This window comes from Strigops habroptila, chromosome 2 (genome assembly GCF_004027225.2).
Source record: "Strigops habroptila isolate Jane chromosome 2, bStrHab1.2.pri, whole genome shotgun sequence".
In the NCBI taxonomy this organism is placed as follows: Eukaryota; Metazoa; Chordata; class Aves; order Psittaciformes; family Psittacidae; genus Strigops; species Strigops habroptila.
In genome coordinates this window covers 121,919,444-122,061,405 of record NC_044278.2, presented here as the reverse complement: position 1 = coordinate 122,061,405, position 141,962 = coordinate 121,919,444, and the positions used below count along the sequence as shown (strand labels likewise).

General features: G+C 50.0%; 4 protein-coding genes and 2 long non-coding RNA genes across 6 annotated transcripts; 2 read left to right on the top strand and 4 right to left on the bottom strand.

Annotated features, from left to right (window-relative positions):
* Window positions 1–63,437: 63,437 nt before the first annotated feature.
* On the bottom strand, window positions 63,438–64,725 carry LOC115604111. The gene is made up of 2 exons (XR_003990125.1): window positions 64,427–64,725; window positions 63,438–63,890 (listed from the first exon to the last, which is right to left on the bottom strand). It is a non-coding gene; the product is annotated as an uncharacterized LOC115604111 (long non-coding RNA).
* A 266-nt stretch (window positions 64,726–64,991) lies between these two features.
* Window positions 64,992–67,094, top strand: TPBGL (trophoblast glycoprotein like). The gene has a single exon (XM_030477589.1). It carries the CDS (start codon window positions 64,992–64,994, stop codon window positions 66,063–66,065), a length of 1,074 nt encoding a protein of 357 aa, XP_030333449.1. The 3' UTR covers window positions 66,066–67,094.
* A 5,971-nt stretch (window positions 67,095–73,065) lies between these two features.
* On the bottom strand, window positions 73,066–118,173 carry PGM2L1 (phosphoglucomutase 2 like 1). The gene is made up of 14 exons (XM_030475825.1): window positions 117,770–118,173; window positions 101,845–102,012; window positions 95,097–95,203; window positions 92,858–92,942; window positions 91,371–91,454; window positions 89,423–89,616; window positions 87,900–88,089; window positions 87,578–87,675; window positions 86,761–86,941; window positions 84,810–84,903; window positions 83,468–83,597; window positions 81,791–81,980; window positions 80,594–80,727; window positions 73,066–77,400 (listed from the first exon to the last, which is right to left on the bottom strand). The coding sequence occupies exons 1-14, from the start codon at window positions 117,878–117,880 to the stop codon at window positions 77,298–77,300; spliced, it is 1,869 nt and encodes a 622-aa protein (XP_030331685.1). The 5' UTR covers window positions 117,881–118,173; the 3' UTR covers window positions 73,066–77,297.
* Window positions 77,815–92,014, top strand: LOC115603700. Its single transcript, XR_003989969.1, has 3 exons — window positions 77,815–77,895; window positions 90,257–90,266; window positions 92,005–92,014. It is a non-coding gene; the product is annotated as an uncharacterized LOC115603700 (long non-coding RNA).
* An 11,664-nt stretch (window positions 118,174–129,837) lies between the features above and the next one.
* Window positions 129,838–132,268, bottom strand: KCNE3 (potassium voltage-gated channel subfamily E regulatory subunit 3). The gene is made up of 2 exons (XM_030475824.1): window positions 131,962–132,268; window positions 129,838–130,616 (listed from the first exon to the last, which is right to left on the bottom strand). The coding sequence occupies exon 2, from the start codon at window positions 130,601–130,603 to the stop codon at window positions 130,286–130,288; it is 318 nt and encodes a 105-aa protein (XP_030331684.1). The 5' UTR covers window positions 130,604–130,616; window positions 131,962–132,268; the 3' UTR covers window positions 129,838–130,285.
* Window positions 132,269–133,587: 1,319 nt separating this feature from the next.
* LIPT2 (lipoyl(octanoyl) transferase 2) lies at window positions 133,588–135,671 on the bottom strand. Its single transcript, XM_030475823.1, has 2 exons — window positions 135,061–135,671; window positions 133,588–134,241 (listed from the first exon to the last, which is right to left on the bottom strand). The coding sequence occupies exons 1-2, from the start codon at window positions 135,512–135,514 to the stop codon at window positions 134,009–134,011; spliced, it is 687 nt and encodes a 228-aa protein (XP_030331683.1). The 5' UTR covers window positions 135,515–135,671; the 3' UTR covers window positions 133,588–134,008.
* Between the last annotated feature and the right edge of the window lie 6,291 nt (window positions 135,672–141,962).

Genomic DNA, 141,962 nt, shown 5'->3' with positions numbered 1-141,962 from the left:
GGCGTTCAAAGGATGTAAAATTCATCTAGATCTTGGGAATGCCCAGAATTATATCAGGCATGGTTGGAAGTGTAAAAGAGAAAAAAACCCTCATCCTTTAAAGTACATTCTGTCAGATGGGGAGCAGGAGAACTTGCTCTTAGGGTTTCTGTTGTGGTCCAGTATCAGAGACAGGGTATAGAGCAATGCAAATCACTGCTGTGATTAGTTGTGTGCAGGAGATCATCAAGAAAAGACTGTGTCCTGCAGAAAGCATTGCTGGTGTCTAATGGTTGGCCTTGCTCTTGGGTTTGATCACTGACCCACAACCATCTGGGGTCTGCCTGGAGCATGGCAGGAAGGTAGGAGACAGCCATGCTTTCCAAAATGGTGTTGCTTTTAGGTAACAGGAACCAGGAAAGAAATATCTCAGATCACATGAAATGCTATTGATTGCTTGGGTGGGCTTTTCTTGTAAGCAATAATTGCACCATCAGACCAAGACCACGAAAATCTGACTCTTCATCAGGGACTATAGTGACAGGGCAAGGGGTGATGGGTTCAAACTGAAACAGGGGAGATTTAGGTTGGATCTTAGGCAGAAGTTCTTCCCTGTGAGGGTGCTGAGGCGCTGGCACAGACTTTTCCCAGAGAAGCTGTGGCTGCCCCATCCCTGGCAGTGTTCAAGGCCAGGTTGGACACAGGGGTTTGGAGCAACCTGCTCTAGTGGAAGGTGTCCCTGCCCGTGGCAGGGGTTGGAGCTGGATGAGCTTTAAGGTCCCTTCCAACCAAAATCATTGTATGATTCTGTGAACATCATCCTTGTTAGTCATTTATCCAAAAGCTCCCTTCTTCCTTTCGTGCTCTGAAGGGCTGTATGGCATTGGACTGTCCTTTTAAAGAGGTTCTTACATTGCAGCCCTAGTTACCTGGGCCAACATTTCCTTACAGGGCTGTGACACCAAAGGTCACTGAGGACCTGCCATTTACAAACCTTTCTTCAGCTAAATCTCAAAATCCTTTCAGAAAAAGGAGAATGAACAAGCAATCCATCGAAGAGCAACCATCCCATCATGGGGTGCAGCCTTCCCTGGGTGACTTCCCTGGCCCTGGGCCAAGAGCATGTCAGGACATCGGGGAGATGGCAGCTTAACACACAAAAGGTGGAATTTGCTGGGATTTGGCCAAGATGCTGGGTCTTTGTTGTGAGTTTTAAGCTCATGTCATCCCTTTAAATTAAACTGGCATTCACTTGCACTCCTATGAGGAGAAGGTACAAATCCCTGCGCTTTGAGGCATAAAATTATCTCCCCATCTCACTCGAATGTGTTTGCTTACTTATTGCTGAGTGCCTTTCCCTCTTCTCTTCCAGCTGCGCTTACTTGAAGGTCCAAGACAAACAGAGCAGAATAAATCAGGAAGTCTCTTCTGCGTTTAGAGGCAAGTTGAGTAATAGATTACTCGTGAAATATGGAACTCATCTTTGAGGGTTTAATGCACTTGCAATGAAGCTGTGCGGGAGCTTGTTGTTGAAGGCTCTGGAATTATTGTGGCGAGGGAACAACATCCTTTATCCTCTGGATCTGATAAGAGCTGACACTGCGTCATTGAGCATATTCCCAGCTCCATCTCAATCTGTTGCTTTCAGGGCGCTGAAGGACAGAAGTGTTTTCAGACAGCACTGATAACGGCTGCTGTGACATTCTAATCCCTCTCACCTCACTTTTCTAGTTGAAATGTCATTTGATAAAGAGAGCAGAACCTGAGCTGGTTCCGAGCTGTGCACACAGTTGTAACTCCCTGAGCAAACTCCAGTGAAGCAAAAATATTCCCCAGCTAAACTTCCTATTGAAACCTTCTTGCTGCCCTACCTGCTGTTAGAAAAGGTTTCCTTTTCCACTCTCTCCATCTCCTAGTTCTCCCAGTGCCATGACTTAACCATACTGGTGACTGGATGTATACAATTGAACTCATATACTTGTGGGGACTCTGTGCTTATCTTCTTTCTCCCCAGCTTCTGATTTATTGTGGCTGCTCTGGAGCAGAGGCTGGGCACAGAGATATGCAGAGATCTTTGTGAGCAGGAGGATGAGCAGCCCCATAGGGAGGATGTGGGTCTCTGTCAATGCTGAGGCATGGTGGGTTTGCACATCACTCATTCCTTCAACCTTAGCTCTGTTCGTAGGCAGCTCTCAAGGGAGACCTTCAAGGTGGGATGTGTGGTAAGTGAGATGGAGATACCTGCAAATATTTGCAGATAGATTTTCCATCAGGCAGAAAGCAGAGAGATGTGGATAAAGCAATGACCTGGGGCTGAAAGACTGCCATGGTGGGCAAGGACACAGCCTGGAGGACCTTGATAGCATAGAGACTGTATCTACATCTCCATTGGCGGAGTAGATGGAGGTATAGAGAGAAAGATAAGCAGGTCAGAGCCTATGGAGACCCCACAGAGACGGAAAGGATGGAGGAGAAGTGCTGGAGAGGAATTGGTCATGGTAGACAAGGACAACACTTCCTATTGACCCATGCAACCCCATGTAATGCTCCAGGCTTGGGGAATTGTGGGTGGAAACTGCCCATGGAACAGGACCTGGGGGTGCTGACTGATGGAGCTGAACATGAGCAGCTTGTGCCCAGGCAGCCAAGAAGCCACCAGCATCCTGGCCTGGCTCAGCACCAGTGTGGCAGCAGGGCCAGGGCAGGGACTGTCTCCCTGTGCTGGGCACTGGGGAGGCTGCACCTCGAATCCTGTGTCAGTTCTGGGCCCCTCACTGCAAGAGAGACATTGAGGGGCTGGAGCGGGGCCAGAGAAGGGCACCGGAGCTGGTGCAGGGCCTGGAGCACAAGTGTGATGAGGAACGGCTGAGGGACCTGGGGGGTTTAGTCTGGAGAAGAGAAGGCTCAGGGGGACCTTATCGCTCTCTACAACTACCTTTCCAAAGAAAGTTTGTCATTGCCAAGAAAGAGGAATCCAAGAGAGATGGGAAGCACCAGACATTTTGGAGTCTTGATCTTCGTTGCATGTAGATGATCCTGAGCAGACTGAGGCATACAGGCACAGGCAGACGTTTGGATAGTAGAGGAGGAGTGTGTGAAATCTAGGAGCAAAGGACTGAAACACATCTAGATTAAACCAAGTATCACCTCCCTTTCCAGGACGTCATACATTGAGTCTTGTTCCATTGATCTCCTACATCTGGAGCAGAAAAGGGCAAAGCTCTTCCCTCCAGCAGAGATGTGGCACAGACAGGTCTGAAGGTAAAGGGGTAAATGTTGGGCTTGATAATCTTAAAGGTCTTTTCCAACCTAGATGATTCTATGATTCTATGAGGCTTGATGCTATGTTTAGGCACGCAAGGCAACACATTGCTCTTGGACCCTGGTGATAATGACAGGCAAGCCCAGAGGAAACTACAGCTTTACTCTTTCCAGGAACCTGGAGAAAGGCTGTGATTAACAGCCTGGTGTGCCAATGTTATTCCCTGAAAGCCCAGCTGCAAGTTCTCCTGGAATCCTCATAGCTCGAGGGAGCAATTGTAGATGTTCTGGGAACAGAGGACAAAGGACTGTGTGATACGTAATGAAAGCCGGGAGCCAAAGCAGCTCAAGCAGGGACCACGCTGCAAAGCAGTCACACCTCCCAACAGCGCGATACCTCATCTCCTGTTTGGTCTCCACCATCCTGTTCCCACCCCCTGGATCTGCCCCTAGGGTCACAAACCTGTTTTCCAGAGGCTCGAGGCAGTGCAAGTGCAAGATGTGCACGGAGGAGAGCAATGAGCCACGGGCTGATGAGGCCCCTGATGGTTTTCAAGCCAGACACATCTTTTCTCACCCCCCTATACAGATGCTGGCATGTGATTCTGTTTGCACGTTAAACCCCCTAAACATAGATGTCCACAAGCCTCCATGCACTGATATTTCAGGTCCCATGAGAGCCTAGATTCCTCTATACAAACACAGCTGTGGAGCATCATTTAGGACACTGGAATCCTAAATGTTTAATATATGTGCCTGAATACCCCATCCAGCAAGAGCATCCCACTTCATGATGGATGCACACAACCTGCTGCAGGGCCACCAAGCAGAGGGCACAGAAGATGTTGTGATGGACCAGGTCAGGCAGCACCAGGATGGTTTCTGCCTATGAGGCCTCTCTGGGAGAGGACAATGGGAGAAGGATGAACAAGGGTTAATGCAGGCCCTGCTCTGCCTCCTTCCACCAAGAAGTTTTATGTTTGTTTTTCTCCATAAATGTAAAATAACCAATTTCCCAGAGGGAAACAGCTCCTTCCGCTTGTTCCTGGACTGGGAAGTGAGAAATCTGTTCAGGTGCTGGGAAATGCATGGGAAAGGATCATTCCCCAGCACATCCCTTTGAGACCAGCAGCATATCCCACTGCGGGGTTCCTAGCCCACTCCTCTGACCCACGTAGCCCTATCCTGTGCTCCTCTTTCCACCGAATCATGCAGGATATAAAGTATTCAGAGGAACACAATATCCCTGCAGGCTGCAGGATGAAACCCTTCCAAAGACAACAGCCCTGCTGGAATTGTTAAGGTTTCATTTGGCTCATAGCAACCAAATGGCCAGGTCTCAAAGGACACTGCTGTGTAAAACCTGGATGTCCTCAGATTCCATCATGTTGGGGATGCTGGGAAGCAGCAGACATTGAGGCTGACCTGAGCCCTGGAAGGTGATGCAGGCTTCCAAACACACCTCTTCTGGTCCATGCATAGCAGTAGCTTTAATTTCAAAGCATCTTTTTGGCCAGAGGACCCTACCTGTAGCCTGGGTATGGTTAAATAATGGAAAAAGAGGGAGAAATGAGGCAGAAAATGTATGTATTCATAATAAATAGGGAAGGAGAAAGAACTGAACAAAAGCAAAGGCAAGAGTGAAGCAAACAGATGAAACATGAAGTGGAAAAGGACCCATTCCCCCTTGGCCTGTCCCTACAGGCCCTTGTCCAAAGCCCCTCTCCAGGTTTCTTGTAGCCCCTTTTGGCACTGGAGGGCCAAGGAGATCCTGGCAAGCCATTTTAGTGCTCAGCCCATCACTTGGCTCAAAGCCACCCTGTCTACACTGCTTCTCTTACAGAGCAGCCCCAGGATTCCCACTGTATATTCTCTGCACATGTCCAAAGGACCCTAAATCTTTTCATCTACAGTAGGGTGAGTGTTTAGAGGTGATGCAGCAATCAGACAGCTCAGAGGGGCACAGGGGTCATTTGCTAAGGGCTGCGTGACAAAAAAGTCCTCAAAAGCTTGGCTGAAAAGCACTGAGGAAGCCCAGTAGCATCTTCTCATCCTCTTAATGTCCTTCTCAGGCTCATTCAGTGCCTTTCTCCAATGCTGGAGTGTTCTGAAGACAAATATATGGGGTCTGGGGTGGGGAAGGAGGGTGTCTTCAGCATGTGCAGGCCCTTACACACCAGCACACAACACACTTTGTGCTCCTCTGAGCTCTTGTGCACATCGGCTGCTTGCCCTTTTTTATCCCTCAGCACTTCTGCTGCTCCCTCCCTCATCTCCACTCACCAAAGGGCTCCGTGGTACCTCGCTGCCATGTTCTACTCCTTCCCAATCTCCTCTTACTCCACACCTGGGAGTTCCCTGAAGGTTCTCATCTCTCCTTGGCTTGATTTATGCAGCAGCATGAGATAAATGGTGCTTGCACCATCTATCCTTGCTATGACAGCCGTGTGCTGTGCACTGCGCATTCATTTCTCTCCCCACTGACCTCGCCTGTCTTGTAATGTCCTCAAACAACAAGGGAAATGGGAGAGGTGCAGTTACTCTCTGCATTGAGCAGAGGAACATACCGAGTAGCAATGCAAGTGTCCTGGTGATGGGTTGTCATTCTTGTAGCTAATAAAATGTGGGGACAGACTTTTTAGTAGGGCCTGTAATGATAGAATCATAGAATCATATAATGTTTTGAGTTGGAACGGACGTTAAAGCTCATCCAGTTCCAACCCCCTGCCACGGGCAAGGACACCTTCCACTAGAGCAGGTTGCTCCAAGCCCCTCTGTCCAACCTGGCCTTGAGCACTGCCAGGGATGGGGCAGCCACAGCTTCTCCAGGCACCCTGTGCCAGCGCCTCAGCAGCCTCACAGGGAAGAGCTTCTGCCTTAGATCCAACCTAAATCTCCCCTGTTTCAGTTTGAACCCATCACCCCTTGTCCTATCACTCCAGTCCCTGAAGAAGAGTCCCTCTCCAGCACCCTTGTAGCCCCCTTCAGACACTGGAAGCTGCTCTGAGGTCTCCACGTAGCTTCTCTTCTCCACCTGAACAACCCCAACTTAGGACAAGAGGTGATGGTTTTAAACTTAAATAAGGGAGATTCCTCTCAAAGGATCTTGGGAGGAAGGATTTTTTTTCTTTCGAGATAATCAGCATCACCCTCAGCATGTCTAGAGAAGCCAGGATATTGCAGGAAAGGGATGGAACATGCCTTGAGTTTCTAATAGATGCTGTGCGAACCCAATGAGTATCCACTGCTCCCAGTAAGGTCAGCAGCCAGAAGTTGGGGTCATTGTCATTCCACTGTAAAAACCAAGCTCTTTGGAAACCGAGTCTGGATTTCCCGTGCTGTGCAAGGCTTCATCTCTGTTAAACACCCAATAAAGGACTCAGGACTAAATCTTGTAGCTTCCCAAAGAGAAGCTGCTCGTCGTGGCTGAGTGCCCTGTGAGCTGTTTGCAGGGGGCAGGTTGGGATGCTCTGCACTTTGCTGGCAGATCTTCCATGGAGAGCAGTTGTTTGAAACCAGCCTAAATCCATCTCCATCTGACTGTCAATGGTGGGCACAGTCAGAAGCTTTGAGGCCAGCGTGAAAAATGTCTCTATTTCTACTAGATGAAGCAGGAAGAAATGCAGTTGGTGAGTTAAGGCCACAATTAAAATGCTGGATGGATGACAGAAGGAGCAAGCCAAGTGAAACCCAGGCAGGCCTGCAGAAGATGTCTCTATCCATCAGTTGCCAGCACCTCTCTGGGTAAGGAACAGTGGGTTTAATGGTGTGAATGTGGAAACAGTTAGTCAAAATGAATCCCTTCTGTGATTCAGTGGAAAACCCCTGATGAGGATAGCTTCATAGCCAGGAACAGGCTGTCACTTCTCTGCAGACCACTCTGATATTACTTCACTCCCAGGACCACTTGGGCTGCTGCCTTTGAGTCTAATCATCTCATAGAATGGATGGTGGAATGGGTCTGCTGCAGACCCATGACAGTCATGGGTCTTCCCAACCTCCAGCAAACCCTGGTCTATCCTCTCTCATCACCCCTACCACCAAACAAGGATTGCTGCTTCCTCTTCTCAATTGCTTCAGGCCTGAAGAATGAGGACATTCAGATACAAGCACAGAAACAACACTCAAGCAATAAGAAGTCTCCCTGTTGATGGCCTCGTTGTTGTTTTCTTATATCACCCTTCATCCAGAGGAGAGCCAGCCAAACAGTTTCTCATGCCTATAGATCATGTTAGTAAAAAATAACCCTTTCCAGCTCTTCTAGGCTAATGCATATATAGTAGCAGAGAAATTCCTCATGGAAAGAGATTATGTTTGAGTGGATGCCTCAGCCAATGCTGTCTCAAGCCCAGTGATGGACCTGGCTGTGTGTCAGTATCTGACCAACTAGGGTCAAGGCTTCCCCTATGGCCTGCAGGGAGGGATTAGCAGAGGATTGTCCACACACATGATCTTGAGGCAGGATGAAGTGGCCTCCAGACCTTTCTGTTGCTCCCTATGCCCAGAAGAAGGAGCAGATGAGTTGAGATGTGAGGTGGCCCAAATCTCACTGAATACTCATAGAGCAGCATCTCCATGGGCTCTATTTTGCTTGGACAGTTATGAGTGACATATCCAAGTCACAGCCAAGTGAAATATCCAGAGATTCCCTGAGGAAATTCAGGGCTATTTGTTTCCCTGCTCCCTTCCAGCACTCAACTGCAAGAGGAGCTCTGGACGCCACTGGTAGGCAACTGGACCAGTATCACTTATGCTGGGGAATCCGAGGGCCCGAGGTTTAAAAGCACATGCTGGTAGCTACAACTGCAAAAGCAGCATCAGAAACTTCTCCGCAGTGCTCTGCCTCTCAGCCCACAGATTTATGACCTTTCTGCAGCTCATTTTCCCTGCAGCCCACATCACTGCTCAGGAATGGCTGAATGGACTAAATCATACAGGAGGCTGGTTCATCTACAGTAAACCGCTGTGCAACTGCGCTTACTGCTGAAGGCTGTCTCTGTTAGTAAGAGGAGGGGGGGAAGCACAGCATGTCTGCAGACATGAGCTTAGAATCATAGAATCACAGAATCATTTAGGTTGGAAATGACTTTAAGATCATTGGCTCCAACCGCTTCCCCAGCAGTGCCAAGGCCACCACTAACCCATGGCACTGAGGCCTCGGCTACTCGGGGTGTGAACACTTGCAGGGCCGGTGACTCCAGCCCTGCCCTGGGCAGCCTGTTCCAATGCCTGAGCACCCTCTGGGGAAGGAATTGTTCCTCAGCTCCATCTAAACCTGCCCTGGGGCAGCTTGAGGCCGTTTCCTCTTGTCCCATCCCTTGTTCCTTGGGAGCAGAGACCAGCCCCCTCCTGGCTCCATCCTCCTGTCAGGCAGTTGCAGAGAGTGAGAAGGTCCCCCCTGAGCCTTCTCTTCTCCAGACTAAACCCCCCAGGTCCCTCAGCCGTTCCTCATCACACTTGTGCTCCAGGCCCTGCACCAGCTCCGGTGCCCTTCTCTGGCCCCGCTCCAGTACCTCAATGTCAAACAAAAGCTTTTACCTGGAGCCAGAATCTTCGAGACACCCCAGGAATAGCTGCTTTGCACCAAATGATGCCAGAGCTTTTAATATATTCTGAATGCACCACAAAGAACTTAACTTGTGTGTTAATTTTGACCCTTGGAAACCTTTGCCTTGAGTAAAACCAGACTGAAGACTATAAAATTTGGTGCAGTTTGTAAATAGCTGCTTCATTTTCCTTTAGAAATGTTCAAATATATGCTATGGTTATCATGACTAATAGCCGGCCCTCCCCAGTAATCACCTTGCTCCAGCAGCACAGGGAGCTGGTCGTAAAACTTCTAGACTCATTAGTTTCTTCTGTTATCGCCAACAGCACTTGGGTTCAGTGATTTCTAATAGTTTGCTTTGTGAACAGAGAATGGAATCTGACCTCCTTTGTTTGTACAACTGTCAATTGTTCCTCACTGATGGGTTCTTTTCTCCTTCAGGTCAGTTATTTCTGATTCTCTCTAAGCTTTGACAAATGCAAAGGGCTTCTAGCACAGATGAATGGTGCATCATACTTTCAGATACGCCAGGAGCATCTTAATTGTCTTCTTCTTGTCATACATCCCCAGTCTTCCTTTCTATGACAGCAACGTCCTCAGTGATTTCAGGACTGTTCTCACAGTCTCTGAATGAAACTGGTTCTGGAGAACCACAACCCATTTATCCCCATGATCTTGCAGCATTAAGGTCCACGTTAATCAATGTGGACATGGAGCTGCTGGAGCGAGGCCAGAGGAGGCCCCGGAGCTGCTGCGAGGGCTGGAGCAGCTCTGCTCTGGAGCCAGGCTGAGAGAGCTGGGCTGGGGCAGCCTGGAGAAGAGAAGGCTCCTGAAGGGGACACCTTAGAGCAGCTCCAGTGCCTAAAGGGGCTCCAGGAAACCTGGAGAGGGGCTTTGGACAAGGGCCTGTAGGGACAGGCCAAGGGGAATGGCTTTAACCTGCCAGAGGGGAGACTGAGATGAGCTCTGAGGCAGAAGCTCTTCCCTGTGAGGGTGCTGAGGTGCTGGCACAGACTTTTCCCAGAGAAGCTGTGGCTGCCCCATCCCTGGCAGTGTTCAAGGCCAGGTTGGACACAGGGGCTTGGAGCAACCTGCTCTAGTGGAAGGTGTCCCTGCCCGTGGCAGGGGGTTGGAACTGGAGGAGCTTTAAGCTCCCTTCCAACCCAAACCATTGGGTGATTCTCGCAAGCCAGTGCCTGGCGCAATCCCACCCTGTGGCATCCATGAGGATTTATTTACTGTTTTCAGGCATGAACAGAGCTCTGGATGGTCTCTCCAGGGCTGATACAGTGGGGAGGTGACAGCAGAAGTGGCAATTTGCCTCTTCTCAGCTTACAGACCACAGCTGGAACACTGAGTCCAGTTTCAACATCTCACTTAAAGGACAACCAAAAGAGAGTTCATGTGACGCTAACAGGAACTACCAGAGGCCATGAAAACATGAGCTATTGGGAAGCAATTGGTGTCATTTAATCTGGAGGAAGGAGGAGACACAAGAGCGGTCTTCAATTATGTAAAAGGTCATCGCAAAGAAGAGGAGGATAAACAGCTTGTCCAGGGACAGGACAAGAAGTCATGGGCTGAAATTACAGCAAGAGAGAACGAGGCTGAGATAGTTGTTACAGCCAGAAGGAGAATACAGAGCACACAGCCTGGGGCTGAGCGCTGGTGGAGGGAGGGAGGTTTATAGACGACTGCCAGCCGAGAGGGATTTCATAGAATCACAGAGCGGTTTCGGTTGAAGGGAGCTTAAAGCTCATCCAGTTGCAAGCCCCTGCCACGGGCAGGGACACCTTCCACTAGAGCAGGTTGCTCCAAGCCCCTGTGTCCAGCCTGGCCTTGAACACTGCCAGGGATGGGGCAGCCACAGCTTCTCTGGGAAAAGTCTGTGCCAGCGCCTCAGCACCCTCACAGGGAAGAGCTTCTGCCTCAGAGCTCATCTCAATCTCCCCTCTGGCAGGTTAAAGCCATTCCCCTTGGCCTGTCCCTACAGACCCTTGTCCAAAGCCCCTCTCCAGGTTTCCTGGAGCCCCTTTAGGCACTGGAGCTGCTCTAAGGTGTCCCCTTCAGGAGCCTTCTCTTCTCCAGGCTGCCCCAGCCCAGCTCTCTCAGCCTGGCTCCAGAGCAGAGCTGCTCCAGCTCCCTGTGAGTGTCCAGCTGAGCTCTCCCAGTTCCTCCCAGCCTTGTTTTCTACTAATCTGGTCTTTCACACCCCAAACACCTATAATAGTTTGCACTATGTTTGCTATAAACTGCCCATGAGCTGAGCACCATATAGTTTGGGATGACCCAGCTCTGGAATGTGCAAAGAGGAATCATGGAATCATGGAATCCCAGGTTGAAGGGACCTCAAGGATCATCTGCTCCAACCTTTCCAGGCACAGCATGACCTAGACTAGATGCCCAGCACCCTGTGCAGCCCAAACTTAACAGCATCCAATGCTGGGGAGTCACCACTTCCCTGGGGAGATTATTCCAGTGGCTGGTTGTTCTCATTGAGAAAAATGTTCCTCTTGTGTCCAATGGGAATCTGCCCAGGAGGAACTTGTGCTCATCACCCCTTGGCTTTCCCATGGGACTCCTTGTCCAAAGGGAGTCTCCATCTTCTCTGTAGCCACCCTTTAACTGCTGACACAAGTACTGCAAGTAGCTACTGGAGCTGGAGGAAGCTGTGCAGGAGCTGGGAGAGTTTTTAGCTGTAGCTGTACTATTTGGAAAGTCATTTTGAAATGATGGATCTGTTCCTCTATCCAGGCTTGAAAAGAGCCAAGAAATAAATGGGAGAGGCTGCAGGGAAGAGTTATACCAATGATTCAGGAGCTGGGATAGCACGAACCAGAGATAAAAGAAGTCCTGGCTATGGAGATTATTACAGCAAATGCTAAAAGGCTGTTAAATTGCTCTCTGTGCTTCTCAGTGAAGGCAGAGATATAAAGGGAGGCTTACCTCTAGCCAGCTAAAGGCTAGAAGATACCATGGCCCAACACTGCATGTTCAAACTGCAAAGAAGCCAGGTGATTTTAATGTTGAGGATAATTAGACACAGATTACAGAAGGATACAGAGATTTTCCATTGCTTTGAAGGCTTTTGCATTGACCTCAGAATACCACAGTCTCCCTCCTTGATCGTAGAATCATAGAATCCCAGACTGGTTTGGATTGGAAGGGAGCTTAAAGCTCATCCAGTCCCAACCCCCTGCCACGGGCAGGGACACCTTCCACTAGAGCAGGTTGCTCCAAGCCCCTGTGTCCAACCTGGCCTTGAACACTGCCAGGGATGGGGCAGCCACAGCTTCTCTGGGAAAAGTCTGTGCCAGCGCCTCAGCACCCTCACAGGGAAGAGCTTCTGCCTTAGATCCAACCTGAACTTCCCCTGTTTCAGTCTGAACCCATCACCCCTTGTCCTATCGCTCCAGTCCCTGATGAAGAGTCCCTCTCCAGCATCCCTGTAGCCCCCTTCAGATACTGGAAGGCTGCTATAATGGTCTTCTGAAAATCACTGAGTCCATGAGCACCTTGAGATGCTTCTCCCATGCTAAACCCAGGGAGATGCTCTCCCCAAAGGCAGGCAGCATGGCACAGTGCTGCCCACCCTGTTGAATCCTCTCCACCCCAAAACCTGGAGGGTTCACCCATGTCGCCACCCAGGAGCAACCCCTGCTCTGGGCCACCCTGCTCCATGTCCAGGAATTATTTGTAGAAGGCCTGGCTGGCACAGGCTGGAGGAAAGATAGCAACCAAGCAATGTGGATTATTGAAGGCTGTATTCCTCAGAAGTCTGTAAGCACTCATTATCCCAAAATGAATTGGATATTTCAGCATTGTTTCAGTTACACACCTACATGTGTCCTTCCTGCTGCTCTGAACATCCTTCTGAAGTGTTCCTGTGATAAGTACAGATGTTTCCCACTCTGGAATACTGCATCCTGCTTTGGGGCATCCAACACAAGAGGGACGTGGAGCTGTTGGAGCAAGTCCAGAGGAGGCCGTGGGGATGCTGCGAGGGCTGGAGCAGCTCTGCTCTGGAGCCAGGCTGAGGGAGCTGGGCTGGGGCAGCCTGGAGAAGAGAAGGCTCCTGAAGGGGACACCTTAGAGCAGCTCCAGTGCCTAAAGGGGCTCCAGGAAGCCTGGAGAGGGGCTTTGGACAAGGGCCTGGAGGGACAGGCCAAGGGGAATGGCTTTAAGCTGCCAGAGGGGAGATTGAGATGAGCTCTGAGGCAGAAGCTCTTCCCTGTGAGGGTGCTGAGGCGCTGGCACAGACTTTTCCCAGAGAAGCTGTGGCTGCCCCATCCCTGGCAGTGTTCAAGGCCAGGTTGGACACACAGGCTTGGAGCAACCTGCTCTAGTGGAAGGTGTCCCTGCCCGGGGCAGGGGTTGGGACTGGAGGAGCTTTAAGGTACCTTCTAACCCAAACCATTCCATGATTCTATGTTGGAAGCTGCAAGTGATGGAAATTCCCAATGGGAAAGGTGGGATTTTCCTCTTCAGGGAAAGCTGGAGACAAAACAAGAGGCAAAGGGGTAGGGAATGGGGCAGATAAAAGCACTTCTGTTTTGGGGCTGTACCGCTGAATGCTTACCCTCTTCCTCATCTGCCATCTGCTTTAGACGTGGGACACTGGGCTGAGGAGACCTCTGGTCTCAACCATACAGTTATGCCTATGGGGCTGGGTAAGAGAGAGGAGCCTGGTGGAGATGGCGATGTCCCAGGAGGAGGAAGGAGCTTGAACAGAGAACAAGGGCTGCAGGGCAGAGATAGGAGGGATGGGGGAGACATTGGGGGATTTGTGGGGTTCAAGTAGAAGAGGCGCAGAGTATTAGCAGAAGGTTTCCCACCAGCAGACATCATCAGAAGGTGATGGACAAGGAGAAGGCTCCTGCTTTCCCCTTTCCCCACTGTTAGCATGAACTCCCCTCTTCTTCCTTCTGGAAATACAGCAGCCTTGCTCCAACACAGTGGATTAAAGAGCCACACAGCCAAGTCCTGATGAGAGTTAGATGGAGAGGAGCCATCTGCCCAGCTTGGTTCTTTTGCCAGCATTAATTTCACTGCTCACTTACCTTTCTTATAGATGACATCTCCATTTCGAGTCATTCCAGCCACTATTTTCCCCCGCATCCAAAGCCAAACTACTCCAAAAGGCAGAGCACAACTTTGCTCACAACTTCCTAACCAGGTCCTGCCCGTGTCCGTCATCAATTAAAACAGAGATGAAACCCGCCAAGAAAGTCATTAGCAGTTGAGCAGAGGGTCAGAAAATGGGTCATTGACTTGCTTTATCCTGGCTCCCAAACCCTGCCAAGAATAGAGCACTGTCGATTAATTGGGGGGAAAATGGATTTGAAAGTTGCAATTAAGTTAATGTCATAACTTTGAAAGGATCAGGTGCTCTGCTACAGCTCTAGTTCTCCTCTCCCTGCCTTTAATTGGTGTTCTACTCCCAGTTGGCTCTATTGAGAAAACGCTGCCCATAAGAGAAGTATAATTAGCATTGGTTTGAGAGGTGCAAACTTTTAAAGAGAAAATGAGGAAGAACTAAACTGCAACGTGGGGTTTTTTAGGCTTTTTTAACCTTCTGGAAGCTTTGGGTAATTGTAGCTCAATGCAGGAGTGAGGTCAGATAAACAGGGAAGAGAAGCATGACGCTTAATTGCACAGGCACTGGCATAGCTTGGCAGTGACCTCTCAGCTACACTGGTGACACCAAGGAACTCATTAGCTGGGTTATCCTTTAACAGTGTTCAAACAGTATATAATCATTCTGCAGCCCACTGAGTTAGAGAGGTGAACTCAGCTAGAAGGGAAAACAATACTGCTGGATACAAGTATTTCTGCAGCACAAGAAACCAGGATTTCTTATGATGAATAGGAAGGAAATACAGCCCATCCGTATGTCCTTTGGATGGATCTTGATGTTAGTAATACTGTGTGAAAGGCTTTTCCCAGCCCGGATAACTTGCAGCTTTCCAGCATTCACCTTGCTCTGCAGAGACAGCATCTGTCCAACAGACAGATTGAAGTTTCTGATCAAGCAAGCCCATGACAGCAATATCTAGTGCATTAGAGGAAAGCAGATACTGCTCTCTGTGCCTCTGCCTTGACTGGCATTTGCAATATGTGCCAGCACCAGGACAAGTCTGTAAGGTCCTGAGCTGGTCCCTGCTTCGCCACTGCTCGGAAGATGCATCAGTGCTGAGCACAGAGCAACTCAAGGCACTGAGGGGTAAAGGGAGGAGAAACGGAGTTTCTGGCCTTCTGACATTATCTCTGCTGCATTAGAGCCAATAATCCTTCACTGCATTTCAATTACAGGAGTGAATCGGGAAGCGTGGACCCTGATAACTGCAGGCTTGCAGAGAGCAGTTCCCTTTGCTTGCTCTGAGCCTTCCCCATCTCAGCCATGCCACCACTTCTTTTTTGGGTGTTTATACCCTTCAGGCCACTCTGCACAAGCGTCAGATTCTCCTTCATTATTCACTTGAGCTTTACATATTTAACTCTTTTAATCTTCCACCAATAAATCACTTCCTTCCAACCCTTAATCATTTTCAACACTGTCCTCAAAAGTTCCTTCAGCACGATGACACCCATCAGCTACCGAGTTTATTAATAGACGGCAGATCCCTTCCAGTGCTGAGAAACTATCTCAAAAGTGCAAAGGAAAGAGATCAGATTAAACTGTGGGATGGGGCAGCCACATCTGTCTCAAGACGAAAAGCTGAGGAGCAAGTGAAAGAGAAGCCTGCATTCATCTTGGAAGCGGCATGACCCAATGGGCGGCAGGTTCATGGTGGCACATGTCTGGATATGGGCTCTCTGGACCTGGGGCAGCCCCATAAATTGCAGGTCAGACTCGTGGTGCAGAGGTAGCAGCAAGTGTAACACCTTCATAGGTTTTTATGGCATGGAACAGTCATGGGGACCTCGTTTCGGTGGAAAATGTGGGTACAGTTTGGGTCCTGCATGTTGACACGTCAGCGGAGGTATGGGGGATGGATGAAAACCCTTTTATTTTTCCCTATTCAAACCTGGGCTGCACAAGGTCCTGTGCAACATGAACCAGCTGGTTCTTCCTTGCCCTCAGTTACTGAGTGATTCTGTGATAGAATCATAGAATCATGGAATTATTTGGGTTGGAAGGGACCTTGAAGCTCCTCCAGTTCCAAACCCCTGCCACGGGCAGGGACACCTTCCACTAGAGCAGGTTGCTCCAAGCCCCTGTGTCCAACCTGGCCTTGAGCACTGCCAGGGATGGGGCAGCCACAGCTTCTCTGGGAAAAGTCTGTGCCAGCGCCTCAGCACCCTCACAGGGAAGAGCTTCTGCCTCAGAGCTCATCTCAATCTCCCCTCTGGCAGGTTAAACCATTCCCCTTGGCCTGTCCCTCCAGGCCCTTGTCTAAAGCCCCTCTCCAGGTTTCTTTTAGCTCCCTTAGGTGCTGGAAGGCTGTCAGTGTCCTATCTCCCCTCTTTACCTCCTTCTGCCTCAGACACCCTGGCACATTCATTTTGGCCCACTGGGGAGCTGCCCTCACCTCCCTGGGACTGAGCTGGTGTCCATCCATATGGTGCAATGACCAGCAGCGTGGGGCCGCACTGAGCACAAGGAGCAGAAGGTCAGAACTCAAGCCTGATACAATTTCCCCTGCAATAACTCATCCCTGGAGTCATTCTCCTCCATAGACATCCCCTTCTCTCCTTCCTTCTGAAAGAGAGAAGAATGCTCAAAGCAGTGCTTTGCAATGTGACCAGGGAATAAGAGGGTGTCACATCTCTATGCCAGGCCAGGAATGGGGTAAGGACACTGGAATAGGTACTGCTCAGAGGAAGATTTATTAACCTCTTGTTTGCTTTTTCCAGCACTCTCAAAGTCACCTCTGCACTTCTGCACCGCATCCAAAAAGAGTTGCAAGTGCTGATAACATCTGACATTGCTCTGATTTACTGACAAACTGCTGGGGAAAGCAAGCAGAGATAAAGAAAGTCAATTCATCCCACTATTCCATGTGGATAGATCCTCTGGAGGCTACAGAGATCCATACCCTCCGGTGTAAATCATCCAAGCAGCCTCTGTTATAAGCCCTTTGGCTGCAAGGAAAGTCCCTGCTTGACCTTTTGTGTAACATCACCATGGCCTGGTTCACCCTGACTTCCCTCTTGAATGGTGTAACTGGGCAAACAGTGGCTTCTTGGGAAAACTGGGACACTTGGGAAGGGACCACATTGCAGGATGACCTGGACAGGTTGGAAGAGTGTTATTCCAAACCTTTTACACTTTGATGAGTGTGAGAGGAGAAACATATTTATACAGATATTTTCCATAGGAATAAGACTGTTGACCTTGCACTTGACAACTATACAGGTATTAAGCCATTTGTGGGCTCAAGCTGCTTCAGATGAATGTCTTCAGATGCAGGGTATGAAACAGTTATGCTTCTTTCTGGTAAAAGGAAAGAAAAAAGGCCTCAAATGACAGCAGCCAGGAGAAAAGCTCCACAGAGAGGTCAAAGATGTGGAGTTTTGCTGGGGATTGAAAGCAACCACAGAGGCTGAATAGGTGTGAGCAAGGCTGAAAGGAGAGCTAAGGAGACCCAAAAGTCTCCTGCAGCACATTCAGGAGAGAGCCTTGGGGATTCATGACTTGCTAGTGTCGAACACTGTGCAAGGACTTTGCCTTCAGTACTCAAAGACATTTAGGAGGTCCTCCTCAGCTTGGCTTTTCTTGATCACCTTCTTTACAGCTCACTTCTCATGGCAACAAGTCAGACCAGTGGGTCAAAATGATCCATGTTAAGAGAAATCCAGCCCCAGTAATCTGATTTCCAACAGGAAAGGGAGGGTGCATGACACCCTCCAAGGTTTGGGCGATCAGTGGGCTGGTGAGATGAGGGTGCAGGATGGGGACTGCTGGTCAAACTCTATGTGTGCTCACATCCATGTGGACGAAGAAGATGGGCTTTGCAGGCAAATGGTGTTACGTCAATGGTTGTCCCATCCATCTTCCCTCAGAAACTAAACACCACAGCAAATATTGGCTCAGAGGTAGAATGGAGAATGGGGCTGTCTGTGTGTATCGCTCCTGTTTGTGCTGTGCTTGTTAAAGAGTTATGTCATGGGCCCAGCAGAGAAAGCCAGAAATGGAGCAGGAGCACTTCAGATAGGCCTGGGTCGATGCAGAATAGGTTTTAAGAGGGGATAAGCAGGGGACCTCAGCTGGTGGGAAGCAGGGAAAATGCATGCTTAAGGAAGGAATAATCATAGAATCCCAGACTGGTTTGGGTTGAAGGGACCTCAAAGTTCATCCAGTTCCAACCCCCTGCCACACACCTTCCACTAGAGCAGGTTGCTCCAAGCCCCTATGTCCAACCTGGCCTTGAACACTGCCAGGGATGGGGCAGCCACAGCTTCTCTGGGCAACCTGTGCCAGCGTCTCAGCACCCTCACAGGGAAGAGCTTCTGCCTTAGATCCAACCTAAATCTCCCCCGTTTCAGTTTGAATCCATCACTCTTTGTCCTATCACTCCAGTTCCTGATGAAGAGTCCCTCTCCAGCATCCTTGTAGCCCCCTTCAGACACTGAAGGGGTCTGAGGTCTCCACGCAGCTTCTCTTCTCCAGGCTGAACAACCCCAAGGTTCTCAGCCTGTCAATTCTCTATCCTGCAGAAGGTAAGTGCTGTGCCGTGGACATGGCTCCAGTCAGCCATTCCCAGAGATTCCCACTTCCACTTGCACCTCCAGACTCATGAGGCTGCTGCAGACCCTGGCTGCTCATTGGGAATATCTGCTCTGATGTGAACCAGCAGGCAGGAGATGTGTCCTCTCCTCCTGGGCCACCTCTGCCCTGAAAGGTGATGTCAAGCTTGGTTATATCTCATTTACCTGTTTCTTCTCCACTGTTACCTTCTGTTTCTCTCCACTGTAAGACCCTCAGGGCAGGGGGTGGCTGCTTCTTTTACTCCATATAGAGTGGTGGGGCAAAACCCCAAATTAAAAGCCTGTGAGCAGCTTTTGGGATGGATTCCAAGCCGATGGAAGAGGCTGCAGGACTCCTTGCAGGAGTGGTTGGACACCCATCCTTGCCAGTGCATGTGCTCCGAGGATGAACATCACCTCCATCCCAGATGGGATGTGCACTTGCTGCTTTAACACCATGATCTTAACTCTTGGCTCCCAAGAACCTCCTGATCTCTTGATTTTACAAAGGGTCACCATTTTCCACAGAAATGCTGTTGCTTTTGCTGGTGTTCCCTGACTCTGACCCTGTTTTCTCCTTTCTGTTTCCAGCCTCTTACCTGGTGCAGAGCTTCCTTGGTAGTATCTGCTATAGAAATTCTCCTGCCTTTGCACACTGGAATCTTAGAGGAACTACGAAAACTCTTGAGTACTGGCAACTGGAGTGTCCTTGAGCCCCTTTTAGACACCACGAATTCCTTACAAATATATCCAAACCAGACATGCACACTCTTTACACCCTCTCATCAGTGTTTAACCAGCACAAACCCTCCCTGGCTTCTGTCACTAAAGAAAGCAGCAGGTCCACATGAGCTCTGCTGTTTGTATTTGTCTCTGACCAATATTTGCACATGGCTGTGTAACATCTCATCTGTTTAACCCATGAGCTGTTGCAATCAATGCTGTGTCTCATGGTGATTTAGAAGTGGGCTTGACCATGGCTTTTGTAGGGACATGACACTAGGCTGTCCTCCCCAGGGAAAAGACAAGATGAAGATGAGATGGGGATTGGTTTTGTGGCATCCTCTTGGGTTATGAGTTCCCTCCTATCTTGCAAGGCTTGATGAGAAAGCAGGCAGCTGAACATCACTTCTGTTCACCATGCAGGGCTGCAGGTAGGGCACACAGCCCAGAAGAAGCCTCTCTGCTGCTTAGGTGGTGGGCTGGATGCTACAGGGCATCTCAACCAGCATCAGGTACTGATGTTTAGACAAGGAGGACCCAGGGTGAGGTTTGCCAGCCCTCAGCCCACCTCCACACGTTGTATACTGTATAAAACAACCTCATCTCTGCTGTTAAGCCTTTTTCATTTGGGTGTTCACCCTTGGTTTGCATTCACCTCTCCTACCATCTTCTAGGAGGTACCAAAGGATGATGCTGCAGCCCTGGAGTGCTGCAGTACAAACCCTGCCCATGGAATGCAACCACCTCTCCCTCACGTTCATTAAACACAAGGCTGCTTCAGTGCTGTGCTTTGGAGAAGGTGGCTTAATCCTTATCAACAGAGGAGAAATCCATCAAACCAGCAGCAGTGGCGAAATGGAAATGGGAAGATACATAATTCATGATGGAGCAGACACAATACAGAAGGTGTGCTCAGCAGCATCCACCACCTTGTTCTGCACACCGAGGCTGATGTCAGGTCATATGGGATTAGCCAAACACCAGAGATTTTGAGAACCTTTTGTCCTCCCAAACTCCCTCTGCACGTTCAGAGTCCTCAGCTCTCAGCCCTGGTACAGGATGAGCTCCTTACCTCAAGTTACTTGCAGAACCTGCTCGGTGTCAGAAAGAAAAGGGCTTATTTACACATAAATGAGAAAGCAAATCTCCACAATAGATGCCAGAGGCAGCAAGGAGCAAGGGGTTATTGGCAATTTCCTTTCCTTTTGCTTCACAACGGCAGAGATAACCCACAGGTTCTCCCACTCTCAACCCACCAGCGCAGGGATATGGACTGGGAAATGGCATGAACTGACTCTGGACACTGATGTCTGCAATCTCATCACATGGACAGCTTCACTGTGGGACTGGGATGTGCACAGAGGACACAGCAGAGCCTTGGTGCTGTGGGTTCAAGGGGCTGGTGGGTGTCCCTGAGCATTGAACAGGACAAGAGCCTGCACAGAAAAGTGCTTTATTCCTGTCTGGGCTTCCCAGTTTGCCCTTTTGGATTCCTAAATAACCATTCCCATCCAGTAAAAGCAAGTCTCCTTGTCCTCAATGCATCAATGGGATGCAAAGCACGGTGAAGATGCAGGATCAGAAAGGATGTGGATGACCCCATGGAAACATGAATCCCAGGGAAGTTTGTGCACCCAAGCCCTGTATGTGAAAGCCACCACTGGGCATCTTCCCTGCATTAGGGGAGGCAAACTCCGGGGTTTTCTTCCAATGGGAAACATGGGAAGGATGAAAACCCCCGACTGGTTTCCCCTCCTTGACTCAGGCTCAAAATACCAAAATAACCTTCCAGGTTCTTCCCAACCCATTCCAAAGGAGGGGGATTCTCGTCCCCCCGCTCAGATCCAAGCCAGAGGCAGGTTGATGACAAGTCATTAAGGAGGGACAGCAAGGAGGGAAAGGGAGCACTTTGCATGACTGATCCCACAGGAGCTTCCCAGCATTTCATCACCCACTGCGTTGCTCCCCAGAGACAGGTTCTCTGCACAAGAAAATGGCTTTTTCTCTCTTTTTTTTCCCACTTATTATCTCCAAAAAGCTGCTTAATTCCTTTGGTAGTCATCGAGAAAAGCTTGAGCAAAGCAGCCAGGCAAAAGCGGAGCCAGAGGGAAACCTGGCCCTGTGCTCAATCACACCAACCCATTCTGGCAGTGACAGGGGCAGCATTTCATCAGGGAAACGAGCTTCCTCCACAGCACAAGTAAATTCCCATTAGCACCAGCGCTGTCTCCAGCAGCTGATTCACTGCAGCCTGCCCAAATGAGCTTTACACAGTGGCCAAGAGCACATCGAGCATCCTCCCAGCCTGGGCTTCTGCTCTTGCCGAGGGCTCGAGAGCCCTCTGCTGTCCACTCATCCGGCCCTCTGGACTTGTAGCACATGGGATTGGGGGTTTACGGCTCCTCAGCTCTGGCCACCTCTCCAGAGCCTAAGACTGAAGCTCTGGGGTGGACATGGTCGATGTGGTAGCAGATTCATCAGTTCCGCATCAGTGGGTTCATGTGGCTTCTGTACATCTGATGATTTAACAAAGGCAGGGAAGGAGATTGATGGGGTTTTCTGGTGTCCAGCACATACCCCTCCAAAGCCACTGAGGTCTAGGCAGCTCTTTCTTCTGAGCAAGCATTATGTTGCCTTGCACCCAGTAAGGCTCCATCACTAATCAGCTCCACTTCACCTATGCAGGATTCTCTATAACAAAGACCTGATAAACCTCTCTGGGCCATCAGAGTGATCCTGGGCTTGCTAGACTCATTGCGTTCTCCTTTGGACATGAAGGAAGCTCCCTCTGGAAGGTTAGAATGCTTCTGTGCTCCCCACCTTGCTGCAGCTACTAAGGCTTTCAAGGCTTTCATGGCTTTCAAGGCTTTCATGGCTCAGAATCTGCCTCCAACATCAAGACTCAACTGGAGTACTCTCCGTTTTGCCTTCTGCTGGATAATCTTAGGCATTATATATGAATAATTAATACAATGCTTATCTACAGCATAATAAATGTGTATTAAATGCTCATATTACACGTAGAGGTGCTGTGAGAGTTGGATAACCTATACAATTACGAGCACAGAGGTTGTAATCTCATTCTAGTTATCACATATATAATTTCAGCTCGTTTATATACACACAGAAACCCCCATGAGAGTATTATTGCTGTGGTTGTGCTGGAGTGTTCAGCAGTGGAGATCATGGTGAGCTGGAATACAGGGCAGGTTTGGATTCAATAATTCATATCTGTATAAAACTGGCCTAAATAGTGAGAGGGAGGATTCCACACAAAGTTGTCCCCAGAGCCAGAATTACTCGCTCATGCTGGCTGTGTTACCTTAGACAGCAATGAGAGTTTTATTCTTTGTTTTATTAGCAGTCCATAAAAGCCTCGTTATTCAATTCCTCTGGTAATACATTATTTATATGCGACAACTCCTTTTTCGGAGTGATTGCCCTTTTCTGGCCCATTTTGGGTGCATGGTGTCCCTCTGGAGATGGGGTTGCTCCTTAGGTTGAGGGGCTGCCCTGCTGTGTCCAGAGAGACACAGGATAAGGCAGAGATGCTCCAGCCCCAAGGCCATGACACTTCCAGAACCCACGTCCCCCCCGGCATCAGCAGGATGGCAGGAAGGATGCAGGGACAACCCCTGTGAGACCCTTTGGCATCTCCTTTCTCCCACACTAACTCCAGGCAGGCTGCAGCATGTGGATTATGGCGAAGATGCTTTAGGAAAAGGAAATATCAGAGACTGGAACAGCTCTGGAGCCAGGCTGAGAGAGCTGGGCTGGGGCAGCCTGGAGAAGAGAAGACTCCTTAAGGGGAGACCTTAGAGCAGCCCCAGTGCCTAAAGGGGCTCCAGGAAACCTGGAGAGGGGCTTTGGAACCATCCCTTTGCAGACAGGGCAGAGCTTGTGGCTAAGCCATTTGACCACAGCTCAGACAGCCTTGCTGTGCTGCTTGAAGGTGTTACTCTCAGATGCAGCTGTAATTGTGGAGTGAAAGTTGAGTCTGGTCTTATTTTGGGGCAGCCACCTCTATTTCCTGCATTCTTCCCATTCAGGGCTCCTTTCCACGCAAGCACAAATGACATTGTTGGTCTCATACCATCAGTGTCCCAGTTGGAAATCAGGGAGTGAGTATGGACCTATACGGACAGGAAGGAGAGGCTGGGGCCGCTTGTGCATCTGGGATCCAGTGCTGGCTTTTTGCAGGGAATCCTATTTCAGTAATCTATTAGTACTGAGATCTTGTGAAGCCAAACCCTGAGTCTGGGCTGTGGATGGAGCAGACATCTCCACTCCAGCAACTGCTCTGAACATCCAAGAGCCCCCTAACTTCACACTCGCTTAAAAGTCCAGCTCTGCTTTCAGTTTTCCTGCCCAAACCCAGCTTTTCCTGGAGGTCCAGGACTCCCTGCCCACTCACACTGGGCCATGTGCTAGGCCACCATTTCCGAGCCTCTGGAGTCAGCTAAACCATCCTGAATGGAGGAATTTCATCTCTCCTGCCTCTTGCCCTGGCACAGATCACATCCTGAGTGGTAGCGAGATACATCCCGTTGATCCCAACTGCAGTCACTTCTTCAGCCTTGCACCAAATCCAAGCTCTTGCCTTCACTTGCAGGCTCTGCCTGGCCCATGGCGTGTAATTTACCCTCTCAAATGCCCCTGGAGGTCAGTTCCCACCCTCCCTCCTCCTCCTTCTTCTTCACTTGGTCCTGCTCTCCATCACCCACCACATAGGGAGCCCATTGACCTTGTTACACAGTGACTCACAGTGATGTGTGCACCCCAGGCAGCACAAGGTTTTGTGCCTTTCCCTTTGCCCATGCCCATGGATGCATTTAATGCCGTTAATAAGAGCTGGGATTTGAGCAGCATAAATGAATGGGATGTTCCCCCTCATTTGTGAGGTCCTGAGCCCCTTTCCTTAAGGAAAAATGAGGCATATTCCAAAACAGACACTGGTTTGGGCTCTGCCTTGGTTCAGGTACCCCACACGAGATGCCACCAGGCAAGAAGCAGGTCTCCAGGGTTGGAACCAGGCTGTGGCTTTGGTCTGACTGCAGAGAGGAGAGAAGGGGGAGGAAAAGGGGTGAATAACCATGTTTTCCCTCCTCTGAATGTTACTGATTAGCATCCAAAATCTAATGAAAGTGGAACAGGGATCTGCTCTTGTTTGTACGCTGTAATGGATCATGATGCTGAGGTGGCTGGACTCTGGATGGGGAGATGGAGGGTAGTGGTAATGTGACAAGAACTAATGAAACGTAACCAGACTTTCATATAATTAAAGGCAGTAATTGCTGGCAGGGTGGCTCATGGAGAGCGATGGGCTGGGGGTGGGCAGGGTTGATTAAAACTGGGGACTGGCTACAAGTGATTAGATTAAAATCAATTAACTGTAGAGTTGCTGTCTGGCATATGGAGGATAATTCAGTTATGTAAGTGGCAGCAGGATTTGCACTTGGCAACTGTTGTTCCAGTACAGCAGACCAAGCTTAGGCAACCTGGTCATCGAACAGCACAGCTTGCTGATTCTGGGGGTGGGATTGGGTCATACAATGAAGGAAGAACCCTCAGCACAGGGCTGTTGTCTCAGCAGCAGGGAGAAAGTCCCAACAACGGCTACAAAAGCCCATGATTCCCTGGTTATTTGTAACCAGGAGCTCTTTTCATTACACTTTTAAAGACCAGTTGGATTAAGGAAGCTTTAGAGGAATTCAGCCGGGTCGGCGCTGTATCCTCCCTCCTCCCGAGAGCCTGCTGGTGGTGGTACCCATTAGCGCTAATGCAAGCGCATTAGCACATTGAAAGGATTCCTGTGTTACAGCATCCCTGATGACTTCATTTCTTCTTCCTTCTTTAGGGGGGTGGAAGCCTGCAGAGTGAAAGCAAAGAGCTGCAAAGCAAATTCGGGGCAGGGTGAGTCGTGGCCGCTGGTCCTGATCTCCTGCCAGGAGCACTGCGAGTGACCACGTAACACCCTCCTGCTTTGGAGTTTTGGGATTGATGAATCAAATAAACCCTGTATCATCTGTGTCTGACAACAGAGGTCTAGGATTCTATGGTTCTATGACAGTGGCCTCAGATCCTATCCCACATCTAAGACTCCTCATAGTGCTATGGATGAGCAACCAGAACTGGAAATAAATCCCTGGAAGTACAGGCAATGCTTGCAGACAAGAAGCATTCCATTTTAATAGTTCCATTTAAAGTTCCATTTAAAGTTAATAGTTCCATTTAAAGTTCCTACTGAGATTATGGATTTTCTCAGTTACAGCTGCACTGAGGTCAAAGATCATAGAACCATAGAATGGTTTGGGTTGGAGGGGACTTTAGATACCATTTAGTTTCAATCCCCTGCCATGGGCAGGGGCACCTTCCACTAGACCAGCATGCTCAAAGCCCCATCCAACCTGACCTTGAGATCCACCTTCTTCATACATGTCTTGCTTGTAAGCAAATATTTTATTTATATCTAAGTGGTCTGAGCTTCCCTCTGCCCAGTGCAAAGCCACTCTCACATCATGACATGTGTGTCATAGACACTGCTGTGGAGCTACACATGCAGGGACAATGTAGCTTCATCACAAGTATTTCTGGTGAGCCAGACTCTGAGCTTGTTTTGTTCCCACAGCCTTCATCTGCACCCTAGAAACAGCTTCCAAAGCATCAGAATGGTGCAGAAAGACATTCGAGTGATGCAGTGAATTTGGCTCAGTTACATCTCTGTCTATTAACTGCAGAGCACACAGCATGGTCTTTCTCAGTGGGCTTCACCCCTTCTTTCCCAGAGCATAAGATGGAGCAACTCCAGAGATGCTGCGAGGGCTGGAGCAGCTCTGCTCTGGAGCCAGGCTGAGAGAGCTGGGCTGGGGCAGCCTGGAGAAGAGAAGGCTCCTGAAGGGGAGCCCTTAGAGCAGCTCCAGTGCCTAAAGGGGCTCCAGGAAACCTGCAGAGGGGCTTTGGACAAGGGCCTGGAGGGACAGGCCAAGGGGAATGGCTTTAACCTGCCAGAGGGGAGATTGAGATGAGCTCTGAGGCAGAAGCTCTTCCCTGTGAGGGTGCTGAGGCGCTGGCACAGACTTTTCCCAGAGAAGCTGTGGCTGCCCCATCCCTGGCAGTGTTCAAGGCCAGGTTGGACACAGGGGCTTGGAGCAACCTGCTCTAGTGGAAGGTGTCCCTGCCCATGGCAGGGGCTTGGGACTGGGTGAGCTTTGAGGTCCCTTCAACACAAACCAGTCTGGGATTCTCTGATCTGTCCTGGAAGAGCTCTGGAAATCTCCCACACCAGCAAAACCACAGGGGCTTTCTGTTGAAGCAGGAAAAGTCGATTTAGGTCAAAAATGACTATGTATAGTGCAGAGCAACATCTCCTGAGCCATCTGCCACGCACCAAAGCCAAACTCTGCTTGCAGTCTGCTGAGGCTTTAAAAAAATAAACTGACTGGCTTTCATTCAGAGCTTTCAAACCTCTTCTGCTCTTTATAAGGCTGTTTGAACATGGCTCCACTAAGCTGCTGTCCATCATAATAAGCTCTTGGTTCTTGATGTCAAGGAGAAGATTAACCCTACTTCTGCCTCTCTACTGCAGAAAGGCTGTGTTCCAGCATGGGAAGAGCTCCTTGGTTTGAATCCTCATGTCTAACCTCAGCTTTGACAGGTTGAACACAGCTTCCATTGTCTGCTACACCCCCCAAAGGCCCCAGAAGGGACCTTTGCAAAAGGTGCAAAACCATTTCATTGACAGGCTGGGAATGTTGGAGCTGGAGAAGAGAAGCTGCTTGGAGACCTCAGAGCAGCTTCCAGTGTCCACCCTACAAGGATGCAGGAGAGGGACCTTCATCAGGGACTGGAGTGATAGGAAAAGGGGTGATGGGTTCAGACTGAAACAGGGGAAGTTCAGGCTGGGTATTAGGCAGAAGTTGTTCCTTGTGAGGGTGCTGAGGCGCTGGCACAGGGTGCCCAGAGAAGCTGTGGCTGCCCCATCCCCGGCAGTGTTCAAGGCCAGGTTGGACACAGGGGCTTGGAGCAACCTGCTCTAGTGGAAGGTGTCCCTGCCATAGGGACACAGGCTTGGAACTGGATGATCTTAAGGTCCTTTCCAACCCAAACCTGTCTGTGATTCTATAAACCAGCGTTGGTTATTCCAAATAGATCCTGCTTTGTTCTCTTTGTCTACTCTTATGTTTGATTATTGTGTTTTGGTGCAAATTCCCTCTTTTCCCAGCCCTGGGGCCAGCACACTCTCCACTTCATCTCTCCATTCTTTATCCATATCCCATCTGTTCCTAGGTCTCAGCTGAGATCTTTCTTCTTGCTTCTTTTCCTCCTTCCTGTGGCCAGCATTACCGTGCAATCATCTGAGCGCCTTTTTGGGGCCATGGAAGTGCCACAGAGCTGCGTTATTGCTGTATAAATCCCTTCCTGCTGCGTGGAAGGTCTGCAAATCACTAACATGGCAGGCTTCAGAGTGAAATCTCTTTCATTACAGAGAGATGGATAATCATTTCCCTTCCTGAATGAGATGCAGCAGATTTATTGTCCTGACTCAGCCAGCAAGTTTATGTGAAGGAGGTAAGGTCAGGACAGGGTTTATAAACTCTGTCGATATTCCTCCCCAAGCAGGTTTTCTCTCTGACACAGTATTTCAGCAGTGCTGGTTCCTTGTTAGAAGCCTTTAATTAAGACAGAAGGACACAGATGTCTTGAGATAATTCACTCTTCTGCACTGAATCAAGTGGCAATCCATGCCATGGAAATCTCTGCATAGTCTCAAGGCTGATGCTGGGAAATCATTCCGTTCTTCCCAGCCCATGGGTCATACCCAGCCCCAGATGTGGACAAAAGCTATTTTCTCTCCTGAAATCTTATATATTTGTAGTTTTTCCTGTTCATAATCATTCCTAAACAAATTGTCAGGAAACCAAATGATCTTGTTCTGGTTTTGGTTTAAAGAGGACAACGTTCTGGTCTGGTTTGGGACTTTTTCTTTTGAATTAGAACATGCTTAAATTAAAACCAAAGCAATTCCAAAAGGTAAAATGAGCCTGTTCCATTTCAGCTTAACAAGAACACTCTGCTCTGGGGGTTTTTCAATGGTTTCTTGAAATGAAACATATCTGCGAAATGCTGCTCATTGAATGAGCCCAAATTCCCCTACAGGCACAAGATCATTATGAACATTTCTCATTAGTTTTCACAAAAGCATATTTAGATGTAGCTGGCATTATCATGGAAATAAGCCTTGGAACATCTCCTACCAGAGACAGCAAAGCTCAGTGGGTAACCTTGTCTCTATCTTTTGGTACCTTGTCCTCTGCCCAGAGAAAATCCATGGATCCTGCAGTCTCTTGGTCACCTTCAGGTAGGCAGACTTACAGTACATCTTTTTCCCAGCTATAAGGTGGCTTACGGAGGATATCTTCACTCTGACCAGGACATTTGTATGCAAAGAACTCATCTAAAGCCAACTGGGCTTGGAGAAGTCAGTAGGATTTGTCCCAGGTGGAGGGTCAAGCAGATGGAAATGGAGCTGAGGGGAGATTGAGGTGAGCTCTGAGGCAGAAGCTCTTCCCTGTGAGGGTGCTGAGGCGCTGGCACAGACTTTTCCCAGAGAAGCTGTGGCTGCCCCATCCCTGGCAGTGTTCAAGGCCAGGTTGGACACAGGGGCTTGGAGCAACCTGCTCTAGTGGAAGGTGTCCCTGCCCATGGCAGGGGGTTGGGACTGGATGAGTCTTAAGGTCCCTCCATCCCAAACCCTCCCATGATCCTCTGTGATGCTATGAAGGTTCCTCTGTGTCCATGATACTCCAAGGTAAGACTCTGTGCATGGGCTTTGCAGGTTGTTACTTCCAACCCTAACCTGATACCCCAAAAGCGGAGTCCCATCTGCCCTTTGATCTACCCCTCTCCTCTCCATGGGGCTGCTTAGGAACCTGCACAAGATTCCTCTGGCTAGAAATACCCTGTGGCCAAATTGGGTGATGCAACCAAACAAGCTTCTGCATGAGACCAGGGATGGGTGGGAGGCATGGCCAGGGCATGCCAGGACAGGAGACTTTCCAAAGGCAGAGTCCATTATGAGCTACCATGCTCAAGCTACCACGAGCTCAAGCTCACTCCAAAACCTTACCTGTAGAAATCAAGGGCTTGTTGCAAAGCCCCACACAGCCAGTGAAAAGACTTCCCTCTAACAAATAAACAGCTGTGGACTGTGGTCTCAGCTTCACCCCCAGTTTAATCAGAGAGCCACCACCATGGACATTTATGATGCTTTTTGTCCTCGGGTCACCAAACCACGGCTATTTATCATACTTTTGCTCTCAGATAACCCAGCCATGGACAACTGACATGCTTTTGCTCTCAGGTCACTTTGGAGCACACGTTCTATTTATAGGCATCTCAAAACAGCTTGTGGAGAAATCAACACCTGAAGCTTTCCAGTGCCTGATGTTTGCTAATGATGCTCTGTCAGCTCCATGCTGAGTAGCTGAGCCAAGGAGAAGCACAGCTCCCTCCAGATGGTGAGAGCTGCTGTCAGCTCAGATAGGGAAACAGCAGCTGAAAAGGAGACACAAACTGGCAGGAGGCAAGGTAGACGTGGAAATCACTTGTGATGGGTGAGGTCTGTCACTACCTATGAGCAACAGCCAGTGATTACCTGTCATAAACCAGCCCCTGCTGAACTTAATTGCAAACCTGATCTAACATGTTTTCAACAAGGCTGTTGGCAGCAACAAAGAAGCAGGCGGCTGCAGGGAAGTGCCAGGAAGCTCTATGGGATTAGGGGACACCGGCTTTCTGAGGACAGCAAAAGAAGGTCAGGTCCTGGGCTAACACAGGGCTGAATCAGTGCTTTGAGTTGGCAATGCAAGGGGAACAGTGCAAGCTCAGCAGAAGCTCAAGCTCTTGAGAGATTTCCTCTTAATCATAGAATCATGGATCATAGAATTCCAGGTTGGAACAGACCTCAAGGATCATCTGCTCCAACCTTTCCAGGCACAGCATGACCTAGACTGGATGCCCAGCACCCTGTGCAGCCCAATCTTAACAGTGTCCAACGCTGGGGAGTCACCCCTTCCCTGGGGAGATTACTCCGGTGGCTGCTTGTTCTCAGTGGGAATCATTTCCTCTTGTGTCCAGTGGGAATCTCCACAGGAGGAACTTGTGCCCATCACCCCTTGGCTTTCCCATGGGACTCCTTATCCAAAGGGAGTCTCCATCTTCTCTGTAGCCACCCTTTAAATACTGGAACTTGATTCCACTTTTGTCTTGGGAATATCTGCAGCTTGTGCTCAGCGTGCTCCTGGGATCGCTGGAGGCAGGTCCTACCAGAATTCTCTGCTGCCCATGGCATGGCCGGGATGCGTAGTGCTTTCCTTGCCTTCTACTCCAAAAACATGCCTATTTCACATAGGCCCTTGGGCAGCCTGTTCCAGCGCTTCACCACCCTCACAGTAAAGAATTTCTTCCTTATATCTAATCTATATCTCTCCTGTTTCATTTTGAACCAATTCCCCTTTTTCCTATCCCTACAGTGCCTGATGAAGGGTCCATCTCCCCTTGTCATATGGGCTCAGCAGTGTTTGGAGAGCATTGCCACCAGCAAGCCTGCAGGTTTGGAGGCCAAACCACTCCCCATCCACGCTCATGAGCCTGTTCCCCCATCTGGTGCAGGGAAATGAAGGAATCAATAGTTCAAGCTGTCTGTGGAGCTTGTAGAAGGGAAGATTCAGGTATGAAAGGGCTCAACAGAAGTGTCACCCAGCTCCAACTCTTCCCTCTTAAGAGAGAATAGGCAATTTATTGGATGGAGGACAGATCCCTGATAGGGCGAGTCACCAGCCCTCATGTTATACTTCTTATTTACACTCCCCAGTGCTAATGTTATGATACTTAACAGCTCACAAGGTACTATTTCATCTTCCAAATATACACCCTTATTGTACAGCCTGAACTCCCTTCATTCTATCACGAGCTGACTGCAGGCATCAATCACAGCTGTGATAAACAGCAACTGACCTCCTATCATTTCACAGGCTGTGAAGAGTCTGATCTCAGCCGTGCTGGAGCCAGATGGAAGAGAGAGTGTGGAATAGAGACTTGAGCTCTGTTAAATGTATGTGACATTTAATTAGGATTGCAATAGCTTCTCTCTCATCCGGGCTAACAGGAGACTGAATTGTGCAAATAAGAGGGAAAACCTAGACAATACAACTCTGCTGCTTCCAGACCCAGACCATTCACTGGGGTATTCTGCAGCACAACCCTCTTCCCAGAGTGTTCCTTATCTCAAATGCTGCATCATGCAAACACAAGAAGCTGCTCAGATTCAGAAATAACTTATCTGGGTCCTTGATGTACGTATGGGTTTGTAGCCCTCCTAGGACCTGGAGCATTGATCAGCAGGTGGTCTGGCCATGGAGGGCTTCAGAGTCACGCAGAACATGAAGGGACCTCTGCCTCACCTCTCCAGGCAGGTCCCAGACAGAATAGCTGCTGTGGGCAGGGAAAATCAGCCCTTCTGGGTTCCCCTCCTGGGAGAGGGGCTTTGGACAAGGTCCTGGAGGGACAGGCAAAGGGGAATGGCTTTAACCTGCCAGAGGGGAGATTGAGATGAGCTCTGAGGCAGAAGCTCTTCCCTGTGAGGGTGCTGAGGCGCTGGCACAGACTTTTCCCAGAGAAGCTGTGGCTGCCCCATCCCTGGCAGTGTTCAAGGCCAGGTTGGACACAGGGGCTTGGAGCAACCTGCTCTAGTGGAAGGTGTCCCTGCCCATGGCAGGGGGTTGGAACCGGATGAGCTTTAAGGTCCCTTCCAACCCAAACCAGTCTGGGATTCTATGAAAATGGCATGCATGTCTTCACCTGCAGTAGGGTTTAACTTCAAGGAAGATGAGCTGCCGATGGATAACGGGGGGGCAACTGTACTGCAGTTATTTCTGCTGTTTCAGAGCTTGAGGACCTCCCTCAGATGCTCAATCTCATTGCTGGGTGCTGTGCAAATGCTGGATGGAAAAGCAGTGTTGCTTTTGTGGGCAGCTAGTGTCCTAGGAGGATGGAGAGGGCATGTTACAAGGAGGCAGTTTTGGTCGTTGGTGGGAGCATTGGTCATACATCCCTGTGAACCCAGCTGCTGTTAGGACTTCAGGAGGCACCACAGCTTGGGACTCATTCAAGGAGGGACTTAAGAGACACCAAGGATGTGGCTGCACTGAAGGAAGTGCAGGAAAGTGAAGGAAATGATGGAAGGAAACCCAAAAGGTGTTCTCCAAAAGCTCATCTGTGCCCACCATCTCCTAGGCCATGCTGAGCCAGGCTTTCCGTGCTGGAGAAGCAAAGGTATGGAGAGCAGGGATAGGCAACAAAGGGGCTTAAACCAAGGAGGGGCAGCTCATGGTGCTTTTGAGGCAGAACAATCAAATCAGAGCTCTGGGTAATGTGCAGCATTGTTATGGGTTGGCTCAGGCATGATGCTAATTGAAGCAGTGCAAGATGACCTTGACACATCTCCAAATGGTGGGGAAAGATGTTGCAGAGAATGAGTACATGTGAGCAAGGTGTTTCTGGATGTGAGGACTCAACTTCTCTGTGGTCTGGGGCCATGAACCCCTGAGCAAAGTGTGACGCTTTGTCTGAGTAATAGCTTCAATTATGAATATAGTTCCTGATTTCTTTGTTTTAGGGCAAAAATGGGACCAGTGACCTCTTGTCTCCCAGTTTCTCTCAGTCTGTCTCACCTCAGCCAGTAATGGATGTTTAATGAAAGCTTGAGCAGTCACAAGGAGCACGCAGCTAAAACTCCTACTGATGAGTTGATGCTTTGCACTGGTACCCTTTGTAAAATCAAGGTCTTTTTTCCAGATGGAAAGCATGGATATCAGGAAACAGAAGCTCCATTTAATACCAGACTTAAAGCAATGGGTAAGTCTCCATCCAGCAGTTAAACCCTGATAATGATCTCCTCCCTCAAGCTTTGCTTTCCAAAATAATAAAGCCCTTTCCTCCCAGCAGCATGGAGCTTTTAGACAGCAAATGATTGCTTTATGGGTGGAGGGGACATAAATAGGACCAATTTGTTTCGTGCCTGGAGGGATATTTCTTTTCTGGCAAACAAATGTCAGGAAGGCAGTGTGTGAAAATACAGTGTTCCTGCATATGGGCTGTTTTCCCTTCCTATCTAAGCCCCCGTGCCCTTGCACAACAAATTACTAAGAGCCCTGTATGCTTTGGGAGCAGGTACAACACCATATTTGTGAGAAACAGAATGGATTTCTCCATAGCATAAGGTGGAGAGGTCCTGGAGGAGCTTTTCCCATTAAACCCAGCCTGTTCCCACAAGCCTTGGGTAAGTCCCTGTATTAGGATAAGCTTCTTCCCACTATGGGGTAATGGAATCACAAAGAAGGGCCAGGATCATTGCTTGTACAGTTCATGGGAGGGACTTGAGGCTTTCATTGTGGAGCTGCTAAAATCAGCGCGATGGGGAGAAGTGGCTCCATGCACTCAGCTCGGTGCTGCCTGTGCTGAGCCCCAAGGCTTGATGAAGAAAAGCTTCCCCATTCCCCAGCACATACTGGTAGCTCAGAACAATACCCAGAGTCAGAAGTAAATGGGTTGAATAATTTAGTGGGCTCTGGAACATGGGAATGGCAGAAATAGGAAATCACAGCTAATAAAGGCAAGCGGCAGTGGAAAATTCATTAAACATTTTTCAGACAAGAACATTTTGCCACTCGCAGGGAGAAAAAATTAAGCCAGAAATGAGGGAAATTTTGTTCTACAGATGGAGGTTTTTGATAGCAACTATATAAAAAGCTGAAGAAACATTTGATTCAAGATTGGGAGAGAAAAGCTGTAAAAATGAAGTCTACAACTTGAGTTTTGATTTTCTGAGGCCCAAATCTTTGGGTCCTGCCTGTGAAAACAAGCTCTGGACTGGTGTCTTTTGAGGTGGAATGAGATCCTATCCTTGAAGGCAGCTCACATATGGGGGTTCACCCTGCTTGTAGGCTTGGAAGTTGGGTTCTCTGCATGAGTCTTGAAGCCATCGTGTCCTTCCAGGAGTCCTGACCTGTTCGCTGTGATTTATCAATTGTCATCTCCCTCTATCCCTCTGCCCTTCCCCAAGCCCTTTGCTGTCTCTGCAAGGGATGTTTTACAGGTTTTATACCACTGCTGCGCCCTTAGAGATGTGGCTCAGACTCAACCTGTGCTGAGCAGGGTCACACTCACTCCACATCTTTCAAAATGCAATAAAGAGAGGGTAAAGGAGTTGTCCTTTTTCCTTTAGCTCCCCAGCACTCTCATATCCATACCTAGCCTTGACTTTGGACCCAAAGTCACATTGGTAGCACCTATTACCTGCACATTCCCAAGTGCTCTCCTGCATCAGTTACTAACCACAATTCACTCATGGTGATGCAGCATTTTGGGCTGATAAATCAAATGTCAGAGAGCTCAAGGAGACCCCACGGTACTCCCTAAACCATGCAGCACTGCTGCGAATCGGGACAGCCGGATTCCATAGTGTGGTTTAATGGGGACTGAAAGGGAAAAGTTATACCTGAAGCTGTGAAGCTTCTTGGTTGTAACCTAGCCCAGAGGCTGCTGATGCTTGTGGTCGTTGACTAAGTTCAACATCAGAGGTATATGCAAGGGTATATGTTCCTCCTCATCCATGGTGACAAAGCCCTTCATAAAATCACCCAAGATCTCCCTCATCCAGCATCCACCATAGCCTAATGCCATCTCATATGGTGAATTGTGCTGGTAACATCCCCATGTCCATAGCTGCCTGTCCCCCTGGACAGGCTCCCTCTCCTAGCAGGACCATATACCTTAAAGGTCTTCAGGTCTCTTGTCTTGCCACCCTGGGCATACAAAGTCCATCAAGTCTAAGTGAATTTGAGCCACAGCAGCAATGCCCCTTGAGACTTTTGACAGTAGGAAGGTAGCTTCAAAGGGATGATATGGATTTAAAAACAAGCAGTGCTCCCACCTATCCCCACAGACTTTGATCCCCCTCATCTCTGCCAGCTTTCCTAGTTCACCCAGCTCCTTCTGGCATCCTCCTTCTCCACAGGAAAAGGTCCTTCCCTCATTTCTAAAGCAATCCAGGTTCTTCTCACTTCCCCCCTTCCTGGGCTGATTCCTGTCCTTGTGATTGTTCCCTAACAACTCCCTCCCCAGATTGCTTTCTTTCCCTTGTTGTTCCTGCAGGCTCTTTCCTATCCTTTCCCTGTGCAAGCCAGACATCAGAAAGGTCTGAAGGCACCTGCAGTCATCTCACAAGGGGACAGCTTGTGCAGCACGTCCATGAACACCCAGGAGGACCTGGGGAGGTGGATGGTTAGGCAGTGAGGGTTCCCATCTGGCATTGGTGTCTTCTTGGAGATAAAGGATGGGTTTGAATCCTTCAAACACGAGACTACCTGACACTGTGACAGAGCTGACAGCCATCCATTGCCTCAAACCCGCTCATCTGTGTCCCTGATGTTAGTAAAGCATATGGTGCCCATCCGTCTCTCTAACAGCCCATGTCCAAGCTGCCTGCCTCCACAAATCCATTTAGCTCCTGAGCAGCCTCCCTGAGCTCCCACTTACAAGCAGAAGCAGCAGCACATGGCTCAGATCTGTCTTCTACCTCCCTCACTTGCTGCAGGGCTATGGCCACACGCTGCTGTTCTCCCTCTGGGATGTCCCAGTTCCCTGTTGGGACACATCTCAGGTCCTGATTCTCTACAAGAAGGAGGTTGCTGGATTCTCCTCCAGATGGTGACCCTAAGACATCAACCCAGGATGAGCCCTTGATGCTCCTTCAGTCTTGAGAGGGGTCTCTAAGGTTTACCTGCAGAAGTTATGCATATGCAACAGTGTTTGCTAGCAGGGTTTAGATAAAGCGATGTCATCAAGCAATCAGTTTCCAACGCAGGGCACTGAGTATCTCAGAAGGTCATCAATAGCAGCTCACAGCCCCTTTTTCATCTAGTATTTCTCCACTTGTGTCTCTATTTCAGTATCTTCCTCTGCCCTCCCATAACCTCCATTCCAATTGCTGACACCTCTAGCACTGGGGAGCCTAAAGTGATACAGGACCACCTTTGCACTATGCATCTATAGTTGCCATCAGTGTGTACTCATCTATGTTCCAGATCAGCCACTTGATGCTTTTGGAGCATTTCTGACACTGGTCCCACCTCTCTGTTTCGCAGGTGCAACTGATGTCCCCTGAGTGCAAACTTGCTGAGAACTTGTTAATAGGAAAGTCCCTTGTTGAGTGCAAAGATCATAATGATAGAATCCCAGATTGGTTTGTGTTGAAGGGACCTTAAGATCATGCAGTTCCAACCCCCTTCCAACACCTTCCACTAGAGCAGGTTGCTCCAAGCCCCTGTGTCCAACCTGGCCTTGAACACTGCCAGGGATGGGGCAGCCACAGCTTCTCTGGGAAAAGTCTGTGCCAGCGCCTCAGCACCCTCACAGGGAAGAACTTCTTCCTTATATCCAACCTAAATCTCCCCTGTTTCAGTTTGAACCGATCACTCCTTGTCCTATGGCTACAGTCCCTGATGAAGAGTCCCTCTCCAGAAGACACTGGAAGCTGCTCTGAGGTCTCCCCTTCAGGAGCCTTCTCTTCTCCAGGCTCAACAGCCCCAATGTTCTCAGCCTGTCTCCATACGGGAGCTGCTCCAGCCCCTGATCATCCTCGTGGCCTCCTCTGGGCTTGCTCCAACAGTTCCATGCCCTTCTGATGCTGAGGACACCAGCACCGCACACAGTGCTGCAAGTGGGGTTTCACCGGAACAGAGCGGAGGAGCAAGATCATCTCCCTCAACCTGCTGCTCACACTCCTTTTGGTCCTTGTCAAAGTGCCAGGGGATTTACTGGCAGACCTAGCAATTATCTGCACTATATTCTGTCGTAGGACAGATCCTCCATGTCTCTATCAGATACTACCACCATTTCTCATTCTCTTGTCCTCTTCTCACCCACAACCCTGTCTCTAAGCCCTTAAGTCTCTATTTCCTCCCAGTTCCTGGCTTTAACATCAGGACGGACCATTTGTATCACACTTTCCCTCTCCGTGTTTGCGAACTCCACTGATTCTGACATTTAAAACATAAACAGACCAGGCTAAAAGCTTCTGGTCCTTGCAAGAATAATGATTACAAGGGGTTGCCTGTGACCAGACTAACTGATGTTTGCAAGCAAAATAGGTGTGAATAACCCAAAGTGCTTGCTGGCAGCCTTGTAAAGTCAACCCAGAGCGGGCACAGGCTGGAAACAAGAGGTGGTACAAATAGACCTGGGATAAAATCACCAAAGGAGAGGAAAATGTCCTCTCTGAGCACAGCTTCTGCCTTTGCAGGGAGAGGAATGGAGGAGTTCCATTTCAGCTCAGCCATGAACTTCCAAGAGACCTTTGTTTGGGGAAGAGGGATGAGTGGGAAGTTTAATTGGTGGCAGATTTGTTATACGGGCTGGCCTGAGGAAAAATGACTATTTCTATTCCTCGGGGAATTCTGACACCCACCTTCATCCCTAATGGGAATGTCAAGCCAGAAAAACTCCCTGTGAGCAGAAGGACAAGGACAAAATATTAAGCAACATCGGAAAGTCTGGTTTTGCTTATTTGGTCCTGAATGAAATGGATCTGATTGCTCCAGTGAGTCATGGGAGTAGAAACTCAGGTGCTTCAGAACTCCTGTGGGCTTTTCTCTGTTTGTCACAGCAAATCACATCATCATATGGAGCTCACTGCAGACTGGCCAGGTCCTCCTCCTGGTCTGCAAGAGGAGGTAAAGAGTCCAAGCTGCTCATGTCCTCTGATGTTGCTGATAAATGTCAAAGTGACTCCAAAACAAAGGACTGTGATTCAACAGACACAAGTGACCTCTGCCTGCAGTGAAGAACTTCACTTCTGTCCTGGGGGACACCAGCTCCACAGGAGTGAGCAGTGAGCAGCTGAGCAGAGAAACCCAGCAGGGTGCTGGGGACCATCAACAAGGGCATCACCACAGGGGTAAAGAGGTCATTGTCCCGCTGTGTTCGACACTGGTCACCCCTGGAATATGGGCTCAGTTTGGGTCCTGCTGCACAGAAAAGCTGTGGATGGGCTGGAGAGGGGCCAGAGAAGGGCCACAAAGATGGTCCAAGGGCTGGGCAGCATGTGAGGAAAGGCTGAGAGAGCTGGGGCTGTTCAGCTGGAGAAGGGAAGGCTCAGGGAGACCTGGTCCCATGTGCCAGGAGTTAAAGGGGGGCTGCAGAGAAGATGGAGACTCCCTTTGGACAAGGAGTCCCATGGGAAAGCCGAGGGGTGATGGGCACAAGCTCCTCCTGGGGAAATTCCCACTGGACACAAGAGGGAATTGTTTCCCAGTGAGAACAAGCAGCCATTGGAATAATCTCCCCAGGGAAGTGGTGACTCCCCAGCGTTGGACACTGTTAAGATTGGGCTGCACAGGGTGCTGGGCATCCGGTCTGGGTCATGCTGTGCCTGGAAAGGTTGGAGCAGATGATCCTTGAGGTCTATTCTATGATTTCATGATGGCCTCTCCAACATGCTCTCAGCATTTCTCCACCCAAGTACATTGAGTCCATGGACTGTTTGCCTTTCCACCAAAGACAGAATAAAGAGGTCACATCCCTACAGAGCTTCATTAACGTGTATGATGAGCACAGCTCCAAAATAGCCCTCTCCAAACCCCCTGATGAGGACCTGCCCCTCTTGGGCAGCAGTGACTGGTGAGCACCACCAGAGCTGTGGGGAGCTTCATTAGTTAATGAAGCTGAAAGTTGAATTCTCCTCTTTTGCCAAGCTTTTAAGCAAATATTCAGGGCCTGGAGCATTCTCAGGATGAAAACCCTTTTATTTTTCCCCATTCAAACCTGGGCTGCACAAGGTCCTGTGCAACATGAACCAGCTGGTTCTTCCTTGCCCTTAATTACTGAGTGATTCTGTGATAGAATCATAGAATCATGGAATGATTTGGGTTGGAAGGGACCTTAAAGCTCCTCCAGTCCCAACCCCTGCCCCGGGCAGGGACACCTTCCACTAGAGCAGGTTGTTCCAAGCCCCTGTGTCCAACCTGGCCTTGAACACTGCCAGGGATGGGGCAGCCACAGCTTCTCTGGGAAAAGTCTGTGCCAGCGCCTCAGCACCCTCACAGGGAAGAGCTTCTGCCTCAGAGCTCATCTCAATCTCCCCTCTGGCAGGTTAAAGCCATTCCCCTTGGCCTGTCCCTCCAGGCCCTTGTCCAAAGCCCCTCTCCAGGTTTTCTGGAGCCCCTTTAGGCCCTGGAGCTGCTCTAAGGTGTCCCCTTCAGGAGCCTTCTCTTCTCCAGGCTGCCCCAGCCCAGCTCTCTCAGCCTGTCAGTTTGTCAGGCTCAGTTTTGGGGCCAGTTTTCTCTCCCTGGCGTGGGATCAGGCTATAGATCACCTGAGGCTGTTCAGGGTTTTTGTTTCTAGCCAACTGAACAGCTTTAGTTTTAGGTAACATTCTCTTTATTTTGCAGAGCCACCAGCAGTGGGGTGACCTGACATATGCTCTGTAGCATCCCCAGCCCCAAGCTGTTCCAGCCTTCATCTCATATGGCTCTGGAAGCTCCCCAGACACAGTGTATTGCTGTATTACAGGGGCCAGGGAATGGTGTTTCCTCTTTAGCTTTCAAAAGACTTCAATTGAATCCATTCCTCTCTTCAGGTGAGCTCTAGTCAAGCACTCAGCACTCCTTTCTTGCCCTGACATCCAGAGTGACTCAAAGTTCATGTTTCACAAAGAAAACGTTGGTTCTTCTTGTCTTTCCTCCTCCCCACAGGACCTGAGCAAAGACAGAACCTTCTGATACTGCAGCAAGTCTTGACCTGGAAACCAGCAAGAGAATGCATTTTGGATGCAGGAGGTACTGTGAAGGATCAGTTACAGGCACTGGAAGGAAAAGGAGGGGGAGGAAGCGAATGGTTAATGTCCCTCTTTGAACCAGTTCCCTTTGCAAATAGCTATTTGCACACTGCTGGAGGTGGCAATGAGAGCTCTTCATCAGCAGCCAGCCAAGCAGCTTCTTCCCTTGGTCGAAATGCTCCTAATTTCTAAGCAAGGCTGGTGCTGAGGGTGTAATTTCCCTGTCAAGGCTGGTCTGACCCATCTCAGAGCAGTTTTCTCCATAGAAGAGGACTGAGAGAATGGGTTAGAGCTGGGTACTGCTCACACTGGAGGCTTGGAAGTGTTTAAGGCCAGGTTGGACACAGGGGCTTGGAGCAACCTGCTCTAGTGGAAGGTGTCCCTGCCCGTGGCAGGGGGTTGAAACTGGAGGAGCTTTCAGGTCCCTTCAACCCAAACCCTTCATGAGCAACCAGGATTGCTCATAGTCCCGTCCAACCTGGCCTGTTTATCTGTGCTTTTGCCAACCCCAGTGAATGCATTTTCCCAAAGGGACAACTATAGGATTTGTGCTGCTCCTCAGCCCTATAGGTTCCCCTCAGCCCTATAGGTTCCCCCCAGGACTGGTATTTGCTCAGCAGTTTGCCTTGAGGGTGCAAAGTCTTTCACCAGCTTTGCAGAAGGAGGGCAAGATAGACCCTGCCCCACATGATATCCAGTGTACCTCAGCTTTTCTTGTCCTCTCCCTCATCTGATCAATGATGTGCAGTTTTCTCCTCTCCCTTCTGTTTGGTAACTGCAAACAAGTTTTTATCCAGGCTAGTGGTCTGCAGCAGAGCAAGAGAAAGGCATTTGCTATGGGCTCGCTGAAGCAGGGAATGGAAAGCTCAGGCAAGCATCAGCTGGGCAGCCAGGTCCAGGCAAATGCATTCCATGGATTGCTCAATAAATCTGGGCTCAGGGACAAGACAGGGACAGAGTCAAGCAGAGGAGAGGTGTGATCTGGGGCTGCCTGTGCCTCATGGCTTGGAAGATACGGGGCACCACACTGAAGGGACATCAATGCCTCTTTGTGTGCATCCTAGACCAACCTGAACCATCTCCACATAGGACCACAAGACCACACGCCTGGACTGTCAGAAGCTGCTTTACAAGAACTTGGCTTAAAGCAGCAGCTCTGAGAGTCGGGGATTATTTGGAAACAGCAGTCTCCATGCCAAAACTATTATTCTCTCCAGCCCTCGTGCTTCCAGAGGGAAGCCTGAGAGCGTGAGACACAAAAGCCTCAAATCAGAAGACAGTAAGAATTATTCCCTCACTGTTTTGGGGCCAGGCTGGTGGTGGTAGGATACGCTGCCAGCTCCTGTCTGTGCCTTTGGGGACACATCTACCTCCAAAACCCAGTTTCCAGTGTCCCCAGAAGTGCCCAAGGTCACATCAAGACTTCAGGGTGGTCCAAGAGCCCAACATCTTTGTTACCATCCCTCTATGAAAGCAGGTAGGGGTCATAACTTAAACTTTGAACTGAAATGAGAAGTAACACTAGGAACAAACCGATGGTGTCAGGTCTGTATTTGCTTTACAAGCAGCCACCCCAAATCCTGACCCTTCCCCACAGGACAGACCCCCTCAAATAGGCCCAGAACATCAACAGCCTCATGCAACCACATCTGACATGACCATCAGTGAAATCTCTTCATTTCTCAGCCAATTCCTTCCCGGTTACCCTCCGACTGGGGACTGCAATGGACATTTTGGGAATTGGCACTGTATTGGGTTTACATGACAAGGTTTTGCCTGTTGTAAGATTTGGGTTTAATTCTCATTATCCAGTTCTGATTTAATTGGTAATAAATTAACCGATTTCCCAAGTCAAGTATGTTTTGCCCATGATGTTAACTGGTGAGTGATCTCTCCCTGTCCTTATTTCAACCCAGAAGCCTTTTGTTATATTTTGTCTCCACTGTCCACCTGAGGATGGGGGTTACAGAGTGGCTTTGGAGGGAACCAGACATCCAGCCAGGGTCACCCCACCCCAGGCACCATCAGAGAAGGGAGACAATTCCCAGCTCCACTCATCACTGCGGGCAGTCCCAAGCAAGCAAAGTCAGCACTCAACCCTGGCAGAGCAGATGGACCAACACTATGGTCGCCCTGCCCAGTTTTGTCCTTCTTGTTTTATTGCCTGAGTGGTATTTCTTCCTTCATTTTCTGTCTGGAAAGCTCTTTCTGATCACTTCTGCAGCTGGCACTTGGACTTCATCCCAGAGGACTCATACTGAACCTTGCTGTTCATCTCCCCATCTCTTCCTAACTCTCTGACCACCAGAAGCCAGACAAAGCCTGAGGGCACAGAGCCTGGCAAAGCCCCTGAGTGAGATGCACCAAGCAGTTATTCACCCAGGATCCCTTAGGTGCTGCCAGCTCCATTCCTGACAAGAAGATGCTCTTCCATGATTCTTAGTTCCCAGCTAAATAAAGCAGCAAGAGGCATCATGCACTCGCGACACATTGAGGTGAGGCTCGATGCTGAGGAGCATCCTTGGAGAGCCACAGTGATGCAATGCAGAAACCCCCAGGCTGTCCCCTGCATTTGGTGGCACCAGTGCAAAGCCTGACTGAGATGTATAGACCCAATCCACTTGAGAAAGGAAAACTGCAGGCAGCTCCATCACAGATGGGTCAACAGACGGGTGAGAAACGGCCTCTGATGTTTCCACCATTCATTGACAGTGTGAATCTCCATGCATGAGACCCCAAGAGTCCACGGTGGGTGACAGCACCAAACACACCAGCTTTGGATCAGAAGTGAAAAGTGGCCAGGAGCTGCTTTATGCTCTTCTTGTTTGAGCACATTGCTTCCAAAATGCTCTTTGTACAGTTAATGGACATAGCAGAGAGCAGAGTTTAGCCCCTGCATGTCTGAAACACGTGTTTGATTCTTCAGCTCTGCTAGAAGAGAGTTCTTTAATTCTCTTGACTAAGTGCCTGGCTGGGAGGGAGAAGAGCTGCTAAAAATGGAGACAAGAATTTTCCACAGAAGGTACATTTAAATATAATCTTCCAGGCCATAAATCAAAGTTTAATCCGACATGAGAGTACAACTCAAGTCTCATCAATTCCTCTTCCGTGGTTACACGTGAACGTGAATATAAAGGGCTCCTTGATTTAGCCAGCCCAGAGAAGCTGTTCGGTGTTTCTTTTAATAGCTGATGCTTTATCTATCAATTCCCCACTCCCCCATGTCTATTCCTGAGCAGCTGATTAGAGTTTATCAAGATCTATACTCCACCACCAAGCAGACCCACTTCCCATTACGCTTCTAAAGCACTGGCTTTTAGAAAGGGAAATGGGAATATTTATCAGCCCCCGGATATATCGACATTGGGAAAATAAGATATTAACATTTTAAAGCTTCTTTTTATGCCACCTTTCTGTAAAACCAAGAGCAACAGCCACAACTGTGCTGCCTCTGCAAAGCAAAAGAAGGGCTGATTGTACCCAGACCTGAGCTTAAATCCCTGGAGTCCCATCAAGAAGGAAAGGGCTCGTGGGGAAACATTCCCTGGAGAGGATTTTAACTTCAACAACCCCTTTACAACATAAAAAACTAACTCACTGGTCCAACCTGCTAAAGGACAGTTGCCATTTGAGGCTGACCTCACAACCAAGGTACAAAAGGTGGTTTGGGGGACATAGCTCTGGTTCCCCTTTAGCTGTCTGAGCTGTACCAGCATCTTCAAAACAGCTCCTCAAAACCCAGCATCTTCCTGGCTAAGCTTTGTTGACTTTAAATATGTTGAGATTAAATATAGGAGCAAATTAACATCAAAGTATATCAAGTATTAATTGCCCTCTGAGGGGACAACTCTGTTTCTGTGGCCACCCATTGCTTCCCCCCATAATCTCCACGTGTCCTTTGATTTCTCCAGCTTGTGTTTCCAGTCCCTGGCCTCCTGTTTTTATCTTTCTTTGCACCCATCTCCCCCCCTCACCATCGTTTTCATTAGCAGCACGTTGCAAACATGCTTAAATCCTCTGCTCAGCTGCCTGTCGCACCCTGCTGTGCAGTAAATTGCCTTCGGATGTGGGATCCCAGGGACGTTTCTCCCACCTCTCCCAGTTAGGGGCAGAGCACGGCACATCATTCCCCTTCTCGGACAGTTTCCATCAGGGCACCTGCCAGCAAGAGGTAGGATCACGGGCACTTCACACCAAGTCCCCTGTGTCCCATCCATGCATCACAATCTGCAGCGTTCAGCTGTAATTTCTATTACCCAGCATTTAAGTTCCTCATTAAGACACGTTAACTCCCATTTAATTCCCTCTCAGGATGGCAAGTGCTCGTGTTTAATGAACTCTCTGCAGAGCTATCTGGGGAGATTTAAAGCAAAGCCTCCAGCAGCTGGTCAGGGTGTGATTAATGATGGCTGTGGACTCGAGAAAGAGAAGAGCCAAGGGGAGAAGAGCTGCCCATGAAGAGGTACAAGCTCTGGCTTGGTCAGTGTAGCTTGTTCCATCCCAAAACCCAAGTCAGCTCATGGTGAGGATGCAGTCAGCATCACCACGCACCGCCTCTGCTGCTAGCACTGCAGGGCGAGGAGCTCCAAGCAGAAATGATGACCTAAGGGGAGAGGATGAAGCCTTGCAACAACTTATTTTGGCACTGGACACATTTTCAAGAAGCAGACTGGCTTCTGTGCTACTAAACCATGAATGTCTTCTTCTATGGCCACCCTCAGAGAGGAGGATATTCTGGGGTATATACCTGAGCCGCAGTGCCATGGGATGTCCCCGGGAGGGAATCCCCACCTAGATGCTCTCATTTCCACCACCTAAACTCCTGAAGGTATAAAAAAACCTCAAAGATGCCTTTAAAGCTTTTCTCACTTTGTTCTGCTGTTAAGCAGTTACGTCTTTGCACCCTCCACAATATCCCCAAATGGTTCCTAATGCATCTGTCTCAGGAAGAAACCTGTACTGAAAAAATCACTGTACTCCACTCAGGTCCATCATCAGTAATCCTCTCTACTATGTGACTGTCCCTCCCTTGTCCTCTTCTTGTCAGTTAGCCAGTGAAGAAACAGGGTTCACTGAAAGCATCTTCCAGCTTCACACTTGCAAGGGAAGCTCTGACAGCTCAGGAGCCATCAGCAAAGCAAGAAACAACTTGGCAGTAATCCTGTGTCATGAGCAAAGATGACGAAGCTGCAGTCAGCTCCCGACAGATAATGCAGGGAAATTCATTTCACAAGTCATGGCTGCTTACAAATAGCTTCCCCAGCACCTGAGGCACACTCTGGATCACTCTCCATGCACATTAGGCATTTATCTATTTTATTCCCTTTCCTATTTAGTTTGATGTTAAAATATTCTTCCCAGCTGTTTCGTGATGATCTACATTGTACAGCGACAGACCATGACCATGCTCCTTTCCTGCTGTTCACTGTGTCTTCAGCATTTATATGGTAGGAAAGAGGTATTGGTTGGGACATGGGATATTTGCTGTTCAATGTATGTAGGAGTTTGAATTTAGTCCTTTACTGCTCCTAAAGGCTCATAAATCCTCCTCCGAAAGAACTCTCTACAAATGCCCCTCGATTTCCAGAGAGGTCATTAGCCTTCACCAGCAGTGGCATTTACCCAGCCCTTTGCCAGGGGAATACTGAAGGTCCAGAATGTCACGCTATTATGTTAAGGCTGTAAAAATGTGGCTTTCCCCCAAATAAATCATATTGCAATGTCAGAAGGCAGCAAGGGGGGGAAGTTGTTTAACTCTGCACTGCCTGGCAGCCGGGTCACCTTCCCGCAAAGCCAAGTGCAATCAGTCCTGCCTTTTCCCTTGGGACCCTGCAGAGTTTTCCTCCCCATTCTTGTGCAGGAGCTGTAAATCCTTTCGATCCACTTATCTGCTTGTTCTTCCCCTTTGTTATTGCTGCCTTGTGTAACCCAGGCTCTGGGGGAGGAGGTGCTTCCAGTCGTGCCCCTCATATCACAGCCATCCATCACCCGCTGGCACTTCTGGCTCTCCTCCCTTGACACCCAGCAGCATCACCTCTCCCTCAGTACACAAACCCTCTCCTTACCTCCATCATCTGCTTTCAGAGTCCGACAGACTCTTCTTGAAGAGCAGCAGTCACTGGGAAAATGGCCAGCACAAAGCACGGGTGGGATGGGGGGGAATAATTCAGAAAGAGACAGGAAAAGATGGACCATAACCAAGTTGAACCGGATGCCATAAAATTCAGTGCTGTAGGCTTATACAAGAAACCTTGATATGAAAGTGATGCTTAAGTATCACTTGAATGCAGCTGTGTCCTCCTTGCTTCTTCACTGCTCATGCTATAAGGGACCATGATGAATGGGGCTTTGTTATGGTGACAGCCCCAAAGAGTTTCCAGTCTACGTAAGACAGTCCAGAAATAAGAGAGCAGAATTATCTCTATTTTACAGTTTGGGAACTGAGTCCAAAAGGATTGCACAGTTCTGATCACACCGTACCCCATCAACAGAGCTGGAAACTGAGTCATATCTCCAGAGTCTCCAGACTCTAGAGTTCAGTGATTGAATTCTTAGGTCACTGTGACTTGGGTCACTGTGACTGTGACTTGGTTTTGCTCCAAGGTGATGGAGGAGTCAGGACTAAAGCTACAGTCTCTTCGTGTCTGCTCATGCATGAATCCAAAGGCATTTCAGCATTAAAGGGGTGTTTTCACCAAGGCAGGACTCTAACCTGCAGATTGTCACCCTCATTCAAGGCATAAACCTCTGCTTTGAGGCTGTTGGCTGATGCAAGGGGTCTCATGGACCCTTTGGATGAAATCAAAAGGGATTGGTTGTCTATGAGACGGCCTCCTTGCTCCTGCTTTTGCCTCCCAGCTGCTCTCTACTCCGTGGATGATACCAAAATTTGCCAATGACACCAAACTGAGTGGAGAAGTGGACACTTGGGGAGGGAGAACCACCCTGCAGGATGACCTGGACAGGCTGGAAGAGTGGGCTGACAAGAACCTTATGGAGTTCAATAGCTACCAGGACATGGGGATGATCAGATCAGCTGCAGGAGGAAACCAGATGGTCTCTTTTGGGCCTCTTAGAATGTAGGATATGATGTGACTGAATGTGTTGTGTTAGAAAAGTACTAAGCAGAGCATGGTGTGTGAGTAGAAAATCCTGTCTATATCCAAGCATCTCCTGGGAGCCCTCCATCCATGATGTCCAGCCAGGCTTGGCTGGGGTTTTAACAGAAGTCCATAGGGACAAAGAATCGTAGAATCATAGAATCTCAGATTGGTTTGGGTTGGAAAGGACCTTAGAACTCCTCCAGTTCCACGGGCAGGGACACCTTCCACCAGAGCAGGTTGCTCTAAGCCCTGTCCAACCTGGCTTTGAAGAACAGAGCTCTAAGTCAACCAGGAAACCCAGGCAGTTATAAACAGGCCAACACACCTCTCACCCTGTGCTTGGAGACCCATTCTGCAGGGGGGTCCATTCACACGAGCATCCGTAGGGAGGTGCTTTGCACCCCACAGTTCTGTATCCAGTCACCCCAACAACTCAGGAGAGGAGGCTGTGATCAGGACAGCTCTGGGGGAGACAGCATTTGGGGTGATGGCATGTTTCCCAGCATACATAGAAGTTAGTCCCTCTGGTTGTTGATGGAGCCATCAGACTGATGCAGCACTTTCACTCCCTACCGTGAATTGCTTTCTTCTTCCTCATCCCTCTTTATAATACAGAGGCCCTTTTTTTTCCCCCTCTCATTTTCTTATTCATACCTTAATGGCCCTTGATTTTCAATGGGCTCTTAGAGCCCTGTTCTGTGCACACTCTGCACTGCTATTAGGATTTGCAGTGCTCCTTTGTTCTTTAAACAACCTTCGTCTGCTTTTCCTGCAGAGACATCTAACTGTGCCGGGCTTACACAACTTCTCCTCTTGGTATTCCCAAATGAAACGAGAACAGAAGCAAAGCCTTTGGAATATACAAACACACTGAGCCCCTCTTGGTTGCTGCTCCAAAGCATTCATGTTGGAACAGACCTGGACTTCAGTGTTTCTGAACTGAAGCTGGCTGAGCAGCAGATCAGTCATTGCTTTCCCTTTCCAGGGACTTCTCAGTGCAGATCAATGCTGTTTAATTTTACAATACACCGTTCAATAGCACAAACAGAAGCCATGAGGGTCAGCTAATATCAGACCTTAACGGGAAAAATCCCAACAACCTCCCGAGCGGAGGGTTTGTGAGCTGGGTCTTATCTGGCAAAGTCCTCTCTGTCTGAACCTGTCCCATGCATCCCATTCAGATGCAAACAAGGCATCTCTATTCCTGCCCAGCCTTTTGCATGTCTGCTCTGTGCTGTTCATCTTCCCTCTCCCAGAAGTGTTTTCTGAAGGGAACCTGTTTGTTAAGCCTCTACATTTCCCTTTCTTTGTATCAGATGCTCTGCCTGACCTCCTTTCCTGGATGACAAAGAAGAAGTGATCGTGAGCTCTCTAATAAATATTGACACTGGTGTTTGTTATTTCTTTTAACAAGCAACCTTTCCTGGAGCCGTTTGCTTTCCAAGACATTGAGCTGTTGCTGTAAGTTCTGGTGCACCTCCAGCTTTCACATCCATCCCATAAAAAAACCAATAGCATCCCTCTCATTGTGTCAGTCTCTCCTTCTCCATGTCCATGTTAGTTTGCACTGTGGCTTCTGTGGTCTCCTCTGTGTTGCCCATCAACCTAGTGGCAACCAGCCTTAAAGCATCTAGAAGGAGCCATGTCTGGGGTATCTGTGGGGCTGCAGCTCTGCCTATCCAGACTGCAGGAACCAAACCTCCAGTCCTGGCTGGTGACCAGCCTCATCTGCTCCTGCTTCTCCTGGAGCTCCTCAGCTCCATCTGAGACAGCCACTAAGCACAGGTCTGCAAAATACAGAGGGTTAGGGGTGAGTTCAGACCTGATTCATCTTGTACCTTTGCCTGCCTGCCAGTCTAGGCATACATTAGCTGAGCTTGAACTTAGAATCCTCCTATGGGAGCAGGAATTGAGCCCTAAGTCTTGCTTTGCATGTGCCCATGGGTGTTGTTAACTGTTGGTGGGGCTGACAAGGGCTGGATGAAGAGGGAGATCGTACAGGAGCAGCTGAAAGGCCCATCTAGAGTAATACAACCCTAAAGCTTACTCATGGAGGCAGTTTTTCAGTGCCCAAAGCACAGACACTTTAACTTACTCCTTAATTTTCTCCTTAAAGCAGTTAGCAAAATTCCTGCTATCAATCAGGCCATGGCAGCCTTTCCAAAGGCACAGCCAGGAACTGCACATTAATTGTGGATGCTTTGCTGAATTTACTGCATGGCAGCACCAAATTTTTCACTCTGAGATGAAGCATGAATATGCTGTTGGGCACAATCAATACTTCTCTGAATTGCTAGGAAATTGTGAGGGATTCAGTACCTTGCCACCTCTCTTGGGCAATGCACAGAACTATATCAACTCTTTTCCTGCGTCTTGGATCAGTGTGGGAAGGAGGTTGGGGATAAAATGGGACACCTCCATGTCCCCACTTGCAGCACTGTGTGCATTTCTGGTGTCCTCAACACAAGAAGGACATGGAGCTGTTGGAGAAGTTCAGAGGAGGTCACGAGGATGATCAGTGCCTGGAGCACCTCCCGTATGAAGACAGGCTGAGAACATTGGGGCTGTTGAGCCTGGAGAAGAGAAGCTGCGTGGAGACCTCAGAGCAGCTTCTAGGGTCTGAAGGGGGCTACAAGGATGCTGGAGAGGGACCTGCATCAGAGACTGGAGTGATAGGACAAGGGGTGATGGGTTCAAACTGAAACAGGGGAAGTTCAGGTTGGATCTAAGGCAGAAGCTCTTCCCTGTGAGGGTGCTGAGGCGCTGGCACAGACTTTTCCCAGAGAAGCTGTGGCTGCCCCATCCCTGGCAGTGTTCAAGGCCAGGTTGGACACAGGGGCTTGGAGCAACCTGCTCTAGTGGAAGGTGTCCCTGCCCGGGGCAGGGGGTTGGAGCTGGAGGAGCTTTAAGGTCCCTTCAACCCAAACCAATCTGGGATTCTATGATTCTGTGACTTATGGAGGACTCAGCATGGTCTGGGGTTAGGAGGGAGGACCACAGCATTATGGCACTCAGTCTCTCTCACTGGAGATGCCATGGCCACTGATAACACATCACTGCATGGGGCTTGCAACATCTCTCCCTCCCACCTCCATTGAAGGATTCAGAGCCGTTCTCACCATGGCTTTGAGAGGCTTGGACACCATCTCGGTGGAGGCAGTGCACATGGTGTGGCACTTGTTCTGTTGGGAGCCATTTGCTCTAAAACCAGGTTTAATTAGCAATGGTCATGGTTCATGCTGAGAGGTTAATACAGTCCCTGTAAGGGTTAGTCATGACATTTCAGAGTAGCTTCCATCAGAACCTGCTATTTTAGGGGGTTTTTTCAGCTCAGCTTGAGCTAAGAGTAGTGATGGCTGGAGAGGCTGGAAGTGGAGCTCAAGGGGTGTAATGGGGCTGCAGAGCAATTCCTTACAGCCAGGGGAATCCAGCCCCTGGAGAAGGCATGGTCTTTAGAGTCACAGAATCAACCAGGTTGGAAAAGAACTTTAAGATCATCTAGTCCTACCGTTCCCTCAGCACTGCCGAAGCCACCACTAAACCATGTCACTAAGGACACAGGGCCATTTCCGTTCCCTCTCCACAGGCAATTCCCATGTTCCAGACCCTCTTTCCCAGGTGAGCCCTTCCATTACATCCATTTTTGCCACATCCAGCATTGCCAATTTCTTATTCAGCCCAAGAACTACAGAGAGACTTTCTTTTCTCCTCTCAGCCTCCTGGGAATTACCTACCTGCAATTGCATCCCAAATCCAGCCCCAGGACACTCAGCTGAGCCCTCAGGCCGGGACCATCACACACCAAACTTCCCCAACAGCTTGTGCCATGGGACAAACTCCTCTGGTCAAGAGTAAGCCATGCTTTCACAGAGATCCCAAGGTCCTGCAAACACCCTGACTGCTGGTTTCTAAGCCCCATGGCTGGATCTGCTCCAGGTGATGAGCCCATTTACCCAGTTCAAAGCAAGGTCTCAAAGCCCAAGGATGAGCATGGATGGTCGTTCTGGATAAAAAGGAGTCCTCCCCCAGCTCCCCATGGAGACCAAACCCAACTCCAGTTACTCAAAGCAAAGCACAAGCAAAGGCCTGGGAGACAGCATTCGTCACAGCAACACTCTGTCCTTGTCCTTCCCTGGGATCTGTCCCTGGTACATCAGGACCAGCCCAGCCTGGTTCCTGCGGCTCTCCATCCTCCTGCAGCCACCATTGCCATGTAGCAGCACTAGAATCACTGTGACTCACTTGGCCAGACCCAGAGCATTGCGCTGAGCTGCTGAGCCCTTATGTCCCTGGTTGGGGGATGCCAAATCCATGATGAAAGCAAGATACCCTGCTCCAGACTCAGCAAGGCCCAGCTGTGCCAAGGCAGGACTGCAGCTGCAGTGTAAGGTCCCCTGAGCCAGGGAAATAGCCATCATAGAATCATGCAGTGGTTTGGGTTGGAAGGAACCTTAGAACTCACCCAGTTCCAACCCCCTGCCCTCACTTCCTGAGGAATGTGGAGGGGTATTGGTGTTTTCCAGTGAGATTTTGCACTTGTTGCCTGGAAGCATAAAAGGAGCCACACACAGACTGACAACTGAATAGCTCCAATTGTTGTGTACATCTGCAAGTGCATAAAGGTCAGGAGCTGAAGGTCTGATCCAGCAAAGTCTGAAGTTCCAAGCAGTCCCGCAGTGCCTGGGAAAAATCCTTTAGGCATGTGCTTATATCCCCTGGGTTTTCCGAAGTGTAAATGCACCTGAAGTCAGGCCAGGAGGGGTCATTCATGCACCCTGGATGTGTGGAAATGCCTTGGCACAGGGACAAGGGTGACATAGGGACACAGGCCTTTCCCGAACACATGGGTTTATGCACTTGGCCATCCTTAGACCAGCCACAAATAGATGCTGCTCCATGAGGGATGCTCTTGGGTGCTCCAGAGGCACCTCTCCCTTTTCAGCTTATTTAGTTTCGCTTGTTTTAATTGAGCTGCATATGATTGAAATCAGCTTCAGTTAAAAATATCCCATGTTTCTGACAGCCCTGAACCACTCCCTGGCTGCCACCAAGTCCAGAGGCTCCTGCTTGTGTTGGCACATCCCATAGTGAGCTGTGTGGTCCTCAGTAGCCCCATTATAGGTGGCCCCACATGTCTATAACCATGTAAATACACGGCCAAGTCCATGACCTTTGGCTCTTCTCCCAGAACATTTGGCTTCAGGGATTGAGGAGTTTGTTAGTGCCATCTCCAGCACTTCAACCCTTTGCTGCTCAGCCGTACAGCAAAGAGCATGTGGTTTCCATCCTTTACATTAAGCAGAGCCTTAATCCAGGCCTCTAAGTATGTCTAGATGTCAGAATAATTGCAAGCAGCCTCCTAACTCGTACAGAGTCTGATTTAAGCCTTAATTTACTGGTTTTATCCAGAGAGCAGGAAGTAAGCTGGTGCTGCCAATTAGGAGCCATCTGCTTTCTCCTAATCTTGTCCAGGCTTCCAACCAGCAAACAGGAACCACCAGGGCTGGACCATCACTTCTGCCAGTCACAAACAATCCAATGTCTCTCTATGGAGAGCTGCTTCCAGGGACCATGTTCTGGGGTCTTCAGGGATACGTGGTTCTTTCCATCCCTGGGATAGTGGTGACATGGAAAGGTGGCTGGGTTGCCTGGAGAGAGGTCAAGGACCAGCATGGGTGAGTGCTGGAGAGGAGGGAGATGCTTATTCAACAGACGTGGTGGAGATGGTTGCTTTGAGTCTGACCCTACACCTAGGAGCCTTACACCTACATGATGGTATATGGAGGAAGGCCTTTAGAGGGTAGATGGATGGGACAACCCTGGGCAAAGCCCCTCACAGGGAAGACCTTCTTCTTTATATCTAACCGGAACTTCCCCTGTTTCAATTAGCAGCCATCACCCCTTGCCCTGTCACTACAGTCCCTGATGAAGAGTCCCTCTGGAGCATCCTTGTAGCCCCTTCAGACACTGAAGCTGCTCTGAGGTCTCCACACAGCTTCTCTTCTCCAGGCTGAACAGCCCCAATGTTCTCAGCCTGTCTCCATACAGGAGCTGCTCCAGCCCCTGATCATCCTCGTGACCTCCTCTGGGCTTGCTCCAGCAGCTCCATGATGATGCCAAGAAGATGCCAAGGAGCATCTTTCAGCCTGGAGGGGTGATCGTGGCTGGGAGAGGAGCAGGGCTGCCAAAGACTAAATTCCCCCTGCCCAGAACAAGACACCAGGGACAACCTTGTGCCCCAAACATCCAGCACAAGGAGGTGGCTTTCCCTGCTCCTATCCCCTGTGGGTACCAACCTCAGGTGAGGATGGACACTGGCAACTGGAGCTGGATCTGCTCCCAGGCCAGCTGGTCCCACATCCTTGGTGCATCACCAGAGCTGAGCAATTCCAGCAGCTCTGAAGTTAATAATAACTCTGGATGTGATCACAACAGTTTTGCTCATCCCTAAAACCTTCTCCACGTAGCAGCTGTTTGGTTTGGGGGGTTTTATACCTCTATTCTAAGCCCAGCATAAAGCTATTTTGGGGGCTGCTGAGAGGTATCTGCTCTCCCTGATGTAGGGACATCTCACATCATCAGCAGAGAGGTCCCCAAAGGAGGTGACTCAGAAAATGCCTTTGAGAAGTCTTTGGTCTTGATGATCTTAAAGGTCTTTTCCAACCTAGTTGATTCTATGACTCTGAAAAGCTGGGGGCTCTCCTTGCTCCCGCTCTCATGCAGCAGCTCCAGAGCAGCCCTTGCTTTGATGCTCAGAAGGTTTCATTATGACCTTGATGAAGCTTTTTGGGGTTTTATATGCCAACCATTAAAGAACAATAAAACAGCAATAACAGGAGGATCATTTACCAGATGTTACCACCTCCTTTGTCTGCATTTTCCCCTGCAAAACGCTCTGGCTGCAGCGTTTTGCTCAGGTGCCACCTCTGCTGCCCTGCACGTGGGGACATAGATCTCTCTGGTATCAGAGGAAAGCCCACCCTGCTTGGGTGCAAGGAGTGAGGAGCAGCAAAGGGAGAAGAGCCAGGGCTCCTCTCCAAGGCTTGGGACTCCTTGAAGGGATGTTGCCCTGTGGGTTGTTCATGACTTTGATTCATGGTGTTAAAGATGCTCCTGCGGGAAATATCAGGTTGCCAGCCCTGCTGAGTCACAGCGCTGCTTTCGACAGCAATCCCTCCCCATAGGCACCTTCCCCACCCAGCTGGAGCCTTCTGTCCAACAACACCTTCCAACTGGTATCACGCTCTCTTCAAGACATCATAAACACGATCTCTTGGTGCGGTTTGGGCTGAAGGACAAAGACGTTGGCCAGGGATGGTGTGAGAAGGTCAGGGAAAGACTTGGAGGAAGTTTGGAGAAATCACCGTGGATGGGGAGAGGCAGGAAAGTTCTCCAAGCATCACAGTGCACAGCCCCAGCCCTGTCACTCACATCTTGCAGAACAAAGGCAAAAAGGTCCAAGATCTCCACACCTCTGGCTGCTGAATGCTGCTCCAAGCATAACTCCATGAGACCTGCTCATGTGGAATGGCAGGGGATCTTGTCCATCCCACACTCACTCTTCAACCACTTGGTGACCAATCCATACCAATCCAAATGAGGCAGCATTTATCCCCCCTAAAGAGCTGGCATTGCTGGGCTGAGTCCTGCCCACAACCAATGCAAGCCCAGCACCTCCTCTTTCCACTTGGATATTGCCCCTTCCTCCCAAGCTGCCCCTTGGGGAGGAGCTCCCCAATAGCATCCACAAAAGCACTCCGTTATCCTTCTGAGCCCTCTTAATCCTCACCATGCCACCAAGGACAGAGTGTCCAAGACCACGGCACCAGCATCAGATCCCTCCCTGTTCCACCTTCTAATATCTTGGGTGGCTTCATGGGCTGCTTTGCTGGGACACCTTTTGCACCACCTTCATTCAAACAACTCATCCCCTGGGTGAACCTCAGGGTCCATCCATGGTGGGTTTTAGTTTCTGAGACCCCTAAAATGCATTTTAAGCCATCAAATTGCTGTGGTTCATCATAGAAGAAAAAGGGTTTCATTTTTCTCCCTAGGTTTTTGCTGGGCTTTCAGTCAGCCAAGCCAAAGCCCTTGATGTTTTACAGCCCTCACTAATGCACCGGTGCTTCCCCCAGCAAACTATTTCTGACTGTGCCACAGAAGGGAAGGTGGAAGGTCCCCACAGCAAGTTATTTATAATCCTGCTGCTCGCTGGCCTCTGCTGCTCCCCTGAGCATCCCTTCTGCAGGCAGGAGGCAGGAGCTGTTAAACACTGCAATTAGCTCTGTTGTCACTCCTTGCTCTGGAATCATCATCGCATCTCCCTCAGGAAGAACTCGCCATAAAGCTCATCTGCTGAGGCCAGGTTCATCGCGGGTGAGCTGCGGGATGCTGCACACTCATCATCCTGCCCCAGAACCATGACAACCCTGTTCCCCAAGGAAGATGAGAAACATCCATCTCCCCCTGGGAGATGAGGAACAAAGTTGGAGCTATCATTTAGGGTCTCTGAGGACTACAGAGCACTTGGGTCTCGTGCTCTCTTTTGCAGAGGTCTTACATTAGGTTCTCCTTGTCTCTGAGGAGGCCACATTTACCTGGTCCCTGCCCAGAGGAGGGGAGAATCCCCTCACTCAACCTGCTACTCACAACTGGGGGGTGCCCCCAGCACATGAGGGGGTTCTGGGCTCAAGCACACACTGAAGCCGGGTCATGGGGAGCTTCTCCTCACCCAACACCCCCAAGTCCTTCTCCTCAGGCTGCTCCATCCAGTCTCCCCCAGCCTGTGTTTGTGCTTGGGATAAGTTTCTCTTAACCCACCTCTGTGCTGAGAGGGATTTCTTAATCCTGACAAACGGGCCCCATTTGTGTATTTGAGCTGCTACAAAAGGAGGAAAAAACATCCCTGTAAAATTTCATGAGCATTTTATCTACTGGATCTCTCCCACTCATCGCCAACACCAGAACCAGTATTGGTACGAGTACATATGTTTAATAAGGCAACATAAGCCATTAATACGCAACAGAAAGGATACAAATAGGATTTCTGGGCTGCAGCAAAGAGCCACCTCTGTCCATCACCACTTCCCCCTCTTATGGTGCAGCTCAGCCGGCTGATAACATTGATGCTGTTTAATGATCTGCCCGATGCTTTCTGGTTGCTGTGGGGTGGGTATCCAGGTAAAGGGCTCTGAAGTGCTCCTCCATTGTTTTGTGTCTCTCCTCACTGCAGAACCCTCCCTGGATCCCTTCAGACCTGTTATCTCTTTGTATTGCTTTGGAGAACTATTATTTCATGCTTTTGAGGGTGTCCAACCCATTTCCAGAGTTGAACGAGTGATGTGGTGTGATGGAGAGGGCACATGGAGGGAGACGACCTCTCGCTACCCCACGCTGCTCGGGGCTGAGCTTCATACCCAGCTGCAGAGCTGCCTGTAGCATCCCGAATTACCAAGTCAAGTGGAAGCCAAGGGAGTGATGCTATTAGAGAGCAAGCGGCTGACGGGCTGCTCGTGCTCCCTCTGTGCTCCGACATGTGCTTCTATGGGATATATTTCATTGCCAGCTGAGCTCTCGCTACTACACCAAGCAAATCATAAGCTATCCATTTTCCTAAGCTTGGGACTGGCGGGGACAATCCGATACAATTACTCATATCAGAGCTGACAATTAATAATGGAGACATGACAAATTACGCACTCACCTTGAGAATATTGAATTAAAGCTCAGTGATGTGGCTCCTGGGCACCCTGCGCATGGAGATGCGAGGTTGTGGTTTTGATATCTGATGGCAGAGATAAGCTCAAAGGTCCTCCTATGGGCAGGATGGAGGGATGGGGATCCTTGGGGATGTGGCTGTCGCTTGGGAACATCGCCACGGGGACACCCGCTTGGAGCAACCTGCTCCTGGGGGCTTCCCTGTCCAACCTTGCAGGATGGGGGATGGCGTGGAGGAGGCTGAGCCTGGCCCCCATGAGGCTGTGGTGATGATGATGGTCATGATGGTGGTGGTGATGGTGGTGATGATGGCGTGTTGACATGTAAAGTCTATCCTTAACACGGGGTAGGAGAAGTGCCTGCAAAGTAATTTACTCCAGCACATGTAGCTCCTCTGTCCCCAAATCCTCCCTACAGCTCTTTTTAGCAGGTGGAATGTTTATGAGATCCTTGAGATACATCACATCTGCATGTCCAGGTCAGCAGCTCCAGCACCAGTGAAACCTCAAGCATCACCCCTTTGCAGGGGGGAAAACCTTGTGTTCACCCCATTCCAGGCCATGCCACCCCATAAATTACCTCCTGAGCCCAGACTTGCTCCAGGACTACCGTGGGGCTCACTGCCAGAGCCATGGACAAGAGCAAACCTAGAGAGAAGAGCCCAACCAGACCATGACACATGGGGTTTGCTGGTACCCGACCCTGCAAGCCTGAAGTCAGGCTGGTACAGCTCCCAAATCACATCTCTGTGGCTCAGCATGAAGATCCCATGAAAGCCAGAGGGATGGAGAGCTCATCCCTTTCCTCTCTCCTGAAGCAGAGCCACTTCTGAGTTGTCTGCAGTGGTTGATGTATTAATGCCCAGCTTCAGCAGAGCAAGGCTGTGGGAGGAGAAGGGCTCAGAGCCATAGCCCCATTTTCCAAGGTGTCCCCACCAGGAGGAAGTTGAACCCTGGAATGAATCATTCACAGCTGGTAGCAAGAGAGTTCACTTTGATTTGGGGTTGTGAAGACCCTTTTGAAGCAGCATGAGAGCCCCTGATGTGCAAACACAGACTGGACGCCTCTGATGAGCCCCAGCCCATGATTAGCCTGTGACCTCAACAACACAGGTTGGGGTGGTAGCACATGGGATCCAAATGATCCCATGTCTCATCCATAAATTCATTTAATTTCCTTTTCTCTCTGCACCTTGATTAGAAGTGGAGAGAGTCCATGGTGCCCCTTTGGACCATCTATGGGAATGATCCTGTTGGACCCCATCGCGATGGGGACAAGTTCCTCCCATGTACCAGAGATGGGGCCACCCTGACTCACAGGGCAGTAACTTTTGGGGGCCACATCCTGTTGGCACAGCTCACCACTTCTCCCACATCTGAGGGGGATAAAGCCTCCCAGATCAGTGTTCTCCCGAGCTTTCTGGGGATGGAGAGTGCCACGGAGAGGACTGTGACTCCTTGGGAGGGTCAGCCCATGCAGGCAGAGGTGCACCGCAGGCAAAAACACTGATGCAAGCATATCCAGCATGCCATCAGGAGGAAGACTGTGCCCTCGGACTATTTTTGGCTTGTTTCTCTTAACTATGGAGCCACTGATCTATGATATTGTCACTGCTGTGACTAAGGGCTCTGCAGTTGGAATCGCATCGAGCCAGAGCTGGAAAAGAGAGGGTTGTGTGCGGCTCTCAGGGGATCGGTAATGGGAGAGAGCCTTTCACCTCCTGTTTACACTTTAATGGCCATCCAGGTTATTCATTATTTATTGCTAATGTATTTATAGAGCGTTAGTACCTTTACAGGCATTTGGGGAACAGTTCCTCTCTCCTTTGGATAGCGTGGTATAAATAGAGTGGTTAAACACAACAGGGATGCTGTTGACCCGCTGCCTTTGTACCCGAGCCCTGATAAGCTGGGGGGACCATCAGTCCCCTCCTGGGCCTTGTGGCTTTGCCATGGGGGATTATTTGTCCTGCTGGGCTGGTGTAGCATTGGCTCTGTGCATCTCTTGGGTTCTGGATACACAGCAAAGCCAAATCTGTTTGTGGGCACCCAAAGTCCAGTCCTCCAACACCCATTAATCTGCACCCTTGTCTCGCCATCACAATCCATCACAGCAGGGTTTCTTCTATATGGGGTGAAAACCCACCCTGATGACTCCAGCTCCCATGCTCAGGGGGTCTCAATTCACTGCCTTCACTTGCTCCCTGCCTCTCCCTCTGCAGCTCATCAAGAACCATCTCCACAACCCAACTCCTACCACAGTGACCACGACCAGCCCCAGCAGAGCTACATTTGCAAGTGCATAATGTTTAAATGCAAAATCTTTGATAACATCTTAAAATATGCAGCAATTAGCTCAGCGGGTCCAATTCCACCCGGACCTCCGGATGCTGATGCATCAATTAGCAGAAGCACGTCAGGATGGGACCTTGTGGGATGGACGAAGGCTGCACTACCAAAATGACCCTCACCATCCTCTAACCAAGTGGGATATAGGACACAAGAGGGACATGGAGCTGTTGGAGCAAGTCCAGAGGAGGCCCCGGAGCTGCTGCGAGGGCTGGAGCAGCTCTGCTCTGGAGCCAGGCTGAGAGAGCTGGGCTGGGGCAGCCTGGAGAAGAGAAGGCTCCTGAAGGGGAGACCTTAGAGCAGCTCCAGTGCCTAAAGGGGCTCCAGGAAACCTGGAGAGGGGCTTTGGACAAGGGATGGAGGGACAGGCCAAGGGGAATGGCTTTAACCTGCCAGAGGGGAGATTGAGATGAGTTCTTAGGCAGAAGATGTGTGATGATGTAGGATAATGAAGGATGTGGCAGGGGGTTGGAACTGGATGAGCTTTAAGGTCCCTTCAACCCAAACCCTTCCATGATTCTACGATGATTCTCTGGTTCAAAGCTGAAACCCTTTGGTCATCTCAGCTCCTATTCCACCACGTCTTACCCTGGTTTCTTTGCTGCTGGTGCTGCTCTTGTTGGCTGACTGCAGATGGCTTTTTAGTAAAGGCTGCACCAAAAAGGCATTAAATGCTCCTTCTCATGCTGAGGGCATCATTTCTTCCACCTCCCCTTCTCCTCATTCCCCACTGCTGCAAAATGAGGCTGAAGCTCTTCTCCTCCTCCCCACATCTCCCTGGGGTCTCGGCATCTGTAATCATCCATGTATTTTTGCTTGGGATTTCCTTGCACTTTGCAGATAGGATGAAAACCAGATCTGGGTGTAAAGCTTCCCACTGTCCCTGTGTTTCCAGCCAGTGGTTGTGTGCCAGGAAAGCGCTGGGGGCAGCAGAGCAAGAGACCACGGGTGGTGCAGAAACACTAAATCCATGGCCCCCAGTCTCCCCTGTCACACAGGAGCGGTGAGAAGAGCTGAAGACATCATAGGTTGTTTAAAAAGGAAAACTAAATCATTTCCTGGCCTCTGTGCTTCTCCCGGGCACAGTGTCAAGTCTTGCTCTGCAGAAGCTGAACTGCTTTTGCAAGGCGGATGCTCTTAGAATCATAGAGTCATAGAATCATAGAACTGTATGCACAGCCTTGGGCCACCCTGGGCATCGATGGTGGGGAAGGGTTGTGATATTACCATGTGATATGTCAGGACAGAGAAGGAAGGAGCAGAATGGAACCATCACGTGTGGCAGCTCTGCCTCCTCTGTCCTCTTGGATGGGGCATTTCTGCTTCTCCTTCTGACTCCCTTTGGGTTTTCTTTGCTGTTCCCGATGGTCCCTTTTCAAGCGGTGATTCTCTGCCCCAACCACACGGTTCGGGGCAGTGTGAGAGCATCTCTTTCACTGCTAAGAAATCCTATAATCAGTAAATTGCAGGGTTTGAACCCAGCTATTAACCTTTGCTCAGCATCCCTTTGAAACTCACATCCGTAACACCGGAATTCCTCATTTCTCTGCTGGAGGATCCTCGGAAAAGTGATGGAAAATGAGGAATATTTTCTTTTGACATTTTCCACATGAAGCTGTTGGAAATGACACTTCTTACACTTAGAAAAATCCTCCCACCTTTATTTGCAAAGGGTTTGGCGCTGAAGTGAGAGGTCGTGCTTCAGGTTTTGCTTCACCCCAAGGGATTTCTCTCCCTCCTTTATTTGCATCTTCATGGGACTGCAAAAGGCTTGGAAAAATCTGCTTTTAACCCAATGTGGGAGAGTCCGCGGCATGCAGGAGAATGGGAGGGTAAGTCATAGGCTTCGTGCTTTGTTCCAGTGATGGTCAAAGATGTGATGGGTGCTGGGGCTGAAGGTCAGGCTGAGATTCCCTGGTCCCACGGCCAAGCTGATTCCCCATGCCCAGGCAAAACAAGGTGGGGATGGCACGTCCCTGTGGGCTGTGGCTGATCCTGGTTATTGCTGCAGGCACAAGCTCATCCCGGGGATCACTGGTCACCAGCAGAGACCCACCACTGGCTGTGTGCTTCATGTCATCTCCTTTTCTTGCTCCACAGCTCCTGTGTCCGTATGTCCCAGCTGGTAGCACCCAGATTTCATGGATTTCATAGACTGGTTTGCGGTGAAAGGACCTTAAAGCTCATCCAGTTCCAACCCCCTGCCACGGGCAGGGACACCTTCCACTAGAGCAGGTTGCTCCAAGCCCCTGTGTCCAACCTGGCCTTGAACACTGCCAGGGATGGGGCAGCCACAGCTTCTCTGGGAAAAGTCTGTGCCAGCGCCTCAGCACCCTCACAGGGAAGAGCTTCTGCCTCAGAGCTCATCTCAATCTCCCCTCTGGCAGGTTAAAGCCATTCCCCTTGGCCTGTCCCCACAGGCCCTTGTCAAGTAACATGGGTCATCATTGAAGAGGGGGAAGGAGAAAGAATATCACAGAACATGTGGCTTTACACTGGTTACTGAAGACACAGTGTAATCAGTTCTCTCTGGAAACCTCCAGAAGATGGCAAGGTGATGAGTACCTGTCTGTATTGAATGGTAGGAACAAATCACATCAGCCCAACCTAATCTCATCCTGTGACATGGTGATGGACTCCTGGCATTGGGGCGATGGAGATCTGTAATGCAAGAAATCTTTGATGCTGCTTCAAATGCAGAAATATGGTCTAGGAGGACCCAAAACCCACCCATGTCCAACAAGGGGCCAAAGGGGAGCATGTGTTTGAGAGACTCCAGGTTCTAGGGTAACAACTGGAGTGGAATGAAGAGCAACCTGGTGGTCGATGCCAGGATGTCAGGACTGAGACTGCAGACTGCTAAAAAGGGTGGAAAACTGATCCAAGGCCATCAGCAAGGACATGGGAATGTTGATAGAGAAGAGAGGAACACACAGAACCATCAGAGGATACCATAAACACAAAAAGGACCCATCATTTTGGGGATGGAAGAAGACAGGGATATCCTTCTGCTGCTTGCGGTCCCAGGAGGCTCACTTTGGGCCTCTGCACTTTAGGAAAGATATGATCCACTGGAAAGAGGCTAGAAAACAGAGGCTTGAAGAGAAAGAGGGGGAAAAACTGTCCTGCACTTCTGCATCTGAAAGGACAGAGGTCCTGAGCTGGGTTTGGGCTGTACCAGGCTGAAATGAGGAGCAGAGCTGCTACAAGGTGCAAAGGAGAAGCAGAAGGACAGTAAGGTGCAGGGGAGGAGCAGTTGCAGATGCTGGCACAGCTCCCCAGAGGCTCACAGCTTTGCTGACATGATGGTTGATCCATGTCCCATGCTGGGAATACATCCCCCCACACACCAGCCATCCCTGGGGACGTTGCAGCAGGCACGGAAGGCACCATGGTCCCACCAGACACGAATCCTCACATCCCCAAAGCCACCCTGCTGCAGCATGGCACCAAAGCACACGTCCCCGCAAGCCTTGGAGCATCTCCACCCTTCAAAGTCAAAGGGTTCAGCTCTGTTTGAGCTGCAGAGCGCCTCGTGCTCGCCCATCACCTCTAATGTCACTCACTGACCGTGGTTTATGGCTTTAGGAGAGGGAGTGATGAGTCCTGCCTCATCCTCGGGTTTTATGGCAGATGCTCCTTCTCTGAGGAGCCGCAAGAGAAGGACTAAAGGGATGTCTGCATCCCAGCGACAGGAGCTTGCCAGGACATCCATGCAGAGCAGTGGACCCAGTCCACCGGCTGCCTATTGATTCAGTAAGTATAAGCGATTAAATGTGATCAATGGGCCCCAAAGTGCTGTTTGGGGAAGAGGAGGCTCCATCCAGGAGTGCACAACCCACATCTGGCGCTCCCCACTCCTTCAATGTGAGAGGGGACACTACCCCATGCTCAGATATATGATGGCACACAATTATGTGACATCTTCCCAAGTCAATTCTTCTCCGCCTGCCCCTTCCATGAGCTTCCTTGAGTCCTCTGGCTGTTGATTGTCACTTTAAATGTGGGGTTTGCCCAGTTTTGGGGTGGTTGGGGGCAGCTCAAGACACTCCAGCATCCAAAATCTACCTGGTCCCTGCAAAATTCAGGTGGAGGGAATCCCAAGGTGAGGAAGAGGGGGAATCCTTTGGGAAAAAGGGCAAGGAGAAGGAGAAACATCAAGATCCAAGAGAAAATATGCCCAGGATGGAGTTTATTTAATGTGACCCACAGCTCAGGTCTGGTATTTAGGGGTATTTAGGCACCCAAAGGGGATCCAGCACTTAAATCCTGCTGCTGACCACGCTGCTACTCCTGGCTCCAAACACAGCATCACTCCAGCATCCAAAAGTCCCATGCCCATCCCAACGCCATCCCTCATGGATTTGGGATTGCAATCCCCACCCCCAGCCCCCTGGAATGTCAGCTTTGCAGCAGAGGTAATGCCTTTTATTAGCCTGGCAGGTACAATGAAGAGAAAACAAAGCCGGGAGCGCTGCTTTTGCAAGCCAGGCTAATAAAAGCAACGACCTCTCCATCCCTCAGCATCACCTCTCCTGGGAATGTTGGCATCCCGGCGGCTGGACCTCATGGCTCCCCACAAAGCTGGGAAGGGTATGGGCACCCACAAGGGATGATGTGATCGAGTCCTAAAAAGCAAAAGCGGCAATAACTTGGAGGCAGTGGATGATCCTGCCTGTGCCTGTCTCCAGGCTGCACAAGGCTCAGGGGTGCTGTGGGGTGTCCGGCCCATGGGGCAGGTCAAGGAATGGGGACCAGGGCTGGAAGGGAATTGAGAAAGACCCCAAATCCTCCCTGGGCTGGAAAGGGACCAGGACAGACCTACTTCTCCCATGTTGGGAAAGGAGCGGGACAGCTTCCGAACCCTCCCGGGTTTGAAAGGGACCGGGACAGCCACAAAATGCTCTCCGGGGCTGGAAAGGGACCAGGACAAACACACACACATCCCCAAATCCTCCCGTGGATGGAGGGTGACAGGGACAGCCCGCAACCCATCCCAGGCTTGATGGGGACCGCGATACCCCCCAAATCCTCCCCGGGCTTGATGGAGATGGCGTCACCCCCTAAACCCTCCCTGGGCTGGAAAGGGACCAGGACAGTGTCATGTCCCCCCCCTCTCCATAGCCCTCCGCAGCGGCGGGGCACTGTGCGAGCGGGTCCGAACCGAGCTGAGATGAGCTGAGCTGTGCAAAGCCGAGCCGAGTCGAACTGAACCAATCTGTGTCAAGTCAAGCCGTGCCAAGCCGAAACGAGCTGAGATGAGCCGAGCCGAGCCGGGCCGGGCCAAGCAGAACCGAGCCGAACCGAGCTAAGTCGAGCCGTGCCAAGCAGAACCGAGCCAAGCCGTGCTAAACCGATCCGAGCCATTCTAATCCGAGCCAAGCCGCGCCGAGCCGCGCCCCCCCGACGGCAGCCGCCCGCGGCTCTCCTCCGCCCAGCCCGCAGCGCCAGGCAGCCCAACCCAGCCCCTTCCTCCTCCTCCTCCTCCTCCTCCCCATCCTCCTCCTCCTCCCCTTCCTCCCCCCCCCCCCCCAGCCCGATTTGGGCAGCGGCGCGTCCGGCGGTGGCGGCAGAGCCGCCGAGTGCGGGCGCGGCGCCGGAGGCAGCTCAGCCCGGGGCGGGGGGGGCTGCAGGGAGGCAGGTCCGTCCCTCCCACCCCTCCATCACCCCCTTCACCCCCCCACGACACCCCCCGGCCCCCCCTTCCCCTGCATGCCCCGGCAGCGAGCATGGCCCGTAGGCAGGAGCGGGCAGCGGGCAGCGGGCGCTGGCTGCCCTGGCTGGGGTTCGCGCTCCTGCCGCTGGCCGTGCCCCCCGCCGCCGCCCCCGGGGGCTGCCCGTCCGCTTGTTACTGCGTGGCCACCCCGGAGCTGGTGCAGTGCCGGTACGAGAGGCTGGAGGAGCCGCCGAAGGAGCTGCCGGTCACCGTGCACAACCTCAGCATCGCCGGCAGCAACCTGAGCGTCCTGCCCCGCGCTGCCTTCGCCGCCCGCCCGCTGCCAGACCTCCGCCTGCTCCGCCTGCGCCACGACAACATCCACACCATCGAGGACATGGCCCTGCAAGGGCTGCCCGCGCTGCGCACCCTCGACCTGAGCCACAACCCGCTGCTGTCGGTGGCCGCCGGTGCCTTTGACGGCGTGCCCCTGCTGCGCACGCTGCAGCTCAACCAGGCGCTCTTGGCCGCCCCGTTGGAGGACCAGCTCGCCCTGGCCATCCGCAACCTCAGCCTGCGGCGCTTGGAGCTGGCGGGCAACGCGCTGCGAGCGCTACCGGCCTCCCTGTTACCCGCTGGCTTGGAGGAGCTGGACCTACGCAACAACTCGCTGCAGCGGCTGGTGGCCGCCGAGCTGCGAAGCCTGGATGCTCCGGGTTTGAGGGGCTTGAGGCTCACGTTGGGAGCCAACCCCTTGAGCTGCGACTGCGCCCTGCGCCCGTTCCTGGCCTGGCTGCGCTCCGCCGCCGTTGCCCGCGTTCCCGACGCCCGCAGCCTGCGCTGTGCTGCACCACCGGCGCTGCGCGGGGCTGTCCTGCTGCGCTTGCGGCCCGAGGGGCTGGTGTGTGTGGATGCTGAGGGCGGAGAGCCCGGGAGGTTGGAAACGGCCTCTTATGTCTTCTTCGGCATCGTCTTGGCCCTCATCGGCATCGTGTTCCTCATGGTGCTCTACCTGAACCGCCGCGGCATCAAGCGTTGGCTCCATAACCTCCGCGAGGCTTGTCGTGATCAGATGGAGGGATACCACTACCGCTATGAGCAGGACGCTGATCCACGCTGCTCCAGCGCCGGCACCCCTGGCCTCTGATGGCATCCTCAGTATCCCACCTTCCCTACTCTGGCATCAGTCCACCATGCTGCACCTCGACACCTCTGCTCCTGGCATCCTCCTCACCCCATCCCCATCCTGATCCTCATCTCCATCCCCATCCCCGTTCTCATCCCCATCCTCATCCCCATCTCCAACCTCACGCCCATTCCCATCCCATCGTCATCCTCATCCCCATCCCATCCCCATCCCCATCCTCATCCCCTTGCCATGGCATCACTGAAAACCAGTGTCTGAGGATGAGCCGGCCTTGGGGGTGGGTGCTGGGGTGCATCAGAGTGGGGTGCATCCTCCCTGGAGGGCTCTGGACCAGCTCTCCCTGCCCGCACTCCAATCGACCCTGTCGCACTGATTCCAGAAGCAGAACTGGATCCATTCCCCCCATCCCAGTGCCTGCGGGCAGGGGGAAGCAGACTGTCCCTGCTGGATGCCGGCTCACGCAGCCCCGGTGCTCCCAGGAGGATTAGGAGCAGCTTCCCATGGTTTCTCTGGCAGACTGCGGGATGCCACAGTGAGTGTTTGCTTGGCGCATCCTGGGAAGCAGCAGGCCATACCTGAAACTGTCCTCCTGGATGTTCCTGGAGCCTGGACTTGACTTTGACCATGTACAGCTCTCTTTCCTATTAGATTTCTATTTGAGAGATGCAAAACTTCATCTCCTTATGTTCTCACCTTTTATTTTGCTTCAGACAGAAGAAACGCTCCATCAGCCGCTCCCCCTGGGAAGCAACATCCTTTTCAAAGCCTCTTTATCCATTTCATTTTGTTCAATGACATTCCCAGCTCTTCCCATGCAGCTGGGTAGGAAACTCCTCTGGCTGCGTGCATGTTCCCCAGCGCACGCAGGGACAACCCTTCTCTGACTCTAAGATATATTCTAGACCAGTGTCTCAGCACTTTGTAACTTAAACCGAGCCAACCCAAAGCTCTCGACCTCCTTCACCCGCCCGTGTTTGCTTTAGAAGCTGTTATGTATCCTAGAGCAAATATATCTAAAGCTGCATCTGCTCCATGGTCTATTTTCTATAGAGCTCCTTGTGATGATTCCCGAATATCCCCTTGGCTGGGGCGATGTTACCGCTGGAGGAAGGTGCCTGTGGGCTCCTCCGTAGTTTTGCTGCTGCTTGGAAACTTCATTTCCTGGGTTGGTTTAGTGGGCAGGGATGCGGAGAGGTTTTGCATGGCTTGTGCTCAGAGTTCAGGCTCTGCCACTTCTGATCCTTCCCTGACAGCGGGGCTGGAGCTTAGGAAAATTATCCAGGTAATAGTTTCCTAAAGGAGGTTTTATCTCCTGGGTGGTTTGGTACCTAATTGGTGAGATAACGGAGTGATGAGAGATGCTGTGAGAGGCAGTGCGGGGCTGCGACCTGCAGCATTCCCAATCCTTAGCTTTTGCATCTTAAAATGCTGAATTTGGGTTCTGGGTTGAAAACTGAAGTATTGCATTTGGACACATCCATGTTTGCCTTTCTCCATTCTGGGAGGATGATACGGGAAGCCAGGCAGGGGTGAGGATGGAGGCTGCATCCTCGCACCCGTGCTGGACCAGCCCCTGTGTTTGCTGGGTGCTTTGGGATCCTCAGTGCAAGGAGCAGCAGGAATCTGGTGTGTTGGGTTTGTAAGTGAGAGTTTTGAGGGATTTATGGTCCCTGAGCTCCCGTGTGTGTGTATTCAGCTGCCGGGTGGAAAGCTTTGCTGGGGAAAGCACAATGATTTCTATCCAAGATGCTCCAGGAAGGATGCAACCTGGTGCAGGGGCCTTTCCATTTATCCCTTTGCTTTTCCCCCCTTTGCAAGGGAACTTTTATCCCAGTTTCGAGGTGGGCACACTGGGAAAAGGGAGCTGGTGCAGAGCCATGCGTCTGGGCTGTATTCAAGCAGGGATATGGCAGTGGGAGTCAAAATGAGTGTTCTGGATGCTCTGGGCTGGTCCTGCTGAGCAGGGAGCTGGTTCCCCACCGGAGTTCTGTCCTTGTTCCTGGGGAAGCCCCAGACACCCCATGGCTCAGCTCATCATAGATCAGTTGCTCCAGCAGAAACCTGCATTTCCTGAGGTTTTCTTCCCACCCTAGGAGCTTGTGGGCTCCGTCCCCACCTCACCACCCCATGCAATGAGTTATGGAGAGGTTTATAGGGAAGAAATCTCAGCCTGCCCCTCATCCTCATCCACTTTCCCTCCTCCTCCTTCCATTTCCCAACCCCACGCAGCCAAACTGCAGCCCCAGAGCAAGAGAAAGGGCGATGGGGTGGGTTTGCACATCTGGCAGCCACATCTGGCAGAGCACACCGTGCTGGGAGCAAACACTGCTGAGCATCGAGGGTCTTCCCAGGCTGCAACTCAACCAGAGCAGCATCAATTCAAGGGGATGATGCTGGGAAATCCTTAAGATTTAACATCTTACAGCAAGGAGAAGCAGCTGGATGGGTTTCATAGAATCCCAGATTGGTTTGGGATGAAGGGACCTTAAAGCTCCTCCAGTTCCAACCCCCTGCCATAGGCAGGGACACCTTCCGCTAGAGCAGGTTGCTCCAAGCCCTGTCCAACCTGACCTTAAATGATTCCATGGGTTATTTTTGCTGGCAGACGGGTGGTTGTTGTACCAGGGATAACAGCATCTGGTGCCTGGGGATAGATAATGGGAAGGAAATTGCCTCTGGGCAGATAGGAAAGTGGCCAAACACATCCAGACCCCGAATCCCTTTGGGAAGAGGGGCGGCTGGTGTGGGCAGCTGGTTGCTCTTGCTTTCCCTGGTGCTAAGGGAGGGTTGTGGTGGGGTTTGATCACTGTGGATGAGGATACCCCTCCTTTCTGCAGTGGGATGTTGGGAGCATCATGGTCCCCATCCTCACTGAGGTTCATGCACTGACCCTCTCCAGGAAGGCAAAGCCCTGTCACCCCGGTGAAGGCATCATGAGAGTGGTCAGATGTGTATGGTTGGGTGGGCAACCAGCTGTAGGAGCTTAATTCTCGTGGCTTGCTAATGTTAATGTTATTCCATACAGCACATACCCCATGGATGACAAATCAGCAGAACTAGGGAGCCTCTGGAATAACAAAACTAAGACTCAAAAGGTGCTTTTTGGGTCCCCAAAGGCAGCTGCTGTCATGTTTCCACATGGTCCCTTCCCATGAAGGGGGATGTGAACCTCCCAGTGAGCTGCTGCCTGAATGGAAAGTCATCCTGATGGCTCCTTGAGCCGAATGAAATGCAGGATAGAAACAGCATCTGGGATACGGATCAAGCAAAGGATGCTCAGAGCCCTCTGCAGTAGCTCATCCCAACAAAAGAGGGGAAAACCCCAAAACTATCTCTTTAAATGCCCTGCATGTGAGATGCTTATAAACCACCGCTGCTTTGTAACCCGTGGTCTTTCAGATTTGTTTTTCTTTCCTTGTTTTCCAAAGAAAATCCACCCAGGAGGTGAGCAGTGAGATTTAGCCAAGGGAGTGGATGTGGGTGCAGATGGAGTTGGACCAGGCAACCGTGCCTGCCTGCATCCATCCATCCATCCCCTGCTCACATCCCGATGGGATTTAGGTGATCGTGTCACTGGACCAGGGTGTCCCGGGTGTGTTTCAAGAAGCAGTTTTGCTCAGGTTCAGTGGAAGTTGCTCCATGGTGCCCAGAGCTCTAGGGAGAGACGTTGAGCATGGTCTCACTTAGTGCAGAAGAGGCCAAAACTCCCGGTGTGGTGATTGCTGCTTGGTTTATCAAGTGGAGATAACAGGGCTGAGCATCATCCTTGTCCCTCTTGACGTGGGGCTGCAGTGCCCTGCAGTTTGGACAGGGGAGGAAATCAGCCTCCCTCTTCCAAACATACACAGTATTAACAACAGTTCATTCTCCCCAAGCAGCTTCACCCCTGAGAATCTTCACACCAGGTTCCTTCATCCTCATCCTCTGTTAACAGGGATTAACTCAAACATACAGAGGGATAAAAAGCCCCCCCTACTTTTCATTTAGGAAGAGGAAATAGAAGCTGTTACCCTCACGCATTGGGGAAACTGAGGCACAAAGCAGGGCCCAGCTCCTGACAGCAGGGAAGGGTTTGGGAAGAAAAAGCACAGAAATGGAGTTCAAGCCTCAGCAGGTTCACTTAGAACTGGGGGCAGGTTTGTGACCTCCAAGGCCGGGACAGGCCCTGCTCTGTTTGTCCTTCCTGCAGCTCAGAGGTGGTCCCTGCAGCCTGCTAAAGAAATTGGGATTAAAGAGGATCCCTTCTATGTACCTGGGGTGCTTCTATTAGGCAGGTTGGGATAATGCTGGAGATGGCAGCATCAGGGAGCTGGGGACCTGCCCTGGGGGAAAGGGGACAGAGGGACCCAGCCATGGCACAGGGTGACAGGTCAAAGCTCCTGGCATGAACAATGGGTGACCCCCTTGTGCCCACAGCCTGCCCTGGGGTGCTGGGATAGGGAGATCAGGGCCCTGGACAGGAGGAGATTATAGAATCATGGAATGGTTCGGGTTGAAGGGACCTTAAAGCTCCTCCAGCTCCAACCCCTGCCACGGGCAGGGACACCTTCCACTAGAGCAGGTTGCTCCAAGCCCCTGTGTCCAACCTGGCCTTGAACACTGCCAGGGATGGGGCAGCCACAGCTTCTCTGGGAAAAGTCTGTGCCAGCGCCTCAGCACCCTCACAGGGAAGAGCTTCTGCCTCAGAGCTCATCTCAATCTCCCCTCTGGCAGGTTAAAGCCATTCCCCTTGGCCTGGCCCTCCAGGCCCTTGTCCAAAGCCCCTCTCCAGGTTTCCTGGAGCCCCTTTAGGCACTGGAGCTGCTCTAAGGTCTCCCCTTCAGGAGCCTTCTCTTCTCCAGGCTGCCCCAGCCCAGCTCTCTCAGCCTGGCTCCAGAGCAGAGCTGCTTCAGCCCTTGGGTCAGAGATGGGCAGGGACAGGCCAGGCAGCACCATGCAGGGATGCTCAAGCAGGGCTGGATGGGAGGTTGCTCCCCCCACCCCAAAGGGGGCTGAACCCCCCATCCTCATGCCTTCCCTGCCACACGGGTTTCCAGCACGAGGCCACCTCATCCCTCCTGGGGTGGTTTTCCCCCTGACATGTGTTCTTCCCCGTGCCTGGCTCTGGGCAGCCCCATGGGAGCTGGCACAGCACCACCGGGCAGATGGAGAAGGATATTCCCACTAATCTGGATTATTTCTCACAATAAACCTGCTTTCCCAGCTGTTTTAAGCATGTTTTTGGCATGTGGGGACAGGTGGGATTGTGGGATGGGAGAGAAGCTGGCAGGAGTGGACATGATGGGTAACATGGGGATAAGATGTTGATGTCCCTGTGCCAGACTCCCATCGTTTGGGACTAGAGCATCCTTGAGGTGGTTTTGGCAGCACATCACCCAACTCATGGGGCTGGGATTATCCATGGTCCTTATTCTGGATATTGAAGTTTTCCCCTCTCAAATGCTACTGCAAGATAACGTATGTTGAAGGCCTGGTGTCCCAGAGCCTGTCTCTCCTCACCCCATCTCTCATCCAAAGCAGAGCTAGGGTTTGCTGCAGCTCCTATTGGGATAAACCAGCTTCTGGCCATGGATGTCCAGGATGATCCATACCAGCCAGTTTTGGGGTGGCTCTTAGAGAGCCAGGATGAGCAGGATCAACCCAGGACAGAGCAGTGTTGGTCCCTCACCCTGCATAAGGATGCACAGGCACCCGCTGAGCCGCTCCATCCTCCCAGCACGTTCCTAAGCACTCGCACTGACATTTACAGATCCCTATTTTTAGATGATCATCATCATTCCTAATTGTTGAAGCTCCACAGCCTCAGAGGGCACATCCTCAGCTTGATGGAGGCATAACCAGTCCCCTCCCTGCAGGTCCTTCACCCTCCTGTGGTTTTACAGTGGTAGGGCTGGTCCCAGCCCTTGGTCAATGGTGCCACATTAGAGCTGCTCATAACTCCATTCACTCACCCTTTGCACAGACCTTCCTGCTTCAGAGGAAGCCCTTGAGAAGGACCTTTCTGTGAGTTTTTGGGGAGTTTTCCATGTTCTTCACAAAGAAGAGCCAAAAATCATCTCTGTAATGTGCAAGTAAAGAACCTGCACCCCAAAACCTTGGTGATGTTTCTCTGCAGGGGCACAATGAGCCGCTGAACCCCCCAGCACATGGAGATGCTGCTCTGCATGGGCAGGATGGGCACCTGTATCCTCAACCCATAGAGATGCTGCTCTACATGGGGCACAATGAGCCACTAAGTCCCCAAACGTATGGAAATATTGCTCTGTATGGGCAGGATGGGCCCCCGAACCTCCGACCCCATGGAGATGCTGCTCTGCATGGGCAGGATGGACTCCTGAGCCCCCAAACCTATGGAGATGATGCTCTGCATGAGCAGGATAGACCCATGAGACCCCAAACCCATGGAGATGCTGCTTTCCACGCCTATGGGGCAGGTTTCCATAACAGATAAACAGCCCTTCCCTTGGAGATGGCCACACCAGCAGCCTCGGAGGGGGCTTCCATACTCCATTTGCAGCCATCTGGCAGACAGCTCAGCCTTGGGAGAAGAGAGGAGCTGGGGACCACCAGCACCCCAGGAGCTGCTGCTCAGGGGACATGGCTGAATTTGGCTGTACCTCTGGGCTTGCGGATGGTGTTTCTCTCTCTTGCTCTGTGCCTCAGTTTCCCTTTAATATTGAATGTAAGAACCATCAGAGGGAGAACTTCCAGGACAGAGGGACCAGCAAGAGGATGGTGGGACTCCTCTGGTGGGATCCCCTGGAGCTGAAGCCTCTCCTTTGGGTGGGTGCTGCCCCTGGGTTGGATGCTGTTGGACACAGCATCCTGGTGTGAGAGGGGACATCTCATTCAGCATCAGGAGGAGGACTTTAGGAAGCATCTTCAAGGGAATGCTGTTGTTCCTGAGGCTTCACTGTCAGTGTTCCTCCTACCCCAAGGCAGGAACAGTTACCCACCAGCTCAGCTTCTGGGCCAGACTAAAGAAGACAGAAGAAACATGCAGGATTGCTACTACGAAGAGAAGATTTTATTACTTGTAACACTTCATTGAGCTGAATCCACAGAGCAACACACAGAAATGTTCAGCAAAGTGCAAATCCTCACTCTGTAGTTGGAGTACTCTTAGTTTTACAGAACAGGAACTGGGTAAACAAGAGCACAGACCCAGAACTGCCCAGGATTCTAGACAAGGAGAACGATGCAGCTTCAGATACTTCAATCACCTTTGTACAAAGCTACTCTGGAGCAAAGGGGAGGATGGGGAATGTCCTGGGTCTCTCTAACCAACAAGGCATCACCATGCAAAAAGCCCCAACTCTTACTTAGGGAGAGGGCAAAAAGGGGGGAAGATGAAGTGATGACTATTGGTTTTCAGATTAAAGATCCAAGTGCTTTCCAAAGCAGACCACACGTTCCACCATGTCCTATAGGACAGAAACCATCACTCCACCTCATGCCTTCTCCCTCAATACTCTGGTAGTTTCACTCCACTCCCTTTAATAAAACAGGAGGTGAAATCCCCAATGCTTTGGGAGCCAGAGAAAGCAGGGACACAAAGTGCTTCCCGAGTTCTGCTACACACCAGGGAGTAACACCAGGAATCTCACCACACAGGTATCCTCCAACAAGAGCTATAGGAGCTGCTCAAGATCAGCCAAGCACCACCCAAGGCAGGTAAAGCAGCCCAGGCAGTGTGTACTGCATGTTGTAACTCACCTCGACATCTGAAACACTTCAAATTCTAGTTCTTAACTTACTCTGTGGATGACACAAATAAGTATTTCCCCTCCTTAGAAGGAAGAGTTCAGGAAATAAGGAGACCTCCTCAGGCAAGATCCCAGCCCAAGGGAAACCTGGCTCCTTGGAGGTGCATCCTGCTGGGTGCAAGGGAAGTGAAGGGCAAGAGAAGCAGGACTGACCCATCACTTGGATGGGCACCAGGACACAGAGCAGGGGCTACAAGACTTTGGGCTATAGCTCAAGTTGTGCTTGAAGCTTCCAGTCAAACTCACCCTGTGTTAAACACGCTCCCTCCTCCTCTTCCACGCAGGAGTTGAGATTTACTCGTGCTGCGGCAGGAAGCATCCTCTAGAGGTGCAGGACACACATGAATAGCACTTGAAGGTATTTAAGCCACACACTGGACACTATATCACAACTAGAATAAAACATTCAGCTACAAGCTCTGTACTATAGATGTTCAACCCTGCCTGGTAGCCCTGTGCTTACAGATGTCCTGTCCTAGGCCCAGGGAAACAACTTCATCATGAATCTGAGTGAGACAGAGATTAAACCTGTCACATCAAGAAGGGAAAGGGCAAACCTGAGCTCTCCTAACTTCATCAAATGCTACACCCAAGTCATTGCTGTACAAGCACAGTTAAAGCCAATGACTGGCTGCAGACCAGCCTCTGAAGAGGCATATTTTAATTGGAAGCTCCTAATAAACAACATCCACAGTGTACTTTGATCTGTTACCTGCTTCCTACTCAAGCCTGGAAAGCCTTTGTTCTTACCTGGAAAGCAGTAAAGAAGAGCTGACAACTGAAAGAAGGTTGTGCACGAGCCCAGCAAACTCCAACACGATGTAGAACAAAGTTAGAAGTAAGAGAACTACAGAACTTCACATAACAGAAGGGAAGCAAGATCAGAGGGAGGAGAAAAAGGAGGAGTTCCACAAATGGAACAGTATAAATATATCAAACAGTTCAAATACAGTAGGAAAAACAATGGTAGCAGCAGTTTAAAAACAGCAATAGTTATTATACCCTTAAATACATTCAACACGTTGTGCCTGTTGCTGTCATTCCCGAAGCACTACTACGTCTCTAACTCACTGCTCAAACCTATGGACAAGAAGAATCCCAGGTACTAAACTCCCTGTATTTGCCTTTATTATTAAAGATATTTAAACTATGAACAGTTACCAACTTCTAAGAATGTTGATTGGAAAACATAAGCACAATTTGCTTCCATACTGCATTTGTAACGCTTGCCTACTGATAGAAAGCAGATCCCTGGAGGAAGTTGCAGGTTCCTGCTCTTTGTAGGAGCATCAACGTAACTCAAGACATAACTCCTATTGCTAACTACTACAATACACACAGAGCTGGCCTTACACACACACACTATGCTTTTTACAGTGTTTACCTTTGTTCAAACCTATGTTCTAAGTCACTTGTTCTCTTCTGTATTACTAAAAGCCTATTTAAGAACAAATCCAAACCGCCCAAGGCTTTACTCTGCTGCCACTGGAAGGAATGATGAGTCCTCCTTCAACTTCAGTGCAGTTGGGATCCAGATCTGCACCTTTATGGGAAAGCTGAAGCCAAAGCAGCAGTCAGAAATGCCTTCATACCTCCTGACACCTACCAAGCACTGTACAACAACATGAGGATGCTCTAAGCGTAAATGCATTCACCCTGTTCCCCCCCATCAGTCAAATGTACAGCCAAGGAAAGAAAACCAACAAAGTTTTTTGGCATTAGATACATCTCACTCCATTGCAGAACAATTTGGAAGCATTTCCTCTGAAAGTAATAAATAAATATCAGTGGCCAACAAGAATTTGTGCAACACAGACCCCCTGCAGTACATGTACATTCATATACAGCAAAAATACTTCTCCACGGTTATAGTGCAAAGCTGCTGTCAGCATGAAATACCCAACATGGAACCTCTGGTGCTCTTTGGAGCTGTGTAAATGTGACACACACAAACCCACTGCACAACGCTGTGGCATCCAGCTGTAAGGGTATAATAAGAGAGAGGACAAATGGAGAGATTTAACAACAGTGGCAAGACGAGAGCTTTAAGTTAAGTGCATCTTAGGTTCTTCTCACATAACCTTCGATAGAGCCCTTAAGAGTTGAGTTTATCTACTTCTTTTACTGTGAAGTGATAGCAGGGAGATATCCAGAACATACTGACTTTATTCTGGAGGCTTCTATAGCAATTTAGGACACATTAATAAGTATTATATTCTCAGTTAATCAATACCCAGTTTTCCTTGGAGCATTGCTTCAGTTAAAGTATCTTCCATGGCTTTTCCGTGCCAAAATGTGGCTTTTACTTTCTGAAATCCTAGCTATATCCACGAGAACTTCTGTATTGGCCTGTTTGGGGTGGAAAAGGGATTAGCTGTATCACTTTACTCAAGCAAAGGTAGGAAACAGATGGGAAGTTGTTAGAAATATGCCTTAAAATATAATGAATAGTATTTGCAACTGCTGTTGTAACAGAAATTAGCTTACAAGATGCGCCAGAAAGTAACAGTTTAGTAACTAGAAAAGAAAATATGATGGTGTCAGGATCTCACCTCTGTGTCCATTCCTTTTTTAATACATAGACAATATGAATTCAAGCCATAAACCCCCCAAAAAGTCACTAATTGGAATTATCAGTCAAACTTCCTGGATTTCTGACACCTTTACTAAAAGGTTTAAGGTCTCTCTCTCCCTACAGAGACATAGGCCAAAAGAAAGTGGTTGCAAAGTAGTTACAATGGGCAATTTAACCAAGGAATGAGTAAGTTTCTACCCCTCTGGAAGCACTGTGTAATTCAAACCCAGCCTGCAAGTGGAACTCTCTGTGTTGCCACTATTGTTACACCGTTGAGTAAATATTTTAAGATACACACAGGGAAGTTACAGCGCACCAAGAGCACCTTTAACAACAGAAAGTTACTTCAGTAGCTGAAAAAGGTCATATTGAACAACTTGCCTAAACAAGGAATGCAAAGCACTGAACTCTACTTCCACTTGTTGGGAAATGAAGAGCGGTAATGATACCTACACTCACACACAACAGCTAGGAAGAAACAGGCTTCTTTGTCAGGTTGGAGCAATTGCTTCCTTTAAGTGACTATCTGATTATAAAACCTTTTCACACAAAAGCTATTTGGTACCTGAAATGAGTTTAAGACACGATCTAGTGGCTAAGATCTTCCTTAAACCTATGAGGGCAGTTCACCTGCATTGGTGCAGGTTAACTAAGCCTTTTGGTCAAAAGGACAGAAAACCGTAGTAAGAAATTCCATCCTTTTCTCTCACCTCCTCTCCTTATCCCAGTTTTCCAGCCCCACCTTTGGTGAAAAGCCTGACAAAAGAATGCTCCTTCATAGAATAAAGCCATAGCTGTTTAACACACACACGTATTAAACTGAGTTGTGTTCTTGGTTCCTTTATGACACAGGGCAGAGGGTCACTGCTCTGAACACCAGGGCCAGGAGATCTAAGCCGAGCGCCAGATCAGTCCGTTCTTATCAGGCTCAAGAAAATTCTCAATCAAAGCTTCAATCAGCTTCTGAAGTTCTTCTTCCAGCACGTTTCTGTCACTAGACAAGAGAACAAGGTGGTGTCAGAGGTCTGATAAACACCGAGCATCCATGTACAACGTAAAAAGCAGGATCTGATGGTGATGGACTGAATAGCTGTTACATTTTCTACCAGCATCAGTGTGTAGAGATTCTAACCTCTTTGCTTTAACAAACTACTTTTCCATAGGGACTACTGCAATATTAATTTAAACTCATTTAATTAAATTAAAGAACTAAATAATCGCCACTAGAGAGCTCCAGGCTGGCAGAGGGGACACGACAACTAATAACTGCAAAACCAAAGCAAGACTGTACAGACACACAGTGTAAATGGATTTAAAATAAGAATGAGCTACTAATAAGAGGTAGAAACTCCCTAATTTTCTCCACACAGCATCCAAACGCCCATCTTGGGCGACATAGTCTAGGCTGAGGCGTCCTTGCCCATCCAGGAGGGTTGGAAGTAGATGATCTTCAGGTGCTTTCCAACCCAAACCATTCCATGATTCTATGGTCTAGGGTTTCTGATTGTATTTTGGCTAAAGAGCCATTTAGGAGGATTGAGTAACCAGGCAAAGTGTCATGGACCACAAGAGGACACTGTAATAGGCTGATCCTTTCTCTATTTAAATGCCCAGACATTCATTTGAGTAAAACCATCCACATGAACTAATGCATTGCAAAACCCTTTAAAAATGCATAACCCTGTGCCAGAAGTCTCAGTGGAAGGAGAGGAACTCAGCCTGGTTTTAATAGAGAATAGGCAAAACAGGCTTATTTACATCTGCTTGCTTCATTTGTGGAACTGGGAATCAATCATTGCACTTCAGGTCACCACTTCCTTTTAAAGAAACCACCCCAAAATGCTGTGATAAAACTGACTTTCCTGATGTTCAGCTCTTTAGAATAATCAATAAACAGCAACTCAGAGTATTTGCAATGCTGTTAGCGAGAGGAATGCCTTTTGAGGTTCCTACAGGCCACTTTATGCCTTGAACCAGGGAAGCTTGAGAGCTTTTCAATTTAGAATCACAGAATAATTTAGGTTGGAAAAGACCTTTAAGATCATTGAGTCCAACCATTAACCCAGTACTGTCAAGGCCACCACTAACTCACATCACTGAGGGCCTTGTCTACACGGGGTGTGAACACTTGCAGGGCCGGTGACTCCAGCCCTGCCCTGGGCAGCCTGTTCCAATGCCTGAGCACCCTTTGGGGAAGGAATTGTTCCTCAGCTCCATCTAAACCTGCCCTGGGGCAGCTTGAGGCCGTTTCCTCTTGTCCCATCCCTTGTTCCTTGGGAGCAGAGACCAGCCCCCTCCTGGCTCCATCCTCCTGTCAGGCAGTTGCAGAGAGCGAGAAGGTCCCCCCTGAGCCTTCTCTTCTCCAGACTAAACCCCCCAGGTCCCTCAGCCGTTCCTCATCACACTTGTGCTCCAGGCCCTGCACCAGCTCCGGTGCCCTTCTCTGGCCCCGCTCCAGCACCCCAATGTCTCTCTTGCAGTGAGGGGCCCAGAACTGACACAGGATTCGAGGTGCAGCCTCACCAGTGCCCAGCACAGGGGGACAGTCACTGCCCTGGCCCTGCTGCCACACTGGTGCTGAGCCAGGCCAAGATATTGTTGGCCATATATTCCAGATAATAATGGCCATTAACCATGGGTATTACTAAAATTAAAGGTTGATGTATTTTTCTGACTTACCAGAATGAAGAGCAGCAGAAGCTCAAAGGATGCATCAAAGCATCCTCATGTCGCTTGTTTCTCTCCGTACTTCTCTTGCCTGGCCTTCACTTGTGTTAAGGGCAGTATTTCTAGCATTTATTTCTTCCTTGTTGGTGTAGCTATTTGTCTTAAATACATCTTACCTTTTCTTACACCAAATGGTACCTTGCCCACTCCCAGGTCCATGGAAACATGTTCCAACTGAAGTGAGGATTTCCATACCCTTGTAAGAAGTGATTTCACATGCCACACAATCAGAAAGCTCTCTGACTGAATAAATACCAGGTTCTGGCAAGAGCTGCCACTCAGAAAATTAGGATGTAAAACTCCCACCGCTTCTCTGACCTGCTGTTATTCCATGGTCAATTCAGAACAACTAAATGCATGATGCAAAAGATGGGCCGTACCTGTACTGATGCCCTTCATGTGGTTCTTCCCTGTGAGGGTGCTGAGGCGCTGGCACAGACTTTTCCCAGAGAAGCTGTGGCTGCCCCATCCCTGGCAGTGTTCAAGGCCAGGTTGGACACAGGGGCTTGGAGCAACCTGCTCTAGTGGAAGGTGTCCCTGCCCGTGGCAGGGGTTGGAGCTGGATGTGCTTTAAGCTCCCTTCCAACCCAAACCAGTCTGTGGTTGTATGATTCTATATACAGCAATAAACCATCGTTTAAGGAATACTTCAGCAACCTGTGGAAAACTAGGCATGGATTTGTGTATCTCCTCACATGTACATTTTACAAGCAAGGGCAATCTACCACTCACTCACTATCTATCTACTGACTGCCTTAATCTGACCAAAACATTCAGTGATAAAAACATGCTCAGCCTGAATTCCTGCCAACAAGTAGAAAGAAATACCAAATCAGAGGCCCCTATGTATTATTTCTATTCTCTACTCCACAGGAACATTGGAATAAGACCATAAAAGGGGGGATACTCTTGCAATTCAGGTTAGGAATCCAGTTCTCTGCTTCTCTGCATTAGCTAGACTGAGAACCTAGTCTCATGCACGCTCCCGATTTCAATGGTGCAAACACACCCTGTGTTTGCACACACCCCTTTTAAACTGGAAATAGCTTAGTCCAAGTGGCTGTCAGAAGGGGACAGGCCTCTAGTTACTATCCAGCAGCTCAGAGCAACACAGCAGACTCCTAAATGCAACAGGAATCCACCTGGGTTTAAGCAACCTGCCAGCAGCAGCACTTAATCACTTCTTAATTTTAAGTGAATGAGGAATTGGGTTAATAAATGAGTCTCCTCATGCAGCAGATGCTGAAAATTAATTTCTTTGTCTTATCCACTACAGAGGAGATCCCTTAGGAGGAGGAATGTGCATCACTGGTGAGTTTAACAGGCTGGAACAGTCAGCTGAGAGTCGGGTCTCCAAGGAGGCAGCAGAGGAATCATCCACCAGGCAGGGAATTGTTTCCTTCCCACTGACTTTCATCCCAAAAGCACGTTGCAGTGTGTGCATGCAGCCCTCCGCTTACCTCTGCTCAGGCAGTGCACACATCTCTGCGTAGTACTTGATCTTTGGTTCTGTCCCACTTGTCCGAAGGGTGGCAACGCAACCATTTTGGAAGGTAAAAGTGATCATCTGACTGCTTTTACTCACTGGCAGCACCTACAAAACCAACATCATCTTATTACACAACATCCCAACTTACACAAAAGTGGGGTTTTTGTTTAGCTTGGTTTTAACGACAACATTTAGTACACACAAAGCTAAATAGACATGCTGGAATCCCCTGCTGTATACATCCACCAGCCAATGCAAGACGAGAACAAGTCATTTCAGCCTGATGAGACTCAGTATTTTAGGATAACAGAACTGCCTCTTGCTCCCATTGGAATTCCAACATCTGGAAGCCTGCTAGACAGCTTCATTCAGAGTTGCAGGAATATCAAGTTCACTTCAACTAATAAAATCAATTCATTGTTATATGACGTCAATACTTGTTTTCTTATAATACTTATAAGTCTACTTGAGCCCCCACTTGCAGCACTGTGTGCAGTGCTGGTGTCCTCAGCATCAGAAGGACATGGAGCTGTTGGAGCAAACCCAGAGGAAGCCACGAGGATGAGCAGGAGCTGGAGCAGCTCCCGTATGGAGACACGCTGAGAACATTGGGGCTGTTGAGCCTGGAGAAGAGAAGCTGCGTGGAGACCTCAGAGCAGCTTCAGTGTCTGAAGGGGGCTACAAGGATGCTGGGGAGGGACCTTCATCAGGGACTGGAGTGATAGGACAAGGGGTGATGGGTTCAAACTGAAACAGGGGAAGATCAGGTCAGATCTTGTTCTTCCCTGTGAGGGTGCTGAGGTGCTGACACAGGGTGCCCAGAGAAGCTGTGGCTGCCCCATCCCTGGCAGTGTTCAAGGCCAGGTTAGACAGAGCCTTGGGCGACACAGTCTAGGATGAGGCATCCCTGCCCATGGCAGGGGGTTGGAACCGGATGATCTTAAGGTCCTTTCCAACCCAAACCATTCTATGATTCTACTTAAGCTAAATCATTTCACATTTAAGCAGTTTTCTCACCAATAAATGTTTTTAGCAGTTTTAATAGATGATGACAATTATAGTTCCATTTTAGTTGACACAGTGCACCTTTCTGCACAGTTCTTGGTGTATTTACCTCTGAGTCTCTTCAAAACCAGAACTTCTCCTGCAGAAGTCCTTCATAACTCACCGATATCTTATTTGGCTGGCTGCTGTCATAGCCTGTGGTGACATCTCGTACATGTAAGATATTGTAAATGCCACAAAGTTTGGGATAAGACTGAGGAGCATCAAAGTTCCGAAGTCTCTCAAATATCCTTTTGATAGTAGGAGGATCATAGCACAAGAAATAGGAAGTCTTTGATATGTGGTAGCCATACCTACAAGCAGATGAACATCTGCAGTTACAAGATTCAGTTTTATGCACATTTGGCAACTAAAGAAAGCTGCTGTGTGGAAAAGCAACAAGAGAAAAAGACTGCAGTTGTCACAGCTACGGAAGCAGGTATTTATAGGTGAATGTTTGGACTCTGAAGCAGAATTTGCTGCATTACTCAGATCATCTTCAGCTATTTCATAAATCCAAGCAAAGGTTTGAGTTCCAGAGAAATAAAATCCAAACAAACAGAAGGAAGTCATTTGGCTTGGTAGCCCTCAGGAGATTAATACCCAGTATCATTCCCTCACCATCAAAATTTGTCTGCCATAGCCACAACAACAGATTATTTTAACAGCCTCTGAGGGAGGTGATGGATTATTCCATCCAACTTAAAACTACTACCCCCAATCAGGCCTAATGCAAGCACTCACTAGGTGCAACAATCATGCTTGCATGTTGGAATTTAAGGTGTTCTTCATTCTATTTCACCCACTCCTCATTCTACACAGACCTTTCTCTGCAGCTTAAAAATTCAGTGGACTGGAAGACGAACCCTTCTGCTATCACTGTCATTGACAGCTTTTCAATCCAGCTGTAGGGAGTTAGTTTTGCTGCAGTCTGCATATGAGAGAGCGAATTCCCAAGTACCACAAAGAAATAGGACAAGGGCTAATAGGGTTAAACTTAAATAGTGGAAGTTCAGGTTAGATATAAGGCAGAAGCTCTTCCCTGTGAGGGTGCTGAGGCGCTGGCACAGACTTTTCCCAGAGAAGCTGTGGCTGCCCCATCCCTGGCAGTGTTCAAGGCCAGGTTGGACACAGGGGCTTGGAGCAACCTGCTCTAGTGGAAGGTGTCCCTGCCCGTGGCAGAGGGTTGGAACTGGAGAAGCTTTAAGCTCCCTTCAACTCAAACCACTCTGTGAGTGTATAATTGGCTGTAACTGTGCTGCCTGTTCTGTTAGAGCACAGGAACCTCTGCTGCTGAACAGGGTTTATCACAGCAAATGACTTAATCTGATATAAACATGCTCCTCATTTTGTTGCTGTGAATTGTGTCTATAGCTATTGAACATAGGCCATTCCTTTAACCTCTCTTCTAGTATAAATCTCTGCAAGAGCAGCATGTAACAATCCCCAGACTGTGTTTAAACCTAAATAGTGTTTCAAGAGAGGCACACAGACCACAACTAAATTACAGCTACACATCAGAAGATAACAGAAGTGACATACTGTGAATCTAATGAGAGAGATGTTTGCTTTGCTGGATCTCTATGCAAAATTCTTTCACAATAGAAAAGGCCTCTCTAGTCCTTTGGGAGATAGGGTATTCGAGTAGTATCTGTAATACTGAAGACTGTAGTTCATCATAGCATCAGAAAAACCAGCTTGCAATGAGAAAACAGCTGAGAGATGCATTAAAAAGATTCATTAGATTACTCCCAGCTCCGAAATAGTGAAGTGGAACATAGTAATGGGAAGTACAACTTACGTTTCATATATCTCAATGAGTTTCTGTGCTAGTGTGAGGTTCTGGCTCTCCAAGTAGGTTGCCATCTCAGCTGTGACCACAGCCGCGCTTACACCGTCTTTATCCAACACTGATGTGCCACACATGAAGCCTAGAAATAAAGTTGATCATGAGAAAAGTCATCTGAGATACCACTACACTGATTTACTTGATTGGCTTTTTAACCTTCTTCCTGTAAAAGAATATTGGCCGATACACATAAGCTGGTTTCATTACTGCATATGCATTCCCCTTGTCTAAGAAAGCTAAATTAATTTAGGATTGTAGCTCTGGAAAGGTATGTGCTGCAATCAATTCATTCCAGATCAATAACACCTGCTCTCTAAGGAGGTCTCTCATAGTGCAGTGCTAACCATAAAAATCTGCTTGTTCTGTGCAAGCACATCAATACTTCCAAGAGTCTTGTCAGTAATTTGAATCGATCAAGAGATACAGCCTGATAACCCCCAAACCAGTGCTCCTCACAACTGCCAGGATGCTTTCTTTGTGAAGGGATGCGTAAGCAAGATCTTAACTCCTTCTAGTTAAAAGCTGCTTTAATTTTAAGAAAGCAACAAGCATGAACATAAACCCTCTTCAGTGTGTGCTTCAGCCTTCCAGTGCCTAAAGGAGACAATAGAAAAGCTGGAGAACGGCTTTGGACAAAGGACTGTAGGGACAGGCCAAGGGGAATGGCTTTAACCTGCCAGAGGGGAGATTGAGATGAGCTCTGAGGCAGAAGCTCTTCCCTGTGAGGGTGCTGAGGCGCTGGCACAGACTTTTCCCAGAGAAGCTGTGGCTGCCCCATCCCTGGCAGTGTTCAAGGCCAGGTTGGACACAGGGGCTTGGAGCAACCTGCTCTAGTGGAAGGTGTCCCTGCCCAGGGCAGGGGTTGGAACTGGAGGAGCTTTAAGGTCCCTTCCAACCCAAACCAGTCTAGGATTCATTTTCAAATACCATATTATATGTGAACATGCTGCCCCAGAAAGCTGCCATTTATCCTAAGAAGTGGAGAATTCCTATAGCCAAGATGTTCACTACACAGTTCTCCACAGTAGTTTGGCTTTGGCATCTCAGGACTTTCAAGCTGTATCAGAAGAGGTTTGTGTCAGGAAACACACAAGCATGATACCAGAATCAGAGATTTATGTATCATTTATTAGGACAGTTGGCAAGTTGATGTGATGAGAGCAAAATATCAATACTGGAACTACAAGAACAGAAATAAAGTGCTTTTGATTTTTTTCATAACTAAGAGCACTCCTTTTCAGCCACATTTACCCCCACACTTCTCAACATCTTAAAGTTATACTAACATACTTACCAATAGACTCTTCGAATGCAAAGAGAACTTCTTTTCCATTATCTATGAGATTTTTCACTCTACTTCCAATCCATTTAAATCCAGGGAGTGTTTCCTGAAACAGAAAAGGAAAAGAGTGCATTAAAGACACAATTTCAATTTAGTTCAAAGTTAAAGAAGAAAGTGTAACCACTACTCCCATCACTTTTGGGCTGCTTTAGACAAAAGGGGGAAAGACATCAAGGAGAAAGGGGGAAAGACATCTCTTCACTTTAGATTATGAATCTAAGGCAAAGAGTCACTGGATAACGTTTTACTAGGGAATACTCAACTAGGACACGAGTATCAAATCAAGGAATAAGTGTGCTTTAGAGACCATGGTTCAATCTGGATCAGACATGATTCAATCAGACATGATCTTCCCTGGTGGTTACCAAGAGACAACAGCACAAAGTCACTCAAAAAGAAAAGTCACAGAAATATAAACAGCAGTGTGGGGTGATGGAAGGAACAGCACTGCTTGTGCTCTTCAAATCATGCAAAAGGAGTCGGAATCTTAGACACAGTCCTTCTTGGAGAGAAGGAAGGTCCAAGGGGGGAAAGATTTAGAGGAGACCAAGTGGTTTTGTCAGTTCCTTGTCCTTCTTTCAAAGTGTCCCTTTCCAGAAAATGAACAGTATTTAGGGAGATAATGCAATTTACTACAAGACAGCAATATCCAACCTATTGAATACTTGAAGTTGTTCCCTGTGAGGGTGCTGAGGCGCTGGCACAGGGTGCCCAGAGAAGCTGTGGCTGCCCCATCCCTGGCAGTGTTCAAGGCCAGGTTGGACACAGGGGCTTGGAGCAACCTGCTCTAGTGGAAGGTGTCCCTGCCCGTGGCAGGGAGGTGGAACTGGAAGAGTTTTAAGGTCCCTTCCAACACAAACCAGGCTGGGATTCTATAATTAAGCATATCTGGCCAGTCACTCAAAATGGATTTCACAATCACTTTCATTTTAGTTCTTAGTTCCTCATTTTTTGGCAAAATATTTTTTCCTACTGCACATGGATTTAATTTAGACATGTATTAAAAACAAGCCCTGGATCTTTGCATGTTTGTGCTAAGCTTTAGAGCACTTGAGTCTCTTTTGAGCCTCAGACATCAGAGCGAGTACTTAATTTGAATGCAGGAAGTAAAATACTAACTGTCAGTCTGTGGGGACATCCCCATTTTCTCTTTTAGCAAGTCCTTCATGAAACTACATTAAAGATCTGAACAAGAGTTTCTTTGTCTGTCACAATCTGAAGTAAAACCTATTTGCGACCTGGGCACCTGAAGGAACATGGTGTAACCTCTAAGTGCTTGTTACAAACCCATCAAAAAGCATTCTGTTTTTGTAGGAAACACACTGCGTTGCACAACTTCATTCTCTTGCACAGAGGAATTTACCTCTAGGAAAACAACCAAAGGTATTCCTATTTTATGTAAGTTAGGGTTTAACTTGTGTTACCTTTTACAGCCTCCTTGCAGGTAAGTTGATAAGTTAATTTGATTTAAATTCAGGGAAAATCTTTCAAGAAAACCAGGAAAATGTCCTTAAATCCCCCAGTCTGCATTCACTATAATGTGCATTGAGAAATGCTGCAGATGTGGTAAATGCTCCATCCCTGGCAGTGTTCAAGGCCAGGCTGGACAGAGCCTTGAGTGACATGGACTAGGGGGAGGCATCTTTGTCCATGGCAGGGAGTTGGAACTGGATGATCTTAAGGTCCTTTCCAACCCAAATCATTCTAGGATTCTATGTGGAAATCAGGCTTGTTCAGGTAAAACAGCATTCTTTACACATTGGAATGCATAAAAACTCCCAGCCAAAAGATTGGAAGTCATCTATTTCTCCATTTCATAAAGTCCTAAGAGGAGGGAGCTAGATGGAGAACACGACAATGAGATTTTACTCTGCTAAGAGGACATCAAGAACCCCCCACTTACTTCAAAGTGAAATCCTTCTTTAAGTGCAATTGCCCTCAAAATCTTCGAGGAGACTGTGGTCGCCAACATGTAAACATTCTTCACATCAGCATCTTCAGAGCAGTTTTCTTTCCAGCATGAAAACATCCACCACCCAAACAAAGCTGCTAGTTCATTGCCAGTGAACACCTTCCAGCACCCACTGCAGACAGGATGTAAGCGTTAGAGTTCATTCAAGGTTTCCCAGGAGCACCCACACAGGGGGAGATGTTTCTGCAGGCACTGGAACAGGAATCTGAGTGCACTACTGATAAGCTGCTCTACACAAAGCCACCATAATAACAGGACTTCACATTTCTCACATCTCTATGGTCTACAAGCCCAGTGAGTTCTGTTAGCAAGTAAAGATATCAAATAAGTATCCTTACTGTCAACTTTAGAACAGCTTAGACCTTTTTTGCTTATCAAACAGGAGTATAGCAGTCTATACAGCCTACACTTGACAGGCCAAGGGGAATGGCTTGAACCTGCCAAAGAGGAGATTGAGATGAGCTCTGAGGCAGAAGCTCTTCCCTGTGAGGGTGCTGAGGCGCTGGCACAGACTTTTCCCAGAGAAGCTGTGGCTGCCCCATCCCTGGCAGTGTTCAAGGCCAGGTTGGACACAGGGGCTTGGAGCAACCTGCTCTAGTGGAAGGTGTCCCTGCCCGTGGCAGGGGATTGGAACTGGATCAGCTTTAACATCCCTTCAACCCAAACCATTCTATGATTCTATAACATTCTGTGATTTTTCACAACCTCTTCTGCAGAAAGAGACAAAACAAAAGGTTCCATCACTTACTTCTCCTGCTGTTCTGCCACCGCTAGTCTATCTGCATCTGGATCAGTGGCCACTACTACTCTAGCACTTTCTTTCTCTGCAAGCCTCAGTGACAACTCCTGGTGGGAGAAGAAGGGTGGGGGGAAAGAATAAAATCACAAGAGCAAATAAACCCAGTCTTCCTACTTAGATACTACATGCATATGTAATCCCATATGGATTACCCACTGTATTAACTGAAAGCCAGGTACTCCCTGTTCTCTTCCTTGATTTATTTTTCAACACTGCCATACCCAAACAGAGAAAAGCTCATAGAAATCTGATGAAATAGAAACAAAAATACCAGCACAGATTCCCCTTCTTCAGGATTTGGGCATTTGACAGTGGAGAAGTCTGGATCTGGATCTTTCTGTTCAGGTACTGGAATGGGAGGCTGGAAGCCAAATGCTTTGAAAGCCAACTGCACGTAGTCATGTCCAACTCCATGAAAAGAGGTATGAACAAACTTCAGAGCTGTTTGCACATTCAGCTCCCTGAGGAGGAAAAAAAGAGTTTCAGGAAGATTTTAGTTATTTGACAAGATTCCTTTCATGTGGGAAAGCAAAAGAAATGCAGTTACACTTTGTACTGTTCTGCTGATTTCTGCATTAATTTCAAAGGAGGAGTAAAGGAAAAGTGCTCATTTGGAGTTTCACTAGAAATTGCTGCTTTAAAGCTTCTTCCTCTGGAAAATGAGATATTCACCTTCTGCTGAATCAGCTGAAAGTCTCCCAAGAAAACTGTTGATTTCTGCATCAAACTCCAGCTCTTCCACCAGCCTGAAGATCTTACTCTGGCTCTACTCTACCTACATTATTCATCATCCTCCTTTTATACTCCTCTTCTGCCCCAGGCAACCTTTACACTTAATCTTCTCACTTCTATCCCACACATGTGCACCTTGTTGTGAATTACATTTAGTTAGCTGAACTCCTTTAACTGAGTTCTTTTGACTGAGTGGGCTTGCTTAGCATGAGTAGTAATGGGAAGCTGAAGTTGCTGGAGCCTTAGGCTACAAGCAGCTAACATCCACCTAAAGCTGAACTTAATTTACAACCTCTGCCTAGTTATGTAAAGGAAGGCCTTGAGATCAGAGCAAACTGGAAGGTAAAGGAGTTGCATCCATTAGCAAGGAGCAACAGAGGTAAGACAACATTTAGGGCCCACTTGAAGACAAGGAATGAACCCACTGATGGATGAACTTCTTTCTTCAGCTCAAGCTGCTCCTATTCCTGCACCACTCAGTCATCAAATGATTTTTCTAAGTATCAGACATCTGATATTCTGCTGTGGGAAACTTAAGGCAAAGAAATCTCTTTCACAACCTCAAGTTTATTCTGTATTTCTGCATTTTATTCAGAACTCTTTGAGCATGTTCATTTACGTCAAATGGTTCACACTGTAGCTTAGTGCCCAAAAGTAGGCTACTTTATTGGCAAGAAGTATGGTTTAGGCTTAATGTTGGTGACAACCTAATTTAATGCCACATCAGAGGAGGGATGCGGTGAGACAGAATAGGGAGATGACAAGATTTATTCCCACCACAAAGAGCAACAGCCTCAAGCAGACAGTGATGTCTATGGCAGTGGAGCACCCAGCTTCTGTGAGCCATAAAGACACATCAAGTCACTGGTTTGTGACAATAAAAATCACTACAGGCAGGTCTGAAACTGTTACAGTTTGGGAAGACAGCCCAATCCCTATACCCAAATCAACAATGTATCTGTATGGCAGCATTGCATGCTTTATTACTGAAGTCAGTTGTCCACATGTAACCCAAAGCTCCCTTAAAACCATCATTTAAGTACATTTTGGGTTATCCAATACCTGTGATAACAGATCTTTTTCAGGTCCTCCATGTAACAGTCACAGATTTTCTTCAGAGGATCCTGTCTAAGGGGACTGGTATCTACTAGATTCTCATTCCAAGAGCCATTCCATGGTTCAACACACTCTTCTATACACTTGATGATTTCCTTATCGTGAGGAGAGGTGATCTGTGCTCCATTTTCCCAGTAAACCTGTTGTAAGTTTAAGGAAAACAAGACAGTTTATTCATAAAGATTAGTAACTTGAGAAATTCTTTTAGCCAAAGGATTCTGCATCCTTGCAGCTCCTTGAAGTCAGACAGGAAAGGGTAACATCAGACTGGCTCCAAAGCCGTGTGGAATCACAGTTTAGCATTTCAGTTGTGCAACAACACAACCTGCTTGCCAAAAAGCTGGTGTTCAACTATTATGACTGAAATCATAAGGACGTGAGAAACCAAAACTGGGCACTTATACTGCAGAATGTTGTGCAAAGTATATCAGAAACAATCCATTACCTTCCTCATCATCTCGCATTCCTTTTGTAAAGAGACACAACTTGGTTTTGAAATCAAAGCCAAGCAGATAAGCAGTGTGCCAAGGTACATGGTTTTCTGTAACTGAACAACTGGAATCCTTCAGCTGCAAACACTGTGAAACCCTGAACTATGAAAAGTCTTTGTTAAAGAATGATTTAGATGCCAGTTTTCCCACCATTGGTTGCCAATAGCATGGTTGAGTTCACAGTGCAGATCAATCTGTCTCTCTTTGCTGTCACAAAACCCACAGGTACTCAGTTATCTTCAAAACTATGGGTTGGTCAAGTCTGATTAAAATTGTCCAAAGCTTTCAGAAAATGCTGGGTTCATAAGGGCAATAGTGAAATATAAAACAATTCTTGTGAGAAGCTAGGACAAAACCCAATATCCTGACTTGCTTTTTAGCAGAGCCACAAACATAAGAGCTTCTTGATAAATGAAGCACCTAGAAAATCAATGTGGCTCATTTTCTTCTTCATTCCTACAGCTCAGCAAAGTAAAGGCTGGTGAAGCACTTTACAACTTGTTCTACAGAGGATAAGTGCAGTACAATCACCTCCAAGGGTTATCTGTGTGCAGAGAAAGGCTGGTTTTTTCTATCACTGCCATTACTCACTGATCTGTTACTGAGCTTTTAGAAGGCTAAGTTTAGATAAAGTTTAGAGTTTACTTCAGATTCATATAAAGTTTGGAAAAGAAATACTGTGTTACAATACAATACTGTATAAGCAGCTTTTACTATTGTGGATGGTCAGAGTGCTCCAAGCTTTCAAAATGAAGCCATCCACCTTCCCCTCAATGCCCAGAAAAACCACCTTAGAGGGAGCAACACAGGCTTAAATAGTTACTGTCTTCAGCACAGTCACCTACTGTGTGGACTAATTCACCTAAATTCCAGCTTAGTTTTAAACTCGTTTTTAAGTCTAAGAAGTGAACACATAATAAATTGTTTAAGCATTCCTTCAGCTGCTGATTTGCCTCTATGGAATGTCACAACAGACTTGTGCTCAAGATACACAAGCAGTGTGGTCTTAAGTTCTATTCACAGAAGAAAGCGTGTGTAACTCAGGTTAAAGAAAGATGAATTACTTGAAATCATTTCTCCTTTTAAGGTACACACGTGTGCTGCAGAAGAAGCCTCTTTACTATGAGGGTGCTGAGGCGCTGGCACAGACTTTTCCCAGAGAAGCTGTGGCTGCCCCATCCCTGGCAGTGTTCAAGGCCAGGTTGGACACAGGGGCTTGGAGCAACCTGCTCTAGTGGAAGGTGTCCCTGCCCGGGGCAGGGGGTTGGAGCTGGAGGAGCTTTAAGGTTCCTTCCAACCCAAACCAGTCTGTGATTCTATGCTAAGCCAAATGTCAAAGGCGTGTAGGTAGCACAGGAGAGCATCTGGCTGTGACATGCTACAAAGTTCAAGTTCAGCCTTACCTTGTACCCGTTGTCCTCCTTTCGGTTGTGGGATGCTGTGATCATCACACCAGCCACAGCATTGAGCTCCTGAACAGCATAGGGCTACAAAGGAAACCCAGAAACACTGATTCAGCCAAGAGTTCTGCAGATATAATGGCACAATATCATTATTAGGAGAGTTACACAATAGGATGCTACAGGAGAAGTGGCTCTTAACATTTCACCAGTTGATTTGAAATTGTATACATGAATGCTCATCATTCTCTTTCCTGCAGTTAATAGAGAGAAAGTTGTTGCATAGGAACATTATTCCATTTACTAACTACATAAACACAATTGTTAACTGACCGACTAAAAGCCTACACTCATATTACATTAGTACTGAAAACAGGTTGAAACAGAAAGAAGGAATTCACCAAAGGGCTTGTGGAAAAACAAGTGACAAGTATTTCCTGCTAAAGAGCACCCAGTTCTTTCAGTCTGCCCCTCAAAACAAGATCCACACACAACAGAATAGCTTGCAGGTTAGAAAACAGGGCAAAATGTGATTCTATTGACCACGGAACGCAGGAGAATTCAGCACCCTTCTTGTTACAGCCTCCTTCAGAAGGATCTAGACAGGCTGGAGACATGGGAACCTTCTGAAAGTCAGTGAAGTGCATGGTCCTGACCTTGGGAGGAATAAACCCTGGCACCAGCACAGGCTGAGGACTGACCTGCTGGAAAGCAGCTCTGTGGAGAGACACCTGGTGGACACCACATTGTCCATGAGCCAGCAGTGGGACCTTATGGCCAAGGTGGCCAACAGTGTTTTGGGCTGCATGAGGAAGAGCATTTCCAGCAGGTCGAGGGAGCTGATCCTGCCTCTGCTCAGCCCTGGTGAGGCCTCCCCTGGAGCACTGTGTCCAGGTCTGGGCTCCCCCGTATGAGAGACCTGGAGCAAGTCCTGCAAAGGGCTGTGAGAATGATGAAGGGTCTGGAGCATCCCTCCTATGAGAAAAGGCTGTGGGAGCTGGGCCTGTTCAGCCTGGAGAAGAGAAGGCTCAGGGGGGATCTGACCAATGTGTACAGTATCTGAAAGGAGGGTGTCAAGAGGATGGGGCCAGACTCTTCTTAGTGGTGTCAGGCAATGGGATGAGAGATGCCAGGCATAAACTAAACCACAAGAAGATCCCCCCTGAACATGAGGAAGAACTTCTTCACTGAGAGGGTGACTGAGCACTGGAATGGGTTGCCCACAGAGGTTGCAGAGTCTCCTTCCCTGGAGATATTCAGGAGCTGCCTGGACACAATCCTGAGCAATGTGCTCTGGGTGACCCTGCTGGAGCAGGGAGCTTGGACTAAATGACCCCCAGCCTCAATCATTGTGTGATTCTGTACCAAGAAGACTATTTTTCTGTTTAAATAATGGAATTTGATAAAAATCACTGGTTTGCAGTTTTAGCGAACTTTCAAACACTCCCTTAACTGCATGGTTCAACAATATAACAGCGCAGATGACTTACCACAAAGGGAGTAGGGACATAGGTGGAGAAGAAGTACACAGGTACATCTTTAGCCAGCAGGACTGCAGCAGTGAGCTTTGCAAGTCTAGCAACAGGAAGAAGAAAGCATTCAGCCAACCCAACTCCCCACAACACTCCAACAGCCATATGGCATCTGTGTAACCTTCATTTCAATTGTTTCTTAAATCTCTCTGTTGTTTTTTGGCTTACACTAAGAGTAACATCCTGTAGTTTGTAAAGTTAATGTAATACAGTTTCCAGGCTGTAGAATCCAAGTCAGTGCTTTTAGTCATTGCTTGAAGAGCACAAGGCACTTCAGTCAACCACATAAATAAACCAGTAATAGCAAAAACACAGATACAAAACCTCTTGGTGTGACATTTGTCCTTCACTCAAGGACAGAACCAATCTCCAAGAAAGTCTGAAGTGCCAGATGCCTGCAACAGCAGGTTTGGAAAAGGATTCAGCATCCCACCCAGCAAAGGTGGTTTGCCAGCCTTGTTCAGCACCTTCAGACAATATTCATGGAGAGATCTCTTCCTAAAATGTGCTTCTGCAAACCAGGACGCTCTTACTCTAGAAAAGGTTAGAAACAGTACAGCGCCCCTGGTTTTAAACTTTGCCTTTATAATAAGCTTTTCCTTTCAAGCAGCAGGGAAATAAATTACTCTTCCAGGTAACTCATATGAAACTGTTCTGTTCAAGTCAGGTACACCCAGCCCAGCAGTTAATGGCAACTCTCAGAATCAAAATAGGTGAAGGATTAAATAGTCTAAGTTTGCTTTGCTCACTTGTGTATACAGACAAGCATTAATACTTGCTTCCTTGTCTCCCATGACGAGTACACTGTAGCCTAAGTTTCAGTTACTCAGAATTTCACTACAGCACCTATCAGGTATCATCTGAAAACACTTAAAAGAGTTTGAGAGCTGAAGTTGTAGTTGAAGTTACTGACATTTTGCTTATGTATCACAATGGTTTAGATCAACTTAATTACAGGCTACAGGCAGACAGTGACATCTCCATCAGCACTGGAGCTGATGCAAAGAAAGGAGCACTGCTGCTTACATAGTGCTGGATAAGCACATTGATCCAACTGAAAACACTCTTTTGGGGAGGTCCACTTTGATTTTAGCGCTGCTGAAACTGTGTCATCCCAAGGGGGACAAAAGAAACATGCAGTTGAGAACTGATTCGCTCTTGACATGGGAAAGACGCCTGTGCTGCCATCAGGTCTGAATTCCAAGCTCTGCGTGGCTGAAAAGGAATGCTTTTCTTACACTTCCACATTTTTAAGCTGTGCATAACCCAGATGATTTGGGTAATAACCTTGCAAACACAGTGTAACAGAGAAAACCCTTATGCCAAAGGCTGGTTGCTAACATGCCACGCATTCTGAAGACAGGCATGGAGACGCAGAGCTCAGGGGGAGGGAGAAGCTCTAAGGCAGTCACTAGATTCTGCGCTCTTTTACACCAGAACTTCTCCATCCCTGGAATATTATGTGTTGACAAGCATTAAAAATTCCCAAACTACATTAGTTACAACAATTAAACACAGTAACTACAATAATTAACTAAATAATAGTTAGCTAATGGGTTGGCCTTTTGGTGAGGAATGCCATTCAGGGAGCAAAACACATGTCGTAATGGCAATGGGATTAGGATTCCTTACAGCATTCAGAAAGCAGCTCTTTTACAGATCCTTTCTCCCCTTTCCTTGCACAGGGCACAATTTGGCATCACTGCAACATTTTAAGCATTCCAGGTAAAATATTCCCAATGTGGAACTACACTGGGATTACAAACATAAGGGTACCAAAATACCAGGTTACAGTTGGCTGCAGGTAGAATTCTTCTCCCCCAAGCAAGCTTAAATCAGACGTTATGTGTTACCAATAGCGTACTAACATTTAGTGATTTCAAGCTAGATGTTAGTACTCTGAATTTACCTTCACATTCAAATTTCTTTCCAGGAATATCAACTTCTTAATGTCTGCCTAATGCTCTTGTGCATTTAGATTGTAAATTCTTTGGTGAAGGGACTAGTTTGTATTCTACATTTGCTGACAAGGTGCATTATAAAGGCTTTAGTCCATGCATCTCTTCCTTACTATTTAAATGGACTAAGGGAGGGGAAAGAGTGTGTGTAGTTGATGACACGGATATTCGGATGGAGCAGAATGCATTTAAAGGCACAATTTAAGGTCTAGTCTTGCAAATGTAATCAATACTCATACTTCTTACTGCTGCAGTTGCTGGTCACCTGACCTCGTGTGTCATATCCAACAACAAAGCCTCTCTGCTTAAAGTCTGAGAAACACCTCTCAAGATACTTGTAGATCCCCTGGGAAGAGAGAAAAGAAAAGGTTGGGAAGAATTAGCTCAAGTGCAGCACAAAAACATCACAAATGATCTTCCACGTGGGATGCATAATGTCAATAGGCAAAACCCAGCTCAGCAAGAACATCAATCATGGCATTCACAAAAGCAGCATAATTTTCCCCCCAGTGTTCACAGAAAGAAAGAAATCTGAGAAAAACAGGGAAATAAAACCCACACAACAATAAGTGACCTGACAGCATTAACAGAGAGCTGGAGCCAGCAAAATCTCAAGCAGTAAATACTCGTTTTCAATCCTTCCTGTGCTTTCATGTATTCAAATCATCTTCTTGGAGGCCTAGTTGAGAGTAATCCATGTTTTGAAAGTCTATGCACTGTGGCAATGTAAGGCCAGTGTCAGCCAGTGCTAATCTTTATCCTTGTGTTCACAATACAAGCCAGGCACCTTTTCATCACCATTTCAAACCATTAGTTCTAAATCTGCATTAAAAGGATGTTCATCCTCACCCACTTCCTCAAACAAAGGTTTATTACTAGTGACCTGCTCCAGGTGGACAGATTAAAGCCCACAATGTATATACTATGCAGATACAACAGCACAAATCCAAACTGCCTTCTATACAGCAAGGCAGAACATTTCCAATGGAAAGATATGAGAGATCAGCCCCACGCAGGGAGGAGAAAAGGGAGCGGATAAAAGGAGTAGATTTGTAAAACACATTGGGGGCGAGGAGAAATATGTGCTGGAACACATACAGAGAAAACCAAACAGCCCCCTGGTCAGCTACCTCTTTTCCAAAGGGGAGGAGATAAATGCTCTTTGGGATCGTAGTATAGTTAGGGTTGGAAGGGACCTTAAGATCATCCAGTCCCAGCCCCCTGCCATGGGCAGGGACACCTCACCCTCGACCATGTCACCCAAGGCTGCCCTTGAACACTGCCAGGGATGGGGCAGCCACAGCTTCTCTGGGAAAAGTCTGTGCCAGCGCCTCAGCACCCTCACAGGGAACAACTTCTGCCTTAGATCCAACCTGAACTTCCCCTGTTTCAGTTTGAACCCATCACCCCTTGTCTTATCACTCCAGTCCCTGATGAAGGTCCCTCTCCAGCATCCTTGTAGCCCCCTTCAGACACTGGAAGCTGCTCTGAGCTCTCCACGCAGCTTCTCTTCTCCAGGCTGAACAGCCCCAACTTTCTGAGCCTGTCAATAGCACATTACATGATGTTCTGGCTTCACCTTTCCTGTGGCCTTCACATCCATTAGTTTCCCAGTTAGAATCCCTGGAGATCCATCACAGACACAACCCAAGATGGGTCTGCAGTTTTAGACCAAAAGATGGAAGCGCTGTTGCTAATGGAAGCTTCCAGAGGCTACAGTTCACTACAACCAGAACACAGCCCTAACACAAACACAGTGCTTTGAATGTACCACAGCCAAGAGTATCCTAAAACAGCCACCTCTTGCGAGGGTAGGAGTTTCCTCTTGATAGAATGAAGGTGTGTTCTGTAGTAGAATTAAAGAGATTTCCCCCAAGGTTAAGTGCGATGTTCTCATCTGGATCTGACTCTCCTGTGGAGCCAGGCTGAGAGAGCTGGGCTGGGGCAGCCTGGACAAGAGAAGGCTCCTGAAGGGGACACCTTAGAGCAGCTCCAGTGCCTAAAGGGGCTCCAGGAAACCTGGAGAGGGGCTTTGGACAAGGGATGTAGGGACAGGCCAAGGGGAATGGCTTTAACCTGCCAGAGGGGAGATTGAGATGAGCTCTGAGGCAGAAGCTCTTCCCTGTGAGGGTGCTGAGGCGCTGGCACAGACTTTTCCCAGAGGAGCTGTGGCTGCCCCATCCCTGGCAGTGTCCAAGGCCAGGTTGGACACAGGGGCTTGGAGCAACCTGCTCTAGTGGAAGGTGTCCCTGCCCGTGGCAGGGGTTGGAGCTGGAGGAGCTTTGAAGTCCCTTCCAACCCAAACCATTCCATGATGCTGTGATCACCAATAAGCAATCTCTGAAGTGGAAAGCCAGACTGACTCCTCATGAAATTCAATGAGCTCAATTTATTTAGTGGTTCTTGCCCTTTCCACCACAGAACGTGCTTCAAAGCATGAAGAATTGGATACTGGCATCTCTCTGGAGAATTATGTCAGCTGCAGATGTCTGTAGAGGGATTCAGAGAGAGAAAAACTTTAAAATCAATACAAATCCTTGCATATGGGCAGAACTGGAAAATGCCAGTGCAGAATGAGCAGCTGAAGTCACCTTCACACTGAACTGAAATGTGTTGATACACAAACACATTCACTCTGCCCTGACAACCTACAAAGAACTTTCATTCACAATCATAAAGAGACAAGAGACAGAGGAATGGGGAAAACTTGATCAAGTTTGACTTGAACACACTGATTAACATGTAAAGAGATGAACAGTAGATTTCCTATCAAGAGATGATGATGAGGAACGGCTGAGGGACCTGGGGGGTTTAGTCTGGAGAAGAGAAGGCTCAGGGGGGACCTTATCGCTCCGTGCAACTGCCTGACAGGAGGATGGAGCCAGGAGGGGGCTGGTCTCTGCTCCCAAGGAACAAGGGATGGGACAAGAGGAAACGGCCTCAAGCTGCCCCAGGGCAGGTTTAGATGGAGCTGAGGAACAATTCCTTCCCCAGAGGGTGCTCAGGCATTGGAACAGGCTGCCCAGGGCAGGGCTGGAGTCACCGGCCCTGCAAGTGTTCACACCCCGTGTAGCCGAGGCCTCAGTGCCATGGGTTAGTGCTGGCCTTGGCACTGCTGGGGAGCGGTTGGACTGGATGAGCTTAAAGGTCTTTTCCAACCCGGCTGATTCTGATTTGTTCTGTAATTCTATGATTTCCCTATACAAGATTCACAAACACATCTAGTCTGCTTCTCCAGGCACGTTCTAAATAATCCTCTTGCATGTCCAATCCCTTAGGAGCCATTTCAAAAGAGAAGTGAGGGGAAAGCAATGGTATCAGTAACAGGATAGAAAGATTTGCGGTTGACGAAATCAAGACACACAGTAACAGCTTTATGAAGTCCAGTATTTAAATCTTTCAACTCTTCTCTTTAGCTTTGCTTATACAGCAACAAGAAACTCACAGCAATGATGCACAGATGACTGGGTTTGTCACTGGGGAGGTCGGTGACAGGTTACTCACTAAGAGAAGCAGTTAGTTCAGTGGGGCAGAAGCAATACGTGAGCAGGAGAATCAAGGCTTTATGTGTAGGTTACATCCCTACAACCTTCAGAAGAGTCAAAAGCAACTCCTGGATATCCTGTACCTTTCTGGATCTCACTTTTCCTGACATCAGTATAATCATGCAAGAACACAGCATGTGCTTAAGCATGCAACTGAACAAAGGTTTATTTTCATTGAAGCGAATACTTTAATTTCATTGAAGTCTACTTTTTTAACCAGCTATTCATTCCTGGAATAGGTAAGGACAAAATGAGAAAGAGTTGCTCATTTTCACACGAGATTCAGCCAAACTGTTAATGTCATCAGCTTCTGAAGCAAGAGTACCCAAACAAAGAGATTAAATCTGATGCACTGGACTTCAGAAACATGTTTTCATCCGCTTCCCAGACTTGACTTTGATGAACAACCAAAAATAGAAGCTTGAGAGAGGGAGCAAAGGAATTTGGCCCAGTTTGCTCCTTTCAGAAACCAGTATTGCCCATGAAACTGAACTCGCAAACACATTCCCTGCTGACCAAAATGAACCTTTCCCTTTCTGCCAAGAATGTGCTTCAGTTGGGCAACCCAAGTTCAGTCACACTTCCATGAGATTGGAAACAAAGGCAACAAACAACGTCCAGGAGCTCAGAGCACGAGCAACTCCAGTTCAGCCTCCACAGGCCAAGAAGTGACTTATTTACTTCCTCTGTGTTATCAAGATATTCTTCTGCATGGCTGCATCCAAAGGAGCGTGAGCAGCAGGTCAGGGAGGGGATCCTGCCCCTCTGCTGCGCTCTGGGGAGACCCCCCCTGCAGTCCTGATCCAGCTCTGAGGCAGCAGCACAAGAGGGACGTGGAGCTGCTGGAGCGAGGCCAGAGGAGGCCCCGGAGCTGCTGCGAGGGCTGGAGCAGCTCTGCTCTGGAGCCAGGCTGAGAGAGCTGGGCTGGGGCAGCCTGGAGAAGAGAAGGCTCCTGAAGGGGAGACCTTAGAGCAGCTCCAGTGCCTAAAGGGGCTCCAGGAAACCTGGAGAGGGGCTTTGGACAAGGGCCTGTAGGGACAGGCCAAGGGGAATGGCTTTAACCTGCCAGAGGGGAGATTGAGATGAGCTCTGAGGCAGAAGCTCTTCCCTGTGAGGGTGCTGAGGCGCTGGCACAGACTTTTCCCAGAGAAGCTGTGGCTGCCCCATCCCTGGCAGTGTTCAAGGCCAGGTTGGACACAGGGGCTTGGAGCAACCTGCTCTAGTGGAAGGTGTCCCTGCCCGGGGCAGGGGTTGGAGCTGGAGGAGCTTTAAGGTCCCTTCCAATCCAAAACATTCCATGATTCTATGAACACTAAAGGTGGGAACAGATATGTTTAACTATATTCCATATACACAATATAAAGCCATTTGTTTTTTGTATGCTCATAAGGAACTACAGAACATCCATTTTCTGACTCATGCTATTCATCTTCAAAGGATTCGACACTTGTCTGTTTGCCTCCCACCACCTTCACTGTGGTGAGACAAAGCTGTATTTTACAGATTAAGAATCTGAATGCTTTTTGCTTAATATTTACCATAATAAAGTATGTGCAAGAACACCCATCACAGTCAGGAGTGATAGTTTAACAGAACTAGACCCCTAGATAAATCAATGTTCAAATTCAGACTCTTCTTTCAAATGCTCAGGGTCTGGACAATATCACATCAATTTCAAATGTACTCTGAATTTACTTTGATAAAGTTCAGAGTATTTAATCTATTTGTTCTGAGGAAAAACTAATAGAGGAACACATCAACTGAGAACAGGCTGGTACTGTATAATAAGCAAACGTAAGAACACATCCACTATGAGACAGCTATATAGAAAAGGAGCATGGACCATTTTTGACCAAAAACTAAATCAACATCAAGTGTTCCTTCCAAAGGTGTTTACTGAAAAGGTGGGGAAAGAAATGAGACAACTGGGGACCTTTGAGGAAGAATATATCATCTGCCCTTGGACAGAACAGTGCTCCAAAGAAAAGCAGAGACCATGAAGCCTTATATTAATCAATAGGTTGATATATTCAGAGCATCAACACACACATAACTCATTAACATTGCTTGAAGGAGAAGCAGGGAGGGACATGGAGAAGGGTCTGATCATTTTCCAGCCCTCTTCTGGCATGCAAGACCAAAATCAAGAGAGGAAAACAATGAGGGTAGAAGGTACTGAAGAAACAAGTCCAGAATATTGTATTTCTGGTTGTTCATCAATTTAAACCACCAACTGAAAGAACCTATAACATGGTTTAAGGAAAAGATGTGCCAGAAGCAAGGAGTCTCTGCCACCAGTCTCCCCCACCACAGCACTGGTACCATTCATGACCCCATGGCAGCCTCTCTCCAGCTCCTCAAGTTCCCCCTACCAGCTTTTGTGTCTTTCTAGATGTACATCCAGCACCACCACCAAGCAGAGCCCACCCTCTGGTAGAGGAAACTGGGACTAAAGTCTCTCTGGCCAAAGCTTTTACCCACACCCATCCCATCAAACCTTTCCAACACCACTAATAGATGACTATCAAAATGACAGTCACATCTAAGTTCCAAGATTTCCCTGTCTGTATTCAAACCAGGAAGTCCATCCCATAACACTCTACTCCAAACTTCAAAGAACTAGTCCTCAAAGATATCAACATCCATTTACAATGTTTTCCTTAGCAAATAATTCTATGGTGATGTCTCTAACCCACATATGGAGATATTAAATCATAGATAAACCATGAACCAGCTCTCTCCGATACAATATGTAACATAAGGTTTGCTGTTGGAGAGTTTAAATTCCTATCTCAAATTACTTTCTTGCATCTCTACTTTAAGAAGTGCCAAGAGCCACAGAGAGTGCTACAGTAATGCCACTGCCCTTAACCCCAGTATTTACAACTCTCCCATCCTGTTGTAGGTAACACAACCCATGTAATGGGGAGAATTGCCTGAAGTTAAACAATTTACCCATGTTCTTCACAGGGAGTTTACATTTGCTTTTTCATCTTGCTTCCTGTTCATTTTCTTGGCAAAAAACCTGATTTTTTCATATAGTTATAAATAGCTTTGGCTAAAAGTGAAAGAAAAGGCTTGTTTACTTGGGGCTGGGTTTGCTTTTGGGTTTTCTTGATGGGTTTTTGTTTAGTTTCTGACAAATACTCTAAGTTCTTATGACAGCCACTCATTTCCAACTACAAAGCAGTATAATAGGCCATAAAAAAAGTATAATTGGCCATTCTACTGGCCAAATCCCAGTGGAAGTGATTATATTCTGCCTCATGTGCCCAGTTAAACCTGTTCAAGCTGTTTTCTTTCAGCGCTAATCACTTGGTGCTATCACTCTTCTACTGAATGCCTGCTATGTTTCACCCTCAGCTTGTGTTTCAGCAGTACACTACATGCCCCAAACACTGTGAGCCCATTCAGTCCTCTCCTACACAGCTACTCAGCTTACCTGTGTGGACTGGATCACTGTAAGATCATTAATGTAGCAGAAGCCAGCTCCCATGGCAGAGCGGAGCCCGGCGGTCCCAAAGGTGAGCCTGCAGCAGAGGCGATCCCGCAGCTCTTTGTGCTTTCCATTCTGTAACAAGCTTTCAATCTGTTCTTTTGTTTTTTGGTTCTGAAAAGGAAGATGAAGGCTTTCATTTAGTTCTTGAAATGAGGATGTGAACCATATGTTCAGTGGGGTTAAATCATTCCTAGTTCTGCAGCACAGCGAGTTCTTCCTATGCTTTAAATGCTTGTCTGCACAAACCCACCTTCGTTGTAGCTTTCATTTCTATCATACAATCACAGAATAGTTTGGGTTGGAAAGGACCTTAAGATCATTCAGCTCCAACCCCCTGCCACGGGCAGGGACACCTTTCACTAGAGCAGGTTGCTCCAAGCCCCTGTGTCCAACCTGGCCTTGAACACTGCCAGGGATGGGGCAGCCACAGCTTCTCTGGGAAAAGTCTGTGCCAGCGCCTCAGCACCCTCACAGGGAAGAGCTTCTGCCTTACATCCAACCTGAACTTCCCCTGTTTCAGTTTGAACCCATCACCCCTTGTCCTATCACTCCAGTCCCTGATGAAGGTCCCTCCCCAGCATCCTTGGAGCCCCCTTCAGACACTGGAAGCTGCTCTGAGGTCTCCACGCAGCTTCTCTTCTCCAGGCTGAACAGCCCCAATGTTCTCAGCCTCATCCTTATTTATAAGAGACTCAAGAGCTCTTGCTGCACTGACATGCTGATGTGTTTGCCCAGTTGCTAAAACACCTTCCAGCTACATGAAACCTGGAAGTGGGGAGCACTTCCCACTTCTGAAGAAGAGGTTTATCCCAAGGCAGGTCCCACCAGTTCATTCTGTGCTGCTGGAAGCTACACAAAAATCCTGACTTCAAAGCAGCATTTCCTTCCTTCCCAGCTGCAGGAGAGGTCTGTCAACAGGCACAGTAAGAGCAAGCTGACATTGTAAAACCAGAAATAAAGCTTGTCTTTTCAAATTACATCAATTGTCAGGGAGGTGAGTACAAGAGAGTGAAAGCTCCTACTGATCGCTGCTGTCAAATAAAGATGTCTAGGCTCTTCTCACAGAGAGGAACACCCAGTTTGGACACTTGCCCTGCTCAGTATATACACTGGATATAAACAGGTTGGGGAAAAAATAGTAGTAACTACTACTCTGAAGGTAAGTATCACATTCACCATCGTAAAAGCCACCTTCACAACCCTCCAAACTTAAGATTTTTAACTTTATTTAAGAGGCCCTCAAGAGTTTTGAGTAAAACCCAGAGAATTAAACCAAACCTTTCTAATTACTTCTAAGTTCAGAAAGAATCCATTTTACACGCAGTCCATGATACAGCAACTAAACAAAGAACTCTCCAAAGTAGTCCTTGGATTTATCCTTCTGAAGAAGTCAAATATTGACGGTCTCATGGTTCATATGGAAGCCTCAGAGACACTCTCCCTTTCTGGTATCACTGTTAGTGGCTCTTACACCTACTCACCTACACTTGCTTAGCTTATGGCAGCCAAAAGCTCCATGCTGATGCTTGTACAGTGGGTATCGTGGCGGGGACATGCTGAAAGAGGCTGTACCAGCTCAGACCAAAGGCTGGTTAGTCCAGCACCCCGACAGCAACTGTCAGCAGATGCCAAGAAAAAGGCATAAGGACAGTGCAACCATGGCAGGAAGCCGGACAAAGATGCAAGGGCGATAACAGGATCGCCTACACAGGGAGATCCTTTACTGCACAGGAGAGTTCTTTGTACAGCAAAAGGGACAGGAACACTGGACAAGTCAGGACAGAACACTGTTGTCATCCCACATCTTTATCATCTAAAACCCATGACTAAAATGAATGGCCACCTGACAAGGAAAACGTTTGGCTAAAGAGAACAGTATTAAGCAATTCTTGTGACCCCAAACCCACTCCGTTTTAGAGTCACTTAGATTCTTTCAGAAATGCAATGTTTGTCATTTCCATGCACAGAGAACACATTTACTCTCATGCATAATTCAGCTGAGGGGGTGATTATACACATGTCTGAAAGGCTTAATTCAAGTACTTACCTTAAGGTAGGAAATACTACAACCCTGTGTTTTAATGTCACTCCTATGCAGCACACAGTATGTTCTGCAGCAGGACAGAGACTACGATTATCAGTATTTTCCTGCATTCACATCACTGTCAAAGATATGAACTTCCCAGTGTGCAGACTGCACATACACACACACTAGTGATGAGCTCTGAGGCAGAAGCTCTTCCCTGGGAGGGTGCTGAGGCGCTGGCACAGACTTTTCCCAGAGAAGCTGTGGCTGCCCCATCCCTGGCAGTGTTCAAGGCCAGGTTGGACACAGGGGCTTGGAGCAACCTGCTCTCGTGGAAGGTGTCCCTGCCCGGGGCAGGGGTTGGAGCTGGAGGAGCTTTGAGCTCCCTTTCAACTGAAACCAGCCTGTGACTCTATGATTCCCAGTTATTCAGCTAATATTGAGGCTAGGAAACAATGGGACAAAATAGGGAAACTTTACTATTACCTATGATGATTAGAATTAAGATAGTCATGGTAATACCTACAGCACTATCCTGGACATGCTTGGGGAAGATGTGGGGGACAGTGAGAGAAGGCGAGTCCAGGTTGACAAGGAGAACAGTGACAGAATAGCATGGATGTGTGTCCTTTTACAAGACATACTAACAGGGAGTCATTCACCCACAGGACGCTGTTTTGAATCCTTACTTACGCAAGTAAGTAAGGATTCATATTAAAAGGGCAATGGAGCTGGTGCAGGGCCTGGAGCACAAGTGTGATGAGGAACGGCTGAGGGACCTGGGGGGGTTTAGTCTGGAGAAGAGAAGGCTCAGGGGGGACCTTCTCGCTCTCTGCAACTGCCTGACAGGAGGATGGAGCCAGGAGGGGGCTGGGCTCTGCTCCCAAGGAACAAGGGATGGGACAAGAGGAAACGGCCTCAAGCTGCCCCAGGGCAGGTTTAGATGGAGCTGAGGAACAATTCCTTCCCCAGAGGGTGCTCAGGCATTGGAACAGGCTGCCCAGGGCAGGGCTGGAGTCACCGGCCCTGCAAGTGTTCACACCCCGTGGAGCCGAGGCCTCAGTGCCATGGGTTAGTGGTGGCCTTGGCACTGCTGGGGAGCGGTTGGGCTGGATGAGCTTAAAGCTCTTTTCCAACCTGGTTGATTCCATGATTCTATATTTTACAGACAGGGATTCTGAAGGCTCTATGAATTCATTTGGCTATCAAGAAACTGTCTACTGCCATCCAGTTTAGACAAGACACGTCACAGATCCTATAAACACAGCACAAGCCAGCCAGGCTTGCTGACAACACAGGGGATGTAGAAGACAATCAATACACAACTGTACAAACCAGCGACTCCAGTTGTGTAATAGTACAAGCTGCACAAGTGCTTCTCTAAACCAGTGTTGCTTCAAGCAGGGTCCCAAGGAAAGGTTAAAAAGGCAAATGGAATGTGAATGGCAAAGGTGGAGCACTCTGACATTTAAAATAGAGGTCAGCCAGCTCCAGCTCAGGCACTGCCTGCCCCAGGGCAGCCTCTGCAGCACTGGAAACAGGGAGATTCTGTGGGAGGAATGGGAAAATGCTGCAAAAACACAGTGAGGAGAGCTGCACACTTGGATTAGGAAAAGAATACTCGGTAAAACTCAAACTACCTCCTGATAAGAGCCTGATAACAGACCTTGAGCACCAACATGAGGAGACATGGGGATTTAAAAGAAAATCAAAAGCAAGCCGTGATTGTTCAGGTTTCAGATGTCTCTGCACCCAAAGCCATTAGTCACAACCCTGCTAGAAAAAGATCTAAAATCATAGAATCATAATGAAACAAAAGCAACAGGGCACAACAAATACTCAATCCCAGAAGTAAAAGCTTCTCTTTCAGTGTTCAGAAGCAGCCAACCAGAAAACAAATGACTAATGCGAGGAGAAGCGGAGGCAAAAGGACATGAAAACCTCATTTCACACTATCATAATTCAATATATTGTTTTGCTTTAAAATAAGGGCTATTAAATTACCCAACATCTTTAATGGCTTTGTAGGATACGCTGCATTGCTTGCCTGCAAACACAGAGTAACGTGTAGCACATTAGAGTTCATGCTCTGGAGTTCTGCAGGAGTGAGGCAAGGGTTTCCTCAAACATTTATTTTACAAATAGATCAACATGCATTTTTGATTAAAGCCACCTTATTTATTTCCAAAGGGGAGAAAATCAGCCAAAAGAACATCCAAATAGCATTTAATTTGCTACGTGGAGACTTCAGAGCAGCTTCCAGTGTCTGAAGGCGGCTAAAAGGATGCTGGAGAGGGACCTTCATCAGGGACTGGAGTGATAGGACAAGGGGTGATGGGTTCAAACTGAAACAGGGGAAGTTCAGGTTAGATCTAAGGCAGAAGCTCTTCCCTGTGAGGGTGCTGAGGCGCTGGCACAGACTTTTCCCAGAGAAGCTGTGGCTGCCCCATCCCTGGCAGTGTTCAAGGCCAGGTTGGACACAGGGGCTTGGAGCAACCTGCTCTAGTGGAAGGTGTCCCTGCCTGGGGCAGGGGTTGGAACTGGATGAGCTTTAAGGTCCCTTCAACCCAAACCAGTCTGGGATTCTATGATTTAATTTGCTCAGGTTGCACTTGTTGAACTAAAATTTCCTTTCATCAGGAAAGAAGAAAGGAAAAAAAGAAGGAAAAAACAAAGTTCCAAGTTAAAGAAGAAAGTCTCAAAGCTTCCCACAGATGACCTGAAACTCCTTGGCAAAAGAAAGAAGGAATCTTCAATCCTTGGAGTAAATTCAGATGTGGTGATGATCAGTCTCATGCTCTGGGTTACGCTTTCAACAGCTTTAGAAGACTGATCTCAAGACTGTTCCCACACTGTGGCACAGCACTCACTGCTTTTCATGGCTTCCTGCTTTTCCTTTTTTCTCTCTCCAAGTTGGAGCTTCAAAGCTTCAAAACCTATGGATCAGTTTAGCTTCTTGCAGCACACTGCTTGGGTATGAACACCATTCACCAACTAAACTGAGACTTTAAAAACTCAGGTAAGGCTAAACAATAACGACAGCTTCCACTGCTGACATTTAACCCTGGAAAAGACCCTTAGGATCATCAAATCCAACTGTTTACCCCAGCACTGCCAAGGCCACCACTAACCCATGGCACTGAGGCCTCGGCTACATGGGGGGTGAACACTTGCAGGGCCGGTGACTCCAGCCCTGCCCTGGGCAGCCTGTTCCAATGCCTGAGCACCCTCTGGGGAAGGAATTGTTCCTCAGCTCCATCTAAACCTGCCCTGGGGCAGCTTGAGGCCCTTTCCTCTTGTCCCATCCCTTGTTCCTTGGGAGAAGAGACTGACTCCCATCTTGCTACAACCTCCTTTCAGGTAGTTATAAGAAGTGATAAGATGTAATGCATTAAACATGCAACAGAACAACCTTAGAAACTGGGGTTACAAAGAAGAAAGTCTAGTACATCTTTACGCAAAGCATATTTTTAGTAGCCATTAGTATCCCTGCACAGTCACTCTCTCCAACACCAACTTCCCAGTTAAGTGAAGCAAGAAGCACTAAGGGTGCATCAGATGAGTCAAACTACACAGCACCCCACTGTATTTCCAAATTGCAAGGAAATGTCATCAATCCAATGCAATTAAATGATGTTGAGGCAAGAGACTTACCAGCAGCTTTAAGGATTGATGTATTCACAAATAACTGTGACAGATCACTGCTTAGCAAAGAATTTGTCAAGCTTCTGAAGCCCAAAGAAGTGGTAAATGCCCCATCCCTGGCAGTGTTCAAGGCCAGGTTGGACACAGGGGCTTGGAGCAACCTGCTCTAGTGGAAGGTGTCCCTGTCCGTGGCAGGGGTTGGAACTGGATGATCTTAGGCTCCTTTCCAACCCAAACCACTCTGTGATGCTAAGCCAGGTGAGGCAGCAGCGTGGTATAAGCACCACACTCAATTAGCTTTGAAACACAAACTCAGGACAACTCAAGTGCCTGCTCTTAACCATTGCCTGGATTAGTACATCAGGAAGCTCTGCTAATCACAACACAGAACCCTAGAGTAAGCAAAAGAGAAGCTCCTTAGAGATTATCAACTGCAGTGTTTGGACAGTATATTTAATACCCTTAACAAAAAACAACACAAAACTGTCTAAAACTCCCTGTCTTAAGCAGAAAACCAAGGCTCTTTGATACAAAAATAGCAGTTCCTCAATAAAAGCAGCGCTCTAAGATATCCTGGAACCCCAAGGGCTCTGACAAAGCAATTCAAATTCTTCTCATGGATTTAGAGATTTGAAGAGCCCACAGAATTTAGTGCTTCGCCTACAGTCAAGCAGTGTGTGGATGTCAATGATATGAAAACAGCATTTATTTCAACACCCACCAAACACGACAGATCTCTGTGCTGGTGGCCAACAAGGCTCTGTGGAAGAGCAGCTACAGCCCCCACAGACAGTGGAGCAGCTCAGGGAACAGGGATTGGGAGCCCAGCACCGTGCCAGCGAGTGCAGCATCAATACTGAGGCACAGAGGGTGCGAGGTGAGCTCAGCACCTGCAGTCATACCACACCAATGTGACTTGTGGTCTTCCCTAGGGTCCCCCAGCCACTCCAGGAGTAATCTGGTAGGGATATCCCAAACAGTTCAGGGGCTCACTGCCAGGTACTGGGTTTTCCTTCATGGCCCTGTGAAGCCAAACAGCGAGTACCACAGAATCCCAGACTGCTTTGGGTTGAAGGGACCTTAAAGTTCAACCAGTTCCAACCCCTGCCACGGGCAGGGACACCGTCCACTAGAGCAGGTTGCTCCAAGCCCCTGTGTCCAACCTGGCCTTGAACACTGCCAGGGATGGGGCAGCCACAGCTTCTCTGGGAAAAGTCTGTGCCAGCGCCTCAGCACCCTCACAGGGAAGAGCTTCTGCCTCAGAGCTCATCTCAATCTCCCCTCGGGCAGGTTAAAGCCATTCCCCTTGGCCTGTCCCTACAGGCCCTTGTCCAAAGCCCCTCTCCAGGTTTCTTGGAGCCCCTTTAGGCACTGGAGCTGCTCTAAGGGCTCCTGGAAGTAATAACCCAGCAGCTAGGTTGCACTTGCCAACACGCACTAGGAAGCGGTGAGACCCACACACAGACCCACATCCTACAGGGATACCCTGCTGACAGCCAAACAGCTTTCCACACATCTGACAAGTGGCCACCACACCACAGGGCCCCAGCCCTTGGAGCTGCAAATACACCCCCAGAGGTCAGGAGGCTGGACAAGGCAGCAATCAAGAGGCAACAGACATGGTTCCTCCTGCGCTGGGTGGGGAAGGGGTCCTGGCCACTGCGGGCAGGGTGCAAGGAGGCAGCAGATAAGGTGACAGTGGCCAGGAGGACCCTGGAAGGAGCAGCTTGCACTACCTGAACGTACACTGCTGGGGCCAGAAAAGGGACAGGGAAGGAAAGAGGTGCCTTTGGCTGGTGATGGGGCTAAAGGCAGGTTTCTGACTGTGACTCTCCCCTTGGTCCAGCACAGAGACAGAAAGACAGCACCATTTCCCTCAGTCTCACCTTAGAGGGTGAGTGCTCCAGCCCCTGACCATCTTGGAGCCCCTCTAACCAGTTTGTCAATATCCATCTTGTACTGGAGATGGCAAAACCAGACACAGATCTGGATGTGGGCTAACAAGTGCTGAGCAAAAGGAGACATTCCTTCCCCACACTGGCCCAGGATGCTGCCAGCCTCCTCTGCTGTCAGGGAAGGCTGCTGGCTCCTGCTCAGCACACTGCCTACAGACTCCCAGGGGCTTTTCAGCAGAGCCCAGCCCCAGCTCACACAGCCACAGGCAGTTCCTCTTTCCCAAGTGCAGCTCGTCCTTACTGAATTTAACCTCATGTCCATCCCCTGACCTGTCTGCTTCCCCTGGGAAGAGCAGCTCTGCCCTCAACTATCTGCTTCCCTATCTGGCAGCACCTACAAACATGATGTGAGTGCCCTGCCGTTTTAAGATGTAAATTTGGGAAGCATTCTTAATGTTTTAATAGCTTTGAGGCTTGCCATTGGATACGCGGGAAGTAAAGAGCAACCAGAGGTCAGGCAATGTTTTCCTATCCTGTTTCAAGCACATCCAGGGAGTCCTCTCATTCTCACAGAGCAGGGTTTGCATTACTGAGGAGCTGGGAGGAGAGAAAAGGGGAGAACCTCCCCTTTAGTACTGCAGCTTCATGGTCACAGAGAAGAAACATTTGGGACAGAGACAGACAGGCTGAGGCATGGGTAAGAGTTTGGCTATAGTTCTGCACTTACATGAGCACCAGAAAATAAGTTCTGCATTATTTTTCCTATATAATTATTACACTAATATAGATATATGCCATCTCTAGAGAGCTGGTTCTACAAGCTCATAAAATAGGAAGGTTTTGCAAGTTACCTGTGTTGTTTCTGACTTTAGTTCTCAGTCAGGAACTTCATACAACCCATACAAGCGGTCTTGTGGCATTAAACTTCAAAGTGGTTATAACGGCTTTTAAGAAGAGGGAAGGGAATGAGCTGGCTGGATGCAAAATAGACCTTAAGCAACTAAAGATTTACTGCCACAATCAGATGTAGGGCAGAAGTGTGGGGTCACATCCTGCACCAGTCAGGACTCTGCAACATCAACATGTTTAAGGCAGGCTTGAGCTTTAATTAAAATATATGCATATATTTTCTGCCAAATTCAGCGGTATGCTGCTTCATCCTCAGTTTCCATGTTCTGCACAGTCACCTGCTGAGACAGGATTAGACTTTTTTTGTAGTTTATTGGGATACATAATCTGAAACAACTGGAGAATTAAAGGACAAGGGCATTAGCTGAGTATTCCTTACTGGATATTTCACTCCCAAACATGTTTATAACATGTACTTACAGTCAGAGAGTTGGGTTTCAAAGCTAATATCCTGTCAAAGTAAGCAGCAGTTGACAACTCTCATAGCAATCATTTTCTGCTTTGCAGACACTTTGCACATAGTCAGGAAGAAGGGGGGTAAAAGGGTCTCAAATTTGCTTAGAATTCAACAAACTTGACAGCAGCCTTTGGGTTTTTAGTCAGCAATTCGTTTAAGCTTTTTTCTAAATGAAATCAGGGTCAGTTCCTAAGATCCAAACGTATCAGAGTATCTATTTGTAGGTATTCCCAATGAAGAGTAACAGAGCATTGTCCATGGCATAGCTAATCCCTATATACCCAACTGAAGACCAGCAGTGACACTTGCATTAAGTTCTACAATTTCTCTTAGAAATTGTAGGTTCTCATTTCCTCTTCTTAAGCAAGAAATGATTTGTTTATAGTCAGCAACTGCATCAACATTTTAATATCAAAATCAGTTGGGCAACTGCAGGCAAGCAGTTACTCAGGCCAGTTACTGTGGAGGGAGAAGGAATGGTGATGGAGTGAATCACAGCCTCTAGACACAGCTGTAGGTGCTGCATTTCATAGAATCATGGAGTGGTTTGGGTTGGAAGGGACCTCAAAGCTCCTCCAGTCCCAACCCCTGCCCCAGGCAGGGACACCTTCCACTAGAGCAGGTTGCTCCAAGCCCCTGTGTCCAACCTGGCCTTGAACACTGCCAGGGATGGGGCAGCCACAGCTTCTCTGGGAAAAGTCTGTGCCAGCGCCTCAGCACCCTCACAGGGAAGAGCTTCTGCCTCAGAGCTCATCTCAATCTCCCCTCTGGCAGGTTAAAGCCATTCCCCTTGGCCTGTCCCTACAGGCCCTTGTCCAAAGCCCCTCTCCAGGTTTCCTGGAGCCCCTTTAGGCACTGGAGCTGCTCTAAGGGCTCCCCTTTAGGAGCCTTCTCTTCTCCAGGCTGCCCCAGCCCAGCTCTCTCAGCCTGGCTCCACAGGAGAGCTAGACGGCACCCTACGTAACATCCCTTGTCTCTGCCAACTCACTGGGAACACATCTACAATGTAAGTTTGTCTTGTTCTGTTTCATTCCCAAATCCTGGTCCCTCAGTGAGCCACAACACCTCCATAACAGTTGGCTGCTTCTGGTAGGGAGCCAGGCTGAAAGAACATTTTAGGTACAGTCTACATCCATTCTGTTTGGAGTGCCTCATGGAATAGTTTTGCTCCATGCACCAAAACCAGTCCTCCAATACTGCCTCCAAAGGCCCTACACCTCCTACATATGTCATACAACCCATATGCACAAGACTTCAGTCTTCACACTACCGAAGCCACCATCCCACCAGCACTTGGAACTAAGAAGAGCAAGGAGCTCTTGAGGCAGGGGGGCTGCATGGACCACACAGATGGGCCTCAGCCAAGCACCATGTAGGATTCATAGTGACCATCCACTCTGGAAGGTGTGAAGCCAGGAGCAGGGTGACTACAGCCACACTGTGCTGCAGAAAGCAAGCACAGACCACCCTGCTCATGTGCTACTTCCCTCAGAGAAGGGAACAGGAACATCACAGCGGCTTTTCAGGAATAGTAAAACCTGGAAATCTGTATCTGTGAGGAAGAATGGTAAAAAAAGCTCTGACCTAGCAATTGTCTGCTTAGAAAGACCTTGGAAAAGACCAAACACTAATGGCAAGAGGAGCAGCAAGCAGCACAGTTCAAACTCCTCTGATTTAATTCAGTGGATCAGTGTACAGAACAGCAAGAAGCCACAGGCAAAGCAGGTCACATCACTGTGGTGTTCAACAGTATGTAACATTTTGGGCTTGTTCCTTGCTGTCCTTGTTTCCTTCTATTTATGCATCTTTAAATGTGTGTGTATATATGCATGTGATATACACATATATGTAAATCCACATATATAAAGTGTATCTGTGAATAAATCCAAGAGCTGTACAGAGGAACCTGGGTGGGTGCTGCAGGGCTCCCAGGCACAGGCCAGCAGACAAAGCCACCTCCTTCATGTTGTCCCAGTACAAAAGAAGAAGCAAAACCCCCCACATAAGTGTTTCTTTCCAGTCATTTCTGCACGTCTCTTTAAATAAACTGGATTAAAACTTGTTGTGGTATTGCTTTACAGCTCACTGCTGCAGAAGGAGGCACTTCTCACCTTCCCAGACTGCTCCCACTGATGCGGTGGCTCCTTTCTGGTGACAGGAAAAACAAGTCTGCAGCTGCACTGAGTCTGATCAATAACAAATCCACTCCCCCCAGCACCCTGTATCCATTCCCTAAACAACCACAGGAATACTGTGCCAGCTGAGGCAGGTAGCAAGGGGAAAGTACAGCAATGAGGGAGGGAGAGACTCTGCTCTCGTGAGACCCCACCTGGAGCACTGAGCAGTTCTGGTGTCCCCAGGGACTAGCGACAGGACAACGAGTGATGGGTTCAAACTGAAACAGGGGAGATTTAGGTTGGATATAAGGAAGAAGTTCTTCGCTGTGAGGGTGCTGAGGCCCTAGAACAGGTTGCCCAAAGAAGTGGTAAATGCCCCATCCCTGGCAGTGTTCAGGGCCAGGTTGGACAGAGCCTTGGGTGACATGGTCTAGTTGTGAGGCATCTCTGCTCATGGCAGGGGGTTAGAACTGGATGATCTTCAGGTCTTTTCCAACCCTAACTATTCTATGACCACCTTCCTTTTGCAATTCTCTCACTGTGATCTAATGCAGAATAAGCCCATTTATTAGAACATCTTAAAGTCATTAGACCACATACATATGTACAGACCAGCAATTAAAACCCCACAAAAATCCTACATCCCACAGAACGCTTACATTTATGAACACAGAGGTACCTAACACAGGGAAGTTCCATGTTATCCAAAGCAAGTCTTAATGCTCAAGTCTTCTTTCTGATTCTCATAGTTAAAAGTCTGCACACACGGAACAGCAATACCCTTTCCCACCTCTATGACAACACACAGACAGCAATACAGCTTATGTATCAATGCAGACAGTAACACTGTGAGGCACAAATTTCAACACCATCCTAATGGCCTTTATATAGTTTAAAGTCTTAGAACAGCACTGAAGGACATTACTTGTGTTATTTCAGAGCTTCCCAAAATGGTTGTATCTATTCTGGTTGTACCAACATGGGGTTTGTGCCCCTGTCTACCAGAGTCAGCTACTTAAATAATCCAGTTTTATCTTCCATGGTTTAATATTACAGCTTGCAATGTATATGTGTCATTCTGATGAATTTCTCTTCTTACTTATGGCCAATTCCTAAACTTTATTTCCCCATTTTTATTCTTAAAAATTCACTTAAAGGTCTTAGGAAAAAATAAATAAATTGAAAATTGAATGAGAGGAGCAGCTTATTGGTCTCTAACTACCAAGTCCATTTCCTCTTTAAAGTCACATCCATCTTAAAAGCCACTTTTCCATCTTAAAAGTCACGAGAATGAAAAGAACACTGGGGAGCACTCCAAAACAAAGCCCTAAGACCAGCCAAGCCATGCTGTCAACAAGCAGGAAACTCTTCATGCTGTACTTGTGCACTGACAATGAGGCCATGAATTAGTAAAGTGAGAGTACAGTGAAAGAGCCCTGTACAAACAGCTCCTGGAGAACTAATTCAAGTTTCCCCCTCCTTGTGATGTCCTAACAGTGCCTTTGATAACCACAAAGCACCCCCTTCTCCCCCATCCACTCCACCACAGCTCAGGAACAGTTTGTGTACAAACACCCCTCCAGATCTCTGCTGGAGATGGGCAAAGCTACACTGCACTGAGCACACGAAGGCAACCAGAGCCTTGTCAGTGATCCTACACGGACAATGAATAAACCAGCAGGCAACAGCTTGAGCTTAGGCTCCAGTTTTGCACACTGAGGACTTACTAAGGGAAAGTACAGAGCACTCATTAGTTATTCTGACTCTCAGTCAAAGCTGTGGGTCTTTCCTTGGGATCATGTTTTTCATTAAGTAGATGGGGATCTTGGGGACTTTTCAGCCTGGAAAAGAGAAGCTGGTTGGACAGGGCTTGGAGCAACCTGCTCTAGTGGAAGGTGTCCCTGCCCGTGGCAGCGGGTTGGAACTGGAGGAGCTTTAAGAGCCCGTCAAACCACTCTGTGATTCTATCTTAATCATTCTGGTCGCTCCCAGCAGGTGCTGAGCCAGTACCTGACCCTCAGCCTTACACCAAAACCTCCTACAAGGTACAATAAACGCTCAGCTGCTGTACTGAGCACACCTCAATCAACTCTGTGTAGCACATTCTTGTCACTCTATAAAATAATCCAAGGCAATCACAGAGTCATTACTACAACCAAGGTCCAAAACTCTAACACTTGCTCTAAAGAGAAGGAGTTTTCTTGGAGACAGCTGCTCCAACACAGCTTTCCACGCAAGCCAACCTCCTTTAGGAGCCTCCAGGCAGATGTGGAAGTACAACAGGAAAGTTAGGGAGTGGATGAAGAGGAATCAAAGGGAGAATAAATGGAACAATGACTAATTGTTGACATAGTTTACCAATGAGGATCAACCACGAGGAGGGTGCCTTGGGCCTCCAGGCCTGTTTCAAAGGCAAGAGTAAACACACAGCAATTAAAGAGAAAGAATAGGAAAAGAGGGAGATTTAATTACTGAGCTTCCTTTAAACCAGTTGCCAGCAGCACTAATGATGATGCACGATAGTGGTGGGAGAGGAGGAAAACAGAAGGACCATCATATGGTCAGGTTTCTTCCACCCACAGCCCAGCCTGTAACCAGTTATGGTTTGACAAGAGGTTAGCACATATACTCAAATCAGAAAGGATGGAAGCACAACTTTAATGATTAATTACAGCAAGTAATTTTCAATTAAGTTAGAGGACAAAAGCTCCCCACAGCTAAATACTGCTGTGAATATAGTGCATGGATTTTTTCCCTGCTCAGAGGCTCAGGAAGCTGGCAGTGGGGACAGGGTGAGACAGAGACAGCTCCTCATCAGGTTGTTTGACAAGCAGAGACCTCACTTCCTAGGTTTGGAGTGAAACATGAGGGCTGTGGACAAATAATCCCTCTTCACACCATAGTTGCTGGTTTATCCTTGCCTTCCCATCCCACAACACCTTCGCCTCTTGTTTGCATCCTCTACAGAGTGACTGTAAGTGCTTCAGGACCAGCCAATGTAGCCCCCACTCCCATAGGAGTGCCCATTCCTCCTTCTCCAGGTGATTTTGGGTTTTCAGAATTCACAGGAACTCTCTTTAAAATCTCTCCAAGTAGTAAGCTCAGTAGTACAGGTCATTATTATCACCTAGGAAAGCAAGAGTAAGCAGGTACCATCAAACCTACTCTTCAGTTTGTATTTTATTGGTTCATTTTGGCCTTAGAAGGAGCTATAGAAACAGCTAAATTTCACTATTGCTGGTTTTAATCAAAGTATTTTCCACAGTAACCTTAATATTAAGAAGTGTAAATTCTCAGGGGAGACCTTATCCCATGTGCCAGGAGTTAAAGGGTGACTACAAAGAAGATGGAGACTCCCTTTGGACAAGGAGTCCCATGGGAAAGCCAAGGGGTGATGAGCACAAGTTCCTCCTGGGGAGATTCCAGCTGGACATGAGGAAAGTTTTTCCCACTGAGAACAAGCAGACATTGGAATAATCTCCCCAGGGAAGTGGTGACTCCCCAGCGTTGGACACTGTTAAGATTGGGCTGCACAGGGTGCTGGGCATCCAGTCTAGGTCATGCTGTGCCTGGAAAGGTTGGAGCAGATGATCCTTGAAGTCTCTTCCAACCTGGGATTCTGTGACTCCATGATTCTACTTCATACATTTTTAGGATGAACATACATTAATCTGATTTAAAAAAGACCCACCAACCTTTCGATACACCAACCAGGAGTTACATAAAACCCCCCACATTTACTGGAGTTCAGTCAGTGTTACCAAGTGTATTATCAGAAATGCTATTTCCCTCTTCCACTCCTTCCCTCCCCCATGCCACTATTCCCAGCTATTTTCACAACAGCAGCTCTGAGCACAGAATGTGCAGATGGCAAGTGTTGATTCCTGCAAAAATGAAGGGAGAGAGCAGATTCCCAAGTAGCAGAAAGCTCACCTAAGGGCCATCACATACAGCTTACTTGTAGCCCTCCTGCTTTGATCCTGACAGGACCAAACTGAGGGGGAAACGGTATAAACACATTGATAATTAAAGCAAAAGGAGAAAAAGCAGAAAGAAAGAAGCCACATAAACCACTGGTTGTTTACCCTCCCCCATCTCCAAGACATTTTTAAAGCACAAGCCATGATGTTTGGGCAAACGAGCTGGAAAATAGAGGTAACCCTTTCAACAAGGAATTAAGCAAAATAACCACCAATACCATATTAATATTATCATTACTGTTATTATTATGGCCCCACATTTGCTTTGGATGGTTTAATCAGAGCTAACAGAGCCTGCAGTCCTCTTGACACCCCGATGGAGCTGGGTATGCCAGAATATCAACCTCTGAAGCCTGTTTCTTTATTAGGGAAGGTGTTAAATAAGGAAAGAAAACAAAAACATGCCATTTGACTCTAAGAGCATTAAACAATCCTTAAATCAGGTTACACAGATGCACATTTGTGCCTTAAGGAGCAGGAGCAACACGGAGCAGGTGCCGTGCTCCATGTGGCAGTGAGATGACATCATACCATCCCCTCCTCAGGTACAGCCCTGGATGGCCGCTTCCCTCACCCTTCCCCTCTCCCAGGGTAGGAAATTCCCAGTCCCGGCACCATTTGGGGATCCGGATGATTATTTTCCAAGGCCACCCCCCAATCCCAACCCCAGGGGAAAGGGCCCTGGGGAGGGAGAAGGGACCAAACACCACCCTCAGCACGGGGCAGGATGTGAAGGAGATGGAATGGCGATGGAAACGATGGGATGCCGAAAGGATGGGGAAGCCCGCACTGGGTGTAAGGGGGGGTGATCCCGCTGCCCCCCCCCGCCACACACCCACCTTGTCCCAGCTCAGCCATTGCCACACCGCCTTGTCCAGCTGCGCGTCGCCGGTGCTGGGGGCGATGAGCACGTTGGAGTTGACGTCCCCGGGGGCTCCGCACTCGCCCATGTCGCCGTTTGCGGGGTGGGGAGCCGCGGGTGGAAGAAAAGGGGGAGGACAACAACAACGACGGCAACGGCTTCGCTTCTTTCACTCCGTGACTCCCGCCGCGGCACCGCGCATCGCCTGCGGGAGCGGAGGAGCGAGGACGGTGCCGCGGTGCCCAAGGGAAGCGGCGGGCACCTGCTCGTTTACCTCAGCCCAACGCTCCAAACGGCGGGTAACGGCAACCGCCGCCTCGCACCGGCAACGTCCCGCCGCTCGACAACAACCGCGGCCCCGCCCCCGCGCCGCGGCCCCGCCAATCACGCCTCGCCCACCCCACCGGGAGGGGCGGGAGTGAAGGGAGGCGGGGGAAGAACGGTGCGGCAATGCATGATGGGAAATGTAGTCCGAGTGCTGGCGAGGGCTGTGGATGGGCTGCGGGGGAGGTAAGGGGAGAAACTACAACTCCCGGCATCCCTTGCGGCGCGCCGCTTTCGCCTCAGAGTGAGGGAAGCGGAGGGGCTGAGGGACAGCGGCTTCGCTTCCCTCAGCGATGGCTGCTGCGGGGGGTCCTGCTTCTCTCGCCGCATCCCCTCTCTGGTAGCCGCGTCTCCCCCTTCAGGGGGCCCGGCTCCGCCTTGCTCCTGCCCCGGGCTCCCCTTGGTGGTGGTACTGGCCCCACGGGCGGGCAGCCGTCGAGTGTCACACAGCGCTTGGCCCTCGGGGGCCTGAGCAGCGTCGGGGTGGAGGCAGAGGCTGGGTGGAGGCTGCCTCCTTTTGCTTGATGCAAAACAGAAATGCGCGTTATGTCCCTCAACACCCCATCTAACAGGCGCTCTGTGCCTCCGGGGTGATCTGTATGAGGAAAAGCTAAAAACCACCCTGTTTGTGCCCCTCCTTCAGCCTCTGAGGCAGCCTTCGTGCTCCCGAGTGCTTCTGTTTACTCTGAAAGGATAATGGAAGCGGTGCAACCCCAGGGGACGAGCTCCTTCTTCAGAAGCGTTTCCAGATGGGCTTCAGCAGCGATTCAATTGCCATTAGGAGGAAAATCATAACCCCCATCTCCCTTCCCAAGCTGCGGCAGCTCTAATTGAATGGCCCCGAGCAGAAGACTGTGGTGGTGACCACATCCTGCAGAGCATCCTCATCCCACAGAGCATCCTCATCCCACAGAGCATCCTCATCCCGCATTGCACCCTCATCCCACAGAGCATCCTCATCCCGCAGTGCATCCTTATCCCACAGAGCATCCTCATCCCGTTGCACATCCTTACGCAGGTTGCCATAGTGACAGCAGGCACTGCAGAGGGATGCAAGGATTTGGGAAGATGGGCAGAGGGCGGCGGGACTGCTGCCCAGGGGACACTGGATGTGAAGGGGGGGATGAAACGCCGGGGTTGTGAACAGCACAGCCTCCTGAGGGAGGTGGAGGGACTGAAGGGAGAGGGAGATGCAATGGAGGGATGACAAAGATGTGGGGAGGTAATTTAGGGCACCCAAGCAGCATAGCAAAGGATGTTGTTGTTGAAAACTGTACATATAGAAGGGGCTGATCCATCATAAGGAAGCTTAGAAATCTCAATGTGACATCTCTCGCCTTTGAGAGCTCTCTGGTCCGTGTCCTGAAGGAACTTCTTTCTTGTCTGCAGGCACAAACATATCCTCTGGTCCGGAGGTCTGACTCACGTGTGGGGAAATAAACGTTTAAATTGGTCTATTAGAGTAAATTACTGATGGAAGTCAACAGAAGGTAAAGATAAGAAGAAGGAAAAAAAGTCAACATGAGTCTTCTGTTATCTCTAAATGACTCTACTAAGGTTGTTTCTGGTACAGAAGAAGAGTCTGGATGCTGATAGAGTGGGGAAATAAGACAGAATAGATGACTCAAACACATCATTCCAGATCTCAGGGTAGCTGGCAAGGGTTTCTCCTGCAGTGAATTTGCACCCGAGAGTCAGCGGGAGGCGCAGCACCTGCTTTTCATCCCTTCGCTGCTCTCTTCCTTTGTGTTGCGTCTTCAAAGCAAGAAGGTAGAGAACCCAGCATAACACGAGCTCCAGCCCATATATCCTTCATTTCCCCCCCCCCCAAAAAAGGGACAATGGGCATGTTAAATGCTTCTCCAAAGAGCATTTCTTACAAAACCTCTATAGCTATTTGGAAAAGCAGTAGAGATGTTGTTAAAATGAAACTCCATGCTTGAAATGCTTCAATTCTTGCCTCTTTTTTTCCCTTCCTACGTGCTTAATGAAAGCTTTAAATCATCCTGAATGGTGATTTATTTTTTTTTTTTTTTGCCATCAGAGCAGAAAGGCTCTTTCTGTACCTGAAACCTTGAACCTCATGAAGTGGTTTCATGCTGTGCCCACACCCTGTGTTATCAGCTCAGCTATGATTAAAAGCAGGATTTTCCCTTCTGATAACAGCAGAATTATCATTCTTTCAGATCTCAGTGCTTCCTCTATGGTTATAACCCTGAAGAACAGATAAAAGAGGATAGAAGTTTAAGCCTGTAATTTCTTTACTGGGAATAACCACAGTGTGGAGGGTTTAAAACTTCTTAGGATCCTGCCAATGCATCCAAAGTCAGGATGAGCTAGCTTCCAAATGCTTCCCATTGGGAGGACTTTGGTTAGTAAGCTCTGAGGCACCACACTGCATACAGCAGATACCAGGCAGCCCGAGCAGCTCCAGAGCAGGGCAAGCATCTAAAGATTACAGGTGATATGGCTTAGATGGTGCTTATGAAGATTGGCTGTGCTTACCTGGAGAAAACACCAACCTCACAGGAGATGACAACTAAATCTGATGTATCTGGGGGTTAATCAGCCACCAGAAGAGCTTTTAAAGCTGGTTCTATGGCTGCAGGAAGGTTAAACTGAGTCCCATCTGCTTTTGTGCTGTCGCAGAGAGCAATAGGGAAGGAGCTGGTGTGACTGGACTGCACTGTGGCGTGGCACAGCACAGCTCTCCTGGGTACTTTGGGGTGATTGCAGAGCCTCCCACACTGACCATGCCTGTTGCCAGCAGAAATCTCTATTTTCATCTGTCACTAATGGTGAAATCTGCTGTGGAGGAAAGCCAGAAAACAGGAACTTAATGTGCAGGTGAAGGAAAGGCAACCTTTCTAAGTCCTCACCCTCATGTATCATATCGTCTAATTCAGGCAGAGCATGCTCAGACCAAACTGAGCAGCAGTAAACAGTCTCAGGGCTAAAAACTGCAGGAGAGGCCACACTGCCCATGATGAATACGAGCCAGGCTGGGAGGAGAAGGGCTGACAGGCTGCTGGCAACCACTGGCTCATGTGCTGGGAGCTGCCAGCACCAGCAGGGACCATGGCAGGGCTCAGCTGGAGGGAATGGCTTCTTCCTAGATAAAATGAGCATGTGCAACCACATACACACACACTGCTCCTGCTTTCAAGGGAAGGAGCAACTCTCTGGGCTGCTGTGGTGGAAACCAGAGTTGCCACATGTGGCATAATGCAACTATGAAATGGCAAATAACTGTCTGTGCCCAAGGGCTGGAGCAGCTCTGCTCTGGAGCCAGGCTGAGAGAGCTGGGCTGGGGCAGCCTGGAGAAGAGAAGGCTCCTGAAGGGGAGACCTCAGAGCAGCTCCAGTGCCTAAAGGGGCTCTGGGAAACCTGGAGAGGGGCTTTGGACAAGGGATGGAGGGACAGGCCAAGGGGAACGGCTTTAACCTGCCAGAGGGGAGACTGAGATGAGCTCTGAGGCAGAAGCTCTTCCCTGTGAGGGTGCTGAGGCGCTGGCACAGACTTTTCCCAGAGAAGCTGTGGCTGCCCCATCCCTGGCAGTGTTCAAGGCCAGGTTGGACACAGGGGCTTGGAGCAACCTGCTCTAGTGGAAGGTGTCCCTGCCCGTGGCAGGGGCTGGTCCCTTCAACCCAAACCAGTCTGGGATTCTGTGAGTAGAGACTCATTAATAACACATTGCTCCTGTTTGGGATTTGCAGTGTGGGAGTAAAGAGCGTATCCATCCTCCTTTGCAGGATTAAATGTATCCTTCCTCCCATCAGGGTTGGGTTTGCAGCTTCCCAGTATCATACCCCTGCACAATGATGCACATATTTTGCTCTTACCAATGTGTTTCATGTTGGTTTTCTGCAGAAGAAAGACTAAACATGCCTTGATGTCACCGCACAGTGACATTAAGCATGTGTAGTCGCATTAGCTCCTCAGGGATCTGGTTCCATAGACCAAATCCTCACCCACCACAAACTGGATTAGCTCTGTCAATCACAGTGCTCTACCCAGCCGTGCACCGAGAGCCTCAGGCCTCAACCCACCCGGTACAGTGTTTCCATGGCAATTTTGGCACACAGTTTATCCCAGATCCCTGCAAACCACCCAGGGCTCCCATGACATTCCAGGTTGTTTCTCTGCCCCTGGTTTGTGCAGGGAGCCGGGGTAAGGAGGGATGAACCCAGCTCACCCTCCCAGCTCTCTGCAGGCACTGTGCACATCCTCACTCTGCAGCACAGCTTTTGTGTTATTACTTGTGTATCCTGAGCACCCTGTTCTCCTCTTGGGTTACCTGGAAATAACACAGATATTCCTTCCATTCCTTCCATTCCCCTCTCTCAGAGCAGTGTATTGCCAGAAAAGCAGCACAACTCTGAGTGCAGGCAGCAGTGACATCCCTGCCACTTGATAGCGTGTTGCACTTGGAGGCATGAGTGCATTTTGGGGCCTGAATGCTGTTTTATCCAACCTGGGGTCGAAGCAGCCAAAGTGCTTTGTCCTGATGGAGTGCAGGTGCTCTGCAGGCAGAGCAGGAAGAAAGGGAGCGGGCTGGAAAGCGGGAGGGAGGCAGCAGGGAATGCTGAGATTAGGAATTGGCTTTCAAATTCTGCAGCCACCCTGGCTTGGCACTTCACAATGTCAGCCCTGGGAAAGCCTGATCCTGCACCCTCCACACTGATTACACTCTCCTTGGCTTCCTCTGGAACATAACACCCTAAATACTCACACTTCGCCCCTCTGCTCTGCTCTGGTGAGCCCCCACTTGCAGCACTGTGTGCAGTGCTGGTGTCCTCAGCATCAGAAGGACATGGAGCTGTTGGAGCAAGGCCAGAGGAGGCCACGAGGATGAGCAGGGGCTGGAGCAGCTCCCATATGGAGCCAGGCTGAGAACATTGGGGCTGTTCAGCCTGGAGAAGAGAAGCTGCGTGGAGACCTCAGAGCAGCTTCCAGTGTCTGAAGGGGGCTACAAGGATGCTGGGGAGGGACCTTCATCAGGGACTGGAGTGATGGGACAAGGGGTGATGGGTTCAAACTGAAACAGGGGAAGTTCAGGTTGGATCCAAGGCAGAAGCTCTTCCGTGTGAGGGTGCTGAGGCGCTGGCACAGACTTTTCCCAGAGAAGCTGTGGCTGCCCCATCCCTGGCAGTGTTCAAGGCCAGGTTGGACACGGGCTTGGAGCAACCTGCTCTAGTGGAAGGTGTCCCTGCCTGTGGCAGGGGGTTGGGACTGGATGATCTTAAGGTCCTTTCCAACCCAAACCAGTCTGGGATTCTATGACTTTAAATACCCCTGCTGCTCAGAGCCACTGGAAACCCTCTCTCAGTCCAAAGGGAGGGCAGGAGCAGCTCTCCTCCCCATTCACACAGCCTCAGCGGTGAACCCCTCAGAGGTTCACAGACCCCACCACAGCAGATGGTGAGATCTTCCCTAACACCCAGCTTGGAGCCAAACCCACACCATGAGTCCAATTCTGCCACAGGCATGTGCCTGAGGCAGCAGCCCTGAGCCAGGAAGCAGAGAGGAACTCGGGCTTATCACCTCTTCCTACCCTAATCTTTTGTCCTAGCTGATAAAAGCCATATTATAAGCTCCAGTGACTAAGCATTTAATCTAGGGCTTAATCAACTACTGCTTGTAGGGACTGAGTAGCGTTGTGGGTGGCATGCAGGTGTAGATGCAGGGAAGCCGGGGTGAGCATCCCAGTCCCCAGCACCCTTCCATAGTAGGCACTGATCCAGCTCTCCACATTCTCCCTCTGGAATAGGCACTGATCCAGCTCTCCATGTTCTCCCTTTGGAGTAAGCACTGATCCAGCTCTCCACATTCTCCCTCTGGAGTAAGCACTGATCCAGCTCTCCATGTTCTCCCTTCACTCAGGGCACGGTTCCATCTGGATCTGGTGTTTCACTGGGGGAATTTCAGTGCCTCCTGCTCACTCTTGGCCTCAGCACCCCAGGGAATCTGGCTTCAGTCACCAGCCTCCTCAAGTATCAATGCTTGTCCTTTACAAACCAGAAACCAAACACAGAGCTGGTTATTTTTAATCCTCCCCTCTAGGTATTAATAGCTCATGTGTGTGCTGAGCAGTTGTACACTAGTTGCATCCATCTGCAGGGAAGAGATGTGATGGGCCTGCTTGCTCTGGTGAGAGGACAAGAAAGGAACATGGATCAGGCTTTTCACCCCAATTCATCCCCTCAGGTAGATTTGGGTTAGGTCTTGGGCAGAAGCTCTTCCCTGTGAGGGTGCTGAGGTGCTGGCACAGACTTTTCCCAGAGAAGCTGTGGCTGCCCCATCCCTGGCAGTGTTCAAGGCCAGGTTGGACACAGGGGCTTGGAGCAACCTGCTCTAGTGGAAGGTGTCCCTGCCCGGGGCAGGGGGTTGGAGCTCAGGAGCTTTAAGGTCCCTTCAACCCAAACCAGTCTGGGATTAATCCCAAAGAGTGGGATAAGTTGTGTGGAACTGAGAAGGTCTGTACTGAAAACTTCCCTGCAAGGAGAATACATGAGATCCTGGTGTCTGGGATGTCCTGATTGTCAGTAAAATAAATGATCTTTCGATCTTTATTAAGAAATGCTGCTTTTAAATTACCCGATGGTGCATGTTTTGTAGGTACCTGGGGGCAGCCCAACTGAACTGAACTGCCCCATGCTTGCACATTCCCAACAGTTAATCACCATTTGATACCACTGCTATAGCTTATCACCAGCATGTGAGTCTCATCCTTCAGCTGGACTGACCTCAGGTCGCCCTTCCCCTCACCTGGATGAGAACAGGGGAGGAAAAGGGGAAAAAAGAGCAGGAAAAGGGAAGACACTGACCTGTATGGCTGAAAACTGCAGTGCAAAGGAGGCTGGGGCCGTGCATTACTCATGAGTGTAGGATGTGATGTAAAGAGGGTCCAATGTAGCCCCAAATCCAGACTCTTCCTGCTCAGGACTCCTCAGCTAATAACTTGGCAGCTTGCAGTGCCAGTTTGGGAGCAGCGGACACCAGGGAAGGGAGATGGTGCTATGCACAGAGGCTCAGAAAGCCAAAATCTCCTGAACGCTGCATTTTCCACGGTGTGCTTAAAAAACAAGCTTGTAAAATGCCTTCTGTGGGTCAGGCTGGAGCAGGAGCTGTGCTCAGAGCCACTCGGTGAGCGCAAAGCGCTGCAGCAGCAGACAGCGGAGCAGCTTTAGGGAGGAGGAACATGGCAAAGGTGGGTTTTGTGCTCAGCATCCCCTGGAGAAGAGCCGTGAGGAGCCGGTGCTCCCTCTGCTGCCACAGCGGTGCATCCCGCTGTACCGCAGCACACAGACCCGACCGCACCGGTGGGCTGGAGGGGGCTGCCTCGGGCAGAGAGAGAACCAAGAGGGGCAGAATAAAGGCTTTTCATGCCTGCACATAGTTTGTTTTCCCTCATCTTTATCTAAAGCATCTGGTGTGAGAGAAGTGACTCGGATGGACAGACATCCGTTGCAGTGGGATGATAGGAAACACAGGACAAAGGCCATGGAGGGTTTAAAGCAACCGCCCCTACGTGGCAATCCCTGCAGAGCTTCCAAACAGCTCAGGTTCTTTGGTTTAAATCCCTTTTGTTGCTCTCATCCCTCTGAACAAGGGAGTTGCTCCAGCCGTGATGCTGCAGGGCTGTCAGCAAGGCAGGTTGGAGGAACAGGCTGTGGCTGTGGTGAGAGGAACTTCCCTGGCAGTGTTCAAGGCCATGTTGGACACAGGGGCTTGGAGCAACCTGCTCTAGTGGAAGGTGTCCCTGCCCGGGGCAGGGGTTGGAACTGGAGGAGCTTTAAGGTCCCTTCAACCCAAACCAGCCTGGGATCCTATGCAATGGATGTTTTGGACAGCGAAGGTTTCTGACCTGAAGGAAGAGCTTGTGTCTCCCATTCCTGCAATAACAACCTCAGGGCTTTCACCTGACCCTGCAGCATTAGCCCCACAGCCTTGTGCTGCACACCCAGGACACTGTGACAGCTTCACATCTGGGTTATTGTGGGTGGCGATTGCCACTGCTGCATGGGCTGCCCTCAGTCCTCTTCCCAGCTTTTCCACCTCTGGCTTTGTATCACTTGGCTGTATAGCTCAAGGCATGGGACAAATAGAGCTCATGAGTTCTCCTTAGTAGCTAGTGGTCATTTAATTAGCACCTAAACACCACCCAGTGGTATCTGTGCACCAAAGCCATCAGGCAAATCGTGCTGCAGCTTCTGCTGTAGATCACAGTGTGCTCCAGCCAGCACGAGGAGCAAAACCAGCAAGAATAGGTTATCTTTCTTGGGACCGGAGGGTGAGAGGGGTGCAGGGAAGTTACCCCCGGAAAGTAAAGGGGAACCCCCCCTGTAGTGTGGAGGATGCTTGTCCAGCATCCATCTGCTGCAGTGCAGGGATGCTCGTCCGGCTCCTCTCTGCCCTGCCATGAACTGGGGGTGCTTTCCCTTCCCCTCCTTTTTTTCTTTTCCCAATGTTTCCCAAGGTTAACTTTCCTCATCATGACCCCTGTGTAACGCGGGCTGCAGATAAGCATTGGTGCATGTGAGCCTGGTTCAGCGCATGCGATGGGAGAGCAGCATGCGCTTCCCAGGCCAGCAGCCTGCTCCTGCTCTGCATGCCTGCCCCATCTTCTAGAATCCCAGAATCACAGACTGGTTTGGGTTGGAAGGGACCTCAGGATCATCCAGCTCCAACCCCTGCCACGGGCAGGGACACCTTCCACTAGAGCAGGTTGCTCCAAGCCCCTGTGTCCAACCTGGCCTTGAACACTGCCAGGGATGGGGCAGCCACAGCTTCTCTGGGAAAAGTCTGTGCCAGCGCCTCAGCACCCTCACAGGGAAGAGCTTCTGCCTCAGAGCTCATCTCAATCTCCCCTCTGGCAGGTTAAAGCCATTCCCCTTGGCCTGTCCCTCCATCCCTTGTCCAAAGCCCCTCTCCAGGTTTCCTGGAGCCCCTTTAGGCACTGGAGCTGCTCTAAGGGCTCCCCTTCAGGAGCCTTCTCTTCTCCAGGCTGCCCCAGCCCAGCTCTCTCAGCCTGGCTCCAGAGCAGAGCTGCTCCAGCCCTCGCAGCAGCTCCGGGGCCTCCTCTGGCCTCGCTCCAGCAGCTCCACGTCCCTCTTGTGCTGTTGCCCCAGAGCTGGATCAGGGCTGCAGGGGGGGGTCTCCCCAGAGGCACCTCATGCTGGTGCCTAAACAGTCACTGATACCCACTGGCATCACTCGGTGATACCGTCACTGTCAGTCCTGTTTCTTCTTGCTCATTTCTCATCATACTGCCCAGCATCAAAGCAATTCCATGACAAGCCCTCTGTGATTCCTGTTGCTCCAACAGTCGTATCTTTGATTCACTAAACCAAGGTCAGCCTGAACTTCCCATGCACACAACTTTCAATGTCCTTTTCCAAGTACAGGCCCACTGCTCCAGACATCATCACCTGTGATTCACTGCTGTGTGCCAAGGAAAAACACCTTAAATAGACCAACCTCCCATGAGCCCTGTTCTTTTCTTTCTACCTTCATTGCTTAAACCCTAAATGCAGCAAGCTATGATTCCACAGTTGGATTTAGTGATTGAGCCAAGGCCAGCACTTCCCCAGCTCTTTTCTCTTCTTCCTTGCTGTAACTACATTAACATCACCCAGGGATCATCTGCTCCTGGGGCTGCAGCACAAGGAGGGAGGCCAGAGCCCCATTGGCTTTGACAAGGAATCTCTGAGCCCTGGGATGAGCACCTAAATAGTTGTGAATTCCATCCCGTGGCAGGTGAAGCAAACCCACCTCAGGGGGCTCCCACATCTGTCCTTCCCCCCATATTCCCCTGTTTCTGTACCCCTCGGAGCATCCTCAGCAGCCCAGTGCAAACCCCTTGCTGAGGATCAGTTTATCAAGTTGACCCAGAGCCATGGGTCCCATGGGGACACCCAACCAGCCTGGAGCCATGGGTCCCATGGGGACACCCAACCAGCCTGGAGCCATGGGTCTCATGGGGCCACCAACCAGCTCTTGGCCCAGGGGTGCCAGGGTGCCCCAGTGAAGGAGCAGGAGCCCATGGCACAGGCACCCTGAGGCAGCTGCCACAAGGTGGCACTGGCATCTTGTCACCCAGCCCGGTGACATCCAGCCTGAGGCCCCAGGGTGGGGGCACCCAGGGCATCCCCCAGCCCTGCTGCAGGCTCTGGTGTGAGTTTAACTGTGGGGATGGACAGGAGGAGCTGTTGACGGGTCAGAAATGGGGTGGATAATGGTTACTGCAAGAGCTGTGTCTTGCAGGAGGGATTTTCCCTTTTAGGGTCTTATGGATTAGGGAAAAGCAGCATTTTCTTCTTCATATTTATGGTATGCCACCCAGTTACAGGGGTTGTCCCCCAGGTCACAGCAGCAGAGACTTCTTGTCACCAGATCTGTCTGATCTGGGTTGATAACCATTAGGAGAGGCACAAAAACCACATCATCAGGGGGTTTTGGGCTACCACACTCACCCATCCCACCACAGGGACCCCCATCTGCAGCTCATCCCACCGCAGGAGCTGGTGTCAAAGGAGGACCAACAGCACAGAGGTGGGGAACACCCGAGCATGGTGTGTGCTTGCACCACATGGGTGCTGCCACCTCGACCTGGCACCATTCCATTCTGATTTATTTGCAGATAAAGGGTTTATTTTCTTTTCCCAGCGCTGCAGCTGCAGGACAAACACCGTGAAGCCTCCTGAGATACCTCCCACTTGGGCCGGGTGCCTGGGGAACGTTGGTGGTGTTTGTCCCTGTGCCTCCTCCTGTTGGCACCTCGTGCCCGGCTGAGAAACCACAACGGGCTCAGCCCTATATGAGGCACCCCCCAAACCCTCCTGATTTGGGGTTTTTGCCCAAGGTGAGGCCATGGGAAAGCAGGAATCAGTCACTGAGCTGCCTCCGGTGCCAAAGTTCCCAGCCCTGCCCCAACGTGCTCACTCACATCCAGTGTTATGGTGTGGGTCAGGGTTTGGCGTCACTGTTTGGGCTGGGGCATCGCAGCCCGGTTTAACCTTTGAGTGCAGGCGGAAAGGGCCCCGTGGCCAGATAATCTACTGCAATTAAAGACATTAATTATGCCATTATTACAGGGTAAGATACGCGAGGGACTGGATCACCGCTGCTGCTTTGAAGGACGGGGACATGTCCTGGACCCACTCCATGGGTCAATCCCAAACCTGGGCAGCTTAATAGCAGAGCCGAAGCCAAGGAGCCAAAGCAGGACCCAAGAACATCCCCTTCCCATCCACCTCTGCGCCCTCACGCCGTGGAAAACACATTTGGGACCTGCGGTACAAAAGGCCAAAGCTACAGCCGACAGCAGGAAGGAAGCAGGAAAAACTCCGGCATCACCGTCCGGAGCCCGGAGAGACCTTTGGGGACACGTGGAGCCGGATGCCTCCAGCCAGGCTCAGGCCATGCTCGCAGTGTGTGCCCATGGAGGGAGTGATGCTCCCTGGATGGCAGCCGGGAGGAAGCATCTCGTGTCCTGGGACAGGCACTGGGATGCCGGGTGGGACTTGCTCCATCGGGAAGGATTTGCCCCATCATCGGGGCTGTGATGCCACCAAGGGGTTGCCCTTGAAGCCACCTCGGCAGCACACAGGGAGCAGGTTTGGCCCCCACGGCATCCAGGCAGTGCACTGACACAGATGGGTGCCCCACGGATTGCCCCCAACACTGACTGTGCTCAAAGAAGCAATCGTGACCCCGCAGGAAACAGCCACCTCCTTTAATTCCCCACCAGAAAAGTGGGGCTCAAAGATCACAGGGTTTTAGCACCAGAAAAACCCACTGGCCCGTGTCAGGAAGCTGCTGGGAGCCCACAGAGACCAACACCAGCTGATGTGAGCAGGAGGACGGTGAATCTATCTCCTTGGGAGGCCACGGCGGGCAAGGAGCTGCTTCTGCTCCTGCCCCTGCCATCCCCCTGGGGCCCAGCCAAGGTGGGTCTGCAGGACCAGGACCTCCCCATAGGTCTCACCCTGCCAGAGAGGAATTACAACCCAACCAAGATGTCCCCACGCTGCTCACACCAGGGCTGAGCACCTCCATGGGGACACCGGATGGGTTTCCCAACAGCTCCCACAAGGAGCAGGATGTGTCGCAGCGACATGACCCCAAATCCATCAGCTGCAGCGGGGAGAAGGCATCACGGGCGGGCTCAGATCATGGAGACCCTGTTCTTGATGTAGACGTGGTACGGGTCGCTGCGCTTCTCCACTTTGCGGGAGCGGGTGTAGCCCAGGATGAGGCTTCCCACGGTGGCAGCGAAGAGGGTCATGACGAAGAGGATGTACATGTAGGCGTTGTCATTGCGGCCGGGCCGGGCGCTGGCACTGCTGTTGCGTGTGACAGCGGCGGTGGCGGTGGCAGCGCGGTCAGAGGAGCACAGGGGGATCCCGTGTAGGGTCTGGTTTAAGGCATCCAGCACCGCCTGGAGGCTTCGGTGCCAGGACTCTGTCCGGTTGTGCTCCTCCATGTCCTCCTCCAGGCTGTGGGGAAGGACAGGATCAGCTTGGGATGATGCTGGGATGTCCCACCGGACCCAACCATGCCCCCAAAATGGTCCTTGAATCATAGAATCCCAGACTGGTTTGGGGTGAAGGGACCTTAAAGCTCATCCAGCTCCAACCCCTGCCATGGGCAGGGACATTTTCCACTAGAGCAGGTTGCTCCAAGCCCCTGTGTCCAACCTGGCCTTGAACACTGCCAGGGATGGGGCAGCCTCAGCTTCTCTGGGAAAAGTCTGTGCCAGTTCCTCAGCACCCTCACAGGGAAGAGCTTCCTTATATCCAACCTGAACTTCCCCTGTTTCAGTTTGAAGCCATCACCCCTTGTCCTGTCTCTACAGTCCCTGATGAAGAGCCTCTCTCCACACCCGTGAAGCACCTCCTCTGCCACACAGCACAGGTAGGAGTGGGGGCACTCAAACCCTTTGGATTCATGGCAGCCCCCTCCCTAAATTCCACTCCTTCCATGGAGGGGATGAAGCCCCAGAGCTTCAGGGCAGCTGCCTGCTCCCATCTCCTCCCTGGGGCTGAGGACAAGGGGGACACAGATGTCCCAGGGGCCGGATGGTTGGGTTCACAGCCTGCTTTCCCTATAGACATGCAGGGACAGTGAGCACCACGTGCACCCCACATCCAGCACCCAAGGGGTGCCAGGAGGGCTGCCTGGGGTCCCCCATCCTAAATAACAGCTCTGGGATGGATCCTGCCCTGCATCCACCCTACTCCAGGCTGGGTCCCTCAGAGCCAGGAGCTGCAATGGCCCTGGCAGGGGGTCCAGCACCCCATGCACCCCTCTAGGCCCATCCCAAGGGTCCCCCTGGAGATTTCCCTCCCAATGGATCCCAGCTTCCCCCTGACCCCCTCCAGGACACTGTGCCCCTCTGCCAGCCCACCCTGGACCCCCACATGCCCTATGCACCCTCATGCACCTTCACACCTTGCTGTGTGAAGCTTTGCAACAGGCACAGATGGGACACAGGGACATGGTCCCCCACATCTGCCACCCTTCGGGACACAGAAGCCACTGTCATACCCCCCAGGGTGGCCACTCTGTCCCCCCTGCTCCCGAGCACCCCATGCAGGCAGCACCAGCAGCTCTACCCCATGCACAAGCACCTAACCCCCCCTATAGAAGGGTCACCCCAAGCCCGTGTTGGGTAACCCCAACCCCAGCAGCGAGGAGGAGGAAGGAGCTGAGCAGCCACGAGTCCCCGGGGATGGGCTCGGGGACACGTTTGAAGCAGGAGGAGGCTGAATTGGGGGGATTTAGGGCAGGGTCTGGGGAAGGATAAAGGACCATGGAGGGGAGCGGGGGGGTCGCACTCACCGGGGCCTCCTTTGCCTGCACTGCTGCCCCGCGGAGCCGGCACTGGGGCATCGCGGCGGCCGCGGCCCGGGCGGGGAGCGCCGCGCTGCCTCCTCCCCTTCCCGGGGCAGAGCCACCTGCCCGGGGCCCCCCCCGCGCCGCACGGGCCCCCGGCCCGGCCCCGGCCCCCGAGCCCCGCCCGGACACCGGCGGCCGTGCGGGGCCGGGAGAGCCGGACCCGGCGCTTCCCCCCGCGGCACACGCTGCGGTCGCGCTTTCCTGTCCCTCCTCCGGCCGTCCCCGCTGTCACCGGGCACCGGGCACGTTCCGACCCAGCTTGTCATTCCCGGGAGCTGAGCCGGCTCCATGGAACGGGAATTGCCCCTCTGTTACCTCCCCGCTGCACCCCTTGCCCACTCAAAACCCCTGGGGGCTGCGGAGTGAGGGCACCCATGGGCGGCTCATGGGGATCCTCCAGTGCTGTGCAGCAGCAGGGAAACCCCAGAGCTTGTGGGGCACCAGAGCAGCGGTGAGGGGCTGCGGGTGGGGGTCAGGTCTGGCTCTGAGCAGGGTGCAGGGACTTTATTTGCCATTTTCCATCTTTCTCAAAGCACTGATCTCCCAAAGCACCCGTGATGGTGCCTCTGACACAGGGGGAGACTTGGGATGGGTCATGGCCATGCCATCTACCAACTGGGAGAAGGTTTTGGGGAGCCCAGACCCTCCTGTCCATGCACCAGGAGAGCTGTGAGCATCCGCGAGGGGCAGCAGACAGCTCTGGAGAGCTCCATCCCATGTTGGCTTCTTGCCCCTTAACAAACCCATCGATTAGAATCAGTTTGTGTCTCTATCTATAGGTTTGCATTGATGGGCAGCATCTTGGTGCCATCACAGCCCCAGGATGCTGCACCCCGTCACCAAGAGCCCACATGGATGCTGTGGCCGCAGCAGTGATTTCAGAGGTGCAAACACCATGGACACAGCAGGAGCAGGTCCCCATCACCCAGGCTCAATCCCATGCTGTGTGGTTGGTCCCATGGGAACTACGATGGCTGTACCTCCTCTCCCCGGGCATCCTGACCCCTTCCCCTGCTCCTCCCACTTTCCCGCCACATCAGCATCGCTCTGGTGGCCTTTAACCACCATTCACAGCCTCTTATCAGAGATCATTCTCCAAGCACATCACTTCATCTGGGCTGCTTCAGCCTTCCAGTGCCTAAAGGGGCTCCAGGAAACCTGGAGAGGGACTTTGGACAAGGGCCTGTAGGGACAGGCCAAGGGGAATGGCTTTAACCTGCCAGAGGGGAGACTGAGATGAGCTCTGAAGCAGAAGCTCTTCCCTGTGAGGGTGCTGAGGCGCTGGCACAGACTTTTCCCAGAGAAGCTGTGGCTGCCCCATCCCTGGCAGTGTTCAAGGCCAGGTTGGACACAGGGGCTTGGAGCAACCTGCTCTAGTGGAAGGTGTCCCTGCCCGTGGCAGGGGGTTGGACTGGATAAGTTTTAAGGTCCCTTCACCCCAAACCAGTCTGGGATTCAATGATTTTCCACCCACCCAACACCATAGCAAGGATCTTTCCCATGCGAGGATTTCTGTGGGTGCAGAGCAAGAAGGTTGTTGGGGGAAATAAATGAGCAAAGGATCAGCCATGAAGTTCCCAGCAACTCTCTTTATAGACAATCTGCCCCTTTATGCAGTGGTGAGGGAAGGATGCTCGACCCTTTTCTTATCCATACGGTGTGTGAGTGTCCACCCAAATCTGGGATATTGAGGAGGCAAGAGGCAGAAATAAACCCACAAAAGCACCTATTTCAGCATCTCCCCAGCGAGCGATGGGGATGTGGTACCCATGGAGGTCTCAGCTGACGGATGGAGACCCATGGGGCTGGGGACAGCAGCCCTGATGGAGGTTTGGATGTTTAAACAACAGCCTGAACCTCTCTGTACCATCATAGGCAAAGGCACAAAAGTCTTGCAATAAAGCCCCAAGTGGCTCCATCACCCAGGTTCATCCTTTCATGCCTTGACACCAGGACACAAGAGTTTGCCACAAAACCCATCGTGGCTCTCTTAGTCCCCGGGGTCCTCTGAGAAGACCAAGGTGCAGTCAAAGACCTCCCGGAAGGAGTCGAGGAAGGGCTCGAGGACGTGCTCCACGGTGACGTGCCGGCCCAGCTCCTGGCTCAGCGAGGTGACACCTTTCCCCTCCAGCCCACAGGGCACGATGTGCTCGAACCAGCTGAGGTCGGTGCAGCAGTTCAGCGCCAGCCCGTGCGACGTGATGTGGTTCCCGCAGTGCACCCCTGCAGGGACCGAAGCACCCCCGCCGTCAGCACCCATCCCAGGGGTGTCCCGGGAAGGGGGGCAGGCTATGGGGCATGAGGAAGGGGGATAGGGGAATGGGGAGGGGTCCGGGATGCAGGAACCCAGCCCTGGGGTGCAAGGTGCTGGGCCTTGCTTTGGGGTGCAAGGGCCTGGTCAGGCTGCCCCCCCCTTCCCAGTGCATACCCCCCAGTACAGCCCCCCACCCAGCACAAACTCTCCCACCACCCCAGTACATACCCTTGGGGGCACCCCCCAGTGCACCCCCCCCCAGTATAACCCCTCTTTCCCCTTTACACTCACCCCAGCACACCCCTCCCCGGTGCGTACCCCCTGGCATATCAGCCCTTCCTCCGTACATCCCCCCCGGTGCTCACCCCCCCAGTTTATCCCCCCTTACCCCATACACCCTTCCCCAGTGCTCACCCCCCCCATACCCTTCTCCCCAGTACACCCTCCCCCGGGGCACACCCCCCCTATACACACACAACCCCTCCCCGATATACAGTCTCCCCGGTGCACATCCCCCCGGTAAACCCCCTTCCCCGTTACACACTCCCCCCCTCGGTGCACGGCCCCGACGTGAACCCCTTCCCAATACACCCCCCTCCCGGTACCCCCCTTCCCGGTGCAGGTTTCCCCCTGGTAAACCCACCCCACGGTACAGCTCCATCCCGACGCAACCCCCCCGGTACATCCCCTTCCCGTTGCACGCCCCCTCCAGTACCACCCGCCTCCCGGTGCACGCTTCCTGCCCCGGTACAGCTCCGCCCCGGTGTAACCCCCCCGTCCGCGCTCACCGATGGCGCAGATCTTGCTGTCTCCCATCCAGACGCCGGTGAAAGGCGGCGGGAGGGCGCGAGCGGCGCCGAGGCCGAGGCGGCGGCAGAGCCTCAGGCCCAGCTCCTCCAAGGCCTGCACGTAGCGGCGCAGCGGGAGGCGGCGGCGGCGCAAGTCGAGCACCGGGAAGGCCACGAGTTGCCCGGGCCCGTGGAACGTAACGTGGCCGCCGCGCCGCGCCGCCACCAGCCCCGCGCCCCGCGCCCGCAGCCGCGCCGCCGCCGCCGCCCCCGGCGCGCCCCGCAGCCCCCACGTGTACACGGGCTGGGCCGGCTCGCTCAGCACCAGGCTCTCCCCCGGAGCCCCGCGGGGCCGCGCCGCCCGCGCCGCCGCCACGCAGCGCTCCTGCACCCGCAGCGCATCGGGGTAGGGCCGCAGCCCCAAGCGCAGCACCCGTACCGGGCCCTGCGGCATCCCGGCACCACGCGGCGGGCACGGGAATGGAGCTGGGCCCGCGGCTGGGGGTGGGGGCAGCGGCCGCCGGGGCCGCCGGGAGGAGCCGGGCGGGGCGGGAGGGGGGGAACGGAACGGGGAGGATGAGGGATTAGGGGGATGCGGGGGGCAGAGGATGGAGGACAGGGATGGAGGATGCGGGGCGGGTGGGACAAGGGATGGGAAGGAGGGGATGGGGATAGGGACGGGGGATTGGGAGCAGGCAGGAGGGACACGGGGGGACAGAGGATGAAGGATGCGGAACCGGGATGAGGACAGGGATAGGGGATAGGGATAGGGACAGGGGTGAGGGAACAGGGACAGGCATGGGGGGAGAGGGGACAGCTGCAGGGAACGAGGGGTTACAAAGAGAATGGAGGACGGGGGAGAGGGATAGAGGATGCAGGACAGGGATGAGGGATGGAGACAGGGATGGACACGGGGGGAGAGGGGACAGGCACAGGGGATGGGGACGGGGGAGAGGGGACAGAGATGGAGGACTGGGGACAGGCATAGAGGAGGATAGGGGATGAGGGCAAATGATGGGGTCGGGGGACAGGGATGCGGGGAGAGGGCAGAGGGGTCAGAGATGGTGGATGGGGACAGGGAGGGAGGGGATAGGGACAGGCATGGGTCATGGGGACAGGGGTGGGATTGGGACCGGGGATGCGGACAATGGATGGAGGAGAGGGGACAGGGATGGGGAAGAGGTCAGAGGGGACAAGGGTACAGAGGTGGAGGATATGGGGCAGGCATGAGTGATGGGGACAGAGATGGAGGACAGGGGACAGGGGATAGAAGATGAAGATTCGGGGCTAGGGCAAGGCAGAAAGGGCCTGGGGACATGGGACATGGTCCGAGACAGGGTACAGGGATGGGGCCTGCGGTGGGGGATAGATGACAGGGGATGGGGACAGGATAGGAGATAGGGGACAGGGCTTGGAGAGGGGGATAAGGCACAGGGACAAGATTGGGGACCTGGGAGTGGCTGATAGGGCCCAAGGCTGCAGTGGGGGAGAGATGGGGCCCCATCGCTGTAGGGTGTGGGACATGGGGTGAGGACAGGGTGAGGGCAGGGCATGGGGACACAGTGTCCTGGTGGGGTTTGGGGTGGGTTGGACCTGCTCAGAATGGGGTAAAACTGATTCTGAGCTGGCACCTCAAGGTTATGGGCTGTAAACAAAGTCATTGTGCTGCTGTAGCACCCATAGGGGCCACAGTTAGTCACCCTGTGACTCCAAGAGCCATAAAACATTCCCACTTTTCATTCCCAATGTAGAAAATACACACCTCTGGTCGGACCACTAATGAGTCAACCATTAAAACCTGAGCAAATCATTCCCAGCCCGAAGTCCTTCTAACTTGTTGACTGGATTAAGCGTGTGAAAATGTGGTTTGATTTTATAGAGCAATCGGCTGTGCTACTGAACTCTTGGGTTTATCAAAACTGCACCTCAATGGTCATCTCAGGCTCCTGGAGACGACGTTGTGGCCTTTCAGTTCTTAAAAGGGGCTTATAAGGAAGACAGGGAGAGACTTTTTAGCAGGGCCTGTAGGGACAGGCCAAGGGGAATGGCTTTAACCTGCCAGAGGGGAGATTGAGATGAGCTCTGAGGCAGAAGCTCTTCCCTGTGAGGGTGCTGAGGCGCTGGCACAGACTTTTCCCAGAGAAGCTGTGGCTGCCCCATCCCTGGCAGTGTTCAAGGCCAGGTTGGACACAGGGGCTTGGAGCAACCTGCTCTAGTGGAAGGTGTCCCTGCCCGTGGCAGGGGTTGGAGCTGGAGGAGCTTTAAGGTCTCTTCATCCCAAACCAGGCTGTGGTTCTATGATCTACCCTTTGTCACCATAGGTAGTTCATCTGTTGTCTGGCAACAGTGTTAATGCCTGTGTGGGTATTTGCAAGGAAGGGAAGGCATTTCCCTTTGTTCAGCCGTCTTCTTGTGAGTGTTATAATGGCTTATAAAATTCATACAGCCTGGAGGGGGAAATATAAATGGGGAAAAACCCGCCATAAACCTCACCAGGGGATCATAGAATCAACCAGGTTGGAAAAGACCTTTAAGCTCATCCAGCCCAACCGCTCCCCAGCAGTGCCAAGGCCACCACTAACCCATGGCACTGAGGCCTCGGCTCCACGGGGTGTGAACACTTGCAGGGCCGGTGACTCCAGCCCTGCCCTGGGCAGCCTGTTCCAATGCCTGAGCACCCTTTGGGGAAGGAATTGTTCCTCAGCTCCATCTAAACCTGCCCTGGGGCAGCTTGAGGCCGTTTCCTCTTGTCCCATCCCTTGTTCCTTGGGAGCAGAGACCAGCCCCCTCCTGGCTCCATCCTCCTGTCAGGCAGTTGCAGAGAGCGAGAAGGTCCCCCCTGAGCCTTCTCTTCTCATGTTTGAGCTCATGGAGCAGCACCCAGGGATCCCCACCTCAACCACCACCTTGAGGAGCCTCTCCATGTCCCTGCCTTGGCAGGACACGCTCGTACTTTGCACCATCATTGTGTGTGTCGAGTGATTTCCTCTTCTTTATGATTAAGCATCAACTTCTTGCCTGGAGATCAAAGGCAAAGCTCTTCCTTTTTGGCTTGCCCCAGCTCTGCCTGCGTAAGATGAGGAGAGTTGTGTGCAATAGCTCTGGGATCCTCGTAAGCACCACGACAGGGACGAGCGTGGCTGCGTCGTCGGGGTATTTACTGTCAATATCCTGCTTTTGAAGCAGGCAGGAAATCTGGGTGGAAAGGAGCCACGGATGGCTCATGCTTTATCCTTCTGTCAGGCTCTGAGTGCTTTTAAAGCAGGTTTTCCCCTTCATCACAGGGTAATTTGCTGCTCAGGCGTAGCTTTTCCTTTGGGTACCTTAAACTTTAAGCAAGCCTCTTGAATCCTCAGCAGTTCCTGTGGTGGCAGAGCCCATTTCCCTGGCACAAGAGCCTCCCTTGGGAAGCTTTAGAGTTTGATGCAAGTCAGGGCTTAATAGCAGGAAGGGAAGGGGAGGACAAAGGTGGTGGCTGTGAAACAGGTGCCTGGCAAAGGGGACTGTCACAGCCCACAGAGAGCTGCAGATGGATGCAAAGGGCAACATCCTGGCTCCGGTGGAGCCCGGGGCCAAATTCCTGTTGACTTTGGCAAGGCTGGGATGTCACCGCGACGTGACGGAGCTGTCCCCGTGCCACAGGAGCGGGTGACCAGACTGGGCTGCCCCTGGTCCCATTCTTGTTCCAAGCAGATTGTACTCAAAGGCCTCAGGAACAGCGGGACTAACTGCTCTGCTTGCATGTGATGACATGAATTGTTTAAAGCATGAAGGGGTTCAACACATGGACCTCAGTGGGGTTCAACACATGGGCCTCAGCTTCTGAGCTGCACAAGCCCAGGTGAAAAAGCACATCCCAAAGACATTGGCTCATCCCTGGATGTGTTTCTGGAATCATTCCCTTCTCCCATAGGGCTGGAAGGAGCTCTGAGGTCACCTCCTTCATTGCCATGGTGGGGTTTGATCCTGGCTGGTCCTCCCTGCTGACACCCAGCTGGGTCTCCAAGATGTCCAGTGATGGAGAGGTCTCCTGGCTTGGTGCTGGGAAGCCTTAAGGTACGGATTTATTTTGCCACGTTATCTATTCCACCACTTGCATGTCTGCAGGTTCCTGTGCGATGCCTTGGAAGGGTCAGCCAACTTCCCTACACAGAACACCAAGATCAAGTCTGCTCACACCAGCTACCAGACCTGCAGATATTTGTAAGGAGAAACATTCCCACTACATCGAATTCCATAATGAACCTTTCCCTAAGTGTGTTGGGATGGAATCACTCAGGCTGAGATCTCCAGTTCATTCAGGCAGGATCCCAGTGGATGTGACCCATAGGAAGAACCGTTCCTTCCTCTCTCTTGACTCCAAGAAGCACATTCCCAAGGCAAACCAAGGAAAGGCATTTGTGGGGCTGTGCCTCGGTGCATTGGAGAAGTAAGTTAAGGAAGCTCCTTACTGTGCCTGGGGACACGGGTCGGAGCGGGTGTGAGTTTCTGGGCTCATTGTGCTTCTCTTGGCTGTCATCATCTTCTGGCCCATCTTGGAGCCCAAGGCCGGCAGCTCCGCTCCTCCAAGCTTCCCATGTCACCAGGAGCTGGTGTTTCCACTCACAAAGCTCAGATGCATTCTTTGGCCTTCAAAAACCCCAGTGAAGATGCTCTTGTCTCCTGTTTGTCCCCTGCTTCTGGGCAGAGGTCACCCTCACCTTTGTCAACAAGCACAGCTTCAAAGACCCACCAAAACCATCCTGGTTGGGTTAAAGACTTGACCCAGCATTGTTCTTAAGAAGGATCTTCTGAAGAGCTTAGTTAAGGAGCGGGTTGGTGTGCAGTGATGTTGCATGGGGACGTCAGGCCCAGAAGGGACAATGGAGATATCTCCAGGTGAGACCCCCCCTGAGTCCTGCATCCAGCTCTGGGGCAACAACACAACAGGGACATGGAGGATGGAGCCAGGAGGGGGCTGGTCTCTGCTCCCAAGGAACAAGGGATGGGACAAGAGGAAACGGCCTCAAGCTGCCCCAGGGCAGGTTTAGATGGAGCTGAGGAACAATTCCTTCCCCAGAGGGTGCTCAGGCATTGGAACAGGCTGCCCAGGGCAGGGCTGGAGTCACCGGCCCTGCAAGTGTTCACACCCCGTGTAGCCGAGGCCTCAGTGCCATGGGTTAGTGGTGGCCTTGGCACTGCTGGGGAGCGGTTGGACTGGATGAGCTTAAAGGTCTTTTCCAACCTGATTGATTCTATGATTTTCATCTCTACCCAATGTGTATTTTGAGGTGCCTTTGGTTTGATCCTGTTCTCTCTGTGCTGCGTGCAAAGAAGTGTGAGAAATGACAGTTGGGATGGTAAAAATGGCCATTCCTTCTGTTTTCTCCTCCTGCTGCCAAAAACCTGCCACTTCGGAATGGTTTTCAGGGATTCATCTCCCAAGAGACATTATTTCTGCTTTGAAGCAGTTCTGTCTTGTAAAAGGTCTTATTCCAGACACCAGACAGGAAAAAAGGAGCATTTATTCCAGCTTCCAGGGATCAGAGCTGGTGCTTTGCTTCCTGTGACAAGGAGCAGAAGAACCTGTAAGTGTCCATCCAGGAGCTGCGAGCTTCAGAGACAACAAGGGACCCATGTTTGAGAGGACATTGAGACCTGCTTCAATTTTACTGGCACACACAGATTTGCAGCAGTTGCTGTTCTAGTTATGTTTAAATCAATAATATTCTTGTAAAATATAGGAGAGTGCCTGAATTCCGGTACTTTCAGATGCAGGTTTGCAGTTTGTGCTGTCTGTGCTGTCTGTGCTGTCTGTGCTGTCTGTGCTGTCTGTACCTGCTATTTGAGTGTCACTGGAAGGAGAGCAGAGCTGGCACTGTGAGGGGCAGGTATGGGGCAGAAAGCACTGCCTTGTTCCCCAAATCTGAGCTAAAGCTGGGCTTAGAAGCCACAGACCTGCCCCAGCATCCTTCTAGGTAGCAGTGTGATGGCTGCTTCCATCTTGCCAGCTTGAGATGCTGATTCCTCACATCTTACACCATTCCAAGCACAGACACAGGCTGGAGGAGACTGGATGGAGCAGCCTGAGGAGAAGGACTGGGGGTGTTGGGTGAGGAGAAGCTCCCCATGACCCGGCTTCAGTGTGTGCTTGAGCCCAGAACCCCCCCGTGTGCTGGGCTGCACCCCCAGAGCGTGAGCAGCAGCTCAGGGAGGGGATCCTGCCCCTCTGCTGTGCTCTGGGGAGACCCCCCCTGCAGTCCTGATCCAGCTCTGGGGCAACAGCACAAGAGGGACGTGGAGCTGCTGGAGCGAGGCCAGAGGAGGCCCCGGAGCTGCTGCGAGGGCTGGAGCAGCTCTGCTCTGGAGCCAGGCTGAGAGAGCTGGGCTGGGGCAGCCTGGAGAAGAGAAGGCTCCTGAAGGGGACACCTTAGAGCAGCTCCAGTGCCTAAAGGGGCTCCAGGAAACCTGGAGAGGGGCTTTGGACAAGGGCCTGGAGGGACAGGCCAAGGGGAATGGCTTTAACCTGCCAGAGGGGAGATTGAGATGAGCTCTGAGGCAGAAGCTCTTCCCTGTGAGGGTGCTGAGGCGCTGGCACAGACTTTTCCCAGAGAAGCTGTGGCTGCCCCATCCCTGGCAGTGTTCAAGGCCAGGTTGGACACAGGGGCTTGGAGCAACCTGCTCTAGTGGAAGGTGTCCCTGCCTGTGGTAGAGGGTTGGGACTGGACGAGCTTTAAGGTCCCTCCAACCCCAAACCAATCTGGGAATCTATGATATGACTCTATGAGCAGTGATGCACAACCACCCCAGGGCCCTGTCCCACTGCTTGTCCATCTGCACAGAGGAAAAGCTCCTGGTGTACAAACTGAACCTCTTTTCTTTCAACTTACACCCATCTAATTGCCTCACAGTATAAAGCAGGT

Bases quoted from the DNA above. Each gene is read 5' to 3' on its own strand.
- LIPT2 (XM_030475823.1), bottom strand. From the start codon at position 135,514: ATGCCGCAGGGCCCGGTACGGGTGCTGCGCTTGGGGCTGCGGCCCTAC. The intron at 134,242-135,060 runs GTGAGCGCGGAC...CGGTCCCTGCAG, and splicing joins CAGCAAGATCTGCGCCATCG to GGGTGCACTGCGGGAACCAC.
- KCNE3 (XM_030475824.1), bottom strand. From the start codon at position 130,603: ATGGAGGAGCACAACCGGACAGAGTCCTGGCACCGAAGCCTCCAGGCG.
- TPBGL (XM_030477589.1), top strand. From the start codon at position 64,992: ATGGCCCGTAGGCAGGAGCGGGCAGCGGGCAGCGGGCGCTGGCTGCCC.
- PGM2L1 (XM_030475825.1), bottom strand. From the start codon at position 117,880: ATGGGCGAGTGCGGAGCCCCCGGGGACGTCAACTCCAACGTGCTCATC. The intron at 95,204-101,844 runs GTAAGCTGAGTA...CTCTCTTCCCAG, and splicing joins CAGTGATCCAGTCCACACAG to GGGATCTACAAGTATCTTGA. The intron at 77,401-80,593 runs GTAAGCGGAGGG...TCTCTTGTCTAG, and splicing joins TGTGCACTGCCTGAGCAGAG to TGACAGAAACGTGCTGGAAG.